At 34.4% G+C, this 144179-nt stretch overlaps 8 protein-coding genes and 1 non-coding gene across 16 annotated transcripts in view; 6 read left to right on the forward strand and 3 right to left on the reverse strand.

Annotated features, from left to right (window-relative positions):
• The first annotated feature begins 4327 nt into the window (after window positions 1–4327).
• Window positions 4328–7702, forward strand: LOC105775034 (uncharacterized). The gene is made up of 9 exons (XM_052622895.1): window positions 4328–4763; window positions 4853–5010; window positions 5094–5272; window positions 5367–5651; window positions 5732–5790; window positions 5916–5952; window positions 6374–6445; window positions 6555–6879; window positions 6966–7702. Exons 1-9 carry the CDS (start codon window positions 4334–4336, stop codon window positions 7329–7331), a joined length of 1911 nt encoding a protein of 636 aa, XP_052478855.1. The 5' UTR covers window positions 4328–4333; the 3' UTR covers window positions 7332–7702.
• Window positions 7703–25204: 17502 nt separating this feature from the next.
• Window positions 25205–48739, forward strand: LOC105776257 (mediator of RNA polymerase II transcription subunit 15a). Of its 4 annotated transcripts, none has more exons than XM_052622101.1 (12): window positions 25205–25421; window positions 26381–26499; window positions 27322–27433; window positions 39877–39979; window positions 40394–41731; window positions 43294–43364; window positions 43864–43938; window positions 44219–45598; window positions 45751–46095; window positions 47410–47610; window positions 47700–47788; window positions 48183–48739. In XM_052622101.1, exons 2-12 carry the CDS (start codon window positions 26387–26389, stop codon window positions 48388–48390), a joined length of 4035 nt encoding a protein of 1344 aa, XP_052478061.1. In that variant the 5' UTR covers window positions 25205–25421; window positions 26381–26386; the 3' UTR covers window positions 48391–48739. The 4 variants fall into 4 exon arrangements, with proteins under 4 accessions (XP_052478061.1, XP_052478062.1, XP_052478060.1 ...); XM_052622102.1 differs by lacking the exons at window positions 26381–26499; window positions 27322–27433 and adding exons at window positions 38528–38646; window positions 39451–39562; XM_052622100.1 differs by lacking the exon at window positions 39877–39979 and adding an exon at window positions 27743–27845 and having other exon boundaries at window positions 25206–25421.
• A 3758-nt stretch (window positions 48740–52497) lies between these two features.
• On the reverse strand, window positions 52498–52604 carry LOC128034365 (small nucleolar RNA R71). The gene has a single exon (XR_008190491.1). It is a non-coding gene; the product is annotated as a small nucleolar RNA R71 (small nucleolar RNA).
• Window positions 52605–53139: 535 nt separating this feature from the next.
• On the forward strand, window positions 53140–54500 carry LOC105775239 (uncharacterized). Its single transcript, XM_012597769.1, has 5 exons — window positions 53140–53331; window positions 53376–53710; window positions 53867–54128; window positions 54270–54363; window positions 54475–54500. Exons 1-5 carry the CDS (start codon window positions 53140–53142, stop codon window positions 54498–54500), a joined length of 909 nt encoding a protein of 302 aa, XP_012453223.1.
• A 32327-nt stretch (window positions 54501–86827) lies between these two features.
• On the forward strand, window positions 86828–91638 carry LOC105777535 (protein NUCLEAR FUSION DEFECTIVE 4). Its single transcript, XM_012600863.2, has 3 exons — window positions 86828–87407; window positions 89712–90613; window positions 90914–91638. Exons 1-3 carry the CDS (start codon window positions 87078–87080, stop codon window positions 91377–91379), a joined length of 1698 nt encoding a protein of 565 aa, XP_012456317.1. The 5' UTR covers window positions 86828–87077; the 3' UTR covers window positions 91380–91638.
• Window positions 91639–107522: 15884 nt separating this feature from the next.
• LOC105776649 (uncharacterized) lies at window positions 107523–117063 on the reverse strand. 3 transcript variants are annotated; one of them, XM_012599439.2, is made up of 16 exons: window positions 116897–117063; window positions 115666–115984; window positions 115457–115585; window positions 115140–115347; window positions 114290–114436; window positions 113800–113874; window positions 113211–113282; window positions 112612–112683; window positions 112182–112253; window positions 112023–112094; window positions 111704–111775; window positions 110804–110875; window positions 109199–109342; window positions 108793–108864; window positions 108232–108378; window positions 107523–108074 (listed from the first exon to the last, which is right to left on the reverse strand). In XM_012599439.2, the coding sequence occupies exons 2-16, from the start codon at window positions 115861–115863 to the stop codon at window positions 107890–107892; spliced, it is 1737 nt and encodes a 578-aa protein (XP_012454893.1). In that variant the 5' UTR covers window positions 115864–115984; window positions 116897–117063; the 3' UTR covers window positions 107523–107889. The 3 variants fall into 3 exon arrangements, with proteins under 3 accessions (XP_012454893.1, XP_012454894.1, XP_052477664.1); XM_012599440.2 differs by having other exon boundaries at window positions 116884–117059; XM_052621704.1 differs by lacking the exon at window positions 116897–117063 and adding an exon at window positions 116703–116834.
• Window positions 117064–131685: 14622 nt separating this feature from the next.
• LOC105775991 (mitochondrial import receptor subunit TOM20) lies at window positions 131686–137619 on the forward strand. Of its 3 annotated transcripts, XM_012598465.2 has the most exons (6): window positions 131686–132008; window positions 132099–132177; window positions 132304–132473; window positions 132579–132626; window positions 136496–136591; window positions 137184–137619. In XM_012598465.2, the coding sequence occupies exons 1-6, from the start codon at window positions 131913–131915 to the stop codon at window positions 137316–137318; spliced, it is 624 nt and encodes a 207-aa protein (XP_012453919.1). In that variant the 5' UTR covers window positions 131686–131912; the 3' UTR covers window positions 137319–137619. The 3 variants fall into 3 exon arrangements, with proteins under 3 accessions (XP_012453919.1, XP_012453917.1, XP_052478733.1); XM_012598463.2 differs by having other exon boundaries at window positions 131686–132177; XM_052622773.1 differs by lacking the exons at window positions 136496–136591; window positions 137184–137619 and adding an exon at window positions 132790–133578 and having other exon boundaries at window positions 131686–132177.
• Window positions 137620–141741: 4122 nt separating this feature from the next.
• Window positions 141742–142918, forward strand: LOC105777778 (ribonucleoside-diphosphate reductase small chain). The gene has a single exon (XM_012601235.2). It carries the CDS (start codon window positions 141815–141817, stop codon window positions 142802–142804), a length of 990 nt encoding a protein of 329 aa, XP_012456689.1. The 5' UTR covers window positions 141742–141814; the 3' UTR covers window positions 142805–142918.
• A 735-nt stretch (window positions 142919–143653) lies between these two features.
• Window positions 143654–144179, reverse strand: part of LOC105778333 (protein transport protein Sec61 subunit gamma) — a 1520-nt gene continuing 994 nt past the window's right edge. Inside the window, exon 3 of the mRNA XM_012602017.2 lies at window positions 143654–143872. The gene's annotated coding sequence lies outside the window, so the exon portion shown is untranslated. The remainder of the gene's footprint in view (window positions 143873–144179) is intronic.

Raw genomic sequence — 144179 nt, forward strand, 5'->3', positions numbered from 1 at the left:
ATAATAAGACTCCCCATGTCATTATGTTTGGCTTTCCACCCTTATATAATGACTTGCTTGTTTTTGGTTGTTTATGTTTTGCTCATAACCAATGATCAAAAGGTGACAAATTTGCAAGTCGAAGTTGAAAATGTGTATTTGTTGGGTATCTTTTTGGAAAAAAAAAGGTTAGATGTTATATGATTTTGAGAGACGTTTTTTTTCGCATTTAGGGATGTTCAATTTTATGAAGATATTTTCTCATGCTTAGATGTTGATGCTGCTAATGTCGAACCTATACATAACTTGGTGCGGATATTTCTATGTACAATTTTTATTTTGTGGATGAGGTTGGGTGCTAGAAGGAACGACAGAGGTTAGTGGTCTAACAACCCGTTTTCAGTGATGTTAGAAATAATAGTTTCGAGACCACACTTCTAACGAGTAAATTATTATTTTATTATTTACTTGATGTTTATGAGAATATAGTAAGGTCGTATTAAAATTTCATTAAGAAAATTTGAGGTTTACTTAGTTAATTAAGTGAAAAGGACTGAATCGTAAAAATCTTAAAAGTTAAGTTCTATTTGCTAAAGGGGTTTAATAGCTATGAAACCTTAAAATAAAGGGCTTGAATGGTAAATAGACCGATTGAAGTGATAGTGGATGTGCATGGCAAGGTTTAACTGGAATTTTCATAGTTTTAAAAGGGAAAAATGGTAAAATGATAAATAAAGTTAAAAACAAATAGACTAAAATCATCATCTTCCTTACATTTGCTTCTTTTTAATCGATTCTTTAATGGAGGAATAACTAGGGTTTGGCCAAGCATTGTTTCACTTGTATGGTATGTGTTCAAGCCCCGTTTTTAATGATTTTTATGTTTTTGAGATCGTTTTAGCTTAATCTAGCTAGACTGGGGGTTAATTTCTAAAATTTTTAAAGGTTGAGGGTTATGCCATGAATTTTTTGAATGATTTATTATGTTAATTGATAGATTATGAATCGTTGTTGAAAAATAAACAAGTTTTGTAAAGTGATTTTGATGAAAATGACATTTAGGGATTAATTTGTTAAAAGTATAAATTCTAGGGTTTTATTATGAAATAATGGTAAATTTGAGTTGTTCTGAAGTCCCTTGCATATATGGTTAACATGGAATTAGATTAAAATGGTGAAATTGCAAGATATGAACTTAAGGACTAAATTATAAAAAATTAAAATGTTAAGGGCAATTTGGTAATCTTGCATTAATATGAAATGTGGATTAAATTGAATACTATAAGTATTTAATTGACTTAAATTATCTATTTAGATCAAGATAAGCCACGCTCGGACTTAGATCAAGGAAAAACTAAAGCTTCAGATTAGTTCGATCTAACTTCTATGACCCTAGTCATCAAGGTAAATTTGAATGAACTGTATTTGGTTTAATGTAGTTTAATTTGAATGCGTATTGTGTTGTTTTAATGAAAATAAATCGATATATAAACGTATCAATGCTATGACGAATTGACGGATATTGAGTCTTGGTTGAACCTTAGGAATTCTTAGTATACAAATGACATGTCGTTAAGGTTTCATGTTTCGGGTGCTGTTCTTGAATGTCCTATCGATGGCTGAGGTCCTGCATTTGTTGCGGATACTCCACAACTTATGTGAGTAGCATGTGTAGCTTACATTCCGACCCACAACTTGTGTGAGCAGACCCATTTCACAACTTGTGTGAGCAATGAAGTAAAGTAAATGTTACAGTTATATGTAAAGGCACACTTCGTGTGAGATTTCCCGAGTATACAAGGTAATTCTAGATGGTTCAACGAGCAAGAAAAGGGAACGAAATGGTAAGCATATAAATGGATTGATTCATGACATATTGAATGGATTTATGAACTATATAATATTGTAAATATGGAAATTTGTCTATCTTATGGTTAGTTTCAAATATGTTATGGATGATATACTAACTTGTGAGTTGGTGATGTTGATTAGGCTTTGTTAAGCTTTTAGCATTGGTGTTGAACTATGTTAAATATGTATTGTATTATTGAAATGGTAAGTATAGTTTAAAGTTTATACGAGCTTACTAAGCACTCATTGCTTACGTAATTTCTTTTCTATGTTTTATAGGTAATTGGAAGCTAGATTTGGTTGGAAGCTCATCGAAGATCTATCACACTATCCAGCAAACAATTCGGTAGTTTTTGAATGTTTTGGCCAAGGTTTATAATAGCATGTATAGGGTAGTTTATAATGGTGTTTTGATGAACATGTAAATGGTAATTTGGTATGTTTGTGTCTTGATGTTTATGTATGGTTGATGGACTTATAATGCTTGTTTAGGTAAGTCCTTTTGGTCACTTTTTGATGATTAAAGTATATGGCCTTTTGGGTATAAGATGTTGGTTTGGAAATGGTCAATATGTGGTACATTTTGGTAAGAATTTGAACTAGGTTATGATGATTGAAATATGGTAAAGTTGGTTTGTTTTGGTATATATGTTATGTTTTGGTATATATTGTGGTGCCTTTGAATGGCATATTGGTTGGTTGAAATAGGATCTTGAAATGGCATTTAGATGTGTGTTTAGGTGATGTTTAGGTTCCTTTAATGTGTGCATGGATGATTTGAAAAGTTAAGCATGATATGGTATAGAAATGGTTTGATTCTAGGTGAATTTATGGTCCACACGGCCTAGCGACACGGTCGTGTGTCATCTAAGAGTTACTTTGTATACAAGTCAGTGAGTTATATGACCCGATACACATGCATGTGACACGGTCGTGTGACCCTACTCAGAGAGTTACACGGGTGAGGACATGGCCGTCTGTCCCTTATTCAAAAGTTACACGGCCTGAGAGGTTCCACACGGCCGCGTGTCCCTTGCTTCTAAATTTTACATGTTTTTCCTAAAATTCCTGTTTTGTTTCAAATTAGTCCCGAATTGCTCCCAAGCTATTTTTTGAGCCTCGATGGCTCGATTTAGGGATGAAATGTATGAGAATGAGTAGTTTATTATATATTTAAATTATTGAATGTTATGATGTTTTAAAGTTTCCAGTTGATCGGTAATACTCCGTAACTCTAATTCAACAATGGATAAGAGTTAGGGGTGTTACAAGTGGCGAGCCTTGTCCCTCTCCGCGTCACAAACACAATCACCTCATGTCTTAGCGAAGGATGTGTCAATAGAGGTGGCTGTCCAGGCGGGTAATGGTTCGCAAGATTCAACTTCTGGTTCGAATGCTTCTCTTGATTCCTCTATAGGTCGAGGTATAAGAACAAAAATCCATTCATCCAAATTAACGGGCTTTGTGACACATGTAGTGATTATGAAAAGTCTATCTCCCATATCATTCACTTTCTCTCCTTCCTCAGGTACACGTTTTCCTATAACACATTATGTTAATTGTGATAAATTTACTGCGAAACATGAAAATTTATTGTAGCAATAACTGCAGGGGTGGAACCACAGTCTTTTAAGGAGGATATGAAAGATGCTTGGTGGCATAGTGCTATGCAAAAGGGAGGTTTGAGCTTTGAAAGCAAATGACACATGAATTATGGAGTCTTCCTTTTGAAAAGAAAGCTCTAGGTAGCAAATGAGTGTACAAGATAAAATACAACTCCAATGGTACCATTTGAAGGGGTATTACAGGAAGATTAGTATGCAATATTATAAGATAAATTATTTAAAGGAGTAGTTTTCTATATTATAGAAAGTAGAGGGTGAATAGGAGTAATTCTCCTATTCTCAATGCGATATGGCATCTATATATATTCTCTTATGTTGATGAATGATATTTGTGACTTTACTCTACTATTCTCATTAATTAAACATACATTTAATAACAAAATTATAACTTCCTTTGATATTAAAGAAAGCTAATTCATTCCATATATATATATATATTAATTAATCATACATTTAATAAAAAAATTTAGAACTTCCTTTGATATTAAAGAAAGCTAATTCATTCCATATATATATTTTTTATTAAAATAAGCTAACAACGAAAAAGTGTATAAGTTATCCTATCATTTATGTGACAACCCCATCAGAAGTATAAATTTATTGACAAATAGAAGATAAGAAAAATTGGTTAAAGATTTAGGGCCAAGCTATTTTATTGCAATAAAAAGATGTTAAAAGAGGTATATTATAAATGATAATAACAATTTAAAGACAAATATAGACATGAAAAAGAACTGAAAAAGAATGTGTTTTTGGAAAATACCTACACCCTAAAAACAAACTTTGGATTTACAATCTCAGGTTAATGGAAAGCCATCTTCATCCTTGGCTTTCCACCAAGGGAAAAAAATCATCAAACCCAGAGTAGAAGAATAAAGATGAGGCTGCGTGTTGAATTGAAGCCATTTTTTCTTATACCACCTTTCTTCCTCATTTTATCAACCATCTTTTCATCTTCGCTTGGACAGAATGTAGATGGTAATTTGCCAGTGCCTTTAGACGCCGGTAATTTGCCGGTGCCAGTTAATGGTAATATACCAACGGCAGTCAAGGATGGTAACGTGCCAATTCCAGGCACGGATGGTAACATGCCAATGCCAGGCAAAGATGGTAACATGCCAATGCCAGGCAAGGATGGTAATATGCCAATGCCAGGCGTGGCTGGTAATTTGCCTATGCCAATGCCAGGCATGGCTGGTAATTTGCCAATGCCCATGCCAGGCATGGCTGGTAATTTGCCAATGCCAATGCCAGGCATGGATGGTAATTTGTCTGGCATCAAAGTGCCATTCGATGATAAATTTTCAGGTATGGTTTTTATATGTTGCTTTAACGTATTATCATGAACCAGCTAGGTTATGATGATGATGAATTGATGATGATTCTCTTAAGTACAGGAATGGTGGGTTCAGTGAGGGATAAAATGGAAAAGGCTAAATCAGGGAATGGAACTTACATAGTATTAGCCGAGAAACAAACACGCAGGAGAGACCCTCTAGACCATTTACATTATTATACAGGTGGATGGAACATTACTAACAAACATTACTATGCTGTAAGATTTCTTCAATCAAGCTCCTACAATTCATGTTATAGGTTTCAAAATGGCTCTGAAAGTTTCGAGTTTTTGCCATGCAGTCCGTTGCTTTTAGTTCTTTTCCTTTCTTAGCCACTGCTTTGGCCTGGTTCGTTCTGCTTGGTGTGCTTATACTATGTGCTTGCTGCTGCTGCAAACACAACAACATGTCCTATGCTTATCCTCCACTTGCTTATATACTTATTCTAATCTTTCTCGTACTTTTCACCACCACAGCAATGTAAGTGATCTAATTAATTATTTCTATGCTTTGGAATTTGATGTTTTGATCACAGTAGTTAACCGCTATCATGCTTTTTCATGTTTTTTTTCAGTGTTGGATGCGGTATAATGTATGATGGAGAAGCAAGGTTCCTGGAAACCGTATATGAAGCAGCAAAATACATAGTGAATCAAGCGAAGAAAGTCTCCGATGGTCTTACAAACGTCTACCTTTATCTTTATTCAGCCAAGAGTGTTTCTTTGGACCAACAATTTCTACCACCTGAAATCATAACCCAGATCGATACGGTCACCTCTCAATTGAATGCCTCAAAGGACTTGCCTTATAATACATCCGCAAGCATTTTGGATTCCTTGCCCAAAGTTCTCAACCCTGTGTATGTCAAAATGCTTTTTCTATGTTTTCTTTTCAGTGCAAGCTCAAACAAAGTGCATTTAACATGTTGGTTAATTACAGGAACCTGGCTTTGATCTTAATTACAGCTACCATGCTTCTAGTGGCATTTATTGGATTCTGTAAGCCTTTTTGGTTTCCCCTAATCTGGTTGACTATCAATGATTGTTCTCTTTTGATACACCGATTATTAATTTATCTCATCAAATTGGGATTTTTTTTTCTCTATTTTGTGAATGGATTGCAGTGCTTTCGCTTTTTGGCTTGCAAACTTTGGTGTACTTGTAAGTGATTATCATCTCCTTATATAGGAGTCAAATTGTATTTTTTTCCCTAAATATCAAAAATAGCAAATTAATTACTATACCTTAAATCAAAGAGTAAATTAAATTTTTTTGTTAAAAATTCCATCCATTTCTACAATTAAAAATTAGTTTTTGTGCATTAGCATGCAGTATACTTAGCATGCCACGTGTTGTTATCTAGTTGTTCCGTCAATCACGCCAGTTTTTAACTGTACAAATAGATAAAAATTTTAATATAAAGAACCAATTTATTGTTTGATCTAACATATAAATATTAATTGATCTATTTTTTGAGTAAAAAAGATAAAATACAAACTTACCGCTAATATAGGCACCTCTATTTACCTCTCCTCATCCATTATATATAATTGTCATCAAAATTAACAATCTACAATTACAGATTCGTGGTGATTGGATGGATCATTGCATCTCTGGCTTTTGTCTTGTGTGGTGCATTTCTAGCTTTCCACAAGTAAGTCTAAAAGTCTAAACAAATCATACAAGGCATATGCACATGTAGCAGGCATAAATGTTATCTCATGTTATATCTAAGTCTAACCAAATTTTTCACTAAAATTCAGCTTAATGGCAGATACATGCATTGCAGTGGACGAATGGGTTCAAAACCCCATGGCTGGTTCAGCCATTAAGTCACTTCTTCCTTGTGTGGATAGTGAATTTGGCAAAAATGTGACGGATGCAAGCAAATTAGTCACCAATGGTATTGATACTCTGCTGAACCATCATGTTTCTCTTATAGCCAATGCCAACAACCTCCCTCCAGAAGCAAAACCTCTTTACTACAATCAATCTGGTCCATTAGTACCAATCATTTGTGACCCATACATGGTGGAACAGACTAAACAATGTGGTGAGGGTGCAGTAGCCTTGGGTAATGCAATACAGGTACTTAAAAAAACCTTGTGGTTTTTCAAATTTTTAAAATGAAATGTGTGAATTTTGGAGTTTGATTCATTATATGTTCGATATAGGAATGGAACAAATATGTATGTCAAGTATCAGGAGCTGGCATTTGCAGCACAACAGGACGGTTGACCCCTGACTTGTACAAGCAGATGAGTGCAGCTGTTAATGTGAGCTATGCATTGTACAGTTATGGTCCCTTCCTTGCTAGCCTAGTAGATTGCTCCATGATCCGAGACACTCTTAAGGACATGCACCAGCATCATTGTCCAGGGCTAAGGAAACAAAGCCAACGGGTTTATATCGGCTTGCTGATTGCAACGGTTTCGGTGATATTCTGTTTGTTCTTCTGGGTGTTTTACGGTAGAGAAAGACGACATCGAAAGTATAACAAGACGACATCGAAAGTTGAAACTCCTCCATCTAAAGAATAGGGATTTCAGTTGCGGTAGCGGTGGAGTCGTGTTTGTGGAGTTAAACGATTGCTATCGTGGTCACTTGCGATCAATGCCGGAAACTTGTGTATAGTTACATATACACAAATGTGTAAATGTGTTTGATTAAGGAGGTCATCATAGCTGGAAACTTGTGTAAATGTAACTATATAAGAAAAGATGTGCATACTGTTTGCTATATGGAGAAATGGGCCTGAATACGTAGCTATAAATATATGCCATCATTTTTGCAACTCTTCCAAACCCAGTGTCGTTTAGGGTCATATATTTTAGTGCATGTAGAAAGCTGATTGTAAGGAGGACGCTGGTTCATATTTGTACCCAATTTTACAACCCCATTTATCCTGAAAATCGACACCCATTATTTTGGAATACTTTGAAATTCCTAGAACAAAAATTTAACACTGTTGAAGGAGGAACACAGTATTTGAAACTAAATGGTGGAAGGTTGACATAAAAATATGGTTGTTGGTGGAAGTCACGCTGTTTGTATTCATAAAATATCTGATTTGGCAAAACAAAATAAATTAATTATAAACTAAAATATTCTAGACTCAGAATCACACAATAGTTTAATGTCGATTTTATTTAGAGACCGCAATTGGGTGAATTCGGGGATCCTTTTCGGATCTGAATTATTTTAAGTTGAGATTTTCTTTATTCTGTTTGAATTTAGATAAATTCAAATAATTTTGATGTTATATAAATTATAAATATTTTATTTTAAATATAATAATTAATTATGCTTTTACGTAATGATGTCGTAATGCAAATTTGATTTGTAAAAAATTAATATGGATGTTTTATTATAATAGAAATATTTATATAAAATAACTAAAAATTCTTAATATATTTTATAATTTGTTTTGATACAACTATAATTTGAACTCAACTATTCCGGAAAAAAAATAACACTCCATCAATAGGTCATAAATTGGATTCACTTTAGACATAACTTTTTATCCTAATAAAAACTATTTATTATCTATTATATTACCATATTTATATTTGTATTATTTTTATTTTTAATATTAAGGATAAATACTTGACCGTTCAACCATGGACGGTGGAATTCAACCCACTTCAACCCTATCCGAGTGTTGTGTTGGCCTAGGCCAGGTTGCCTGGTCTTCCCGGACACCTATACAAGAGGAAGATCCTTGGGGAAACAGGGGGCTTGATTGGGAGAGTGGCAAAATTGGATCTGAATATCGTTAATAGATCTAGGGGAAGTTTTGTCAGAATGGCTATATATGTTAATATTAATAAGCCTCTGGTATCTCAGGTTAGGGTCAACGATGACATGAGGTAGAATGCAAATCCCCGCCGTCAATCTGCTTTACCTGTGGCCAATATGGGCATGCGAAGGATATGTGTCCTTTAAAGAGTGAAAGCCGAACTCAGGGGAAGGAGAAGAAGCCGACGGTGGACTCCTCGGATCTAAATACCGGCAAGTCGAACGAACCAGAGCCTTTTAGCCCATGGATGCAAGTTTAAAGGAAATCTAAGCGTAATCTGTCGCGAAATATATCTGAAGCAATAGAAAGAACAAAGAGAAGAAGAAGAGAAGAAATCGAGAGAGAGAAGCGAAAAAGAGAATACTGAAATTTCTGATTCCAATTTTCACAACCTCCTTTAGACTTAGTTACAGATATATAAGGAAACCCAATAACGGTCTAACACCAACAGTAACAATGTACTAAAACACATCGTTTTAGCAAAATGAACCGTTTAAACTAACGCTATAAAATGCATCGTATACTAGAATAAGACAGAAGTAAAATGCAGCGCTCAAAACAAAAGAAATAACAACAATAACAAAATTATGAAAATGAAAAAGACCGTTGAAACTATTCCATAACAAATGCCCTTCCTTGAACAGGATCCTTGTCCTCAAGGATCAAACGCAGGAAAGCGGCGTTGAAGATCATGCAAATTCTCCCAAGTGGAATCCTCAAGAAAGGTGTCCGCCTACTCAACGAGAACCTCCACAGCTGCATGGTTACCTTGCTTGACTAGGCGCCTGTCCAATACTCGAATCGGTGTCTTAAGAAGAGCTCCACCAGACCCCACTGGTGGTAAGGTAGAGGCACTAACCGCAGACCCAATATGCTTCTACAAGTGGGAGACATGAAAAGTAGAATGAATACGAGCAGAAGATGGTAATAACAGTTTGTAAGCAACTTGTCCCATACGAGCCTCCACTAAAAAGGGCAAAATACCGAGTGACAACTTCTGATTTTTAAACTTGAGCAAAGAATGTTGTCGATATGGTTGCAACTTCAAATACACCAAATCGCCCACCTAAAATTCCCGCTCTGACCTCCGTTTGTTCGCTATATGTTTCATCTGATCTTGAGCCCGAGTGAGATGAAATTTTAGAACCTTGCGCATAACCTCTCTATGTTGCAAGGTGCGATCTATTGTAGCCACTGGAAAAGCACCAGCTGCATAAGGTAAATAAAGAGGTGGATCTTGCTCATATAGAGCTTCATAGGGAGTGGTCTGAATAGCTGAATAGTAGGTGGTATTGTACCACCACTCCGCCAAGGGTAACCAAGACGCCCAAGTAGAAGGCTTTTCACCAGTCATGCATCTCAAATAACTTTCTAAACATTTGTTAAGAATTTCTGTCTGGCCATCAATTTGAGGGTGGTAGGCAGTAGACATCTTTAGTTTAGCGCCCAAATATCGAAACAGTTACTGCCAAAAGTTGCTTAAAAAAATTCTATCTCTATCAGACGCGACTGACTTAGGTATCCCGTGTAACTTATAAATGTGGTTAAGATACTCTTAAGCTACGGTGAAGGCAGTAAAAGGATGAGCCAAGGTAATGAAGTGACCATACTTGGTCAATCGGTCAATCGCTACAAGAATGGTTGATTTACCCTGTGACAAAGGTAGACATTTAATAAAATCCATGCTGATGACAGTCCAAGCACGATCGGGTATAGGTAAGGGTTGCAAAAGCCAAGTAAAGTAGAATTATCAGCTTTGCAGCGCTGGCAAATGACACACTCTCGCACCCAATGCTTAACATCTTTAAAGAGACCCTTCCAATAGAGCAAGACATATATCCTGTGACAAGTGGCATGGATGCCAGAATGACCTCCCAAAGCACTGTCATGAAAAAGGCCAAATATGTGTCTTCGAAGCTGGATATAATTTCCTACCACAAATTTACCCAATCTGCAAAGGAATGTATCATGCCACGAGTACTTTGGATGTAACTAGGGCTGCGTTTGAACATGGTGACATGGCTTATATAGCTTATTATCTATCGCATATGAAGCCATAATGCGTTCCCATACCGTAGACCCAAAAGAGTCAAAAATACTTTCACATTGGAGCAGTTGATGAGTGTGGTCATGAGGTTTTCTGGATAGAGTGTCAACCACTATATTCTGAGCTCCTTTACAATATGAGATCGAATAATCGTATCCCAGCATCTTAGCAACCCATTTTTACTGGTAAGGTGTAATTGCCTACTGTTCGGAGAGGAATTTTAAGCTCTAGTGATCTGTTTTAATGAAGAAATGTCTGTCAACAAGATAGGAATGCCATTTCTTAACTGCCAACAGTACTGCAAGTATCTCTTTGTCATAGATAGACAAAGCTTGATATTTGACTCTTAACACCTTGCTGAAGTATGCCACTGGTCTTCCCTTCTGCTGCAAAATAGCTCCGACCCCTTGACCACTAGCATCCGTCTCTTGAAAATTTGGTAAAGCAAGAACTAGAGCTTGACAAACAGCTGTTTTGAGCTAATCGAAGGCAGTCTACTCCAACACTATCCACTACTAGGAAATATCTTTTTTTAATAATGCAGTGAGGGGCTTAGCCAATAATTCATACCCCTTGATGAACCTTCTGTAATATCCGGACAATCTAATGAAGCCTCATAACTCCTTGACAGACTTTGGAGGAGACCAGTCCAGAACACCAGCCACTTTGGTTCGATCCATACTAACAGCTCATTGAGAGATAACATGTCTAAGATACTCTACCTGAGTAGATCCAAAAATGCACTTAGATCGCTTAGCATAAAGTTGATTAGATCTCAACACTTGGAGCACCTCTTGCAAGTAAATCAAATGGTCAGTCCATTTCTGAGAGTACACGAGTATATCATTAAAAAAAAGAATCGATGTCCATAAGAAAGATCAAAATACTGAATTTATCAGTGATTGGAAACTAGATGGGGCATTGATCAAGCCAAATGGCATGACCAAGAATTCATAATGGCCAGTATGAGTTTTGAACAATGTTTTGTACACACCCTACTCCTACATTTGAATCTGATGATAACCTAAGCGCAAATCCAATTTGGAGAAAAAATTTGCTTGCCCCAACTCATCCAACAGTTTTTCAATAATAGGGATAGGGAATCTGTCTTTAATGGTCAGTTGGTTAAGCTACCTGTAGTCTATACATAGCCTTTAACTGCCATATTTCCTCTTGACCATCACCACAGGAGATGCAAATGAGTTGTTGCTGTCCCTGATTATTTCAGCTTGCAACATTTCTTGTATCAATTTCTCTATTTTAGTTTTCTAGACTGCAGGATATCTGTAAGGCCTCACCTTAACAAGGAGACCTTGCAAATCAGGTGGTAACTGAACTGGTTGCATTGTAAGAGCAGCCTGATCACAAGAAGCCAATAGCATAGGGCATGGGCCATTACTACCAAACTTAGACATTTGGAAAGTTGACTACTTGGAACAATATGTAGTGAACCTGGTACTATGCCTTGCAAGATACAATTTTGTCCCATATGATTAAACTGCATAGTTAAATTAGAGAAATTTCATACAATCAGACCTAGAGATAACAGCCAGTGAATGCCAAGCACCAAGTCAAATCCCTTTACTGATAGAATTAAGAAATCAATGGTAAAATTATAACCTTGTGATTTATATGAAACTGCTCTGCGCAATCCTTGAGTAGACAATTGAACCCCATTTGCTACCATCACCTACAAGGTACTTCCGGATTCTACTGCCAAATTCAACCTTTTAGCCACATTAAAATCTATAAAATTGTGTATGCTGCCAGAGTCCACTAAGACCTCCACTTCAGTGTGACCAATAACAATTGAAAATCTCATAGTGTTATGTCCCTACAACCCTTGAAGAGTATGTAACGATAATACAGGAGTAGGACTTTTTGGAATTTGATCTGCTAAGTCTAAATTTTCAGAATAATCTTAAAAATCTTCAGACGATAGACTCTTCATGTCAGAACCTTGTACCCATAGTGGCTCAATAATAAGCTGGTACAGTTGAGACTTCAAACATTTGTGACCTGGTGAGTACTTCGAGCCGCACCAAAAATAAAGGCACTTATTCCTTCCATCCTCCAACTTTGCTTGAGACAAAGACTTAGAATGAATTTTTTGTCCTGAGTTACCACTCATTAACCCCCCGCTGAGGCAGAGCTTCTCATTCCCTATTGCACTTTAGAAATAGAAAATAAAGGTATCGATAAACTAACTTCACTACCAATAGTGAACCCCTTTTTTACCGGTCCTAGTACAATATTCTCAACCTATCTAGCTAAATGGTAACCCTCCACTAACGTTTAAGGCTTAAACAACCTGAGATACTGACCTATTTTAGGTTTCAAATTACTGATGAATATGTTTAATGCATAGGTTTCAGGCAGATTCAGCTGATTCAACAAACCTAGAAATCCATCATGGAACTGGTTAACAGATCCATGTTGCTTGAGAGTTACTAACTCAGTCATAGGATCAAAGAAGGAGTCAGATCCAAAACGTTCCCTAAGTCCCCTAGCATACATCTCCCAAGTCAGTTGGTGCAACCCTCCATGTTTGCGCACAAATAAGTGATGCCAGTCTAGTGTATTCCCTTCTAAATACAATATAACCACCCTAACTTTTGCATGTTCACCTATCCCTTCAGCCTCAAAATATTGTTCTAATTTAGACCACCACCCTCTAAAATTACCACCATCAAAGTGCAGACAATCTACTCAAAAAGAGAAATTCCCGACTTCCACTGTACCTCATCGCAAGGACATACTCGAATGACCTAGATCTGGTATAGGCAACACTACTAGGTGTTCCTTTGCTGGAAAATCAGGAGGAGAGCCTAAAATACCTTTCCCTTTACCAGTCATCACACCAGTAACTACAGCAAGAGAACTTTGTCCAAAATAATGTTCAAATAAAGAATGAAGCTCAGAACGAAGTTCAGATCGTACCTTCGACTTAATTCCCTCCTGAAAGTCCTTTAAGCGCGCATCAATCCTTGCATCTAACTGAGTGAATTCAACTTGCAATTGAGTAAGCTCCTCTTGCATCATTCCTAGTTCATTTTGCATCATCGTAGTCACCTCTTTCACAGCCATGAGAAAAATAAGAGAGGAAATCGAGAGAGAGAAGCGGAAAAGAGAATACTGAAAATACTGATTCCAATTTTCATAACCTCCCCTTAGACTTAGTTACAGGTATATAAGGAAACCCAATAACAGTCTAAAACCAATAGTAACAATGGACAGAAACATATCGTTTTAGCAAAATGAACCACTTCAACTAACGCTATAAAACGTACCATATACTAGAATAAGACAGAAGTAAAATGTAACATTCAAAATAAAAGAAATAACAACAATAATGAAAATATGAAAATGAAAAAAACCGTTGAAACTATTCCATAACATAATCTAAGGAATACCCATTTTTAGAAAATGAAGAATTAAGGGGAAGGGGCATCAGGGTCAAGATTCTCGGCACTGATCCAACTAAATTAGAAAGAAGGGGAAAGGATTGAGAATGCAACGACTGGCACAATAGGCAATAATAGGGGATCAGGGTTTTCCATGAGAGAAAATCAAGTAATTAAAATTGGGAGTAAATGTGAGGGTTTTGGTCCAATAGAAAAAACATCTAACAAGGCGGTGGAAAGTGGGCCAGGAGTTAATGGCCTAGTTGTAGTTCTATCTGCTATGGGAATGGGCCAAAATAATTGGGCATGGACAAAGCCTTGGGCAAAACTTATTCAGTCTTATGGATAAAGTGTTGGGCCGCCTGGCTCTGGGCCATTTACTATTACCAAAACTACAGGGAAAATATGCATGTCTAATACGAGTGATGTTTATCTTTTTCCTCAAAATTGCAACGAGAGTGTGGTAAATTTTTTACATTCAAAAATTAATTTGAACCTTGCTTTTAATTTTAGTAGTAATAATTTTAATTCTCGCATTAATGAGTTTCCTGCAGGTTCCGTATCATGTTTTGATCTAATTTTTGAGGGTCTGTCTGAAAAAAAAGCAATGATTCTATGTCTAGGTGTCCTGGACTCAAGAAAAAAACTCTGTTGTTATGTTTAGGGAAAAAATGTGACCATAACATTAACATGAATTCAAAAAGTGTTGTTATTGAGGGAGGTATTCAGCTTAAATAGAGGAACAAATGACGTGGCTCTGACGGAAAAATAAGAATACTCGAAACGGAAGAATGCTTAATAGAGTTATTAGAGAATGAGAAGATCGATTTAAGGTTACGGGTGTCTCAAGAGTTTCGCTGGCGGTTACGGTGAATTTCATGGTGGATTTAATTAACTCTCAACTTGGAAAAGACTCGTGCAAGGATTCTTCGAATTTAGAAGGACCACAAGTAAATGATTTGGGTTTGCCTGAAAAGTGAAAGGTTAGCCTTATATTATTTTCTTTATTTATCTATAAATTTGTCAATTGTCATTTAGAATTGTCAAGGTTGTGCTAGTGTCAAGTTCCCTCGTATCTTTTGGGAGTATAACTTGGAGTTCGAGCCTACTATTGTTGGGTTATTTGAACTCGAGTGAGAAATGACAAAATAGAAAAAATTTATCGCTAATTTGAGGTTTCAGTATTAACACCGGGTGGAGGCTATTTGTCACATCCAATATTTTTATTAATTATTTCATCAATTTATGAATAAGCAAGTATGTAGTTAAGTGCTAAAGAGCTTTATCAATTTTCTAGAGATCCCAAGTTCAGTTCTTTTACCCACATTTTTATAGAATTTTTGGCATTAAAAATGATAGTCAAACCCCCCTTAGCTATATCCCCATTTTCACTCTCTTAATCTGCATTTTTGCCTTTGTCCCTCTTGTTGTCATTTCCTAACCCCTTACCATGCCCTTGTCGTCCATGCACCTAGACACTCCTAGGCTCCCATTTGTTTTTCATTTTTCACTTTCTTTCAACTTTTCTCTTTTCTCCTCCTCATTCAACCACCATTGTTGTTACTTTTTACCACTATTGCACCACCGTTGGCTACCATTTCTTCACTAAATCACCACCACGACACCACTAAAGCCTTATCTTTCTTCCATACCTCCTTCTCACTTACCACCGTGCCACCGTCGCACCGTTCCATGTGCTGCACCACCGCCACCACCACAGTTTTTTCATTTTTCACCATTTCTCTTCCTCTTTTCATCCACTTGTTGGTAATGGAATTTTTATTCATATCAACATCTACAAATTGATTAGAAAGGAATTTTTTGAATATCCTTTTTACTAATCCATTCTTTTTAATTGTACTGTGTTGTTAGCCATCGTTCCTCCTCCATAAATCGAACAAATATGGAATCAAAGACTCTTCTAATTCTTGGAACTACTCGTTCTTTTTTGTACCAATTGGATTCGTATTCTCGCCTTAGGAAAAAGTACTCTCCCTTGGAATATAGATAAGTAAGTCTTCTCATTTGACTTTCGTTATGAGACTTTAATGGATTGATTTAGCTTTTTAACATGGTATTGATTTATTAATAAAAGGATTCAAGACCGGAGTTCTTTCCTTGGAGTTAGAATCAAAATTGGAATCGAGTTATCGGATCTACCAAGTGAGGTGTGGATTTAATTTATCAGAAAATTTTAATTATGGATTTATTGATAAAAATAATCATATTTATTAAGATTGAAACTTTGATTAAAATCTATGTGTTGTGAAATATTTGGGGTACATTGTGTATTCCAAAAGTATGTTAAATCCGAAAAAAATGGAAAACACAAGTATTTTGAACTGACCATTTTCGTGAATGTATGTTATAAGTGATGTGATTAAATAATTAATGTAAAATGATGTGTATATACCAATTCTCATGACATGTGATTTTATGGCAAAATTGATTATGCATGATATATATATTTTAATCATGCCACTGTTTTATTAACTGATATTTGATTTGTATGTTAAGCATGCCGACTACATTGATATTAGATTTGATTCGCATGTTAAGCATGCCTACTGAAAAATATTGTTCATATGTCATATCACATGCATGGGGTTGGGATGATTATGAAATGAGGAAGACTTGACAATTTTACTACCAAATTGAGTGGCTTGTCCACAACAGTAACAATTGGCTTGACCACAACAATATTGAGTGGCTTGGCCACAATGTAAATGAGTGGTTTGACCGCAACGTGCAGTTTGACTGCGATATTGAGTGGCTTGGCCATAACGTTGAGTGTTATTGGATGGACGAGTTTTAGGGAACTCTTTGTTGGTGTGTAACAGAGGTGGGTAGGACAATTTTGTTAAACTTGCACTATTTTTGAAAAAGTTGCATTGGTATTTTCATGCACTTTATCATATGTGAATTTTTTTGGAAGTATACATGTTCCTATAATTATGATATGTATGACTTGATTACTGCTTTTTTTTATGTTGAATTCACACTAGGCTTTAAAAGCTCACCCCTTCTATTTCCTGAGTTTTCAGATAACCCACGATGTTAGGACATGGGCTAGGCTTACGGAGGAGTACTTGGATATTTTACGAATAAACTTTTAAACTTTGTTATTAGGTATTTATGGGGACTATTTAATTATTATTTACGAACTGTGGTATGAACATTGATTTTGGATTTTTGGGATGTTTTGCATGATTTGGTATGAATATATTAATTAAAATGGTTTATCAAGTCAATACGAAAAATCGATTTTTCAACACAATTAGGATTTCGACTTAGAAACTTTATTATAAATTTGAGTATATGTTTTACGAAAATTAAACCTAATTGCTTAAATTTTTAATATTTTATTAAATGAATTAAGTAACGATTTTTAGTCAACAAAAAATATTTTTGTTAAATCTTCTGCTGCGACATTTTCAAAGTAAGACATTTACTTTAATTACTCAAACTTGGAATTTTCAAGTTTATTCAATTTCTAAAAATATTCTTTACTAGAAATTCAAAGAGTTACCTTATTTTCTCTAAGCAAATTAATACACGGATTTTTAATAAAAGAGATAGCTATTTTTGAAAAGGAATAGCTAAATATTTTTTTGCGTCATTATCATGGCCAATGTGATCTTCGAGATTCGGTCATAATGTCTAGATCGAGTTTAGGCGATTACATTTAGTGGTATCAGAGCCCGATTCAAAACTCAGATTGTGGTTGTTTTTAAAGTTTGCATGCATATCTAATAGAGGGGTATTTTGGGAAAAGTTCATATCACAGTTAAAAACTTATTTTTACAAAAGGTTGTGTTTTCTTCAAAAATGTGAGACTCCGAAGTTAACCCAAGATAAGTACTTATTACTTATTTCAACTATAGACTGTAAAACTACTTATATACTAAAATTTTAAATTGTGAAACTATGGACTATGAGACTATAGATAGTGAAACTGTGGCCAAACTACTAGACTGAAAACATACAATATTAATAACGAAAACTTGTTTCTAAAATTGTCAGATAACTTCATAAAACTTTGGTATTCAATAGCAAGATGAATACTTGTAGAGTAAGAACATGAGGTATGAAAGCTTGTGAAGAGTAAGGTCAAGGGACCCAAGTTGATTCATCTGCGTCGTAAGTGTTCACTACCGAGCCAATGGTTGATCACGTTGAACACGCACCTATGGTGGATGATAGCTAGCATGAGCTTGATGATGATGTTGCGTCACAGGCCATGCTTAGGGTGCTACATTATATTACTGGAGCTAATACAAGAACGGGTAGTCAAGGAACCATAGCTGAGAGACTTTATTTTAATGGAGCTGAGTTATTTAGAGGCATTGCTGGGATGACTCCTACCGTACTTGAATACTGGCTAGAGGCCACGGAGAGAATCTTGGATGACTTGGAGTGTACCCCCGAATAGAAATTAAGAGGTAGTCAGATGAAGAGGTTGACATGGGAGTACTTTCTAAATGCTTTCCAGAACAAGTACGTGGGTATCAGATATGTTAAGGCTCAGAGGTTAGAGTTCATTGAGTTAAAGCAAGGAGCTCGATTTGTGGCTGAATATGAGGTCGAATTCTTACGGCTAAGTCGTTACACTCAGGCAATGATTACAACTGAACAAGATAAGTGCGTTAGATTCGAGAACATGTTGAGGTATGAACTGATGGTGATAGTAGCCCCTTATCAAGAAAGGATTTTTGAAACTTTGGGAGAGAAAACCAAGATAGTTGAAGAGGTTAATCGTGTAAAACATGAAAGGAAATATAAAGCTAAAATCCCCGTTAAGAGAGATGCTAGTCCTGTTGCTGATGGTGGCAGGACTCCGAACTGTGCTACTTATGGTAAGAGGCATTTAGGAGAGTGTTGGAGGAGTTTGGGTACATGTCTAAGATGTGGATCTTTGGAATATAAGATCAATGATTATCTACTTCATAGTGAGCAGATGCAATCCCCAGAATAAAACTGAGCTCAGAACTAGAGAGCTAGGCAGCATCCTCAAAGAGGGCAAGGACATAATAGATGTGGTAATGCTGGGCTGAGACAGAGAGCATCAGGTTAGGTGCTAACTGAACTGATGCGAGACAACTTGTGTTTGTCTATGCAGCTAGACATAGGGAGGATCGTGATGCAATTGACATCATAGCAGGTACTTTTACTATTAATTTTGTTCAGTACTTCACTTTAATTGATATTGGTTCAACCCACTCGTATGTCTCTTATTTGATGGTTGATAAATTGGGAATTGGGATAGAAGAAACTGTTAACGATATAAATATACTCAGTCCCCTAGGAGAATCTGTTTTTGTAAACAAAATCTATAAGAGATGTCTGCTAGAAATTTAGGGAGAGGTATTTTTGGCAGACTTGATGAAATTACCTTTTGGCTAATTTTATCTTATACTAGGTACGGACTGGTTGGTGGAATACCAAGTCAGTTTGGATTGTGCTTTGAAGAGGGTTACTCAGAAGACTTCTGCTAGAAATGAGATAGTGATGGTTGGGGAGCGTAGAGATTACCTATCTAATGTGATCTCCACTCTAGTGGTCAAAAAGTTGGTACATAAGGGATGCAAAACCTATCTAGCTTACATTCTGGACACTAATGCTAATGAATAAATTGTGGAAAATATTGATACAGTGAGGGATTTTCTCGATATCTTTCCAGAAGTGTAACAACCCGGTTTGACTCTAATCGGAATAGTGGTTTCGGGACCACAAATCTGAATTAAAAAAATATTTTTATATTATTTTCTGTGCTTATTATGTGTAAATTTACTAGTGTGAAAATTTCGTGCTTTAATTTCGTCGTTTAAGTGTCCGATTTAAAAAAAAGGGCTTAATCGCGTAAAGTGAAAATTTAGGGGTTAATTATAAAAGCACCTAATTGTTGTTGTCTTTTTAAATGGGAGGATTTATGATGCAATAAGACCATAAAGTAGATAGTGGGTGATATATGACATAATTGACCTTAATATATATGTTATATATATTTATTATAATAAGGTTAATTTAGTCAATTGTTAAATTAAACATTATAATCAAAATAAATGATGAAAAGATGAATGTTTTCATCTTTTCTTAGCCGAATTCATGTAAAAGAAAAAAAATAAAAGAAGCCAAGCAATATTCGGCCATTTTAAAGCTTGATTAAGGTTAGTTCTTTGTTCGGTTTTTGATAATTTTTACGTTTTTGAGATCGTTGCTTCGAATACTATCCGACCCATGTTTGAATTTTTTATTTTGATGAATATTTTGAGTTGTTCCATTGATGAACATTTGTGTTATGTGATGTTTGATGATGAATAATGAAAGATATATTTTAGATTAATATGTTTTGTATTGGAATTTTTAGTGAAATTGAGTAAATAGGGCTAAATTGTAAAATTAAATTTTTGGGGGACTAAAGTGTGAAATAAATGCAATGTGTGGACTTGTATGAGAACCATGAATATTCGGCCCTTGTGTGGTATGGGCAAATTTTGTGTAAATTGTGTTTTATGCAATAGGGAGTAAATTGTAAAAAGTGTAAATATTAGGGGCAAAATAGTAATTTGCCAAATTATGTGTTTTTGGACTAAATTGAATGTGTTAATAAATAAATTATCTTATTTTGAATATATTTAGATCGAGAACCAAAGAAATCGGAGTTAGATCGGGGAAAAGCCAAATTAGTCGAATAATCGTCCGACTTCGATTTTCCATCGTCCGAGGTAAGTCTATTAGCAATTAAAAGTTATTAAGTTAATATTTATACATGTATACTAATTGTATTTTGTGTTGAGCTATAATTAAAAGTATATTGATTGAATAAATTTTGAAGTATGGATGATATTTATATATATAGCATGTTCAAATATACAAGTATAATCTTGTATAGATTTATGGGTTGAAATAAAGGTAAGAAATGTATATAAGTATAGTTGATATTCGAATAAGCATGTATATATATATATATGTAAATCTCTTGTATTGAATTTAGGTAAGAAAGTTATATATGCATATGTTAAATTGAATATATATATGTAAATACATGAACAAGTCTTGAATTTAGATAAAGGTATGAGTATGTATATATATATGTATATAATGCTCGAATATATATATACATATATATAAAAGTTATTGAATTTAATTAAAGTATGAATGTTGTATATGTATAAATTCTTAATTTTAATCAAAGGTATGTATAACATATATATATTAGGTTCGAATATATATATGGGTATATACATGTATAAACTCTTGGATTTTATTAAAGATATGTAACCCATGATTGTATGTGTAGTTTGAATAGATATGTATATGTGAGTTGTAATTTATATGTATATGCTATATTCGAATGAGCATGCTTACATATATGTATATGTTCTTGTAATGAATTTTAAGTATGAGTGTTATATATATGCATAAATGAAGTTCGAATATGTATATGTTCTTGTAATGAATTTTAAGTATGAGTGTTATATATATGCATATGTGTGAGGTTGAATATATAGTTATGTGTATATATATAAGTTTTGAAATGAATGTAAAGTATGGACTTTACATATGCATGTGTGTGGTTCGAATAGATATAAATACATTTACAAATACTTGAGTTGGATTGAAAGTATAAATTGTAAATGCTTGTATGATTCGAACATGGATTGCAAATTTTCTTGGAATAAAGTTGAGGTTGTGAATTATACATAAATGTTATGAACGTGTGTTGCTATTAAGAAATATACGAGAAATCATCTTTGTATTTGTGAAATTGAAATTTTCAGGCTAAGCGCCTAGCAGGCTTAATGCCGGTAAATTAATTCAGACTTTAAGTCTAGCAGGCAAAGTGCTGGTGATCTTAACCAGGTTGTAAACCTAGCAGGCTACATGCCGATGATCTGAATCAGGCTATAAGCCTAGCAGGCTAAGTGCCGGTGAATATGTTAAATTAAGTGATTATATGCATTTGATATATATATATATATATATTTATAAATGATTTTGGGTTATATATAATGAATAAATATATGAATATTTATTTATATGTATTCGATGAGCTTATAAATGTTTCGATCTATGTGATTAGTGAATAGGCACATATATTGGTTGATATGAAAATTGTTGAAAATACATGTATGCAATCGGCATATGTGGATTAGAAGTATAAATGTGCATTTGATTCATGTAGTTGATAAGTAAAAATATAAGCTTTTGACATATGTATTTGAAAGATCATAGACATGCATTCAATGAAATGCAAATGATAAGTATATTTGGAATTTGCTTATGCAATTAATGATTATGTATGTAACTTGATTTTAAGCATATAATGATTATACATATGTTCGTTTATATGTATTTTAGATATGCTATAAACTTACTAAGCTATAAAAGCTTAGTTTGATTGTTTTTGTCCATTTGTTTTATAGATTTTGGAGACGCGTTACGAGCTCGGGGATCATCAGCATAGTCTATCACACTATCGACTTCTTTTGGTATTTTGTTAAAAATTTGAACTCGATCTTATGGCATGTATAGGTTTGAGTATGTTTTTGGTTAGATTTGGATTGTAAAATATAAATAGCCATGCGAAAATGGTTTAATTTCCATGTTTGTGATCAGTTTGGTTTTAAAAATGGTTGTGTTTGTTTGGTAATGCCTTGTAACCCTAATTCGGCGACGAATTCGGGTTAGGGGTGTTACAAGAAGAGTTACATGGATTGCCTCCAAAGCGCGAGGTTGAATTTGGAATTGATTTATTGCTTAAGGCAGCTCTGGTGTCCATTACCCCCTACCACATGGCACTAAAAAAGCTTAAGAAACTCAAGGTGCAGTTATAGAAACTTCTAGATAGTGGATTCATTAGGCCAAGTGTGTTGCATTGGGGAGCTCCAGTCCTATTTGTAAAGAAGAATGATGGATTCATGACACTCTGCATCGATTACTGGTAACTAAATAAGTTGACCGTAAAGAACAAATATCCCTTCCTGAGGATAGATGATTTATTTGATCAGTTTAGAGGTGTTAAGGTGTTCTCTAAAATTGATCTAAAGTTCGGGTACTATCAGTTGAAAGTGAAGGAAACAAATCTTCCTAATACCGCACTTAGGACTCGGTATGGTTACTACGAGTTCCTAGTGATGCCCTTTGGTCTTACGAATACTTCGACTACTTTTTTGGACCTAATGAATCAGGTTTTTAGCCTTATCTTTATCGATGACATCTTGATCTACTCCAAGTCAGAAGCTAATCATGATGAACACTTGAGAGTTGTTCTACAGATCCTCCGCGAGAAAGAGCTTTATGCTAAACTGAGTAAGTGTGAGTTATGGCTCCACGAACTGATGTTTTTAGGTCACATGGTATCAAATAAGGGTATCCCTATCAATCCAAAGAAAATTGAAGCTATTTTTTATTGGAAGCAGCCTAAGAACGTCAATGGGATTCGGAGTTTTCTTGGTCTTGTTGGATATAATAGGAGGTTTGTGGAAGGGTTTTCCTTAATTGCAGCTCCTATGACTAAGTTTTTGAGGAAGAGTGTACCATTCAAGTGGAGTGAGGAGCAACAAGGAAGTTCTGATAAGCTTAAGTCCATGTTGACTCAAGCGCCTATCTTGATTCAGTCTGAGTCTGGGAAAAACTATATGGTGTATAATGATGCGTCTCATATCGGTCTTGGTTATGTTTTGATGAAAAACAGTAAGGTTTTGGCCTACGCCTCGAGACAACTTAAGCCACATGAACGTAATTTCATAACTCACAACCTCGAGCTAACAGATGTTGTTTTCACCTTCAAGATTTGGAGGCACTATCAATATGGTGAGAAGTGTGTCATTTACACAGATCATAATAGCCTTAAGTATCTCATCACCCAAAAGGAGTTGAACATGAGGCAAATGAGATGGATAGAATTGCTCAAGGATTACAATTGTACCATTGAGTACCATACAGGAAAGTTGAACATTGTGGCTGATGCACTAAGTAGAAAGTCGATTATTGATTTGAGAGCTATGTTTATCTAAGTTGAGCTTGACTACTAATGGAGGTTTGCTTGTGGAGTTGCAAGTGTGACCTACCTTAGTGGGTGAGATTCGGTCGAAGCAATCTTTTGATACGTCTCTTGCACCTTGGTTTAGTTAGATTGAGGAGGATAAAACTACATATCTTAAGCTTAACTCTGAAGAAGTTTTGTGTTTTTTATGGAGATACTGTGTGCTTGATGATCGAGATTTGAGACAGTCTATTCTTCGAGAAATGCATAGTAGTCCATACACTATTCATCTTGGAGGGAATAAGATGTACCGTGACTTAATGGAGCAGCATTGGTGACCTAGTTTTAAGCGTGAGGTAACCGAGTTTGTGAGTAAGTGTTTGACATGCCAGCAAGTTAAGGCTGAGCATCAATTTCCTTCTGGTTTATTACAGTCTATTCAAATCACTTAGTGGAAGTGAGAATGTGTGACTATGAACTTTGTTAGTGGGTTGCTTTTGACACCTACTAAGAAGAATTTAGTTCAGGTAATTGTGGATAGGCTGACTAAGTCAGCACATTTTCTTCCTATTTGTACTGATTATTCATTGCAGAAGTTGGCGAGGTTATATATTTCCAAGATTGTGAGACTTCATGGAGTACCGATATATATCATTTCTGATCGGGGTCCTCGATTTACATCTCGATTTTGGAAGAAGCTACACGAGGCTTTAAGTACTCGATTGAAATTAGCACTGCTTTTCACCCACAGTCTGATAAGCAGTTAGAACGAGTCATCCAGATTCTTAAGGACATGTTAAGGGGTTTTATAATCGACTTTAGTGGCAGTTGGGAGGAGCATTTGCCACTAGCAAAGTTTGTATATAACAAGAGTTTTTAGTCGAGCATTCAAATGGCTCCTTACAAAGTACTATATGGTCGCAGATGTCGTACACTTTTGTGTTGGACTTAGCTGGTAGAAAATAAAGTACTGGCTCCGTATGTCTATAACAAACAATTGCAACTCCATTACGTCTGCAACGGAAAAAGGTTAGGGTTAGTTAATTTATTATTTTTCAAAAATCTAGTGACTGCTTTATTATTGATTTAATATTGATTTCAAAATTGAGTAAATGATTGATGTAATTTATGATTTATGTTATAGCTTTCTTCATTATTTTCATTAAATGGTACTTATTTTCTTAAACGTTACGCTTTTGTATTATTCATATTCTCTGAAAAAAGAAAGCCTCTGAAGAAGCACAAAACAAAAAACTTAAAATTTTCTTTCTGTATAATCAAAGAGAACCGGACGCGTGTGTTTAGTTCTATCTGGGATTTGGTGCTTGAGAAAAATCCTTGAGGAGTTTTGGAGGCGGATCTCTCTTTTGCAATTGGGAGCTCTTCGTTGCGGTAAAATTTTCAATTTTTTTATAGGTTTTATCATTCCGTTGCCTTAATTCTTAGCTGACCGTGTTTTTTTTTTTTTTTGAGTTGTTTGAATGAAATTTTTGCGTTTTTAATCTCAACAGTCAATTAACGTTGTATATAAAATGTTTGCTGTGAAAAAAATCGAAAAATATTTGGATTCCCGAAAATGAAAGCAACCCCAAGAGCAAATTATCATCTCTATTAATTTTGTTGATCTTTGTAATTTTCTTCTTTTCGTTTAATAATACACGATAAAGTTCTAATTAAGGGCGTTGATTTCATTGGGAAAGATGTCAGTTGGTTTTCTTCAAGATTACTGAACTTTTTCATAACCCTGATCCTCGGTAGCATTCTCCGAAGCCAACTAACCATTAATTCTTTACTTAATAGCATTAGGTGAATATTAGATATGCTTGCCGGTGATGTGCTAATTTAGTTGTGGAAGTAGTAGTGTTTTAGGAAGTTAGTGTCTTCGTTCTGCAACCAATGACCTTGGACATAGACACACACACACAAAACTGAGGAACCTTAACAGTGAAAGATTTATGTTCAAGTGTAGGGTGTCTGTGATTGTCTGGTAAGGCGTCCTGTCATTTTGTTAGAGCTAAAAGTGATGCTGCAAAAGATTTATCATGTCCAAATTATGTTGTAACACTACCAAATACAAATCCTGCTCTTATGTTTAAATTTATGCTTTTTGGTATCTACGGGGAAATATAAATTGACATTTTATAACTGTGTGTTTTACCCTGAGTTTGTTATCAAGAGATGGAAACTGTAAATGGGGAAGTATTTATTCTTCATAACCTTGTCAGATGTTTTTGCATACTTGAGGAGTGATTTGTTTCCAAACTTACTACTTTTTCTTTTTCGTGATCTATAATTTATGACAAAACAATTAATCTGGAAGTTTTGTGACTGTTCTATTTTGGTGTTGTTAGAATTTGATGGATACCAATAACTGGAGGTCTACTCCTCCCAGTGGAGAGCCCACCACGGACACAGGCGATTGGAGAACCCAGTTGCAGCCAGATTCACGACAAAGAATCATCAATAAGATGTAAGTGAATTTTATGATACTATTTTTGGTGAAGTATACTTAACTTGCTGAGAGTATTTGGCATGTTGTCCGTAGTCTTAGTTAGTATTGTTATGAACCACACATTCCCATTAATAACGCCTTATTTCCTCTTCCAATGTGTTTTCTTTGTTTTGTAAATACATGGCTTGAGAACCAAAGCTTGTTCTTTTAGTCTTAACATGAGTTTGGGTACAAAAAATATATGGACCACATATCTGGAACCTGATGGGGGCATGTGGCGGAGCTATTGTGTCCAACTTTATGCATATCCAGATTCATCATTTAACGAATTTATGTGATTGAATAAGGATCCAATTTGCTTTTATATCTTTGGCTCCTTTTAAGCTTGGGACCTGTTATCTCATTCAAGCGGAGTATGAATTGGTGGTTCTCTTTTGTTCTTACTGACTGAATTATGACTATTCATTAAATAACTTATTGCTGTAATTGACACTAGCAGAGCTGCCTTTCTACATTGTTATCCGAACAATGGCAATTATGGTTGTGGTCTATCTGAATGTAACTGATATATGAAGGCCATGATAGTCATAGTTTATTTTGGGTGAACTTTGTTAAATCCAATGTTGTGGCTTCATGATATTTAAATGTGACTGCCCTAAGAAAGTTAGGAAGGAGAATTTTGTGGTTCTTATATTATATCCTGGTTATTTTTCATTTGATTTTGTGTTGCTTTACAAACCTGACAACTTGGTCCGTAGCATTCATTTATGTAGCATTTGAAGTTTCTCTCATGTATTATATTTGTGTGATCATAACTTATGCAATGCCCTATGTACCTAGAATGGAGACATTTATGAGGCACCTTCCATTTTCTGGTCAAGACGGTTTAAATGAACTCAGGAAAATAGCTGTAAGGTTTGAGGAAAAGATTTTTACTGCAGCAACCAGCCAGGTAATCATAAAAAAGTAGCATTCTTTAACATGCTTGGACTTGATGTTTACCTATATTTTTTGCGTATCTTTTTGTTTCTTTTTTTGTCCTATAAATTTGCATAGACATGTACACATTCCGACTCCTTACCTAGACAACTATGTTTGAAGTAGATATAGATAGAAATCTAGCGAAGAAGAGAGAGAAGAGAGGGGAAAAAAAAGATGCTAAATGCAAACTCAATATTAGGTGTGGTTAATATAACATATTTGAAAACCTTACCTTGTTTTTGAATAATAAATTAACCTCAATGTTGTTGTCTGCATTCAGTCTGATTACCTAAAGAGAATATCTTTGAAGATGCTTACAGTGGAGATCAAGTCTCAGAATACTGTACCCAACACAAGGGATAACAGCATACCGCCTGATCCAGGTAATAGCAAAAAACAGCATTTTGCTTTCATGCTTGTAGATTTTCCATGTAGTTATCTTTTCTGTTCTTTTACATGCAGAGCTGTGTAACTTACAACATCTGCATATTTGCTGTCAAAAGCTATTTGAATGAAACTTTCCTATATTTTATCATTGTTGTCCCCCTCTTGAAGGGTAGCAGTTGTTTTTCAGTGCTGCATGCACCTTTGTATGTGCTAGAATAAGTTTTTCATCATTCTTTTTCTTCCTCGTTGTATTATTCAATTTCCCTGCATGTTCTAATTCTAGTTTCTTTTTGAATGAAATAGTTATTGTTTTAGTATTTTTTTGTTCATCTTGTTCTAAATGTTTCTCAATTTTGTTCTGGTGGGTTCTTCTCTAACTTCTCTTTCTGAATATAAATTTCTTGGGTAGGTTCTCAGGGCATGCAGAACCAAGTTCACAGTCAAGGGCAATCAATTCCTATCTCTTTACAAAGTAATCAATCTCAAGCACAACTGTTACCCCAGAGTGTCCCGAATAACATGGCGTCTGCTGGAGTTCAAAGTTCTGCTGGTTTACAATCTGAAATGCCTGCCGTCTCTGGTCTAACCCTGAGTCCTGTATCTGATGTTGTAGAACAACATGAATAGGTAGTAATTAATAGCCTTAAGATTAAGTCTTTGTAGGACGATATTTACTACTTTGGCTTTATCGTGCTTATGCCTTGGAATAATTCTACATTACTTTAAGATTTTAGGTTTCTAATCGGATTTGGTAATTCAATTTTAATTAGGGTTTTAAATTGGGATTTGAGATTTAATGTTTTAAAATTGAATTTGAGAGTTTGAAATAAATTTTGGGAACAAGTTGGAATTTGGAGTTTCCATCAATATTTGGGGATTTAGGGTTTTCGAAAACAATTTTAAAATTTAGGATTTTGAACAATGATTAAGGTATTTAAGGGTTCCGAACAAGGATTTTACGAGTTTGGGTTTGAAACAAGATTTAGAATTTAAGGTTTTTTGGAACTTAGTTTTAAGAATGGGGTTTTCAATTTGCTTCAATCCATTTCAAAGGGTTTGAGGTGGGTTTCAAATGGGTTTTATCCGAATTATATTTGTCAATTTTAATCTAAACCCAAAAATTAATCTAGTTCACTTGAATTTTATTCTATTTTTATTTGATATGATCATAAAAGCTATCATAAACTCATCTAACTTAAACCCGAAAATGACTAGAACTAGGAAATGGTCATACCAATTTGAAATGCCTAGTGCTTGAAATGATCAAACAAATATCCAAAAATGACCTAAAACCAAGTGTGAATACAACGGTTCGGTTTTTTGTTGTGTCGAAAAAGATTGTTTTTGGGACTCTGTTTCAGCAAATCGAGTACGTAATTATTAAATAAAAATATTTATAGAGTTATTATATAGGTAAATTGAATTTTGATAAGTAATTTAGTTGGATTAAGGCTTAACTAAGGTTTAAGGACTAAATCGTAATGTCCAATCGTATAGATTTTAATTAGAAATTAGATTGAAGGTTTAAATGCAATTAATCAAAGGTCCAAAATAGCAATTAGACCCTACTTAATTTAGACTTAGTACACGGTAAGAAGCCATTAAGCTTAATGGGCAAAATTATGATTAATTAAAAGTAAAACATTTTAATTAATTATAAGGTTAATCCATGTATATAAAGCTAAAATCGGTGGAAAGAGAGAGGATTCTCATCTCTTTCAACTGAACCAAAGATATAAGCAAGAAGAAGATGCCATTGATAGGGGTTTCAAAGCTTTCAATCAGTAATTGGTTAGTGTAATTTAGTCTTTTTCTAGTAATTTTTATGTTTTTGAGATCATGGGAGCTTAATCTAGCTAAATCATGTATCAATTTGTAAAACTATTAAAGTTTTGAAAGATGCCATTGTTGAGAATTGAAAATTTTAGGTATTAAATTGATAGGTTTTAAGCTTAGATATGAAAAGGACTAAATTATAAAACTTAATTGATAGTTTCGTACATTATGGACTAAATCAAATAAATTGTAAAATTGGTTGTATAAATAAGAAATATGATGTACCTAATGAGTAATAGTGAAATCAGATTTTAATTCAGAGTTTTAAATTGAAAGTTATATTAATATTGGTTTTAGGGATTAAGTTGAATAAAATGTAAATTTTGCATAAATTGATAATTGATTGTGAATTAGCTGAATATTGATAGTTTTGTATGTTTATGATAATCCACAGCTAACATTGAACTGGATTCGTCGAGAGGGAAAAGAAAATCCAAAGTTGTCGGCAAATAGCTTGGAATTTCCTATTTGCATTTCTATGATTCAAGACCTATTTAATTATTGCGTTTTCATGTCATTTCACATCATATATTGTTGAGGTAAGTCATTGATGACTATTTGGGTTGATTTGGTATGTTTGAGATTGATTTTCAAGATAGGGACTAAATTGAATAAAGTACGAAACTTGAAATTTACTTTATATTTGTTAATTGACATGGAATTGTGTCGAAACATGCTATATAAGTTATGGAATTTGTGATATGTTGATCGATCTATGATTAGCAAATTGTAAATTGAACTATACATAATGAATTGGAAATGAAATACCTTATTAGCTGTTCAGATCGAGTCGGATATAGTTGACATGCCATAGGGTCAGAGTACTGAGTAAAAACATTGTTTTTGGGAAATTCGGAGTGGTAGATATTATGCTTTGAGTCATCGTTATCAGACAACCCGAAGTGACAGATTAATTGAGATGAGAAAACCATTGTTGTCGGGAAATTTGTGGTGGTATTATATATTGTTATAGTGTCATCATTGCCGGACAACCTGGGGTGACGGATACGTGTATCCGTTCTGAGTCCTTGTTGGTCAATAGGGTTATAAATGAATAAACTAATTCTGAAATGTGGAGAATAAAGTGTAATATGAATTGTGTTTGTAATATGAATGAATATGAGCCCTGAAGGGGTCGGTTGTGATTGAAAGAGTCATCAAGCTTGTAATTTGTTAAGAGCTATGCATGAGTATTGATAATAAAAAGATGTTGATGTTATGTACCCATTGTCTTATTGATAAATGAAAATTGGTAAAATTTGTGTGCTTATGTGATGAATAAAACATGAAATGAATTTAAACAAGTTAAGTAAATTGGTAATATAGAATGGATAGATTTTAATATTGGTATTAATATGAATACATGATATGAAAAGTAATTGGTATAAAATGATAGGAGATTGAATTAACTATTGAATATATGCATTGCATAATTTAGGCATAATTGCAAAAAATACCCTCAATGTTTGGGGGGTTTTGGTTTTGTGCCATTGACCTTTTTTTTTATAAACACTCTCAATGTTACGATTTAAAAAAAAAGTCCAATTTTAACAGTAAACGTGAGTTGACCGTCAGTCAAATGGCAGGTCAACGAAATAGCTTATGTGGCATGCCACATAAGCATAATGTTATATATGATGTCATCAAAACAAAAAAAAATCATTTTTTCCATCTCATTTCTTTTTCCCTCTTCCTCTCTAAAATATTTTTTTCTCAATGCTTTCCCATATTTTCTCTCTTTCCAAACACCCAAATCTGGATTATCTTATTTAAAAACATGATTCAAAATTGAGGAACATGTGACTAACCAAGAAAACACAATATTACAATCTTATAACAAAGAAAACATGATTTAGATTATATAACAAAGAAAACATGATTTAGATTATCTACCCTGTCAAACCAGCTAACCAAGAAAAGACAATATTACAACAAGAGCCTAATATTCTCTAATCTTTACAAGAAACTGACTTCTTTAATCTTTGGATAAGCTGCAGGCAAGACTTCACAATAACATGAGACCAACCTCTCTGACTGGCCAAGGAGCAGAGTTGACAAACTGTAATGGTTTCAGCAGAGGTGTAAGGGCGTTATCACCATTAGAGTCCCTGCAAATCATTGCAATATCAAATTATGCATCACAATTAAGCTTCGATCAAAGGCGAATGAGGTTTTTGCCAATTTAGTGAATCTTTGCCATCACTTCCAGCCCCAGAAAGAGGCAAAGAGATCCTTGTTCACACAACTCAAAAAAACTTCTAGGATTGTTCTAAAAACTGAACAGTTTTTGGCCTTCCATAGAGGCCAACTGCACAAACCAAACAAGCTCCTTCAAATCAATAAAGACAAACATAGCTAGAAGGTTCGCAACATCATCCCCAACATTTCTTAAAACTAGATAAGCCTTCTCGTCTTGTTTTATAATTGAACTTCAAATCGAGAAAAAAAATGTGTTCTGACAATTCTGACTCATGCTCACATTTTTTTTTCAATACTTTCCCAGATTTTCTCAATGCTAAATTTGGAGGTTAAAGTTGGTAGATCCAGCTAAATTAGTATAAAATGGGATGTGGGATTTGTTGGGTTTTTGTTAAAACACTAGAAAGTTAACTTCTTTTTGTTGTATGGATTTGTTTTATTCTGTTTAGTTAGTGAGAAAACTAAGAAAAATGGTAAGAAAACTGAAGAAAATGGATTTCATTAGTTTGTATGCCCTTTTAGATGTTTGGTATATGCCATTTCATTAACAAAGATGTGTTGATTAGAAAAAACTACTAACTCATAGAGGCATTGAGAAAATCTAGAAAGAGAGGAAAAAAACTAAAGATGCGTTTGGAAAGAGAGAAAATCTGGGGAAGCATTGAGAAAAAAAATGTTTTAAAGGGGAAGAGAGAAAGAGAGAAGAAGAAAGAAGATGGAAAAAATGAAAAAAAATTTGTTTTGATGACATCATCTATGACATCGTGCTTATGTGGCATGCCACATAAACTATTTCGTTGTCCTGCCATTTGACTGACAGTCAACTCACGTTTACCGTTAAAATTGGGTTGATTTCTAAAAAAATCGTAACATTGAGGGTGCCAATAAAAAAAAGGTCAAGGGCACAAAACCAAAAACCTCCAAACGTTGAGGGTATTTTTTTCAATTATGCCCATAGTTTACTATAAATGTTTTGAATCATAGATTTACTACTGAGCGATTTGCTCAGCGTATGGTTTGTTTTCTATGCACAAGTCAGGCTTTGTTCGTAATTCTTGAGCATTGACTTCAGCATCCAATCAACGATCCCGGAATCAATAGTGTTTGTTCATTTTTGGCTTTTGTTATTAATTAACATGTACCTAATAGGTTAAGTCATGTTGGTTTTGATATTTAAAAATGATATATGTTTGTTAAGTAATATATACATATATATATATATGCAATGTAGATTTGCCATAACTTAATTTGAGTATGATACATGTAATGGCTATATAATTTTGGTATGTCTTTGAATCCTTTGCTATATGTTCTATATGATATGGAATGGTTATTTGAATGACTAGTTTGGTATAATTTTAGGTATGTTTTGGATTAATTGAATATGGTATTTTGATGCATCTTGAATGGTTGAAATAGAACTTTGAAATAGGTATAAAAAAAATGTACATTTTTCCAAATGTAAGACTTAGTGGACTGTCCCGATATCGTGATACTGCACCCTGGATATCGCGATATTAGTTCCGTTCCATTTTGAAAACCTTGCAATTTGGTCCTCAGGTTGGGAAACTTGACTCTTGTCTTCGAAATCACGATATCGAACCTTGGATATCGCGATACCCACCTGATTAAATTTGAAGTTTGGCTACTGTATTTAGTATCACGATATGAAGCCTAGGATATCACGATACCCATTTGACATGTTTTGAAAATTTTCAATTCAGTCTTGATTCGACCTTAGGTTAACATTAAAGCTTTTGTAAGCTTATATAAGACCCGAGAATGTTTATTTATCATATTATTTTCTTATAATGTTCTTATTTGATTGTTAAATGGCTTGAATTGTATTTATTTGGTTCGTAGTTGCTCCGGCAACAAATGTGGCATATTGTACCTTGGACCCAGTGATGAGGTCGGGTATAGGGTGCTATAGTCAAACCCAAAGAATTCAAAATGATTGACCCAAAAACTCAGTTGGTAAACTTGAATGACCTGAACCTAAAATCAATGGTCATACCAATTAGAAATGCCTAGTACTTGAGATGACCAAACGAATATCCAAAAATGGCCTAAAACCAAGTGTCAAATTTAAAGAACTCAAAATGATTGACCGTCGCCAAACGTGCGAACGTTTGGACATAAAATACTACAAGAAGAGATAAAGAATTAAATAGCAGTGTTCTCAAGTATACGAGTTAAATTGTAATATAAAAGTGTTACAATGGAACACCGGTAAACCTTCCGAGGATCATACCTAATGGAGGATGGATTAAATTCAAAATTACTTCTACAATAATAGGTCTAAACAATAATCACCAAAAATCATATTACGATAAATAAGAACATTAAAATTAATATTATGAAATAAAAAAAACAATTAGATAGAAATAAATCAACGAAGAAAATCTCAATTAACAGACAGAAGATTAACTTGCAACAATGGTTGTAATTAACATCAAAACTCGGGTTTGTTTTAGTGAATTAATTATTAACTAACCAGTTTTATCTTTCGGCCTCTACTAATTAATTAATCGACCAATACTCACTTATCTTTCAACCTCACTTTCTTAACTGGGATAAATTACGATTTACTTGGTAAACTTATCTTTTGATATTGTTTAACCTAAATTACTTCCTAGGTCGTTAATCCTAGGGTTTAAGCACACATAAATTTATACCAACTAATTTGTATGAGAAACCTCATTCTTCCGTTAATCACTCTTACATCTACTCGTTAATCTCCCTAAAGGACTTAGTCACTTATCGATTCAATTACCATCTTCATCAGAATTAAATTAATCATGCAAAACAAACAAAATAAATTAAAACGAGAGAATGATAGAATTTGATCCTTTTGATAAACTAGATGTGCTTGGATCCGCGAAATCCTTTAACAATTGTTAAGATATCATCGTTTGCAAGAGAAACGTAAAAGAAAATTATGAAAATACTTAACAACGAAGACTTGGACTCAAATTAAATCCAAGTGGAAGAAAAAGAAAGTAAAACTAAATTAAAATCCTAAATCTACTAACTAAACCCTAAAACGGCTTGGCCAAAAGCTCCCAAGCTTAACCTATGTTTAACTCTACATAGGCAAAGTTAGCAGCTCAATTTAGGTCAAATACAAGTCTTAATCACATTAAACATGGGTTGTGTGGACGAAAACACCCTTAATGAATTTTTGCCCTCCGTTAGACCTGTGTCGCGACACACAACTTCGAATGTAAATTCTTGAATTGGCTCGGTTGTGTTGCGACCCCGAAGGCTTGTGTTGCGACTCGACTATCGTTCCTGATGCTTTTGGGCCTAAAAAAGGTGTTCTACAAACTCAATTAAAGCATTAAAACCACCTTATGGCCGGTATTGACCCAATGGGTCAACTAACTCGAAATATTGTGTAAAAATGCTTATTTTGCAATAATTTAACTCTAAACTAAGAAAATCGAATATGCAATAAAAGATACTAAAATATCTAGAAAATAAACTTGTTAAGTGTCGAAAATTACCTAAATTGCCATTACGATTTGTGGCAGGCCAATGATTGACCCAAAAGCTAAATTGATAAACTTGAATGACCTGAACCTAAAATGATTCGAACTCGAAATGTTTGAAAGTTTTTAAAACTCAAAATCAACCCAACTAGCTTAATTGCCCCTATACCAAGTTAATATATGCAAGTTTTTTTTTTTGGAAGTTATGAGTGTAGCCCAGTTGCAATTACAAAGAATATATTCGAATAATTAAAACTATAATTAATCATTATAAAACTCGATTAGATTGATAACCAGAATATCTAGGCCAAAATAAATCTATACAAGGTCTATATTGGGTGAGACATAAACCGAAATAAATATGAACTAAGAACTCACACATGATTTACCTAGAGAGAGTTTCGAATTTAAGATCTTGAATTTTCTAGAGCTTTAACCTTGTCATTAAACTAAGACTTCATTAGCTGTAATTGTATAAAACTATTATCAGCATGTTTTATTTTTTTATTTTTACATTTTAATATTTTATGTAAAACATGTTAAATATTTAAATTTAAATTTAATTATATATTAACATTGAGATAAATTATTTTTTCCTTTAATGTTTTTACTCTTATATTTTAGTCAATTTCTTTTAGATTACAACATTCTAAATTAAAGCATATAATTTAATAAATTCATCTCAAGATTAGTAAATAATTGATAAAAATTAAATATTAAATATTTATTATTTTGTAATTAAAGCAGAAAATGAATAAATTAAATAAAAGTACATCAATAAATAATAACAATAACAATAAGCTACTTATTTATTTAATTTGCTTAGTAATTAGATCTCAAGTCAGTCTATGTGACTTTTTCTCAAAATTGAGGGATAAGAGGATATCTATACCATATGTAAACTAATGTCCAAATCCTTCTATTCTGCAAATAAATCTATTGTCACTTGTCCGAATAAACAAGTAAAGTTTTCTTTGTACGAGATTTTAAAAGGAATAGTTTAATTTCAGTTTTGGTCCTTATAATATACTTGATTTTTAAATTTAATTTTATACTTAATTTTGACATAATTTAATACTTCAACTTTTATAATATCGATTTAAATACTCCATTCAAAATGTTGACATAAATGTCAAAATACACAACCATTTACTTCTTTATCAAGATTATATAATTATGGTAAAATTTTAGTTTTGGTTCCTATATTATGCTCAAACTTGAAATTTAATATCTATACTTTAATTTTGACATGATTTGGCACCCTACTTTTTAATATCATTAGTTAGTCTAAATATCTTATTCTGATTAAAATATTTAAGTAATTTTAAGAATTGCCAACACCGTTAAAATTCTCTGTTAAATTCAAATTTATTAGATTGCAATTTTTGTAACATGGGCAACAAGTGAGTAAACCTAATTTTTAAATTCAAAAGTAAAGAGAATAAATTTCCAAAAATATATTGAGATTAAATATAAAATGAATGGAGAGTATAGAGACTTAGAACATATTTTGATCTTTAAATTTTTACTCTATAATTTGGTCTAAAAAATTAATCGACCCAATGCAAAGTGTGATGAAAACCATACTAATTATTAAAACAATAACGACCACCTCGCCAACATATTCTTTCACTTAGAGACTAAAATCAACAAATTCAAAAACTCCACGATCAATTTTGACCAAATAATAGCAAAAGGATTAAATTCGAACAAAATAAATAATAAAAGGACTATTTATAGAATTTGATCAATAAGTTTGCATGATTTAAAAGAAATTTCCAATTCAACCCAACCTAAACTTTGGTTTATATATCTGACCTATCTTATTGTCTCCATTTTCTTTTCCATCTTGTCTTCTTTTGCTTTCTTTTCAACCAAACAAATAAGCGCTCATAAGATTTTCCTCATTCTTTTCATTGAAAAATACTTATTTTCTTAAGCGTTACGATTTTGTATTATTCCGATTCTCTGAAAAAAAAGAAGAAGCCTCTGATCGTCTTTTAGACGCACAAAACAAGAAGTTCAAAATTTTCTTTCTCTATAATCAAAGAGAACCGGATGCGTGTGTTTAGTTCAATCTGCGGATTTGGTGTTTGAGAAAAATCCTTGAGGAATTTTGGAGGCGGATCTCTCTTTTGCAATTGGGAGCTCTTCGTTGAGGTAAAAAAATTCAATTTTTATAGGTTTTATAATTCTGTTGCCTTAATTCTTAGCTGAACGTGTTTTTTTTTTTTTTGAGTTGTTTGAATGAAATTTTTGCGTTTTTAATCTCAATAGTCAATTAACGTTGTATGTATACATGTATATTTATTTATTTATTTATTTAAAATGTTTGCTGTGAAAAAAATCGAAAAATATTTGGATTCCCGAAAATGAAAGCAACCCCAAAAGCAAATTATCATTTCTATTAATTTTGTTGATCTTTGTAATTTTCTTCTTCTTTTCGTTTCATAATACACGATAAAGTTCTAATTAAGGGCGTTGATTTCATTGGGAAGATGTCAGTTGGTTTTCTTCAAGATTGCTGAACTTTGTCATAACCCTGAGCCTCGGTAGCATTCTCGGAAGCCAACTAACTATTAATTCTTTACTTAATAGCAATTAGTTGAATATTGGATATGCTTGCCGGTGATGTGCTAATTTAGTTGTGGAAGTAGTAGTGTTTTAGGGAGTTAGTGTCTTCGTTCTGCAACCAATGACCTTGGACATAGACACACACACACAAAACTGAGGAACCTTAACAGTGAAAGATTTATGTTCAAGTGTAGGGTGTCTGTGATTGTCTGGTAAGGCATCCTGTCATTTTGTTAGAGCTAAAAGTGATGCTGCAAAAGATTTATCATGTCCAAATTATGTTGTAACATTACCAAATACAAATCCTGCTCTTATATTTAAATTTATGCTTTTTGGTATCTACGGGGAAATATAAATTGACATTTTATAACTGTGTGTTTTACCCTGAGTTTGTTATCAAGAGATGGAAACTGTAAATGGGGAAGTATTTATTCTTCATAACCTTGTCAGATGTTTTGCATACTTGAGGAGTGATTTGTTTCCAAACTTACTACTTTTTCTTTTTCGTGATCTATAGTTTATGACAAAACAATTAATCTGGAAGTTTTGTGACTGTTCTATTTTGGTATTGTTAGAATTTGATGGATACCAATAACTGGAGGTCTACTCCTCCCAGTGGAGAGCCCACCATGGACACAGGAGATTGGAGAACCCAGTTGCAGCCAGATTCACGACAAAGAATCGTCAATAAGATGTAAGTGAATTTTATGATACTATTTTTGGTGAAGTATTCTTAACTTGCTGAGAGTATTTGGCATGTTGTCCGTAGTCTTAGTTAGTATTGTTATGAACCAAACATTCCCATTAATAACGCCTTATTTCCTCTTCCAACGTGTTTTCTTTGTTTTGTAAATACATGGCTTGAGAACCAAAGCTTGCTATTTTAGTCTTAACATGTGTTTGGGTACAAAAAATATATGGACCACATATCTGGAACCTGATGGGGGCATGTGGCTGAGCTATTGTGTCCAACTTTATGCATATTCAGATTCATCATTTAACAAATTTATGTGATTGAATAAGGATCCAATTTGCTTTTATATCTTTGGCTCCTTTTAAGCTTGGGACCTGTTATCTCATTCAAGCGGAGTATGAATTGGTGGTTCACTTTTGTTCTTACTGACTGAATTATGACTACTGCTGTAATTGGCACTAGCAGAGCTGCCTTTCTACATTGTTATCCGAACAATGGCAATTATGGTTGTGGTCTATCTGAATGTAACTGATATATGAAGGCCATGATAGTCATAGTTTATTTTGGGTGAACTTTGTTAAATCCAATGTTGTGGCTTCATGATATTTAAATGTGACTGCCCTAAGAAAGTTAGGAAGGAGAATTTTGTGGTTCTTATATTATATCCTGGTTATTTTTCATTTGATTTTGTGTTGCTTTACAAACCTGACAACTTGGTCCGTAGCATTCATTTATGTAGCATTTGAAGTTTCTCTCATGTATTATATTTGTGATCATAACTTATGCAACGCCCTATGTACCTAGAATGGATACATTGAAGAGGCACCTTCCATTTTCTGGTCAAGATGGTTTAAATGAACTCAGGAAAATAGCTGTAAGGTTTGAGGAAAAGATTTTTACTGCAGCAACCAGCCAGGTAATCATAAAAAAAGTAGCATTCTTTAACATGCTTGGACTTGTTGTTTGCCTATATTTTTTGCGTGTGTATCTTTTTGTTTCTTTTTTTGTCCTATAAATTTGCATAGACATGTACACATTCCGACTCCTTACCTAGTCAACTATGTTTGAAGTAGATATAGATAGAAATCTAGCGAGGAAGAGAGAGAAGAGAGGGGAAAAAAAAGATGCTAAATGCAAACTCAATATTAGGTGTGGCTAATATAACATATTTGAAAACCTTACCTTGTTTTTGAATAATAAATTAACCTCAATGTTGTTGTCTGCATTCAGTCTGATTACCTAAAGAGAATATCTTTGAAGATGCTTACAATGGAGAACAAGTCTCAGAATACCGTACCCAACACAGGGAATAACAGCAAACCGCCTGATCCAGGTAATAGCAAAAAACACCATTTTGCTTTCATGCTTGTAGACTTTCCATGTAGTTATCGTTTCTGTTCTTTTACATGCAGAGCTGTCTAACTTACGTTATCTGCATATTTGCTGTCAAAAGCTATTTGAATGAAAATTTCCTATATTTTATCATTGTTGTCCCCTATTGAAGGGTAGCAGTATTTTTTCAGTGCTGCATGTACCTTTGTATGTGCTAGGAATGAGTTTTTCATCGTTCTTTTTCTTCCTTGTTGTATTATTCAATTGCCCTGCATGTTTTAATTCTAGTTTCTTTTTGAATGAAATAGTTATATGTTGAGGTATTTTGTTGTTCATCTTGTTCTAAATGTTTCTCAATTTAGTTCGTGTGGGTTCTTCTCTAACTTCTCTTTCTGAATATAAATTTCTTGGGTAGGTTCTCAGGGCATGCAGAACCAAGTTCACAGTCAAGGGCAATCAATTCCTATCTCATTGCAATGTAATCAATCTCAAGCGCAACTGTTACCCCAGAGTGTCCCGAATAACATGGCATCTGCTGGAGTTCAAAGTTCTGCTGGTTTACAATCTGGAATGCCTGCCGTCTCTGGTCTAACCCAGAATCCTGTACCTAATGTTGTTGGCCAGAATACGAACATGCAGAACATGTCTGGAATTTCACAGAACTCATTGGGGCAAGGGATGTCTTCCAATATGTTTGCTAATCAGCAGCGGCAAATGCCAAGGCAACAGGTGCTTCCACAACAGCAACAGCAACAACAACAGCAGCAGTTATACCATCAGCAGTTACAAAATCAACTTATAAAACAAAAGTTGCAACAGGGAAATCTTCAGCCGTCACTTATGCAGTCTCACATGCAGCAACAGCAGAACCTGTTACCACCTACTCAGTTGCAATCTTCTCAGCAATCCGGTATGCAAACATCATCTGTTATACAGCAATCTTCCATGCAATCGACTCCCCTTCCTGGTCTTCAACACAATCAGCAATCTTCTTTACAACAGTCAAGTCAGTCCATGCTTCAGCAGCATCAACAGTTTAGACAGCAGCAACAGGCACAACAGGCTGCTAGTAGTGGTATTCATCAACAACAAACACCAATGACACAGCAGTCAATGATGCCTCAGCAGCAGCATCAGCATCAGCAGCCACACATTATGGGACAACAGACAAATGCTGCAAATTCACAGCAGAATCAATTAATAGGACAACAAAATAGCATTGCAGACATGCAGCAGCAGAGGTTGCTAGGCCAGGCCAATAATCTTCCAAATCTGCAGCAACAGCAGCAGCAGCAGCAGCAGTTAATGGCTCAAAAAAACAATATGTCAAATATCCATCAGCAACAGTTGGGTCCTCAGAGTAATAGTTCAGGATTGCAGCAGCAGCAGCAGCCACATTTGATTGGAGCCCAGTCTGGTAACTCGAGCATGCAAGCTAATCAGCAATCTTTACACATGCTACCCCAGCCTAAGGTTCAACTCCAAACGCAGCAGAGTTCACCTAACTTGTTACCACCAACTCAAGTGCAAACATCCCAGCAGCCACAGCAGCAGCAGCAGCAGCAACTGATGTCGCAGATGCAAACACAGTCTACTTTGCAGCAACAGTTGGGTTTGCCACAGCAACACAATATGCCGCAAAGGCTTCAAGCATCAGGTCAAGTATCAAGTTCCTTGCTTCAATCACAAAATTTGACAGAGCAGCAAAAGCAGTTGTATCAATCACAGAGAGCTGTTCCGGAGACATCATCAAGTATGTTTTTGAATCTATGCCATTACCTACTCTTGTTCTTTGCTTGGTTGCTTTGTTATTTAACTAACCTGTGCAATTTTTACTCTGAGGATGCTATTGTTTTGCATTGCATTTCTACCCAGAAAGAAATTTCCTTTCCAACTTTGGGAGATGAATAGAAAACCCTTTTGCACTTGTGATATGCTATCACACATATTGTTTAGATGATTAGTCCTTGGCTAACAAAAATACATGTTATCATAATTACTGGCAACCTTGCCTTCATCAGCTGATCATTGGCATTGCCTGGCTTTGGGTGGGTTTGGATGGGCGATTGGGTGCGGTGCGGTTCGTTTAGCTTACTTTTTGTCTCACGCTACAGTATCTAATCTTACCGCCACCGCTGTTTTTACACTAATCGCAAGTAAACGTACCGCTCATCCAAACTCACCTTTTGTATAATACAAAAAGCATTGTGGTCACCCATGCTACCGCTAAGGTTTTGAAGGCTGTGACTGCACAATTATATTACTCTTAATGCTTTGCTGCAGTTATTTTGCTACGGTTTCATCAAACCACAGGCAACTGCTGGATTTTAATCTCCTTGCTTTATCAACAAACAATTGGTTCTCTTTTATTCAATGAGTTTTTTGCATCAAACTAGAGGGTCAATGTACTTGCAAATGTAAGAGTTTTTTTTTAAAAGATGCAAAATGAATGACCAGAAAAGCAAGGTGGTTAACACATGCATGAAATGGCCAAAAGGATTTCGAGCCTCAAAATTGTTTTAGTGGTGCTATGATCGAGCCTCGTGGCTTTTGTTCAGGCATGAGATTTGTGCTTTAGATTTGATTAATTTTATGTGAACTTTGTACTCCTCGAGTCTAATTTGGGCGATAAATTTTTTAATGCTTTAGTTTGACTCACCGTTATTAGCTTTAGCATATTTATCTTTCAATTAATGACAGGCTGATAGCAGGAAATGGTTGACTTGCTTTAGGTCTTCTTTCACATGATTGCTTATCAATAATGTACATCTATTCCAACTGGTCTTCTTTGTTATATTAGTTTTTAGCTTGAGAAAGTTTAAAAGTAGCCTTGAAAAATAAGAATGATATTTGAACTATGAGTCATGTTTGTTACAATAGGGAGTCAGAATTACAAATTGGCTGCTTTTGTACTGTAGACAGATATCTCAGAGTATCCTAAAAGAAAAAGGGCATTGAAATTGGATTGTAGGAAGTATGCTTCTTAATGAAAAAGCTTGGATATACATGGTTAGTTGCAGGAACTGGTAATGAAATTCTTTTATTTTTCATGTCCAAAATATTTAATGGTTTCTTCAAATGCCTTTCAATTGTACCCCATGGCGGGTCTGATGGAATTTTATGGCATAGGAATTTGATTATTGGTTGCAACATTCCCTTCTATGCATGTATACCTTAATTTGCTATGGGACTTGGTGGTTTTTTTTTTTTTTTCTAATATACCTTTCGTCTACAAGTTATCTATTTCAATGTTCTTTTTCATCTTCCAAAGATTTTCATTTTACTTATGTATGCACGGTTTATGCATTTTTTTAGCATCTTTAGATTCCACAGCTCAAACAGGGCTTGCTAATGGAGGTGATTGGCTGGAAGAGGTATATCAGAAGGTGAAAACTTTCTTTACTCATTTTGCTATAGATAATATCATACTTACAGCTTGGTTTTAGGTTCAGGAAAGTGGTTCTAAAAGGGAATATTAGAGTATCTGAGGATGTGTCTCTCAACAGGAAATATAAAACCTAGGAACTAGCAACTTAGAATAAATTTGGTAAAAGAAATTAAGGCATTTTATTATTTTGTTACTATTAATAAGAACTGGAATCTTTTGGCTTTGTCTTAGAAGAATGAAAATAAGATTTAAATCTTTTAGTGCTCTACAGAAGATTTATTTAATTGTTGAGCAAGAAATAAGGCCAAGGATACCCTGCATGCTTGACTTCAAATTAATTATCTTTATTGACTCCTTTGTTTCTTACGTTACTAAAATCAGTGCCAGCTATTCAGAGAAAGGGAAAAACCTTTACGTTTCGTATAAACCATGAAACATGGATGCATTGAGTGGTTTAATTGTTAGTTAACCAGTCTGTGCCTGATTTTACATTGCAGATCCTGACCTTGAAGGAGACATACTTACCTGAATTAAATGAGATGTACCAGAAAATTGCTACCAAGTTGCAGCAGGTAGGTTTATTTGTTGCATAATCTGATATATTCATTCCTAGCATCCAAAGAGTGGTAGAACCCTTTTGCACCATCCTCAGATGCTGGATCTACAGATAAAGTTTAGAGAGGACTTCAGTGCTCTTCTTTAAAATTTTTTATCCCATCCTGCTTTTGTGTTTCTACCTAAATCCCTCTTCTAGGCAGTGTCCAGTGGTCTCACTTATGCTTAATATGGTGAAATAGTGCCTTGTAATTTTATTTGGGTCATTTAAAAACAATTCCGTGTTCCATTTTCCAGCATGATTCTAATCCAGCACAGCCAAAGTCTGAGCAGCTTGAAAAGTTGAAAATATTCAAGACCATGTTGGAGCGCATCATAAGTTTCTTAACAGTTTCCAGAGCCAATATAACACCCCCTTTCAAGGAGAAGTTGAGTTCATATGAGAAGCAGATAATAAATTTTATAAATTCCAATAGGCCAAGGAAGCCTGTCTCAGTGCAGCAGCAAGGACAGCTTCCTCCACCTCATATGCATTCCATGCAGCAGCAACAACAATCGCAAATTAGTCAGACACAGTCTCATGATAATCAAATGAACCCTCAGTTGCAGTCGATGAATTTACAAGGTTCTGTGCCAACAATGCAGCCTAACAACATGACAAGCATGCAGCACAATTCTTTGTCGCCTGGGGTTTCAACAGCACAGCAGACCATGTTAAATTCATTACAGCCAGGCTCCAGTTTGGATTCAGGACAAGGTAATGCCCTTGGCCCAGTACAGCAGGTTGCTCCAGGACCCTTGCAACAGAATCCTGTGAGTACCTCCCAGCAGACAAACTTTAACAGTAACAGTTTGTCATCACAAAGTGGATTAAGTGTCCTGCCGCAAAACATTAATCCTCTTCAGTCAAATTCCAACATGCTTCAGCATCAGCATATGAAACAACAGCAAGAACAGCAAATGCTGCAGTCACAAAAGTACAAGCAACAATTTCAACGTCAAATGCAGCACCAGCATATACAGCAGAAGCAGCAGCTACTGCAACAACAACAACAACAGCAACAACAGCGGCAGCAGCAGCAACAGCAGCAAGCAAAGCAACAGCTGTCCACTCATCAGATGTCCCAGCTGCATCAGATGAATGATGTAAATGATATGAGGCAGGGGATGGGTGTTAAGCCAGGGGTATTTCAACATCTCCCAGCAGGCCAGCGTCAATCTTATACCCATCAACAGTTGAAACCAGGTGCTCAATTTCCTGTTTCTTCACCTCAGCTACTTCAGGCTGCATCTCCTCAGATTCCTCAGTATTCTTCCCCACAGGTTGATCAGCAAAACCTGCCATCTATCTCAAAAACTGGCACTCCCTTGCAATCTGCAAACTCACCTTTTGTTGTTCCTTCTCCTTCGACTCCCTTGGCTCCATCACCAATGCCCGGGGAATCTGAAAAACCTGTTCTAGGCACTTCTCTCCCAAATGTTGCTAATTTGGGACATCAACAAGGGACTGGTGTTCAAACAGGCTCCCAATCCCTCGCAATTGGCACTCCAGGGATATCAGCCTCACCTTTGCTTGCTGAGTTCAGTGGTGCAGATGGAACTCATGCTAATGCTCTGACAGCTGTTTCTAGCAAGTCAAATGTTACAGAGCAACCTCTTGAACGTTTAATAAAAGCAGTTAGTGAAGCTCAATCTTGAAACTTCTTTCCCCTTCTTTTGTGTTTATTGTTTTTCCATTTTTTCTAGAAGGCTTTAGAAGTTCTTTGTCCTTTTCTTCTTTTAATAGGATATTGAATTAATTTGATTTTTTTATGCACTGTGAATTTTAGGTGAAATCCATCTCACCTACAGCATTGGGTGCATCTGTAAGTGACATTGGCTCAGTTGTCAGCATGACTGACAGGATAGCAGGTTCAGCCCCAGGTAATGGGTCTAGGGCTGCAGTTGGCGAGGATCTGGTTGCCATGACGAAGTGTCGTCTGCAAGCAAAAAATTTCATCAGTCAAGATGGAATGAGTGGCACAAAGAAAATTAGGCGCTACACTAGTGCCATGCCCCTAAATGTTGTCTCATCTGCAGGCAGTTTGAATGATAGTTTCAAACAGTTGACTGGTTCAGAGACATCTGAGTTGGAGTCAACTGCAACATCTAGTGTCAAGAGGCCAAGAATTGAGGTATTATTTGTTGCTCATGGTGCATGTTTCCACGAAAGTATTCTGCTGTGTTTTTAGGTGCTTGTTTTCAAAAATTTAATCTGAATTTCTATATACTGCCACTAATGCCAAATTGGATGTTCATCACTCCATTTTGGAATGTTTTAAAGTATATTTTCGTTTCATTATTAAACACCTAAACCTCTTACTTTGTATATATTTTCCTTTCATAATACTTTGGTACCTATCGCATTAGAAGCCATTAAACATTAACTTTATAAAAATCTTGAAACTGTAACTTAAATAACCTTAAAGTCAAAGAACTTTGTAAATCTGCTGCATATCTTGCTTTAATTCTATTCCGGAGGAATGAGTTTGTTCAAGTTGAATAAGGTTGAAGTTTATGGAGATTGCTCATTGAAGCTATAAAAAGGAAAGAATGTACATATTATTACCAAGGCTTTAAAGAAACTGAGAATAAGGCAAAGAGAAACCTACTTTCGTTGATTGAAATTGGAGTATTTATAGAGCAATACTCAGCTAACAAGAATTCAAAATAATAGTTCAAAATATCCTTATAAAAGAATTTTAAATTTTTTGATAAAGGTCATGCACTGTTAGGCTTTAACAAATGTTGTAGCAAAATTAATTTGTATGTATGAACTCAAATATTTGGCGTGAGTCATCATTGTCTTTACTTGGTTACATTTAAGCTTGTGATTAAGGTAAAAATAGATGGCAGCATAAATAATGGTGAAGAAAAATTTGTGGGACTTTTCAATACATGCATCATTGTTAATTCTTGTTCTGAATCATATGGTTCTTAGGTATCTTAGGTATTCTTCTCTCCTGTTTCTTGTAATGTCTATAATATTGGTAAGCATAAATTATCAAGCATAGATAAGATGCTTCTGAATTCAGTCAAGTAAACCTGTAATGAAAATATTAGTTATAGATTCTATCAAATCATGTCTAACCCTTGGAATTCAGCCACTAAATTTCATGGTCATCTTTACCTTCAAGCTTTATATAATGTCTGAAGTGAATGGAAATTCAACCTGAGGTTTTTAGCCAAAATCCTCCTAGTTTCTGCGGTTATATTGGTCAGCAATGCATGGAATGTAGGCAGTATATTTTTCTGACTGCCATTCTTCTTTCTGATGTTAAATCACCTTGTGTCAATGAGAACCCTGGCATTTTGGTTTCTAAGAATCCAACTTCTGCATAGCTATCTGGTGCAGACGAGAAATTTTATATATGACTTGGTATTGTCTGAGATAGCTGCAGTTTGCTTTATATGATCAGATATAAAAGATTACATGGGACCTATTGCAGGCAAATCATGCCCTTTTGGAAGAAATAAGGGAAATAAATCAACGACTTATAGACACAGTGGTTGATATCAGTGATGAAGATGTTGATCCAGGTGCAGCAGCTGCAACTGCTGAAGGGGGTGAAGGAACCATTGTCAAGTGCTCTTTCAGTGCTGTGGCTCTCAGTGCAAACTTGAAATCACAGTACATGTCGGCACAAATGGTTAGCTTTCAGATCATGGAAAGAACCTGATGTCTTAACCTGAAGTATTATGATTTCCTTTGAATTATCTCTTCTGTGTTGCTATGCAGTCACCAATTCAGCCCTTGCATTTGCTAGTCCCCACAAATTATCCAAATTGCTCTCCAATCCTATTAGACAAGTTCCCAGTTGAAGTGAGGTGAGGAAACATTTGCATTTGAATTCCAATCTTTCTCTTCTTTAAACTGTTTGATTTCTTATTGTTAAAATAATCACGCATCATGGTTTGTTTCTCTGTTTGCCCATCTTTATTTTATTTGAATACAATTTCCAAAAGTAAAAAGTGCAAAGCGATAATCTTTCTTATGTTTGAATGTGAGATTGCTGGCCTGTTATTTTGATTGAGGATGAATGAATCTGGTGCAAGGAATACTATTGTTAATTGTAAATATCATTAACTATATTTAAGGATTTTCAGTATCTGAAGGAAAACTCTGTAAGCAGGTTAAGATCAAGTTGGTTTGAGTCTAAATGTCTAGAATTGATTTTTCTGCTTGAAAATATTTTTTTTAATCTCATATTCTGTTTCACAGCAAGGAGAATGAAGACCTTTCAGTGAAAGCGAAGTCTAGGTTTAGTATATCACTGCGCACCCTTTCGCAGCCTATGTCACTTGGTGAGATAGCAAGGACTTGGGATGTTTGTGCCCGAGCAGTTATTTCTGATCACGCAAAACTGAGTGGGGGAGGCAGCTTTAGTTCAAAATACGGGACTTGGGAGAATTGCTTGAGTGCTGCATAGCCATCTATACAGACTCTAGTAAAACACCTAGATCAGCTTTGTTTTGTGCATAAGCAGTTTTCGGATGCATATATTTATAATAAAGTCGGTTCAAGGGAACAGCCTCAGGTGATGTTTGCCGGCTTGAGAGAACTCCCGAGGAGAGTTCATAACTTGTGTCATTAGGTAATATAATGTTATAGACTTGTAGGGTCTGGAACATGCTTAGCATTTTGATCAATTCTTCTGTTCAAAACAAGGCTACATACATTATCATATTTCTGGAGAAATGCGGACTCGAATTATGATAGTTATCAAAACAAGTTTGTTCTGTTTGTGGTTAATAAATAAAAAGTGCAGATTCACGACACTATCATTTATTTTGCACAGTATTACTGAAGCTAGGTTAGCCGGATCTTTTAATTTCTTGCTGAAGACATCTAAATTTTGTACATCATTACAGAGTGTTTTGCGTGTATGGTCTCAATTTCACCATGAATGGAGCAGAGACAATGTCATGTCATCTTTTTGGCATGAAACACGTGTCTGGGACCGCTTCTATTCAACCAAACCAAACTAGGTTAGGAGGAGATGGTAGAGAGCATGCATTGTTTGTTCCCGTACATAAAGAGCTTTTAAAGTGGTAGGCCAGCTATTAGTGATATGAGCTTTGAACAACAATTAGTTTTTATAGCTTTTTAAAATTTGAATTTAATTTGTATTTTAAAAATTTTATCTTTTGGTTTTGTTTTTTGAATACTTTTCTCGTCATTTTTTTACTTGTAATAGAGTCACTTATCAATGAAGCCTTTTTTTTTCATTCTTTCAAAACCTTTTATGGTATACAAAGTCACCTTGATGGCACCAAACTCGTTCCACCAAAACAGGTTGAAGAGAATAATGCCACCCAAACAAATCTTACTTATTGCATTCGGTTTCGTCTAGATTGACTCAATTGTCAAGATTGACTCGTGTAGCAAGCCATGATGGCTTCTATTGATACTTCACAAAAAGCATGGGCCCTTTTGCATGCTTTATATGCAAACAAAAGACACACGAATTTATAATCTTACAATCAAGATCTTCTTTAGTGGTCTTGGTCTAGAGTATCGAAAAGTTTCCACCTCTATTCAAACCTACCAACACCAATAAAGTACAAAGAATTTTTTCAAAAACTTGTTGATCATGAATTCCTTCTCCAATATGAGGAGAAACAAATGTCTTCTCCTATCACTGTTGCAGTTGTACAACGCAACACCAATCATTCTCAATTTTTGTCCAATACTAATCGCATCAATCAATCTAAATCTTATCGACCACAATTGGTTTGTCATTAACAACAAGGTTCCTAGCATGCACAAGTTATCAATAATACTAAATACCGTGTTTAGTGTCAATTATGTGATAAATATGGTCACATTGCACATCTTTGTCACTCCAAGTCTCATAATCATCAAGATGCCAAGGCTAATTTTGCATCTTGGAATGCACAACGTGCTCCATCTCAGATTTTTCGATATTAGCACTTCTTATCATCTCATTATTGATCCTCAATCTCTTACCAATGCTAATTAATATAAAGGCAACGAGGGAATTTCTATGGGAGATGGTAATATTATTCTGATTACTCACACTAGTACTGCTAATTGGTAAGCAATACATTATGTACCTTTCATTAAACAAAATCTCAATTCTATTTCTCAATTTTGTAAAGATAATCAAACATCTATTGAATTTTTTTCATTTTATTTTTTGGTGAAGGATCTGATTTCGAGAATGCAGTTGATGTTTGGCCAAAGTAATGATAGGCTTTATGTGCGGCCTAATTTTCCCCCTCCCCAATCATACTTTGTTGCAAACAAAAATTATTTTTCCATTTGGCATTGAGTATTGAATCACCCAAATTCTCGCACTTTGTTTTTTATTCTGAATAAAAATTCATTACCATTATCTACATTAGAAAACCTTTCTTTTTTTAATGCCTGCTCCTCAAATAAAAGTAATAGACTAACTTTTTATCAAAATACATAAATTTTATCTTTCTACGCCAATGGTGGAGAAGAGTTACAAGGTCTCGACTCTTATCCTCAGTCTTATGGCATAGAGTTTCAAAGCTGATAACACTCTAGAATAACGTATTTTGATGTATTAATTATGTATTTATTCTGAGTATGATCCTACTAATTTGAGCTATTTATGATCTTTTATCTCATAGGGACTAAATTAGAGGTAAAAGTAAAATTAAGGGCAAAAAGCGTGAATTTAGAGATAAAATGGGCCAATGTGCGACACAAGGAAAAGTTGGTGCCAAAAGTGTAAGTATGGAGGAAACAAGGGTTGAAATGCAAAAAGAACAGATTTTATTCTATCAGACTCTATTTTAATTATATTAGGATAATTAATATTAAGATAATTATTAAGGATTATTTAATTTTAGGATTTTATTTTATTTATCTTTATTTATCTTCAATTAAATGTATTTATCTTTTGGGAGTTTAAGTAGGATTAGACTATCTCCCCTAACACTATAAATAGGGGGTGAAGTGACTCAAAAGGCATCAATCTTTTTCTGTAAACACTCTCTTCCGAAAAGTCTAGGCTTTTGTTCTTTTCATATTTCCTTTCAATAAAATCTTCATTTTTGTTTTATTTATTTTCTTTTCCACCACAACCATGAGCCACTAAACCCATCTAGCCGAAGGTTGTCGATATTCCCCAAAAAGAGTTCTTGAGGCTTAGAGTCCGTACTTAGCCTCATGGCCGAGTATTCATCATTTCTCCGCACTACAAGGCTGACGCTTCTGTCCATGGCCCTTAAGAAGTAAGCTTTTCAACGTATGCAAAGGCGGCCGCTTTGTATGTTTTGGGAAGGTTGCACAGTCGGTCGGTTCATTAGCTTACTGCATCAGAGGTTGGCAAGCCCAAGAGACAAAATGACGTGGGATTCGCCATTGAGAAGCGTTGATCTAGCATAAAACGATCCCACAGAAGCGATTGTTGGCTAGAGTCAGGTTCCACTAAATCGTAAGTCTAAATCCTTGGAGCTGGTGGTCGTAGACGTCCTCTTCCACTATAACTAGCTTATTCGGTTTGGGAAGGATCATCTAAAAGCCGATGATTGAACCCAAGGCGGAACGAGACAATTGGAGGCTGGAACCTCCCATAAGAATTTCCTTTCTCTCAACTCTATTTTTAATTTTTCGAATTTTCGATTTAATACTCTTAATTCTGTTTTTATTTTATTTTTCGTTTCCAGATCCAAACCTTTAACTATGTTATTTTCTTATTTTTTTCCAGGAACGCAGGTTTTCTTGGGCAAGATTCTGCCTGGGATTTCACGGAACAAGACATTGTGCAAATCCAGTCCCTAAGGATTTGACCTTACTTCCCTTTTACTATTCTTTTTCATTATTTATTAGGGATAGAATATTTTTGGTGCTTTCAACGATCGCATCAAATTTTGGCGCCATTGCCAGTGACTGGCAATGTACTAATATTGTTTTTTTGTTTCTTATGACCAGATCTGCTCTAGGTACTCTTGCGTTCGATTCAAAAATTGAGAAGACTGCTAGAGCCAATCGCAATGAGACAAAGTTACAGAAAAAGCAGTTGGTAGTGATTGGAACTCAAAGTAACCCACCGCCAGAAATCGAAGTCGACAACGAAGCTGAGTCTAGGGTTAACGAAAACCCTACTCGAACACTTAAAAGTAAAAAAGTAGAAGTCAACTCACTAGAAGAAGTGCTTAACGCTAGGGTTAACGAAAACCCGAATCTAGCACACCAACCAATGGCTCAAAGGATTCGGCAACTAGACAAAGCTCCGACAGAACAACCGCCATTGTGCATCGCGTATCCTACTGTGGATACCGATTTTGAGTTAAAGTCAGGTCTAATCCAATTACTGCTAACTTTTTGTGGGTTGCAAAATAAAAATCCCCACAAGCATCTGAAAGAGTTTCATATGGTTTGTATTAGCATGAGACCTCAGGGGGTAACTGAGGATCAGATTAAATTGTGTGCTTTCCCTTTTTTCCTAGCAGATTCTGCTAATGAATGATTATTTTATTTACCTCTTGGATCAATTACAACTTGGTCTGATCTATTTTTTCTAGCGTCTCGAGCAGCTGAGCTAAGAAGAGAGATCGTTGGAATAAGGCAAAAAGAAGTTGAGTCCTTTTACGATTATTGAGAGCGGTTTAAGAAGTTGTGTGCAAGCTGCCCACAACATGGTATAACGGAGCAATCTCTCCTCCAATACTTTTACGAAGGTTTGAAGCCCATGGAGATGACTATGGTAGACGCCGCTAGTGGAGGAGCATTGATCAACATGACTCTCCAATAAGCGAGAGACTTGATCTCCACGATGGCTGCAAATTCTCAGCTATTTCGAGCCAATACTGAAACTCCTAGAAAGGTTCACCAGCTAAGTAATTCAACCTTAGAGGATAAAGTTGATAGATTTACTAATATGATGAACTCTCTTATTGCAGAAAAAGCGAAGACAGCCCGGTTATGCGGAATATGTGCTACTTTTGATCATGCAACTGATGCATGTCCCAGTTTGTATGATGATACCATTACCCATCTGGATGCTGTGGGAAATTTCCCTGGGCCGCCACAAAGGCGATACGACCCCTACACTAATACCTACAACCCAGAGTGGAGGGACCATACTAACTTAAGTTATGGGGCCAATCCATGAAATAACTAGCCATACCAAAATCAGTTTCCGCAATAGCCGCAAGGTTCAGGTAATTCTTTAGAAACCATGGTCAATAAGTTAGCAACTAATGTTCTTAATTTTCAACAGCAAACTCTTAATTTCCAAAAAGAGACGAAGGATTTCCAACAGAAAATCGAGACGTCCATCGGAGAGTTGACCACATCGATTGAGAAATTGACCTCTCAAGGGAAGCTGTCGTCACAAACAGAACCAAACCCTAGACAAAATGCGAATGCAGTGATGTTGTGAAGCGGAAAGGTACTGAAACCGATTCCTGACAGGAATCTTGGCCAAGAAATTACCCAGGAAAAATCGAGAAAGACGAACAGGTCCGACCGAAGCCTCCATTGCCTAAAATTCAACCTCCATTTCCAGAACTATTCAACCAGTGTCGAAGAGGTAAAGAGGACAAGGAAATCCTTGAAACATTTAGGAAAGTCGATATCAACATTCTGCTGTTGGACGACATCAAGAAAATACCGCGGTATGCTAAATTTCTTAAAGAGCTTTGCACCAACAAGCGAAAATTAACAGGTAATGAAAGAGTGAATATTGGTGAGAATGTATCTGCAGTGTTACAGCAGAAAATGCAGGCAAAATGCAAGGATAGGGGCATGTTTGCAATACCATGCAAAATAAGCCATCTGGGAATTAAGAAGGTTATGTGTGATCTAGGGGCTTCTATAAATGTAATGCCATATTCTATTTATGAATCACTTAATGCGGGTTTTTTTGACAAAAAAACATGTGTTATCATTCAATTGGCGGACAGGTCTGTTGTGCATTTAGAAGGAGTCCTTGAGGATGTTTTGGTAAAAATCAACGAGCTTATTTTCGCTGCAGATTTTTATGTGATCAAAATGGAGGAGGATAGCACTCCTGGATCTTCAGATCTCCTACTGGGTCGACCGTTCCTTAGTACAACTAGTACTAAAATCTACGTTCGAAGTGGAACTCTTACGATGGAGTTTGATGGGGAGATCGTAAAGTTTAATGTCTACAATGCCATTAGCCATCCAAGCGAAACCTCGAGCGTAAATCGTATTGACATAATTGACTCTTTAGTGGAAGAGAATTTTGAGTCAATTTATGGAGATAATTATAAACTTGATAAATTTGAATTTATTAATGAGTTATTATCTCCAAATACTAAACTGTTACCTTCTGTTATACAGGCACCAGAGTTGGAGTTAGAACCCGCAGGAAAGGCAAGGAAATTAGACAGCCAAGAGTTAGAAAAAATTCGCAATGATGCCTACGAGAGTGCTCGTATTTATAAAGAAAGGAAAAAGTTGTTTCACGATAAGAGAATAGCTCAGAAGCATTTTTCGATAGGACAAAAAGTTTTACTATATAACTCTGTGTTAAAGTTATTCTCAGGTAAGCTTCGATCACGATGGAAATGACATTTTATTGTTACTGAAGTGTTCACACATGGAGCGATTGAAATAGAGTGAAGAATTTGAAAAGCGGTTTGTAGTCAATGGCCAGTGGTTGAAGCCATTTTATGAGAATTTTCAAGCCCACACGGTTGAGAAAATCCATTTGGAACCACCATAGAACCAATAACGGCGTCGAGCTAATGATGTTAAACAAGCACTTATTCGGAGGCAACCCAATTTTTATTTTTATTTATTATTTTATTATTCTATTATATTTACCTTATTTATTACTTTATTTTATTATTTATTACTTATTTGTATATTAATAAATTTCTCTTCTTTTGCTAAGATAAAATAGAGCGAAAATGCGAAGAAAAAGGAAAAAGCTAGAAAAATATAACCAAACAGTCTTATCCATGGTACCAAACTGCCTCTATTCCGGATACTATTCCAGCCCAGAATGCCTGCAGCCAAACTACCCTATTCCTGCAGCCAACCACCCTTATCCCTGCACCTAAACACCACCCCTCAGCATAAATTAACCCCCAACCCTAAAATTTTAAAACATTTTTTTCCTTTTCCCACAAAACCACCATATCCACCGCTCTTCCCTCCACCATTCTCCCTCACCATCGATTACCACCACCATGGTTCGGACCCGTAGCCGCGCCATCGCCGAGCCCTCTTTCACCATGAACCCACGACGGTACCGTTTCTCTGCACCCCAACCATCATATGCGATCGAAAGTAAGAACACAGAGAGTTTTTCTAAACTTTTCTACCTATTTATTTCTTTTCATCCATATTGAGGACAATGTGCTTTTAGTAGGGGGAGGTAATCTTCGTTATTACTGTAATTTTCTGTTGTGATTTTGGTTGTTACTGTTGCTGTGATTATTTTTGGCTAGTGTTGCTGCTTGAGGCTCCATTTTGTCCATATATTTTTTTTAGAATCTCCTGCCTCTTTTCATACCCAAGATTTTTACCAAGAATTGTCTACTGTTTGACCTACAAGCATGATTCTTGTTTTTTGATAAAATTACGGATTTTCCATAATTGATGCCATCTCCACTATTTTATTCTTATTAGGCTAAAAATAATTGTGATTCATAGAGTTAATTTTATCTTGCTTTTCGTAAAATTAATCAAGTTTAATACAAAGTGGACACTTAATATGTTTGCATGCTAAAATATGTTCATGACTATTAAGGTAATTACTGAGACTTATTTTTGACACTTGATTGTTTTTTTCTCTAAAGTCCTTATAAAAAAAGTTATTATTAAAATGTCGTTTAATGTTTCCGTGGTTATAAGTGCAGCTTAAAAACGTGACTGACTGAGTAACTGGGGTAGGGTGCTTGGGTTGTCATCCTATTTCGCTTCAAAAGGTTGTGTGACGTGTTAGGTAAAACTCCGCTAACCGGAATTAATTTTTAAGAACATGTGGGGCTGAGTAACCGGGGTGAGGTGCTTGGCTGCCATCTCTCTTCGCTTCAAAAGGTTCGATGTGTTCTTAAGAAAAAAATATAATAAATTAGGAGTCTGCTGGGCTGAGTAATCGGGGTGGGGTGCTTGGCTGTCATCTCTCTTCGCGTCAAAAGGTTCAATATATTCCTAAAGCATAAAAAATATAAATAATAAATAAATCAAAATCAAAATAAATAAAAAATAAAAAAATATATTTTGGGGACTAAAGGAGGAAACAAATAGGGTGTCTTGGTAGGTTTGGTAATTTGCCTAATTTTCATTAAATAATTCAAGTCGATTCTAATTTTTGTGTGTATTAATTGGAATTTTTTTTTTACTTAAAGCAAGCTTAGGGTTCTCTTTATTTTTCATATGCATTTTTGACTGATTTTTATAAAACTTTGGAGTGGTATTTCTTTTATGGTAGAATCTAACTTTCACAGTAGATAAGAACCATACTTGAGGGCAAGCATGGGCTAAGTAGGGGGAATTTGATAACACTCTAGAATAACGTATTTTTATGTATTAATTATGCATTTATTATGAGTATGATCCTGCTAATTTGAGCTATTTATGATCTTTTATCTCATAGGGACTAAATTTGAGGCAAAAGCAAAATTAAGGGTCAAAAGCGTGAATTTAGAGATAAAATGAGCCAATGTGTGACACAAGGAAAAGTTGGTGCCAAAAGTGCAAGCATGGAGGAAATAAGGGTTGAAATGCAAAAAGAAGAGATTTTATTCTATCAGACTCTATTTTAATTATATTAGGATAATTAATATTAAGATAATTATTAAGGATTATTTAATTTTAGGATTTTATTTTATTTATCTTTATTTATCTTCAATTAAATGTATTTATCTTTTGGGAGTTTAAGTAGGATTAGACTATCTCCCCTAGCACTATAAATAGGGGATGAAGTGACTCAAAAGGCATCCATATTTTTCTGTAAATACTCTCTCCCGAAAAGTCTAGGTTTTTGTTCTTTTCATATTTCCTTTTAATAAAATCTCCATTTTTATTTTATTTATTTTCTTTTCCACCACAACCATCTAGCCGAAGGTTGTGATATTCCCCAAAAAGAGTTCTTGAGGCTTAGAGTCCGTACTTAGCCTCATGGCCGAGTATTCATCATTTCTCCGCACTACGGGGTTGATGCTTCTGTCCATGGCCCTTAAGAAGTAAGCTTTTCAACGTATGCAAAGGCGGCCGCTTTGTATATTTTGGGAAGGTTGCACAGTCGGTTTGTTAGCTTACTGGGTCAAAGGTTGGCGAGCCCAAGAGACAAAATGGCGTGTGATTCACCATTGAGAAGCGTTGATCTAGCATAAGACGATCCCACAGAAGCGATTGTTGGCTAGAGTCAGGTTCCACTAAATCGTAAGTCTAAATCCTTGGAGCTGGTGGTCGTAGGCAACCTCTTCCACTATAACTAGCTTATTCGGTTTGGGAAGGATCATCTAAAAGTCGAGGATTGAACCAAAGGCGGAACGAGACAACTGGAGGCTGGAACATCCCATAAGAATTTCCTTTCTCTCAACTCTATTTTTAATTTCTCGAATTTTCGATTCAATATTCTTAATTCTATTTTTATTTTATTTTTCTCTTCCAAATCCAAACCTTTAATTCTGTTATTTTCTTATTTTTTTTTCCAGGAATGCAGGTTTTCTTGGGCAAGATTTTGCCTGGGATTTCACGGAACAAGACATTGTGCGAATCCAATCCCTAAGGATTTGACCCTACTTCCCTTTTATTATTCTTTTTCATTATTTATTAGGGATAAGATATTTTTGGTGCTTTCAACGACCGCATCAAAAGCCTAAACAACCAATGCCACTAGCGCGACTTGAATCTAGGCCACACTTGGAATGATGAACACCCTTGACCATCAGGCCATCACATTGATTGGTGCACACCTTTTGATACCGAAAGCACCCTAAATCTTTCTCATGTCTTACTAGAATCTCTACATATCCTAACACCAATTGTCATTGACGATTGCAACCATCCACTTCTCCAAAAGCCGTTGCATAAGGTTATTTATTTCTTATTGAACAACAACTGCGTCAACCAACTTCAGGTATGTCTTTTCCCTCTAGGTCCAACCAGTCATATCCACCTAACCTAACTCAACCTCTTCTCACTTATAGTTAGTGATATAGACTTGCCAATTCATCACCATCCAATTCCCATACTCTACCTTCTTCTACTATACCTCCAATCTACCTGAAAAACCAAATAATCTCGGAAGCATCTATGCCTCCACAAACCCAAAACACTCCCACCACCCTAGGCTCCTAAAATCAACTTGTTCACTCTCATCCACCACCCAACTGTCTGATGATACGACCACGCCCCGAGCACACTCTTGGACCAGCTTCCTAAGCGTTGCTTGCAAACTTTTGCAAGCTGACTTAGTTCGATTCCAGCTCAATGGAGCTCAATTCAGCTTGATTCTAGCTCATTGAGCTCAATTTTATCCTTTTTAATTAATTTCATTTTAGTTCATTTTAGCTTGCGTCTGTCTTATTTTTTCCTAAAACTATTTCATGCTGGAATAATTTCATGCGTCTAGCTAAGTAGTTAATTAATTTCAGCTCATAAATAAATTATAATCTGAATTTAATAATTGTAGTGTTTAATGTGTCTTAGTTTAATGTATGTTATTAATATGTCTTAGCTTAATACCGATTTTTAATGTGTCTTGGCTGCTACTGAAATTAATTTGTGTCTTAGTTATTGTTTGATTTTAATGTGTCTTAGCTTAGAAAAATTAATTACATGTTCCAAATTAATTAGTTTAGTTGCTGCTGAATTTAATTGTGTCTGAAACTAATTTAATTTGTTGGATTAAAATGGTGTAGCCACATGCATGGACGACAATTAAAGAAGGTGTGCTGTTGATAGCCCTTCTCCACACACCTATTCAGTCATTGCAAAAGCAAAAGCCAGCTGCTGATTCTTTTCCCCAAGCTGGCTATCAAGCTCTCCAAAGCAGCCTTAAAAGCTTTCACACAAGCTGGAAAATTCCATTCACACTTCAAGGCCATTCGGTTTTGAGTTTTCACACTCAAGGGTTGTTCAATTTCGTTGGTTCACATTCAAAGGCTATTGAGTACCCTAAGCTACTCATTAAAGTTCAAGACTATCCAAATATTCAAGCCAGCTCAATTAAAACAAGTTTACCCCATTGACTGAATTTTATCAAGCCAATTTAGCTCCCAATCACTCCAAATTAATTCCCGCTGAATGAAGGCCTCTAGAAGCTGTCCATTGGCGTCTCTCATGCTGGGAACCTTCAAGGAAGCTTCAAAGGATGTTCTAGGAAGTTTCCAAGAAGTTTCAACTTATTAAAGCTGAATATTTGCTGCCCATTCAGCTCCCTAAGTGTATTCGACTAACAAGATGTTTAGCTATAAATAGTTTGTTTTGTAATAATTTTGGGGTTAGACAATTGAGACAATTTAAACAATATACTTTTTATCCTTTTATGGATGTTTATAACATTGTGAGTTTGATTCAACTCTCTTTGTTCTTTTAAGACTTAGATTGACTTATCTAGCTTAGCTAGTGGCGTCACCCTATTTCTTTTGAACTTATCACTCTTAAACCGAGTGTGGCGTTCACCCTTATGCCTTTGGTTCCTATCTTCTTATAGATAGTGGGTCAAGGTTCTATCATTTGCCATCTCAAGTGTTTTTATAAGTCTCGGGTCAATACTGTATATAGTATTGGTTCATTCTTCAACCTTTAGCCTTTCTATTCCATCCACATTCATCGACTTAACTATAACCTTATTTCTTGTTAGCCGAAACCATATACTTATCATATCTAAAATACTTCAAACCCCTTTTGTTTAAAGCCTATACTCAGCCAAATTCCATCAAACTTTAAATTGAACGGGACTTCTCCATTTTAAGATTGGGCAATCTAAACGACTCGAATCATCACCGAGGCGCATGGTTACACAATCATAAAACAATATTTATAAACCAAGAAAATTTAGTGATTATACAACCATTCTTTTTCAACAAGTTGTCCCTTCAGCCTTTAAATAGGCTCTTAAATGCACTCATTGGCAAGTCGTTATGAAGGAAAAATATGATGCTTTCCACAGAAATAACATTTGGGAACTTATTCCTTCTAACCCCAATATCAGTGTTGTTGATTGCAAATGAATTTTTCTAATCAAGTAAAAATTAGATGGTACTCTTGATCGTGACAAAGCATGTCTTGTTGCAAAAGGGTTTACTTAAACAACTAGTGTGGATTATCATTCGACCAACAATACGTTTGGTTCTTTTTATATTAGTTTAAAAAAGTTGGCTTTTACATCAGCTTGACATTAATAATGCATTCCTGCAAGGTCATTTAGATGAACAAGTTTTTATAAGGCAACCTCTAGGCTTAAGTAGGCACCCCAACAATGGTACAAGGAATTGACCAAATTTTTGCAATCTGTCTGATTTAAAAGATCCAAGTGTGACTCCTCATTATTTATTCTACAAGATGCAATAGCTACACTTTATATTCTGGTATATGTTGATGATATCATAATTGCCAAAAACAATCCTATAATAGTTCAACGAGTTATCTCTTCCCTCTCTAAAAATTTTCCTCTTAAAGATCTTGGGATGCAAAAGCATTTTGGGGGAATTGAAGTTCTTCATATCACTGATGGTTTGTTCTTAACCCAATTCAAGTATGTTCTTGATTTGTTAATTGAAACAAATATGCAAGATAGTAAAGGTGTGCTTTCTCCAATTACCTCTTTGCAGCGGTTTACTCTTCATGATGGGACCAATCTTACTGATGCTACATAGTATAGACGAGTTTTAGGAAAACTCTAGTATTTGTTCTTCACTTAAAGGGATATTACAAATAAAATTTATTAGTTTATGCACTCTCCTAGAGAAACTCACTAGAAAGTAGTCAAACGAATCCGTTGATACTTGAAACAAATTGTAGATTATGGCTTATGAATCAATCATCACTCTGAAAACAAATTGTGCATCCACTAATGTGTTGGGAATTGTGTCCATATTGTAGTAAACATGTAACTGTTTTCTATGTATTTGAACGGTGGATAAATATATAAAGTTAATTTCATATTTTACTATTAGATCTTTTGTGTTTCTGTCTTTCATATTTTACATACATAGTGAAATTGTGACAAGCAAATATTAGCTCATTGATTTCTAAATTCAAGCTAATGATAAGTGGCACTGTAAGAACATTTACATGGTGAGAAAGATAATTTACTTAAGTAGATAATCTAAACGAGCCCGTAATCTCGTAAAAGAATCAAAATAAACATTTGATTCAAATACATAGAAGGATTATTATGTCGCCTACAATTTCAATTAAGGAGATGATTAGTCTTGATTATGAGAGTAGTTAACTCCACGGATAGAGACATAAACGTACTCATTGGAAGAATGATACATTGGACTGGACCTAAGTTGAATTAATTCTAAATCCATTTGTGAATTAATGTGACATTCATGGTGTGATTTTCCTAAATCCTAAGTTAGTCACTGACCACGCGTATATGACTCATGTGCTTTGATATAAGTGTAGAGTTATGCTCTAAAGATGATTGAGCCGATAGTCGGTATGTTGGGTACATGACTAGTGTATGGAATGACTTTACTAGTGTAATATCCCGCGCGGCATAGTCATGGATTGGTGAATTGTTTGGGCAGATAGTTGGTTAAGATTAAGCTAAGAAAAGACTGAGTTGTGTTCTATCCGCCAGTGTTGTATTTTGTATTGTTTGATACGCCATGAGTGGTGGACTGTTAAATTAATCTAGTAGGTATGTCTTGATTTTTGTTGAAGGGTTAGCCTTTTGGTGAAGTGTTAGGTTTCTGGTTTTGTGTCTGGGTGTAGTTGTTGGGAGGAACCGACCAATCAGTATCTTCTTCTGGTAAGATGTGTGATAGATCCCTCTGTTAGTATATTTCAGTAGTGGGTTGTGGGATTGTGGACTCAATTACTTTCCGTTTGAAAATATGTGTTTACCGTTCAAATTTAGTTAAGTTTTTATTATGACTCAATTAGAAATTACCTAAAGTTTATGATTATTTTATTATGTGAGATGCTAAGAATAGTTATGTTGGCCACAATAGAGTATGAGTTAGCTTTGCATGTTAGCCACGTGTAAGTTGTACTAGAGTTGTCTAAGTTATATATATCAATAAAACTTTTGTAATTGAGATTCTTCTTCTCTCTTCTTTTTCTCTGATATACCCTGGTATCCTACTTAAGAAAGAGTTCTTTGTTGAAGAAAATTTAGCAAGTAATCAATTAGTAAGAAAGGTTTGTGCGTGTAGCAATAGAGATAGTGTAACAAACCTTATTGGAATTATCTGTGAGTATCCAGTTTGTTTTTCTTTTTTTTTTCTGAGTTTCCTTCTATCTTGCGTATATCACTAATTATAGTTGTCATAACTTAAAGTTTGAGTGGATCCATCGTCATGGAACTTTGTGAATCTATTGCATGTAATCTTTTATGTGTGTGTGTGTTTGTGGCATGAAACGGATACGAATTCCTCGGGTATAAAATCGGTATTCAGATATGAAGAGCCATTGGTAGGGCATGTTAGTTGGAAATTAGAATGGCAGATATGCTAGACCACTCGTAGGGCATGTTAGTTGCTAACCAAATGGGAAAATATGATGTGCCACTGGTAAGGTATGTTAGTTACTAACCATGGAAAAGAGCCTTGAACTCACAGGAACACCCAAGTGTTCGAAATGATAAGAAATGTGATATCTATTCTGATATGTAATTGAGGGATCCAAGGTTTAACCCAGTGAAAGATTTGAAAAAAAATAAGTTAATATGACTCTGTATGTGACATATGTTACGTATTGAAAAGAGTAAATTAATATGACTCTGTATATGTTAAATGTTATGTATAATTGCTAACAAAAAGGAAAAGTTAAATGTTCAGTGGTAAGTTTTGTTCCCTGTTTTTCTGTGTTGGAAACATAGTGTATTTGTTAAGTATTGGTATTTGGTGTACAGAATCTACCATAATGAAGGTATGTATGATTTAGTCTGATGAGATGTCTGAAATAGAGAGATATGTGTTAGAAAAGATTGTATTTGGTTGAGAAGTATCAGCTCTATTAGGGTTAAATTTCTCTTTGGTGTAAGGATGAAAGTACCCTCCCGATGTTAAGGAAGAAAGTATACACCAAATATTAGAGTTTTCTCGATGTTAAAGTGCGCCTGGAAATGTTATCCACTATGGTTAAGTGTTCGCCAATGATATGGGAGTGTTCGCCTGAATGTCTCGGCGTGTAGAGTTGGTGTATTAGTTTATGTGCATGAGTTTACAGTTGCAATATCATTTTTGCTTATGTTTTTCATCTAAAGGGTTGAGTCATTTCTTTTCTGGAGTTCACTAAGTTCTTTTGAACTTACCTAAGTGGTACATCATTGTAAGCTTGTAGAGGAACTCAGCTAGAAAGAGCGACCTCTGTAGTGAGCTTTGCCTATGTTTGTTTTGTAACATACATATGTTCTTTAGGGGTGACGTGTAACTTTGATTTGAATTTGAATTTGAATCTGTAATAAAGTACATTTATTTAACTACAGATTTATTTAAATGATAACCATGAAGGATTTAATAAGTTTTATGAATTATGTTTTGTGAAGTGTATTCTGCTTGTATACGCCAAACTGTTTTATAGGTTATGACCACTGCCAGTAATACTGTATTTTCCAAGGAAAGATCTCAACTGAAAGTTTTAAACTCATTTACGTATACATTATGGTGTATACCAGTTAGTCATTTGTGCTTTGAGACTTTTTCTGAGTTAATGCCTAGTTCATTTGTTATACCTTGGAACCATGTATAAGTCTGCTTTCCGTGTAACACCTCAACCGACCGTTGGGGATTGGGGTGTTACAATTAGCAACAATAGAATTCAAAGCTCTATTAAAGAGTTAACGATATCCTCTAATTGACATTGTCCGGGTTGATAAATATGGAACGTGACCACGGGTTGCTTGTTCTTGAATGCGTTATTTATCACAGTCATTAGTTGAGAATGGTTATGTTAATCATTAAGAAGACACAATGGTGACAATGAGATAAAATAAGATTGTATTGAGTGAACGAATTTAACTCAAAGGAATTAAGGATATCATATGAGGGTAACACACACATGACGAAGTCATTGGACAAAGCAGTTTGATGGATTAAATCCATGATTAAGTAAATTGTGAATTACCGGAACGATACTTTTAGACATAATTACAATTGTTTGAGCCTAATTGTATATGTCTGATTGGATCCTCTGCTAGCTTAAAAAAGCTCGATCAAATTGCATTTGAATTAGAAGAAAATTCTACGACTTTGGAAATAATTTAATTAATTGATGTGGAATTAAATTAGGTGGTTGTCTGAATTATTCAATTAGAGAATTTGATTAAAGAATTTTCTTGAAAAATTAATTTTGATCAATTAAAATTAAATTAATCAAATTAATTAAAATAAATATGGTATTTTTGGAAATTAACTTTCAAGTCAGAAAATTGGACCGATGGGTAATTGAACTTGAAAATTGGACCCGAGATAAAAAATTGAACTTAAGAGCCAAAACTCGAGACCAAAACCCAAAAACTGGTTGAATCGGGCTCTGTGTATGAAACTGAGTTGACGGTCCAACTAGTGGTTGGACTAGACCGGTCAGGCTGTCACTAGCCCATATCGAACTGGCAGTAGTCAAACCAGCCAAGCCCATTTGGGCAAAATGACAACGATTCAAGGTGCTAGGGAGTCGCATTGGTGATGGCATTGTCGGGCACAACAGCTGTGATGGCGACGATTTGGCAGCCGACGGACGGCCGGCAACCACTATTTTTCGATGGTAAAGTAGTGGAAAAATTAGACTCCTAGTGGGATTCTACCGGGTAACTTGATTTCAAATTAAAATTTCCAAAGATATTATTATTTTAAGGAATTTAATATTAAATTAAATTAAATATTTATCTAGATAGTATTTTATTAATTTAACATTAATATGTGATATTAAATTTAATTTAATATTTATCTACATAATATTTTATTAATTTAATATTAATGTGATTAATTCTAATCCTAGTTTAGCTCTCTCTAAATTCTCCCTATGTAAAGCGAGCATGGGTCATTATTCTCATACACTTGAATTCAAGAAAAGTTGTAGAGAGAAAATCCTCTTAAGAAATTACTTCAGAAAATTTCTAGAGATATTCTTGTTGTTTACAACTTGACCCTAGAAGTTTAAAGAAATTATGAAATTGCCCCATTCGTGATTTTGTGAAATCTCATTCGAAGTGAAATCTCATTCGAAGTGAAATCTCATTCGAAGTGAACCCACACTCTGCAGACGTGAGCTTGAGGATAGCACTCGATCAAAGCATTCAACCTAGATGAATCATAAATGTATGATTTTGATTAAGTGTTTATTACTTTAGATAACACAACCAAGTTCTTATTTTTTGATAAATTTTAAAACTCTAGTTTTCCCCTAAAGTTATTTTCTGTTGTATTTTCCAAACTCAATTTTCCAACACACTGGCTATATTCTCTTCTTTGGGCGTACTCTTATTAGTTGGTTGTCCAAAAAACAACCAACTATAGCTAGGTCATTCGCTGAGGCTAAATATAGGGCTATTATTGTCGTTGCTACTAAAACACTTCGGGTGTTGCATCTTTTGCAAGAACATCAGGTACCTTTCTCATGCTTTTCAAATTTTTTGTGATAATATTGGGGCCACATATCAGTGTCAACATCCTATTATGCGTAGCAAGATGAAGCACGTCAAAATTGATTTTCACATTGTCCAAGATGGTGGAAAACTTTCCCAGTCAATCACATTCATGCTACCGATCAGCTTGCTGATACATTTACAAAAGCCTTACCCAAACTTGCCTTCGTTCGTCAACTTTCCAAGTTAGGTGTTGTCCCACAACCCCAAACTTGAGGGGAGTGTATTAGTGATATGAGCTTTAACCAAATCTTAGTTAGTTTTTATCTCTTTAAATTTTGAATTTAATTTTGAATTTAAATATTTTATCATTTGTTGTTTTTGAATAACTAACCTTATATTATTGAGTTTTCTACTTGTATAAGTAGGGTCACTTATCAATGAAATTTTTGTTTTTCTTCTCATACTTTCAAAACCTTATATTAGATGCACCAATAGACTAGATTACACTCAAGGTCACTAAATTATTAGTAAGTTTTATATTTTGGTTATTCAACTTCAAAAAGTTACAAAATGGTCATTGAATTATTCAAAAATTTTCATTCAAGTCATTGAACTATTCAAAAAAATTTTATTTAACTCACTAGGTTTTTGAGATTTTTTTTTTAAAAAAAAGTCCAATTAGCAAGCTTCAAGTTATGATTCAATGACTGGTACGATGGATTAGTACCCATCAACTAGTAGAAGAACATATCTTAGAACCAAGTCGATCTGATGGTTAGTTTCGGAGATAGAAGAAGAAAGTTGTTTGAATTTTGGTTCACATATTCATGATGTTCAAATCCATTTCATAAAAAAAATAGAGAAGGGGAAGGAGAGATTTTGATTGGTGTAGCCGGTACGAACAAAGAAAGCCATACATTAGAGATTTTAATAGTTCGATGACTTAAATTAAATTTTTTGAATAATTCAATAATCATTTTGTAACATTTTGAAGTTAAGTGACCAAAATGTAAACCTATTAATAATTTAGTGGCTTTGAATGTAATTTACCCTAAAAATTATAACATGAACACATCATGCTTAAAAGAATTAAATGAATCCAATCTCAGCTATATAAATATCATGTTATACTCTAACATTTTGGGTAATAAGATAAAAACCCAATCACAGAGGTGAATCAAATTTCAAAATGTTTTCTTCTCAGTAATTTTTTTAGAAAACCCTTACTGCATCTCACAACACTATCTTAAACAATTAGGTTGCTTTAATGACAACTTTTTTTTTGTTATGATTAGAATCAAAAAAATAGGAAGGAAACATAACTTGGAGAAGAAGAAAAAGAAGAAGAGAGAAGAAATTGAGAGAGAAATTAGTGTAAATAACTGTTTTCATTCCATAATTGACACTGCTATTACACCGGTTTTATAGGGATGAAAAGAAATAAAGGAATTAAAGCTTTCAAAAGTAGTTAAAATAATAGACTGAAATTATGATCAATTGATGCGTTTCATTAAACCCTGCTCTATGTACCATTTTGCTTAACTCTCCTATGCCTACAACTCAGCCCAATCAACTATAATCCAATACTCAGGCCCAACATGAGTTTTACTCCATAACAATATTCTCCCTTCGAAGAGGACCCTTGTCATTAAGGATCTATATGAGCAAAAGAATCTTTGATCTGTTGGAAAGGTTCCCAAGTGGTATCTTCTGGAAAGGAATTTGCCCATTCAACCAATACTTCAGTGACTGCTGCATTCCCAAGCTTTACCATTCTCCTGTCTAAGATTCTAACAGGCTCCTTGGTCTAAGATCCATTATCATCAATCACTTATAAATTAGCTTACACAATAACAGCTCTCACATGTTTCTTAATTTGAGATGGACTCAAGAGCCTTGAGGCAGCTGCAGTTTGTAAGCTACTTTCCTTATCTTTTTTTCTACCTTGAAAGATCCAAAAAAACCTAGGAGCTAACTTTTGATTCATCAATCTATTTACAGAGTATTTCTTGTAAGGTTGGAGCTTCAAATAGACTAGGTCCCCTACCACAAATTGTTTGTCTGTCCTGTGTCTGTTTGCCTGCTGTCTCATTCTATCTTGTGCTCTGTTTAGATAAAACTTGACCAACTTCCTTATAGCCTCTCAATGTTGCAAACTTCTATCAACAGTGGCCACCAAAGATGCCCCATCCAAATATGGCATGTAAGGAGGAGGTGTTTGTCCATACAATGCCTCATAGCGTGTTTTATGAATAGCAATGTGGAATTTAGAATTATACCACCATTCAACAAGTGAAAGCCACTTCACTCAATCTTGTGGCCTGTCACCAGACATACATCTTAGGTAACTCTCAAGACACTTGTTCAAAACCTTAGTTTGTCCATCTGTCTCTAGATTTTAGGTAGTACAAAGATGAAGCCTAGTATCAATCTTTTGAAATAGATCTTGCCAGAAGGTGCTTATAAATACCTTGTCCATATCAGAGACAATCGAGTCTGACACACCATGTAGCTTGTACACATTTTCCATGAACAATTGAGCTATAGTTACAATAGTAAATGGATAGGATAAGGCAATAAAGTGACCGTACTTAGTCAGTCGGTCCACCACCACCAAAATGACACTTATACCAATGAACTTAGAAGGCCCTCTATGAAGTCTATAGAAATTGATGACTAAGCCTTCTCTTGTATTGGAAGAGGCTACAACAGTCCTGGAGAAGCCATATTTTTTTACTTCTATTTTTGGAAAATAGAGCACTCCCTTATTCATTTCTTAATATCGTTGGATAGTCCATTCCAATACAATAAGTCGCCTATTCTTCTTTTGGTATCCTAGACCCCTGAGTGCCCACCTAAGGCACTTGCATGGAAAAGCTGAAACAATTCATATTTGAGATTACTCACATCACCTACCACAATCTTGCCCTTCCTTTTAAGGAACCTGCCATCCCAATTGTACTTTGGATGCTTGGTGCCTTGTTGCTGAACCTTTAAGCACAATTTCTAAGTTTTTGGAATCTTCCTGATAAGAAGTTTGGTCCCTTGAAAGGAGGTGAGAATTGATGGTACTGTCAGTGAGTTGTAAGAATTGCCCATTTTTCAAGGACCGTTTCTTGCAGCGTTACTAGAGCCCTTCCTATAAACCACTTCATAATCATACCCTATCATATTTGCAACCCACTTTTGTTGGAAGAGAGTAATGAACACTTGATTAGTCAGAAATATAAGACTTTGATGGTCGATTTTGATATTTAAATGCCTCATACAAGATAAGAATGCCACTTTTTTACAGCTAACAATGCAACCACCATTTTCTGTTAATAAATGGATAAGACTTGATGCCTAATGCCTAACCCTCAACTGAAATAAGCCACTGGTCTCCCTTGTTGTTGAAGGACTACCCCCACTTCAAATCTAGAAGCATTAGTACCCACACAAAACTCCAACTGGAAGTTGGGAAGGACCAAGATTTGTGCTAAGCATAGAGCTTCCTTCAGTCGCTCAAAAGTAGCAGTAGCATATTCAATCCACTACCAAGCATCCTTCTTGAGGAGATCGGTAAAAGGCCTAGCCAGGATACCATAATTCTTAATGAATCTTCTGTAGTGTATCTTGAGAGGTCTAGAAACCATCTCAATTCTTTAAGGATATAGGTAGTGGCCAATTCATCACACAATCCACTATAGATTGATCCATGGAAACAGTCCATTGGGAAATAATATACCCTAAATATTCCACTCTATCAGTGCCAAAATAACATTTAATCTACTTAACAAACAATTGATGTTGCCTTAAAATTAAGAAACCCTCTCTGAGATGTATCAAGTGGTCCAACTAAGTAGTGGAGTAAACCAAGATATCATCAAAAAATACCAAGATTGTCTTCTCAACAGTGGTTTAAAAATTGAGTTTATTAGGCCTTGGAAGGTAGAAGGGGTATTGGTGAGGCCAAAGGGAATTACCAAAAACTCATAGTGGCCCTCATGTGTTTTGACAACTGTTTTTGGAATGTCAAGATCAAACATCCTAATTTGCTGATATCCAAACCTTAAGTCCAATTTAGAGAATGCTCTAGCCTGTCCAAGTTCATCTAACAGTTCTTCAATTACTGGAATAAGGAATCTATCTTTCACTGTCACCTAATTGAGTTGCTTATAATCCATATAACACCCCAAAATAGGGTTTAAGAGTTTTAAGGGTATTTTAGGAATTTTAGCTTAGACGAGCTCAAAATTTTGTAAGATTAGTACTCAATAATGTTTTCGACTTTGACATCTTAATTGTTAAACCAAATTTTGAAAAAGTGTTCTAGAAACCCTTAATTCTAGAGAAAGGAATGATTTGTAACAGAGTCAAAACAATGAATATTTATGTGGCAATTAAACCAATTTTTAAAATTGAACCTAAAAGCCACCCCCTACCTACAATTTTCACGTTAAACATTCATCTCCTCTTCTTTGTGCCACCACTTATTCTTTTCCTCATTATTCTATTAATTTTTTATTCCCAAATCACAATACCTTGATTACCTATCACTCTTAAGTTATTTACTATCATAAATCTTCAAGAAAAACATCAAAAACTCTATAGATTTCATCATCTTCTCTAAACGTGGGTTTTTTGAAGTTGTGTCAAAACTCGTCAAATCTTCTGTCAAAGGTAACATTTTGAATTCCTATGAGTTTCTTATGATATCTAGTCTTTAAAACTGAATTATTAGCCTTCAAATCGCATGTTTTAAGCAAAAGCCGAAAATTAAGTCATTAATGGTGGATTTTGAGATTTTGAGTCAAAACTTGGTTTCAAAGTGTTTTTCAACTTGTTTTAGATGATTAAAAGTGTTTTAAACTAATCTTGAAATTTCGTTATGGATTTCTCATGTTTTAATTAATTTTATAAAAATTGCCCAAAAGATGTCGAAAAATGTCGATACCATGAATTGAGTAGATTTGTCTCGTTTGAAGGTTGTGAATTAGGTGTAAATGATTAATTAGATGAACAGAACTAATTTTAGGCAAAAATATTGAATATAGACTGAGATATTAGAATTTGAAGTTTGTTGTGTTAATAGTTTAAGTTACATGGGAACTTAGCTTAAAGCTTGTGTGTTAGTTGGTTTGAGTGAATTTTTGGTTGTTATCTGACTATGGTTATTGTATGATTTCTGTGTAAAACTTCAGATTCGTTAGAGCTTGCTATGAGCTAGGGAAGCATTAGTTGAGACCTTGGGACATGTTTGGAGGGATAAGGGAATGAGAGTTAAGCTCCATTCAATGGGACATGTGAGGTGAAATGAGGAGAGCGTTACATATATGCTTCAGTTTTGGGACATGTTTGACTCTATGAGTTTATGTGGTGTAATGGAGATCCGTGTATCTGATGTGTGATAGTAGAGCTCACCATATGTTTCATAATCCAAGTGTCATCTTATCATATTTATGTAATTGTGTGGAACATGTTCTATGCTTGAATGAGTATGTATGCGTTGTGAGAATGACCTATTAGATGATGCATAAGTTGATACTATATAATGTTAGACTTAAGAATGAGGTACTTGTGAGTAAATGATAGGTTGGGTTGCGCGACGACATGTTTGCGTTGTGAAAATTCTTGCATTCACTGAGCTTGTTGAAGCTCACCCACTCATTTCAACCTATGTAGGTGGTGTGGTTTCCGAGGGAGTGATCCAAGAAAGGCTGGTTGTTTATCGTAGGTGCTCTATTATTTATATAATGTGGTAGACTTGTTTAGTGTAATGATATATTTAGATTATTTACCAACTTCGTTATTTCGTTTTTGGAAATTTGTGAGTTTATATGTTCGCTTATGTTCATAAACTTTAATGATGGTTTGATGTATCTTGTCGGGACCCGTTTAGACGATTTGAACTGATAAAGTTAGCCGTAGGATTATTATTTATCGAAGTAAGTGACGCATAATACTTAGAATCTGATTTGGGATAAGTTCATTACATATGCATGTTGTGTTTTTATGTCTAGGGGCAGATTATGGATATTCAGGATTTAAAATCGATACCTCTGTGTTTTAAAATGTACAAGAAAACAGGATAGAGATTTGATATCGATACCTAATCTCGAGTATCGATACTCGGGACTAAAGTATCGATAATTTTTAGCTAGTACCGATACTTTTCGATGAATGAGATTTTTGTTGAGAAACAATATGCTCTTTTGGTTTTGTTTTCCCAAGTGGTATCGATACCACTTAAAGAAAATATTTATACCTTAATGTCAATATCAATACTTACGTTCATTTTTATGAAATTTTGCTAATTAGCCCTTATACATGATTCTGGTTGTATGTATGACCGATTAATGAATGATTTGCATATAACAATGTTAATTAACTATTTGGACGACATAAAACTTACACGGGTTATCAAAAGATGACTGGTTTGCTTAAATCTAGCTTCCTATTCAATGTACATGAGACGAGACGGTAATGTGGCATCCCGTATCTGGGCTTAGAGACCAGGTCAGATATAGGGTGTTACAATCCACACAAAGCCTCCACGTGCCATCTTTTTTCTTGACCATCACTATTGGAGAATCAAAAGGATTGCAATTATCCTGGAACATTTCCTTAATCAATCTATGTAGCTCAGCCTTCTGCATCACTGGATATCTGTAGGGCCTGACTTTAACCACTATTCCTTCATCCTTCAAAGGAATTTTATGGTCTTGGAGTCTCTTATGTGGAAAACTAGTAAGAACCATAAAAATGTCCATAAACTCATCTATTAGTAACTAAAACTCCTCTGGTAGGTTCCTAAGAAAAGAGATAAATAGGACTACTTGGTCAACACTAGTCATTAGCAGAACATAATGATCTATTTTAGCAGTGATAATTGAAAAGCACTTTGTAACCTATCTCTCACTTATTAACTTTATGTTTAATAGTAAAATGCCTTGAATTGTGCAAGGAATACCTTTACTAGAGAAATGCATCACCATGGAACAAAAATTCCAAGTTATGGATCCTAGAGAAAGGAGCCTGTGAAAAATGGAATGTCGATAATGGCAATGTATCTCAACGAAAAGAAAAGAAAAATAGAACACACAGAATTTTTACGTGGAAACCCTTTCGGGGAAAAAATCATAGGAAAAATAAGAAGAAAATTCACTATGTCGAATTTGAATGATACAAGAGGAGAGACGATTACGTCTATTTATAGGTTTAAAAGCTTATTCTAATCAAAGTCAAATAGAAGTAATGCAGTAAGGTTAAAACACCTGTTTCTAATCAACATCAAATAGAGGAAGTAAACTTCTATACGGATTCCACTTGTTCAGTATGTATCGTACCGCGGGGGCCACCCCCAGTTATGACCTCGATCCAATATTTTGCTTATTGGGGATCTACGATGGGGTACAACCTTCACCCTCATAGATCCCATATCTTGTCACTTGTATTTATTTTAACAAGAATTTGGGTCTCACAACTTCTAAACAGAGCCATTAGATGCCAAGTACTGCACCACATCGCTTCAAAAGTAATTGCCTACCATCAGCCATAATGACCTTTAATTGATGTTGCTGTCCTACTGGTAGCACCAACTTGGTAACTAGCCTGGTATCCAAGAAATTGTGTGTGCTCTTAGAGTCCACAAAAAAAATAGCTTTGACTAATCCCAATTTTGCCTCAAATCTCATTGTATGAGGGCCTTGAGATTCTTTGATTGCATGGAGAGACAAAACAAGCTTTTTTTTTATCCCCTTCACTAGCAGGGTTCTTCAATTGCTTTGAACTCTCCTGAAACTCCTCCTCACCTAGTGACTCTAACAACATATAATACAACTAACTCTTGTGACTAGTGTGATCCTTGGCACCACACTAAAAATAAAGTCCCTTTTGTTTCCTTTCAGCTAGGGTGAGCATTCGATCGAATCGAGTTCAATCTAGTGAAAACATTTTGAGTTAATCAAGTTCATGAGCCCTATTTTATCATCCTAACTCAATTTGAAATTTTTTCGAATCAAGTCGAATGAAATAAAATTTGAGTCAAGTCGAATCAAGTGAAATTGTTCGAGTTAAATTAAAAAAGTAAACATGTCAAATAAAGATATTGTTACATTATGACTAATTCCATGTTAGAGCACATAAATTTGAAACCATATATATTTGAAATTTTTTCAAAGCAAAATAATAATAATAATAATAATAATAATAATAATAATAAGATACTTGAGTATGATAAACTTAAATCATTAATTAGGTCCCCAAAATTATTATTTTAGAAAATTTTTAAAATTTAAATTTTTATATATATATTTTTAGTATTTTAAAAATTTTATAATTTTTAAAATATAAAATTTGAAATTTTATACATAATTTTAATTTTAAAATTATCTTAATTTTTTTTGTAATTTTTGTTGAGAGAGACCAAGATGCTTATTTTCAAAGTTGACAGGGACCAAAATGGTAGTTACACAAATCTGTTATTCAAATTATTCAAAATTTGAAATTCAACTCGACTTGAACTCGAAACTCGATTTTTTTTTCAATTTTTCGAATTGAATAGAGTTTTGCTCACCCCTACTTTCGGCCATCAAGGCTGGACTTAAGCTTTTTGGTGGATCCCTTTGAAGCCATTAACCCTGTAGATGATGACTAAGTTGATTGATCAAATGAGCTCTAGTGAGAATAAGTAGGGTGTCTGGTAGCAACATAAGAGGGTGGTGGTGAGTTAAATATAGACAGTGAACTAGTGTCAACTAGAAATCCCTTCTTAGGAGTAGTTCTTAAAATTCTTTCCACCTATATAGCAATACAGAAAGCTTCTACCAAAGATCTTGTGTTAGAAAATGTGTTCATATTGTAGTAAACATGCAATTATTTTCTCTGTATTTGAACAATGAATAAATAAATAAAGTTAATTTCACATTTCACTATTATGTCTTTTGTGTTTCTATCTTTCATGTTTTGCATGCATAGAGAAATTGTGATAAGAAAATTTTAGCTCATTGATTGTCTAAGTTCAAACTAATGATAACTGGCATTGTAAGAACGTTTACATTGCAAGAAAGACAACTTACTTCAGTAGATAATCTAAACGAGTCTATAATTCCATAAAAGAATCAAAATGAGTATTTGATTCAAATACTTAGAAGGATTATTATGTCGTTTACAATTCCAATTGGAGAGATGACTAGTCTTGGCTATCGAAGCAGTTGACTCCACGGGTAAAGACATAGATGTATTCATCGGGAAGAATGATTCTTAGATTGTACCCAAGATGAATTAATTTTGAATCCGTTCGTGAATTAATCCACTTGTGGCGTTCATTGTGTGATTTACCTAAATCCACGGGTAAAGACCATGTGTATGTAACTCATGTGCTTTGATATAAGTGGAGGCTTATGCTCTAAAGATGATCAAGCCGATAGTCGATATGTTGGGTACATGACTTGTGTATGGCATGACTTAACTAGAAACAATGGAACTGTAACACCCATTACCAGTATCCAACACCGGAATAGGGTACGAGGCATTACCAAAACACATACACTTGTAAACGTATTAAACCGAGTTATAAAATTTCATCTAAATTAAAACTTTCAAAATAATTAACATGCTTCTATAACTTTTCACAATATATCCTCAAAATATTATAATCATAATAATTAGGGCCTACGAGACCCGATACATACTCATGCAATTCAATGCTTCATTTCCATTTCATTCAATTCCCAATTTCTCATGCTCACAATTTAAATCATATCACTAGCAATTTCCATTTAATTCATGTACAATTCAATGACATTAAGTTCAACACTAATACGTATTTACCATTTATCTCAATGTTTATCAATTATACCATTCAATAACACATTTATGAAATTCTCAATTTTGCAATGAAAATATCACTTTAGCTTAAATAACAACATCATCCTGTTATAAATACACAACCACTTATCCATTTGCTTTAATTCTTTTGGGCCCATTTGTCACTTACCATCCTTAATCAAATTAGGGAACGGTTACGGAAAATTGAGTACTTCACTTCCTCTTGGCATAGTATAACTATGGTCTTACGTATGATCGCTTATCACTTGTCCCTGATCAGATAAGTGTAGCTAGGCTACCACTTATCACTTTGTCACTTGATCAGATAAGTGTAGCTAAAGCTACCACTTATCACTTTGTCACTTGATCAGATAAGTGTAGCTAGACTACCACTTATCACTTTTTCACTTGATCAGATAAGTGTAGCTAAAGCTACCACTTATCACTTTGTCACTTGATCAGATAAGTGTAGCTAAGCTACCACTTATCACTTTGTCACTTGATCAGATAAGTGTAGCTAAAGCTACCACTTATCACTTTGTCACTTGATCAGATAAGTGTAGCTAAAGCTACCACTTATCACTTTGTCACTTGATCAGAAGTACTCAAATCCGACGTTCTGCTCAATTTGATCATTTATTCAGTTTTCGCATTTTTATTTTATTCTCATTTCAAAAATAAATATATATTTCATCATACATTATATAATTCATGAAATTAACATTTAATCATTAAATTTCAGCCATATGAACTTACTATTTCATTATCTTTCCACACTTGTTCCTATGCACATCACACAAGATATAAACATATCATTCAACCATAGTTGGAAGCTAGTGTATTTAAACATAACTCTTTTTGGAACTAACCACATGATAAACCATTCATGACATTATTTCATGCAAAATCATATACCGAATATACCATACACACATACTATGGAACTTCATTTTCACACATGAGCTTAAACCATGACCAATAATACACAAATATAAGCATCATTAATATTTCATCGTTTATCAGTTATAATCAAACATATGACCAATTATACACAAATCATTCATATATTTCCCAATTTTCCTCCACCTCCTCTCCATTCCTCATCCTTAATGTGTATAACACATTTAAACAACATTATTCGTACTTTCACTATTTTCTTCTATGTAAAATTCAAGCTATCTGTCTGAGTTAGAGTCATCAAATTAATTTTCCCTAGAGCTACAGAACTCCAAATTAAGATTCGTAAATTTTTCCCGAAACTAGATTCACATATATTCTTACCATAAAAATTTCAGAATTTTTTGTTTAGCCAAATAGTACATTTTATTCTTTAAATTTTCCCTTGTTTTGCTGTCTGACAGTTCTGACCTCTCTTCACTAAAAATTAATTATCTAATTGTACAGAATGCGAATGATGTTTCTGTTTATTTATTTTGAAAATAAACTCATTAAGGATTCTAATCATATAAACTATAACTCATAATTATTTTTTTACAATTTTTAACAATTTTCCAAAGTCAGAACAGGGGATTCCGAACTCATTCTACCTTGGTCTAACTAAACTTCAAATATCTCAAAATTTACAATTCCATTACTTACATAATTTCTTCTATGAAAAACTAGACTCAATAAGCTTTAATTTCATGTTTTATTAATCCTCTAATTCAATTCTCACAATTTTTGGTGATTTTTCAAAGTTAGACTACTGCTGCTGTCCAAAACTGCTTTAATGCAAAATGTTGGTTTCCATTTTGCCCCAAATTTCACAGTTTATACAATTCGGTCCTTTCTCAATTAACCCCTCAATTAATCTAATTTTCTCAATTAATACTTTACCTAGACATTATAAGTTGTTACACAACTATTGAAATTCAGAATTTTCACATATAACTCTATCTTCAAACTCTTTTACTATTAGGTCCCAAACATTCACTTTCTATTCAATTCTTTCAATAAAATCAGCATATGAACAATTTAAAGCTCTAATTCCATGCTAAATCATCATAAACTTCCAGTACATATTCATAGCAACTTTTAAATTCTTTTATAAAATCAAAAACTAATGAATTCAACAAGTGGGCCAAGTTGTAAAAGTCACACAAACATAAAATTTTCAAGAAATAATCAAGAATTGAACTTACCTGCAGTACAAATAGGAAGAACCAACTTAAGGAAACCCTTCCATGGTGTTTTTGCTGATGAGAATGCAGAAAAATAAAGAGAAATCTAGATAATTCCACATTGGTCCTAACTTTATTAAGTAAATTTTGCAATATTCCAATTTTGCCCTTAATTCTCCTTACTTTGTTGCTGATTTCATGCCTTTGCCGTCCAGCCCAAATAGACATTGGGTCTATTTTCCTTTTAAGCCCTCTTCCTTTTATCATTTAAGCTATTTAATCATTTCCCATAATTTTGTATTTGTTACAATTTAGTCCTTTTTGTTCAATTAATTATCGGAAGTTTAAAATTTCTTAATGAAACTTTAATACTAACTTTTTAACACTACATAAATATTTATTAAAATGTTTATGGCTCGGTTTAAAATCCCCGAGGTCTCGATACCTCATTCTCGATTCTAATTATTTTAATATTTATTTCTAGTGTACTATTCACTATTTCAAAAATTTTCCTAACTTCACATTTAACTTATACTCACTAAATTAATAATATTTTCTACCCATTTGTCGAATTTTGTGATCTCGAATCACCGTTCTGACACCTCTGAAAATTCAGGCCATTACATTTTTTCCTCGTCGGATTTATGGTCCCAAAACCACTGTTCTGACTAGACCCAAAATCGGGCTGTTACGGAACTTATAGCTCGATTAAAGAGTTAACGATATCCTCTCATTGACATTGTATGGATTAATAAATATGGAACGTGGTCATGGGTTGCTTGTTCTCGAACGAGCGATTTATCAGAGTCATTTGTGGACAGTGATCATATTTATCATTAAAAAGACACAATGGTGACAATAAGATAAAATAGGATTATATTGAGTGAACGAATTTAACTCAAAGGAATTAAGAATACCATATGAGGGTAACACACACATTACGAGGTCATTGGATAAAGCAGTTGGATGAATTGCTTTCGTAAAGAGTATACAATAAGGAATTTTCAGTCATGGTACTTCTTGTGGACTGACTCCATGATTAAGTAAATTTTGAATTATCGAAACGATACTTCTAAACATAATTGTAATTACTCAAGCCTAATTATATATATCTGATTGGTCCCTCCACTAGCTTAACAAAAGCTCGATCGGATTGCATTTGAATAAAATAAAATCCTACGACTTTAAAAATAATTTAATTGATTCGATTTATTTGATGTGGAATTAAATTAGGTGGTCGTGAGAATTATTTAACTAGAAAATTTGATTAAAAAATTTTGTTGAAAAATTAATTTGGAAAATCTAAATGATTTTTGGGAAAATTAATTTTGATAAGTAAAAATAAATTATTCAAATTAATTAAAATTAATATGATATTTTTAGAAATTAATTTTCAAGTCAGACATTGACTAAATGGGTAATTGAACTTGAAAATTGGACCTGAGATCGAAAATTGGGCTCGAGAACCCAAAATCGAGACCAAGACCTAAAAATTGGTGGAACCGATGGTCCAACCGGTGGCAAGACTAGACCATTTGGGTCGTCACTGGGCCCAAACCGAACCGCCAACAGCCAAACCTACTCAAGGTGCCGTGAGGGTGTCGCACGAATCTGGTGGGAAACCAGGTACTGAGAAGCTCCAGTTCACACCAATTCCGATGGCGTATAAGGAGCTGTATCAAAGCCTATTCGATGCGCACGTTGTTGTACCTTTCTACTCAAAACTCCTACAACCTCCGTACCCTAAATGGTATGATACAAACACGCAATGTGATTATCATGCGGGAATTACATGGCACTCAGTAGAGAATTGCATTGCCTTCAAAAAGCTAGTTGAAAGACTCATTAATATAGGCATTGTCAAAATTGATGGTTCATCCAGTGCAGAAAATCTGCAACCCAATCACATCGATGATGGGGTGAATACAATATATGAAGAAGGGTTAGGAAGCGTTCACATCAATGTCGGTCTTTGTTGGATATTCGCCCTTATCAACTTGGAGGTGTTCTAAGTAATTGAATTGCGGAAGAAATCTCTGTAGTCTTTAGTGCTTGTTTAGAGTAATGTTCAGAACATTCTTGTTGTTTTTAGCCTAAAAATGATAGGAATTCCTTTGTGAAATAGGCTCATGTCTGAACATCATTATTCTAATAAAATAACATCTTTGCATTTATTTTTGAGCCAATATTGTTTCATTCTTTGCGAGTAATTATTCTTTCATTCTTTTGGATTTTCTTCCTCATCATTCTTTCATTCAAAATTATATTGTACAAATAATTATTCATAAATTCATACATTCTTTTGTATATTCGTTTGTACTTGCTATAGGCCCCCAGATATCAATGACGTGAGTGACGCTGCGACAGACTCAGAATTTTCTTTTTGAGTGAGGCATGTGTTTAGGAGATCTCATGACTTTGAAAATGACATAGATTGTAGCCTATCTCTGGACTTGTTGAGGATGGTAGAGCATGAAGGAAATTTTACTTCCTGAGGAAACAGTAGAGATTGTGACCTTAAAGGAATGTGCATAACTGGAGAAACAAAACAAGACCTTGTTGAGTTACCTCAAGAGTTCAAAAATGTCCTCACATAGTCATACCAGGATATGCCCAGGTTAAGCATTGTCATTGTAATCTGAACAGCAGTACGGCATCAAAAATTTGCAGTATGTTCAAGATAAAAAACACGAACAATGCAGTTAGAATTCTTTGTTGGGGCAATGCTTTCTTTTTTGGCTCATCATAGTTTTGCCCGTTAAAGTCAAGTTGTCATTTTTTCGTATTGAAAAGGAAGATCTAAAGTTTTTTTCATCATAGTTAAATTTCGTCCCAAAAGGCTCTACGAGAGAAACTTGATACTGAAGAAGATCTTTCGTATACAAAATGGAAGTGGAAGATTTTTATGTGAAAAACCTTATCTGGAATGACATTGATTCTGATCGAAAGGGATGACAAGGGCTTGTCTCTGTCGGGGCTTTGCCTTTCTCTTGGGCCTATCGCGGTTTTTGCGTATTAAAGACAAGATTCTTTCTCTCTAAGTTTTTGGATCAAATTCTGATTGAAGAGGAATATTCAAAGTTATCCATCATGGTCAAATGCGCCAGAAGAAAATAATGCGAGCTAACAAAAGGTTCAGCCCAGAGAATTCCACGAGGGTGACCTAATGTTGAAGATCCTCCCTCTACAAAAAATATATATTTTGGGGGGAAACGGATTGGGAAGAGCCTTATGTTATAGAGAAGGTTTGTTTTTCAAATGAGCTTTGATTTTGAGCGAGATGGATGATAAACCTGCAAAGTCCTGTAAACTCAGATTCAGTCAGGAAATACTCCGCTTAAGGAATGAGATGACCAAGGTAAGAAACCCGCAAAGGGCACTTTGAGTCGGAAAAAAAATGACGAAATGAAAAAATAAAAAATGAAAAAGTAAAATAAAGAGGCTAAGGTGAAAACCCGCAAAGGGCGCCTTAGACAAAAGGGGATTTGAGTTGAAAACCCGAAAAGGGCGGCTCAAATATTGATCAGAATGGGCATGAGGTAATTAGAGCAGCTCAAATGTTGATTAGAATGGGGCATGATGTGATCTTCCTATGCCTTAGTCAGCAGGAAAGGGTACGCGACATCTTGGGGCATCGACAGAGTAATGTAGATCTCCTAAATACATGTCAAACTCAGAATGGTCTTCAGGAAGTTTGTACAGAGAAGTTCAAGCTGCGATATCTGGGGCACCTCGTCTCCATACTATTTATTTTGAATTTGTTGTTCTTGGAATACTTCATTCTTTTCCAAGATACGCATTCCCAATCAATTTCTTTATCATTCTTTACTATTTTTGATAATTTATTCCTTTCGAGCTATGCTCAGAACTAACTTTATTCTTATCCATTGTTATGATTTTTTTGCAAGCATGTTGCATTAGAATAATGATTAATGGACTAATAAAACTTTCACAAGGGAAGTTTTGCATATTACTCTATAAGTTTCTAAATAATACAGGAGCTTGACACATGACTATTATTTAGAACGCACCAGGTTTAAAGGTTGGAAATATGAAAAAGAAGAGTCTAAACTAGGACTTTCTCTTTGGATTTTGTTGTCAAAAACATTGGTTCAACCAAATGATAAAATGTCGTGTTGATGACAAAACTTAAATCAACAAGCAAGTAATGATCACCATGCAATAGAAAGAGGCTACCTCGGGGAAGAGAGCTTTCATTTGCGCATGAGCCTTTGGTACGACACCCTGGGAATGGTGTAAGAGACCAGAAAGATTTAGATCCTGTATCCTTGAATTGTGATAGGAGTGAATTGAGAAAAAGCTATATATATCCACCCTCGGGTTACAGTGGGAGAATGATGGTACAAATTATGCGTCCTAGTAGATTGAACTTTGAGGTTTACAGTTGGGGCAATCTGACTAAATAAATACGTCAGCTGAGCGAAAGCGTTATAGCGCGTCAGTGATAAAACCTTAATAAATGTCGAGCAATGATAACTTAAGCGATAAAGAAAGATTGTTATATAAAAAAATGAAAAAATGACATTCTGCATTCATGCAAACATCATTCATACATACTTAGTTAGGAGCATTTGACTCATTCTGATCATGACATCCTAATCACTAGGCATAATTAGGTTCATAAAATGAATTATACAGGTCATGTTCCCTAGAGAACAAACCGGTGAAACACTAAGCCTTGTCTCCCTGAGCAGCAGCGGAGTAGGTTGAAGATTGTAGATCTTATCTCCCTAAGCAGTAGTGGAGCAGATTGAAGACGGCAAATCTTATCTTTCCAAGATAGTGGGAAGCAGATTTAAGCCATCAAGCCTTGTCTCCCTGAGCAGCAGCGGAGTAGGTTGAAGATTGTAGATCTTATCTCCCTAAGCAATAGTGGAGTAGATCAAAGACAGCAAATCTTATCTTTCCAAGATAGTGGAAAGCAGATTTAAGCCACCAAGCCTTGTCTCCCTGAGCAGCATCGGAGAAGGTTGAAGATTGTAAATCTTATCTCCCTAAGCAGTAGTGGAGCAGATCGAAAACGGCAAATCTTATCTTTCCAAGATAGTGGGAAGTAGATTTAAGCCACCAATCCTTGTCTCCCTGAGCAGCAGCGGAGTAGGTTGAAGATTGTAGATCTTATCTCCCTAAGCAGTAGTGGAGCAGATCGAAGATAGCAAATCATATCTTTCCAAGATAGTGGGAAGCAGATTTAAGCCACCAAGCCTTGTCTCCCTGAGCAACAGCAGAGAAGGTTGAAGATTGTAGATCTTATCTCCCTAAGAAGTAGTGGAGCAGATCGAATACGGTAAATCTTATCTTTCCAAGATGGTGGGAAGCAGATTTAAGCCACTAAGTCTTGTCTCCTTGAGCAGCAACAGAGTAGGTTGAAGATTGTAGATCTTATCTCCCTAAGAAGTAGTGGAGCAGATCGAAGACGACAAATCATATCTTTCCAAGATAGTGGGAAGCAAATTTAAGCCACCAAACCTTATCTCCCTGAAGTTGCAGTGGAGCAGATTAAAACCTTGGATCTTATCCTTCTGAAGTTGCAGAGAGCAGATTGCATCTAGTCTTATCTCCCTGAAGTTGTAGTGGAGCAGACTAAGCAAGCAAGTCTTATCTTCCTGAAGTTGCATTGAAGCAGACTGAAGATGGCAAATCTCCCTGAAGTTGCAGTGGAGCAGATTAAAGCCGATAATCCTATCTCCCTGAAGTTACAGTGGAGCGGATTAAAATCACAGATCTTATCTCTCTAAAGTTGCAGAGAGCAGATCGCATCTGGTCTTATCTCCCTGAAGTTGCAGTGGAGCAGACTGAGTAAGAAAGTCTTATCCCCCTGAAATTGCAGTGGGGCAGACTGAATGAACAAATCCTATCTCCCTAAAGTTGTAGTGGAGTGGATTAGAATGATGGGTCTTATTTCTTTGAAGTTGCAGCAGAGCAGATCACATCAAATTCATCTTTAAGTGACAACAGATCAAGTTGAAGCTATAAAGTTGCAGTAAAGTAGATTGAAGCATTAGTTCCTATACCTCTGAAGATGCAGTAGGAAGGAATGAGGCTACTTGAAGAAGAAGAGCACCAAGATCCAGCGTGACCGGGCAAAAATTGGCCATTTCTAAAGTCTTAGCTTCGTTCCTGTTACACGACAACGAGCAAAGAGGGGCAGCTGTAATACCCAATTTTAGCCCGAACTCACATATGGAAACATAATCTTCGAGGATATGCAATCTTAGATATGATATGCAATCTTAGATATGATATGTAATCTTAGAAGATATGATTTTGTAATCTTAGAGATCTAATTTGTAGATACCCTTTAATCTTCGCCGTTGATGTAATTGATCTGTATCGTTGGATTTTGGGAGGCTCAGCTATAAATAAAGGCCTCTCACTTCATTGTAAGAAAGAAAAGAATCAATAAAAAAAGGAGAACGATTGGCAATTTTTAAAGGTGGCTTACTGTTTTCTTGTTTTCTTTTTCAATTAGTTTTTACTTATTTACGATTTTAAAAAAGGAGAAGGTGATACCACTGTGAATTTTATTTATTTATTTTATTTAGCCCTAATAAAGTGAAGCGTTTCAAAGGATGGAAATATTTTCTCATTCGAGCCCTATGAGTTATTCGCGCCTTTTAATTGGGCCCTTCATTTTTTTTAATTCTGTTGATTTTCAATTTAATCCTTAATCTTTCATTTTAGGTTTTTAGTCTATTTTATTAATTTTATTATTATTATTATTATTATTATATTATTATTATTATTATTATTATATATTATTATTATACCTACATATATGTACGCATATGCATGTTAATATATATACATATATATTTTAAACGTTTTAATATATATACATATTATATACATACTTTATTATTATTTTATTTTCATAGTTTTTATACATATATATATACACATTTATATTTCATAATATTTATACGTTTGCCCATATTCTATGATTTTTATATGTTTATACATTTTTGTAATATATACACATATATTTATACTTCATTCAAAACTTATTATAAATATTTTCCACGCTTTTATATTATACTTATATATTTCATTTTTTTGTAAATGCATGAATATATTTTATATGTATATATTTATATTTTCCTTGTTTTCATAAATGCATTATGTATTTTATATATATATATATATATATATATATATATATATATAAGTTTTATAACCCAAAATTTTATGAGTAAATTATCTTTATGTCTTTTATTCTTCATAATTTCAAATGTATATATATTTTGTACCTTTTCTCTTTATATTTTTTTGTTTATTTCCTTCATTTGCTTATTGATTTATATTTTCATTTATATTCATTTGATATTTTACATGTCGTTGTTTATGTACATTAATTTCGTTTATTTCTATGCCATTGTTGTATTTATTATTACATTGTATATTTAATGTAGCATCACATCATTTTTTCGATTTCAAACTTTTCAAAATTGAGATAATGCTTGTATTTAGGATTTTCAAGGAAATTGAGCCCTAACGTATTAGGTTCCGATTTTCTTCGTTAAATCTAACAATCGAGCATTTCTCTTTAATCAAAAAAAATAAGAACTCATTATTGAGAATTCAACACGTTGTGTCCTAACGTATTGGATGTGACGCATTGGTTTCTCGAAATGAAGATTTTTTCTAAAAAATAATAAAGGAAATATTCCGAGTTTGGATTTTGGAGGAATTGTGCCCTAACGTATTGGGCCGCGATTTATTAAATCTTGAATAAATGGATATTCTTTTAAATTTTTATTGCACTAGTATTTTGGCCTAATTCATTTTTGGGGAAAATTAGAATGTCGTGCCCTAACGCATTGTGTGTGATATTTTCTTTCTCTGAAATGATAAGGGTCTTAATACGTAACATTTTTAAGTTTTTGCTAAGGATTACGTTTTTTCAAATTTTCGACATTAAGACATTAATTAATTAACTAGGTACCAATTTTTGGGCGTAATGAGGGTGCTAATCCTTCCTCATACGTAACCGACTCCCGGACCCGTTTTTTTAAAATTCGTAGACCAAAGCCGTTTTTAGGTGACCCAATCACACCTTAATAAAAGATTGGTGGCGACTCTCAATTTTCATTTTTTAAAAGTCGACAACCTAAAACTTTTATTTTTCAAAAAATGGTTTCGACAATTGTAATCGAAAAATAGGAAGGAAACAGAACTTGGAGAAGAGAGAAATTGAGAGAGAAATTAGTGTGAATAACAGTTTTGATTCCATAACTGACACTGCTATTACACTGATTTTATAGGGACGAAAAGAAATAAAATTGCAACTTTCAAAAGTAGTAAAAAGAACAGACTAAAATTATAACCAAACGATGCGTTTCATTAAACCTTGCTCTACGCACCGTTTTACTCAACTCTCCCATACCTACGATTCAGCCCAATCAAATATAACCCAATACTTAAACCCAACACGAGTTTTAGTCCATAACTTTTCCTTTTTTTTTTTTTGGTGTGTAGTGTAAAATTTCAAAGATCCCAACCATATTTTTAATTTAGAAATATTTTCAACATATTTTTCAATCAAATAATTACGTTGTTCGCATGCAACTTTCAATTTCATTACATAGTACTATATATTTAATTTTTATATAATTTAAATTATGTACAAATAAATTAAAATAAAATATTAAATTAAATAATTAAAAACACGTCTAAAACTCGAGTTCAGTCTTAACAAAAATTTAATTTGGTCAGTATAATTTTTGGGTTAAAATATGTTTCAAGTTCTTATACTCTTTTTACATTTGAAATTTAGTTCTTTTATTTTTATTTTTAAGAATTTAGCCCTTAACTTTTTAAATGTTAAAATTTATGTCAAATTATTAGCATAGTTAAAATTCTTCTATGACATTATAAAATTTAAAAAAAACTCACTTGATAATCATATAACAAAAAATTAATGTTTTAATGAACTTCAATTTAATAACAAAATTAATAATATTAATAATTGGATTAACATTTTAAAATCCAAAAAAATAAAATTCTCTAAAAATAAAATAAAAATAGAGATATTAAATTTCAAATATAAATTAAACCCTTGTAAATTTCACAGAGAAATTTGGATTTAGAGGAATAATAACCCACCTTGCCTAATCACAAATGCCTTTAATTATCTTATTGTCTCCTGTATCTCAAGCTACAACAACGTCTGAACGTGTCGGTAGATAAGAAAAGAAAGTAAGAACAAGACAAAGGGAATGATTGAGTTATTTTAATCGAAGGACTTTTCAATCCATGTGTAAATTTATATTGAAAATCTCTGAAAATCTTTAAAAAAAATACTACTAGTCTAGTAATTATTTTTGTTTTAAAAGGAAAAAGTTGGTGGTAGTAATAAATTCTGAAAACAGCTCTGTTTCTTTAATCTTTTATATATGCGATCGTCGCCACTTACTACATCAGCAAACAAGTTCAAACAAGAAAAAGTAGCTCTTCAACAATAGCGATTAGCAAATGGCAAAATTGAAGCTGAAAGCGGGGAGCAGACCACCATGGGTTGGGTTGGCAGCTGCTTTATGGGTTCAGATATCAGCTGGGAACGCCACCAACTTCACACTCTATTCTTCTGCTCTGAAATCGGTGTCGGGGTTCAGTCAGCAACAGCTCACGTTCTTGGGAGTAGCAAATGATATTGGAGAAAGTGTTGGACTCCTCCCTGGTATTGCCTGTAATCGTTTCCCTCCTTGGACTGTGCTGCTTGTTGGGGTCTTTGCCTGTTTCTTGGGATATGGTGTTATCTGGCTTGATGTTAGCCAAACTATTCATCCTCTGCCTTACTGGGTGGTAAGTCTTCACCTCACATGTTTCATGGTTTCAATTCTATGGGTTTAAGTTTTAAATTTAGTTTTATATGACATTAGCCGTTGGTTTTTATTTTATTATTTATTATTAGTTATACTGAAATTTGTTCTATTATCAGTTGTCTATCTATTTGCAATTATTGTCTAATTATGTGAATTCTTCTTAATTGGATTGGTTTTACAAATTGCTTTTTGGTTGTTTCTCCGTACGGTTTTCATGAGGACTGTTTAATCATGATGATTCCATTATTTTATTATTATTACTATTATTGGAAATCTTAGTTTAGTTTGTATATGGTGTGATAGAACCAGCTAAAGTGATATGGGATTGCTATGATATAGGAAAATCATCTGCTTTATATGTTTCCTTTGGAGCTTGTTCAAACACTGTGATGCCCCATGAATGACAACAAATAGATCTAATCTTAATAGCTCACGGAAGACCATGAATCTGTCCACTGTCCTCCACCAGAAGAATTGCTTCATAAAGTTGGGAGAAAAAGTGTTTTATGACCTGCACTTGAATACTTGAGTAGTAATATGATTTGGTGCTATTGTTCCTGATACCAAGCTCATCAACTTATTTAATAATGACTTCAAGCAAAATTATATCCAGTCTGTCTTGCAATATGCAGATCAATTATATCTTTGTGTCTTGATGCTTTAAGCCTGAAGCTTATCTATAAGTAGGCCCTCCTTATACCTGCCTGAAAAAGCAGCCTAGAGATTCTTACCAGTTTGCAGTATTGGATTTATGGTTTCTGATTCTGTATTATGCATTTTTAAGTGTCAATGTTGTTTTTTTCCTCATGGTTTACAATATTGGTTGTTGGTGAGGAATGAATACTTTATTAATGGTAGATAAATTCTCTTCTGAAAGCCTCCTGAAATATCACCAAGTTCTTAATTGTTTTCTTTTAAACATTTAGATTGGTTGGTATTCTGCTTATCTCATGGCCTCAAAAAGTGTTTTTTTTTTTTTTTTGTTCATCCACTAACAAAGGAGAAATCATTCAAAAACATTTTGTATGTGTTGGGTGGGAGTGGAGGGACAAAGGTACTTACAGGCTTGAGTAAATCTTGGAGAGCAGAATTATGATTACGAGCTTATAGTTTTATGAGTCTCTTGAGAAGATTATTAGCAATCAGAATCAAGCAACTTGTGTAGTTCTAATCTTAGGCTTTGTTTGGTATAATGAAAAGAAAATTGGAAAGATGGAAAATTGAAAGACTAGAAATAGAAAGAACAAAACATTTTGTCGTAATTTTTTTCATCTATACCTGATAGAGTTGAAAAATGAGAAGGAAAAAAAAAAAAAAGAAACGTTTGAAAATGTATATCTCTATCTCATTTTCTCTCATCATTTCAAATTGAAATGATTTGTTTTTACACACTAAGATCATTTCTCTTATTTTGTTTTCTCTTCTTTTCTTTCTTTTTTTCCTATCAAGCACGCTCAAATTTTATTTTCTACCAAGCACACCTAAGTGTTAATGAGTGCTAATGATATGATGATCATATTGTTTTAAGTCACATAAATTGGTATTACAATCCTCTGATTTTGGTTTCTATTTTTCATTTCTGAAGCTATGCATTTCTTGTACAAAAGTGTTTTCTCTCCCCCACCTCCATTTTCCGTGTTTCCTGCTTTCTTCAGTGGAAAATCTTTCCAGATTTTCTACTTCAAACTGTTCTCCTTGGAGATTACCGAGAGCATTTTGGATCACTCGTACCATCCAAACAATAAGAAGTACGGGTTGATTTAGAAGAAGATAAGTGATGGAGGAAATTAACCTTGTTTAAGTTTTGATCTTAAACTCATGCCAATCTGGCACTTCTCTCGTCTGGTTATGTTGGTATTAACCGTTGGTTGATCTGTTTCATTTTGTGTTTTCTACAAGCAATTTACTGATATTCCTAGGTCTTCACTGGAGCATTTCCAAACCTGTAATTAGTAAATTATTTCACTACCTATTTATTCTTGCTCTTCATACTTTGATGTAGCAGAAAGTTAAAATAGTAGCTCTGTTGCTGCTAGTAAGCATCTCATAGGTCATTTTCTCAAATGGGATTTTATGTTCCTTATTTATTCCCAGTCTCGTTTGAAATGTGAAGAGATGTGTGGCTGTTGATGGATACCCCTAAGAAAATATCAAAGTAACATTAAAGTTTTGTTTTTGTTAGCGTCTCCCACCAGATGGTTTTTTACAGTTATTGGTTTCTCTCATTCTCATTCTCTTTTTATGTTTTATATACTTACGTGACCCATGTTCTATGCCATGGCAGTTATGGATCGCACTTGTGGTTGCCTCTAATAGTAATGCATGGTTTAGCACAGCAGTGCTAGTAACTAACATGAGAAATTTCCCCCTCAGTAGGGGTACTGTTGCTGGCATCCTCAAAGGTTATTCTGGGATCAGTGCTGCTGTATATACTGTATTATACAGCTTGCTGCTTGAACAATCTGCTTCGAAACTGCTGCTGTTCCTTACTCTTGGAATTCCAGTTATATGTTTGGCCATGATGTACTTTGTTCGCCCTTGCACTCCTCCTTCTGGAGAAGACTCTTCAGTTCATGTCCACTTTGTTTTTACCCAAGCCGCTAGTGTCTTGCTTGCTATCTATCTTCTCACAGTAACAATTATATATGACAAGGTTTCTCTAAGTGATGCTGTTTCATATGTACTACTTGCTATTGTACTTCTCTTCTTGCTTTCTCCTCTTGGAATTCCGATCAAGATGACACTTTTTCGAGCCAATGCAGAGACAATTACACCCTTGGCAGGTTCAACAGAGCATTTGGCTGAGGGAGAAGGTGCTCCTAGTCAGTCTGTTCCTTTGTTGTCTCCATCTTCATCAACCTCAAATCTTGGAAGTTTCTTTGAAAGTGAATACGCCTCGGATGTGGAAACTCTTCTTGCTGAGGGAGAGGGGGCAGTGAAGAAGAAAAGAAGACCCAGGAGGGGGGAGGACTTCAAGTTTCGTGAAGCTTTTATCAAGGCTGATTTTTGGCTTCTTTGGATTGTATATTTTCTTGGAGTTGGTTCTGGTGTTACTGTTCTCAATAACTTGGCTCAAATCGGACTTGCATTTGGAGTAGAGAATACAACAATATTGCTCTCTCTTTTTAGCTTCTGCAATTTCGTTGGTCGTCTTGGCTCGGGTGCTCTTTCAGAACACTTTGTCAGGTCATTTCTCATTATAAAATTTTGATTCACTAAATATCTTGTTTCCCTTTTCTGTAATCATTCAACACCAGAGCGAGAACTACTAAATTCTCTTATTTTTTGTTGTCATGATTCCTTGTCCATGCACATTTTGCTTGAAAGGAACAGTTTCTTAGGTTGGTGGTTGAGTTGAAGATTTGGAAATGTTCCTAGTACTTCTGTCCAAACTTTGTTCCAGTCACGGACTTTAGACTTAGTAGTTTATATTAAAAGTTTCCCTTGTTTACGAGGCATTATTCTAAGTGATTTGTGTTCTTGCAGGACGAGAACCATTCCTCGAACATTGTGGATGGCCTGCACGCTAATAGTTATGGTCATAGCATTTGTTCTGTATGCATTAGCTTTCAGTGGTACCCTCTATGTTTCAACTGCTTTGCTTGGTATCTGCTACGGATTTCAATATAATCTCATGGTTCCTACAGCATCTGAACTTTTCGGCTTGGAACATTTTGGTATCATTTACAGCTTTATGCTGCTAGGAAATCCTGTAGGTGCACTTCTTTTCTCAGGTCTGCTTGCTGGTTATGTTTATGATGCTGAAGCTGCTAAGCAAGGAAGTTCCACCTGCTTGGGACCTGAATGCTTCAGGCTCACTTTCTTTGTTTTAGCCGGCATCTGTGGTCTAGGCAGCTTCTTGAGCTTGATTTTAACAATTAGAATACGGCCAGTTTATCAGATGCTATATGCTTCTGGTTCATTTCGTCTTCCTCGGGCTTCGGATCACTGAAAATCCGAAGTACTCACTTGCCAGAATGAAAGTGGTGATATGCCTGTTTTATATCGGTTTGCTCCACGAATTTTGCTCTCTAAGCAGTCCCTCACATTAGCTGCAAATTTTGCTGCACTTTTGAGCCTATATCAAGTAAAGTAGTTCATTGAGCTTAGTGCTCATATATTTGGCGGTTTTATTCAGAGGGATGTAATGTACCATCTTAACTATGATTAAAATTTTTCATATATTAAATAAAGAGATATACTTGCATTTATTACAGTTGACCTTATTATTATTGCATTCCAACTCATAGTTTAGTTATAAAATTTGTTTCTGTGCTTCTATGAAGATGGTTGTGAAGGTAATTTACATGGTTGATTGCTGTGCCTTTTTCTTTTCTAGCAAAGATAAAGACAGAATTTGTGACCCAATTTTTTTACTTTTTGAGATTATAAAGGGTATCCTAGAGAAATTGTTGTAAATGCTAATATTCGATTTCTTTTAATGAAATATTATGTAAATAAACTGAATAGTTATATTTCGAGTAAGAAGGACAAGAGCCCACTTTTTTGGACTATGAGATAATGCAAATCCCAAAGCAAAGCAAATGATTAATCCAAATCATTCATAAACAAAGAGTTGTAGTTTAATACTAAAACTACAATTACAATACTAATTTGAGCAACAAGTTTCTTATACCAATTCATAATAAATGCAAGAATTACATCATCTGTGAGGCTTATAGACATTGGCAAGAAAACTAACGGGATGCTAGCCATCAACACACACCTATGGAATGGACATTCGCCTTCAAGGTATAAAAGTGAGGTATTCCTCTATTCTCTTCTTCTCCATTTTTCAGCTCTTACTATTCCTAAATCTCCAATTTTATTTTCTCTTAAATTCATCATTATTTAAGCATTGAAGAACAATGTGAAGCACAAGCTTCAACGCTATTACAGCTCACTTTCCTCTTGCAAAGCCATTAAAGGCTTAGGTCTAATTCTAAGTCTATCCAATATATGTTCAATCTTTATCCGTCTAAAAAATATGTTAGTATTTTAGAGTGACAAGAATAGGGTTATTTCTTTCAATTTTTTTCATAAACCTCAAGAGTATATATTCTATTTATACTGCAATAGTCACGTAAGAATAGAAAAGATATATAATATATTCCTAAATATATTCCTAAATATATTCTTAAATATATGGAAAGATATATAATATATTCTTAAATATATGCCTAAAAGATATACAATATATTTAGATATCCCTAAAAGATAATATCCACCTTTGTAAAAATGTCAAGCAACTAAACAACGCTCGAAACATAAGAAGGTGCAATCAACCCATCCTAAATTGCATCCTTAACCAAGTAACAATCCACTTCAATTGCAATATGCAATGCAGATTGGCGATTAAAAAAGAAATAGCTTTAGGATGATGAACTCCTAAGCCCAATAGCAAGGTCTTCAGCCACTTGAGCTCACAAGTGACAGAAGCCATATACCTATACTCGGCCTCAGCCAAAAACCAAGAAAACGTATTTATCACCTCAGCCCCTTTACTTAAATGGGGCAAGAAAACAACAAAAACAGATGACCAAATCAAAGGGTAATCTGAAGCACACACTGGTTCCTCATTGCATCCTTTACCCTTCCTGGAACTACCACTTCTTCAGTAGTCCTTGGATAATTCATACTAACCAATTCATCATCTAGTGCATTCAAAAGACACAAAGATAGTGCAACACAAATAGCATAAGCTCAATCATCGAAATTGTCGAGCTTTAATCGAATAGGAGTAATAAGAAAAATGGAGAGTTAGGTTCAATTTTAGGTGGTGGTGGTAATGATGATGGTGAAGTAGAATCGCCACCTATCATTGAGAACGATGAAAAAAATTGTATTAAAAGACGGGCTATAGCCAGCCCGGAGGTTGACACCATCGCGCCACCGAGCAAAACAAAAAACAAGAAGCAAACGACTTGGAGAAAAAATAAATAAAAGGGGAACTTAGGCTCTTGATACCATGACAAGAATAGAGTAATCCATTTCAATCTTCATTGACCTCAAGAGTATACTGCAATAGTCACGTAGGAATAGGAAGTATATAATATATGAAAATATATATAATATCCCATAATAATATCCTAACAAAGAGACATTTACTATTAAAATTAAAATTAAATAATATTTTAAAAATAAACTTTTTAAGAACCCAATAATAAACACCTCGAGATAATAAATTAATTAAAGGGTCATGAATAGCCAAATACTTCCCTTAAACAAATATAAAACATAATTGTACATGTTTGACGTTTTCTTTAATAAGAATATTCATTCATAAGCAATTAGCTTTAAAAACATGATTACAACTTCATTCTAGTGTCATTTTAGTCTCTTAATTAAATGCGGTTTTAGACAATTTTTTATTTTAAGTTTATCTAAATTAATCTAACTCAAAACAAATGAGCAACAAAAGAACATAAAATAACATGAGGAAAAGCATGCCAAGTGTTTGAGTAAATGCTCTTAAATTATTTTATTACTCCAGAAAGAATACAAAGAAGGGAAAGTCTCTATTTATAGTTGAACTCCCAAAATCAATAGTATAGATTAATTTACATTTACAGACGGTATTAAAACTTATCTACAACGGAGATTCTAAAAGGATTGACTTAAAGGTCAATCTTTTAAGATTGCAAAATCATATCTTATTAGGTCACAAATCTTTTAATATTATTTTTCATGTTTACCAAGGTAGTTCTATTTTTTCACAAGTGCTTCACTAAACTATCAAGGCTTCAAGTAGACAGACTTCTCCACATATTCTACAAATCAGGTCAGTTTATATAATTCGAATGAACCTCATTTAATGAATTGAACTTCATGAGACACTTTTTGTGCAATCATCACCACGACCTTTAATCAGTTGTCTGTAACACTAGTCAGAAGTATTTTTTTTAACACTAAGAAAAATTATAAATGAAGAAAAAAAATCTGATTTTATCATACAAAAACTACCTATATACAATATATGAATATTTATAATTCCAAAGAAAAACCTTTAGATTTTATTTTTAAGTTTGAACTGTACAATTCAAAACATAACTACAAAAAACATAGGTACAAATTGAACAACAATATGGGATATGCTAGCATAATGGCAGGCACATTAAGAATCAACCATAACCATTCGACTGTGTACTAACAACAAATAAACATGATCTAGAGTTGGACTTAAACCTTGGGTAAACCTTAAGAAGGGGAGAATCAATCACATTTTCTCACTAATAGTATAAATATTCCCAATTGTTATAGCCAATATTAACATCAACCACGACAAAGATCTCTGCACCCTGCTCGACCTCAAACCCTTGTCTTGTTTCTCTGTCATCAATGCAATCAAACTGGGAATGTAAAACCTAATGAAACAGCTGTCGTTGCCCCTGTAAACTTGAAAGGTGTCCATATATTTGGGATCATTGTAGACCCAAGTAGATAAGAGCCAGCAACACCAATGTTAATGCCAATGACCTTTTCCCACTCAGTATCAAAGGAGCTAATCCATGAAAAACCAAGGTGTCCACAGTTTTTTGCAGGGAAAAATGTATAACAGGGAAAACATGGACTAAATGAAAACTGCAGCCAACTAGAACGATAAAATTCAAGCCCGTGCTGAATTTAATTGATTAAATGCTAAAATTACATATTTTATGTAATTAAATTGGTTAATTTATGAGAATGCACCACTAATTTTGCCATTTTTATTGGATTTTGTGCAGGAACGCAATTTGGGGCTAAATAGAAGAAAAAGGAAACAATTGGGCTAGATTGAAGAAAGAAGCAAAGAAGGAGGGTCAGAGCAGAATTTTTCCAAGAATAATTAGCTGAAATTGTTGACTAAGTGGGAGATTATTTTGGGATATTTTTTGTCATGGAATATTTTTTTTCCTTAAATGCTTATGACTAGTTGGCTCCTAATTTAGTAAATCCACTAATATAAATAGAGCCTGTATTGTTCATTTATTCATCAATAAAAAAATATTAAGCTTTTATCTGTCAATTCTCTCATTTCTCATGTAGCCTTTGTTGTTTCTTTAGTTTGTTTTCCTTCAATTTATTAGTTCCAGTAGCCTACCATCCATTTCACCTTTATTTTCAACTTTTCACAAATTTATTTATTGTCTTTAGTTTCTTTAACTTTCAATTCCTAAAACTTCCAGCTTGTTACTACTTACCATTTACAACTCCTTTTTTAAATTCTCTTTTTCAACCACCCCACTTTAATATATTTTTTTCCACCCCCCATACTCAATCACATTACCCATTTTTTCACCCTTTCTACCTTATTTAATTTATCAAATACCAACATGCCCCAAACCTTAGCCAATTAAACCTATTTTCAGCTTTAGGCCGGAATTAGCTTCGTTAAAAACCGTGAGTTACAAACCCGAGCGATTTAACTCCTAAATTCCAATACTTATTATTTCTCCGGATTAAGAGTATGATTTTGTCAACTCATAAAGTCAGATCAACACTAAGTCAAAAAAATACGTCGTTTGATTTAGTGTGGTTAGACGTACAGTTGGAATTCCGAAAGGAACGTTTCTAATCGGTTTTCTGTGAACACATTGGCGTGCCAAGTGGAGATTGTTGTTTGGTTCCGTCAAGGGAAGTAGTAACCGGATTTAAATGTCCCACGCGGTTGAGGGCATTGGTTCGAGCTAGGCTCTTCTAGAAGCAAAGCTGCCGGAGTTCTAAATCACGAACGTTTCGTGGTTGTTCGATCGGTAAGAATTAGTTATTGGACATTCCATAACTAATTTACAGAAGGAAGAGTTGGTGTCCGAGGCGTCCTTGGTAGCTATAACTAGCTTATTGGAAAAGAGGAGTTCATCCAATTTCGAGGATCGGTTCAAAGACGAGGAAAATTCGTGCCTAAAGTAGAGCTCATTCTAATTAATTTTTCTTAATATTTATTTTACAGTTTTTATTATTCTGTTTTCAACATTTACTTTTGACGTTATTTTTCTGTTAATTTCAGGTTTTCAAATTTTTATCCCCCCGAACATCTTGGGCACGACAGTTGCCCCGATATAAATCTGGTCAAGCGAGCAACAATTTACAGTAAACCAGTCTCTGAGGGATCGACCCTACTCTCTATACTGCATAATTTGCAAACTAAGGCGTAGGTTTATATTGGTGGATTCGACACCCATCAGTTTTGGCGCCGTTGCCGGGGACTGGCAACACTTATAATTGTTTAAATCATCTTCATGACCAGATCTTCATCTGGAGATCTCGAATACGACCCAGAGATCGAAAAATTAGCACGAGCACAACGAAAATAGACAGAAGCTCTTAAACGTGCAAGTAAAGCAGAAGTTGAGCTAGGACAAGGGCTCTTAGAAACCGACATTGAAAAATTGAGACAAGCTATTCGTGCAGAGGTAATTCGACGTGGGAAACAAGTCGAAGTGGTTGATCCTGAGACTGAACCACTTCCCGAAACAAAATAAGTAGAAGACAACCTCGGCAAACCAGAAAGGATGGCGAACCGAACCATTCGTCAACTAGCCGCTGCTCCCAACGAGCAAACACCGTTATGCATCAACTATCCAATCGGAGAAACCCCATTCGAGTTGAATTCAGGCCTGATCCACCTTTTTCCCACTTTTCGAGGCTTGAAGAACGAAAATTCACACACTCACTTGAGAGAATTCCACATGGTTTGCTCAAGCATGAAACCTTAAGGAGTAACCGAAGATGAAATTAAACTTCGGGCATTTCTTTTTTCTTTAGTTGATACAGTAAAAGAATGGTTATTTTACTTACCCCCAGGTTCTATTACAAAGTGGGATGACTTATCTCGTGTTTTTCTTGACAGATTTTTCCCAGCATCGCGAACAGCTGAACTTAAGAGAGACATAGTGGGAATTCACCAAATGGAAAATTAATCGCTCTATGACTATTGGGAGCGGTACAAAAAACTGTGTGCAAGTTTTCTTCAACACGGTTTGACCGAGCAATCACTTCTTCAGTATTTCTACGAGGGTTTGCTCCCTATGGAAATGAAAATGATTGACGCGGCTAGTGGGGGGCGCTTGTCAATATGACTCCTCAAAGGGCAAGAGAACTGATATCCACCATGGCGGTAAATTCTCAACAGTATCGGCCGAATTCAGAACCCACAAGACGGGTTAATGGGGTAAACGTTTTATCCTTAGAAGATAAATTGATAAGCTTACTAATATTGTTCAATCTATGCTTACAGAAAAGAAGAATCGGACCCAACTGTGTGGAATTTGTACCACGTCTGAACATCCGACGGATTTGTGTCCAATCCTTAACGAAAATTCAACGGCACATGTCGAAGCTGTCGGAGGTTTTTCGGGACCTCCACAAAGACGCTATGATCCTTTCTCCAACACTTACAATCTTGGGTGGAAGGATCATCCTAACTTGAATTACGGAGCTAACCCCCGATATAATCCATCATACCAATCAAGACCTCCGCAACCGCCACCCAAGCCGAGCACATCTCTAGAAGCTGTTATGGAAAGACTTGTCGTCGATGTTGCGAAGTACTAACAGAGGACAGACGCATCAATACAGGAGTTAACTAATCAAGTTAGTAAACTCTCGATGGCGGTTAATCGTTTGGAATCTCAAGGTAAATTACCTTCCCAGACGAAGCCGAATCCTTGGCAGAATGCAAGTGCAATAACCCTTTGTAGCGGAAAAATTCTGGAACCAGTTCCCGACAAAAGTCATGGGCAAGACAAGGAATGAGAAAAGCAGATCTCTGATCCAAAAGCCAAACAAGAATCAGAAATTCAGAAACCAATTATGATGCCACCTCCTTTTCCAGGGAGACTCGCAAAGGATAAGAAAGAGAATGAGGAAAAAGAAATCCTCGAAACATTCAGGAAGGTGGAGGTAAATATCCCTTTGCTCGACGCTATCAAGAAAATCCCTCGTTATGCAAAATTTCTCAAGGAATTGTGCACTAGTAAAAAGAGGTTAATAGGTAACGAAAGAGTAAATATAGGAGAAAATGTCTCCGCAGTACTGCAAAAGAAAGTTCTGCCGAAATACAAGGACCAATGTATGTTTGCTATTTCCTGTAAGATAGGTAATGTAGGCATTAAGAAAGCCATGTGTGATTTAAGGGCTTCCATTAATTTCATGCCTTATCCTATTTATAAGTTGATTAACGCGGGTCCTTTGAAAAAGACAGGAGTAATAATCCAGTTGGCAGATAGGTCAGTCATCTATCCCAAAGGGTTGCTTGAAGACGTCCTTGTTAAAGTTAACGAATTAGTTTTCCTTGCAGATTTCTACCTTATTAATAAGAATGACGATAACTCCACTAATTCATCTGACATTTTGCTTAGAAGACCGTTCCTAAGTACCGTGAGCGCAAAAATTGATGTTCAGAGTGGAACATTGACAATGGAGTTTGATGGCGAAATCGTGAAATTCAATGTCTACGAAGCCATGAGTCATCCTAACTCATTGTCAAATATTTCCAGTATCGATAGTATAGATTGTTTAACTCAAAATTATTCTGAATATCATGACTTTGATAAGTTAGAAACTGTCCTTTACAGAAGCATTGACATGGATGTATTGAGTCGTCTCGAGGAGTTAGCAGTTATAGAAGATCCGTTGCGAGAAATTGTCAAACACTTGGAGACGCAACCATCATTGACGAATCGAGGTAACCAATTTGAACTATTACCTTCCCAAATTAAAATGTTGCCTTCAATTTTGCAGCCACCAACCTTGGAGCTTAAAGCGTTACCGGACCACCTCAAGTATGCCTTTTTGGGAGAGAAAGACACCTTACCGGTAATAGTGTCAAACAGACTAACCAAAGACGAGGAGGAAAGTCTAGTTCGAGTTCTGAAGGATTATAAGGAAGCTATTGGTTGGACAATAGCCGACATAAAAGGGCTAAGTCCATCCACATGTATGCACAGAATTTCTATCGAAGATAACACGAAACCAAAGAGAGATACTCAGAGGCGCCTTAATCCACCCATGACGGAGGTAGTAAAGAAGGAAATTCAGAAAATGTTGGATGCTGGAATGATATACCTGATCTCTGACAGTGATTGGGTTAGCCTGGTTCAGGTCGTGCCCAAGAAAACTGGCGTGACAGTGGTGCAAAATTCATCAGGAGAGTTAGTTCCTACCCGAGTCCAGAATGGATGAAGGGTTTGCATCGATTACAGGAAGTTGAACGCAGCTACCCGAAAAGACAATTTTCCACTTCCTTTCATCGATCAAATACTCGAGCGATTAGCTGGTAAGACTCATTATTGTTGTCTCGATGGATATTCAGAATTTTTCCAAATTCTGATGGCGCTTGAGGATCAAGACAAAACGACTTTCACGTGCCCCTTTGGAACGTTTACATATAGACGAATGCCGTTTGGACTCTGTAATGCTCCGGCCACTTTCCAGAGATGCATGGTAAGCATATTCTCCGATTACGTCGAGAAAATCATTGAAGTCTTCATGGATGACTTCACGGTGTATGGTAACTCTTTTAACGAATGTCTCGATAATCTTGCTAAGATATTACAAAGATGCCTAGAATTTAATCTTGTTTTAAATTATGAAAAATGCCACTTCATGGTTGACAAAAGATTAATTTTAGGTCATATAGTTTCCTCAGAAGGTATTGAGGTCGATAAAGTAAAAACAGATATTATTAACTCATTACCTTACCCCACATCTGTGAGGGAAATTCGTTCATTTCTTGGGCATGCAGGATTTTACAGACGATTCATAAAAGACTTCTCGAAGATCGTGCAACCGCTTTGCAGTCTATTACAGAAGGATAAAGAATTTAAATTTGACCAGACTTGTAAAGACGTATTTGACGTGCTGAAGCAGAAATTGGTCTCCGCCCCTATAGTCCAACCACCAAATTGGAACTTCCCGTTCAAAATCATGTGTGATGCAAGTGATCGAAGTGTGGGAGTTGTTCTTGGCCAAAGAATAGGGAAAGAGCCTCATGTGATCTACTACGCTTCGAAAACCTTGGATGCTGCCCAAAGCAATTACACCACCACTGAGAAAGAATTATTAGCCGTTGTGTTTGCTTTAGATAAATTTAGATCTTACCTATTGGGAACTAAAGTAATTATCTTTTCTGATCATGCAGCTTTGAAATATCTGATAGGGAAGAATGAGACAAAACCTCGACTGATTAGATGGATTCTACTCCTACAAGAGTTCGATTTTGAAATTCGAGATAAGAAGGGATGCAAAAACTTAGTAGCTGATCATCTGAGTCGATTACCGATTCCAGTAGACGACACACCATTGAAAGATAACTTCCCAGATGAAAACCTATTTTCAGCAAATGCGGTTCATCCTTGGTACGCAGACATAGTAAATTATCTCGTTACAGGTACTGTTCCTTCGGAATTACCAAGGTCTAAAAAAGATAAAATCAAAAAAGATGCACGGTACTTCATTTGGGACGACCCTTACCTTTGGAAGCATTGCTCCGACCAGGTAATTCGACGGTGTGTAGCAGAAACAGAGGTACAGTCTATCTTAACTTTTTGTTATTCTTATGCATGTGGGGGACACTTTGGACCTAAACGCACCGCACATAAAATTCTCGAGTGTGGACTATTTTGGCCAAGTATATTCCGTGACGCATTCTTATTCTGTAAAACCTGTCAAAGATGCCAAAAAGTCGGTAATCTTAGCCGTCGAAATGATATGCCCCTTACTCCCATCCATATTTGTGAAATTTTTGATGTGTGGGGCGTCGATTTTATGGGTCCTTTTATTTTTTCTTTCGGTAATTTCTATATACTCTTAGCTGTTGATTACGTTTCTAAGTGGATAGAAGCAAAGGCTACTCACAATGATAATGCTAAGACTGTGGTTGACTTTCTTAAAAGTTCTATCTTTTCCAAGTATGGCACCCCATGAGCATTAATCAGCGACAGAGGAACTCATTTCTGCAATAAACTCGTAAGTGCACTTATGGAAAAATATAGAGTGACTCAACGAATTGCCACTGCCTACCATCCACAAACAAACGGACAAGCTGAAGTGTCAAATCGAGAAATCAAGTCCATATTGGAGAAGACTGTTAAACCTAACAGAAAGGATTGGAGCTTGAGACTAAATGACGCACTTTGGGCTTATAGGACAGCTTACAAGGGACCAATAGGCATGTCACCTTATCGACTTGTTTTTGGTAAACCGTGCCATCTCCCGGTCGAATTAGAGCACAAAGCATTTTGGGCAGTCAAGCAGTGTAATATGGAGATGGAGACCGCAGGAAGAGCTCGAAAGTTGGACATTCAGGAACTCGAGGAAATTAGAAACGATGCATATGAAAATGCTCAAGTTTATAAAGAAAAGACGAAGGCGTTCTATGATAAGATGATCACTAGGAAACAGTTTTCAATAGGACAAAAAGTTCTCCTATACGACTTCACCTTAAAAATTTTCGCTGGTAAGCTTCGATCCAAATGGATAGGTCCATTTACTATCACTAATTTATTCCCGAATGGTGCAGTGGAAATACAAAGCGAAGAAACCCGGAAGTGCTTTAAGGTGAATGGTCAATGATTGAAACCCTTCTACGAGAATTTTCAAATACACACAGTTGAGGAGATTGTTCTCGAAGAGCCCAAAATTTGAATAACAGGTCGTCAAGCTAAACGACGTTAAACAAAGCGCTGTTGGGAGGCAACCCAAATTTTCTTTTCCTTTATGCAAATAAAATTTTTGGTAAAATGAAAAATGAAAATGCATGTCGAGGATTAGTTCTGTCTAAGGAAAGACTTGGTACTTAAGTATGTCCATTGTGACTCACCTCTCTTTCCTGGGAACTTACTTGGCGCATTTATCCCGACTATTCTACCAAATCTCGTAATCTTATTTTTTAATAATTTATTTCTTGAGTTTATAGCTTAGCTAATAAATTTGAAAAGAAAAAAATTAATTTTCCTATTATTATTATTATTATTATTATTATTATTTATTTTTACTATTTTATTTTATTTTTGTAGGAACACATTCCAAGACAAATTTAAATTCCACATGTCAACCCCCAAATTCTTTTTATTTTTCAGCCAAGGCCCACTTTACATATCCACCATTTTAAAATCCTTTTACCCTAAGCTAGCCCATTAACACAAACCCAACCCATCATACCTACCCAAAATCAAAAAGAAAAAAAAAACAAAATTTAAACCCAAAATTTCCCACCCCAATCGTCCATCCCTTTTCTAATTTAAAAAAAAACCTTACACCCATCAAATCAAACTTTTTCACCTAGAAAAAACCCACTACCCCATATTAACTCTCCACTTTTACCCCACCTAACCGTCTACTCCTCTCAAATAAATAAAAACTTCACCACCAATCAAATCCTACACCTTTCACCCATTACATCCTAGCCTTCACTTTACCCTAAAAAACAAATAAAACAACACACAATCCCATTTACCCCCATTTGACCGGCCAAAGAAAGAAAAAAAAATCTTTTTCAAACTCTACCTTCTTTCTTTTGTTCCCCCTTTCTTTCTTCTTCACCTTCAACACTGTCACTTCTTTTTCTTTCCTTTACCATCTTCAAAACAGACCTCCAAGAAAGCCATTGCACCACCCCACCATGGTACGCACCCGCGACCGCGCAAAGCAAGAACCACCCTCAGTGGTAAACCGTCGTCAACACCGTTTCTTCGCTCCAACCTTTTTCGCCATCGACTCCGACGAGTCCCCTCCATCTCTGCCGCTACAATCGTACTGCCCTAGAAGAAACCGTAGCCCAACTCTGATCGTCATAATCCACCCACCCCATGAGCCGCCCGTTTCGACCGATCACCCTTCGAACAGCCCTGTCGAACCACCTCACTCATCCGACAGCCAAGACCGCTCATCTCTCTGACCAAATGTCTATGCACGTCAATCATCACAACCGAGACCATCGAGAAGAATGTCGCGATCCCCAAACGATGGTGCTGAACCACATTCAACGCAAAGACAAACCCGAGGCCGTCAACAGCCACCTTTGGTCGGTTCATCAACTCCAGCGGCAGACGATGCCAAAAATTACGAAAATGAAACAGAAAATCAGGACACTGAGTATCATCCACGTGAGTGAGGTCAATTTCGACAAGGAAGAGGGTTCATGCCCCCGGAGAACAGATTTCACGGGAATCTAACATTTACGTGTCTGACACATCAAGCGCAATTCGAACAAATTCAACATCGCCCTCTTCCAGTATGTAAGCACGTCGACTCATTCTCATTATATTCTTTAGATATTGAAGAATCTGTTAATCAATATTTTGATGCTATTGGGTGGACTGATTTTGCTGCTATTGATGAACCTGCATATTATGAGTTGGTTTTTGAATTTTATTCTACATTTTACTTCAACCGTTCTGCCAACACCATAGATACGCCTCATGCTGTCAATTTTTGCTTGCTAGGTGTACATTATAATCTGTCTATTTCTGAGTTTAATGTTGCTTTGAGATTTGTTAATGATGACTATTTAGCAACTGATGACTATTATGACTCTTTTCTCGACATACCACCTAACTTTGATGCTAATGAAGCTTTGGCATTGTTAACTGAAATGAGACAGATTTCGTACGATCCGAAACGTTGCAAAGACATAGGAATTCATAGTCCTGCACTTCGATATATACACCGATTCCTTGTTTTTAATTTTTCGGGACGTAATGATGCGTCTGCTTCTTTAACTAGGACTAAATTATTTTTTCTATAGTGCATGCATTCGGGAAAAAAGGTAAATTTAGGATATTGGTTTGCTATACAGTTTCAGCATGTTTTGCGATCGAATCGGCCACTTATTTTGGGTACTTACATCACACGTTTAGCCTCTAATTTGAACCCATCAGCTGTCAATTTTAGTTCTTTGAATTTGGCATACAAAATGGACTCTTTAGATACATACTATTTGGATTCTATGGGGTTACTTGCCGGTACCCCTTCTTATTTTTATTTTGTTCCTCCAGGTACAAGAACAGATCGGTCGCATAGAGTGTTCAGACGAAGACACCAGCACGGACCAGAGCCTCTAAATTCTATCGAATCTCGGTTAACCCGAATTGAAGAAGGACTCGACTCTTTATGTACCTTAGTGACAGACGTTCTCACACATCTACGAGACCATCCTCCACGACGTTGAAATACATGGGTAGTTTATTTTTTCTTTTGTCTACTTACTTTTACTTTATATCCTTCAATATTACATTGGGACAATGTAAAATAAGTAGGGTGAGGGAAACATAAATTGGTTCTAATTTGCTTATCTGTCATCACTATTTTTGCATGTTTTTGGTAAAAGGTAAAATTTTCTTTTAATTGGGATGATACACTTATGGTTTGAACGATTTAGCTATTTAATTCTTTACACATGAAACTTTTCAATAACCTAGACTTAGTGGGTAAGAAATTTTTAGGAATTATGAGTTTGCTTGATTACCTACCTTTTATCATATGTTTTATTTGTCAAAAAAATATAAAATAAAATAAAATAAAATATACTCCTCTGATACGGATGTTAAGAGTGAAAATTTTGGGTTGTGCATCAGGCTGAGTAACCGGAACGGAGTGCTTGGGTTGTCATCACATCTCACGTAAAAAGGTTCGTGTCACTGCCCAATTTCTTTGCACTCACTCCGCTAACAAGTTATCATGAGTAGGGCGAAATAACCTGCTTAGAGACGTCCGAATTGAGTAACCGGAACATGGTGCTTGGGTTGTCATCATGTCTCGCGTCAAAAAATTCGATAATGTCCTAAGTACAAAAATAAATAATAAATAATAAATAAATTAGGGGTAGGTCTATCAAGCTCTAATAAATTCCAAAATATATTTACTTACTTCTTAGGCTAGGCTATTTGAGATGTTAATGTGCTAGGATTAAATTGTTGAATTGTTCAAACCAAGGGGGTCAAGTCCTATTTTGGAGAAAACTTTTCTTTTTGCAGATACATACAAAATGCTCGAGGACTAGCATAAGCTAAGTAGGGGGATTTGATTAAATGCTAAAATTACATATTTTATGTAATTAAATTGGTTAATTTATGAGAACGCACCACTAATTTTGCCATATTTATCGGATTTTGTGCAGGAATGCAATTTGGGGCTAAATAGAAGAAAAAGAAAACAATTGGGCTAGATTGAAGAAAGAAGCAAAGAAGGAGGGTCAGAGCAAAATTTTTCCAAGAATAATTAGTTGAAATTGTTGACTAAGTGGGAGATTATTTTGGGATATTTTTTGTCATGGAATATTTTTTTCCTTAAATGCCTATGACTAGTTGGCTCCTAATTTAGTAAATCTACTAATATAAATAGAGTCTGTATTGTTTATTTATTCATCAATCAAAAAATATTAAGCTTTTATCCATCAATTCTCTCCTTTCTCACATAGCATTTGTTGTTTCTTTAGTTTGTTTTCTTTCAATTTATTAGTTCCAGTAGCCTATCATCCATTTCACATTTATTTTCAACTTTTCACAAATTTATTTATTGTCTTTAGTTTATTTAACTTTCAATTCCTAAAACTTCCAGCTTGTTACTACTTACCATTTACAACTCCTTTTTTAAATTCTCTTTTTCAACCACCCCACTTTGATATATTTTTTTCCATCCCCCATACTCAATCACATCACCATCTTTTCACCATTTCTACCTTATTTAATTTATCAAATACCAACATGCCCCAAACCTTAGCCAATTAAATCTATTTTCAGCTTTAGGCCGGAATTAGTTTCGTTAAAAACCGTGAGTTACGAACCCGAGCGATTTAACTCCTAAATTCCAGTACTTATTATTTCTCCGGATTAAGAGTATGATTTTGTCAACTCATAAAGTCAGATCAACACTAAGTCAAAAAAATACGTCGTTTGATTTAGTGTGATTAGACGTACAGTTGGAATTCCGAAAGGAACGTTTCTAATCGGTTTTCTGTGAACACATTGGCGTGCCAAGTGGAGATTGTTGTTTGGTTCCGTCAAGGGAAGTAGTAACCGGATTTAAATGTCCCACGCGGCTGAGGGCATTGGTTCGAGCTAGGCTATTCTAGAACGCAAAACTGCCGGAGTTCTAAATCACGAACGTTTCGTGGTTGTTCGATCGGTAAGAATTAGTTATTGGACGTTCCATAACTAATTTACAGAATGAAGAGTTGGTGTCCGAGGCGTCCTTGGTAGCTATAACTAGCTTATTGGAAAAGAAGAGTTCATCCAATTTCGAGGATCAGTTCAAAGACGAGGAAAATTCGTGCCTAAAGCTGAGCTCATTCTAATTAATTTTTCTTAATATTTATTTCACGATTTTTATTATTCTGTTTTCAACCTTTACTTTTGACGTCATTTTTCTGTTAATTTCAAGTTTTCAAATTTTTATCCCCCCGAACATCTTGGGCACGACAGCTGCCCCGACATAAATCTGGTCAAGCGAGCAACAATTTGCAGTAAACCAGTCTCTGAGGGATCGACCCTACTCTCTAAACTGCATAATTTGCAAACTAAGGCGTAGGTTTATATTGGTGGATTCGACACCCATCATTAATCCTTAGATGCTTATCGAAATTCGTCAAAACATCGGTTTCAGTGTGCTTCCACAAAAGTTACGATCCTTCCTACCTTGTTGAGGAGATCGTCCTTCAAGCTCATTGTATATAGGTTGAACATGAATGGCAAACATATGCATTTGTCCTAACAGGGACCACCGCCATTAAATTCAAGATTGCTTTTTTGGACCCAAAATCAGGGCATAATATTTTATCTTGCCATAATAACCTATACTAACATCTTCCTATGATCCCAATCAATGGATATATTTGATTCAATGCAACACAAAGCAGCCTTAATTGCAATTAGTGACAAAATATGGTACTGATGGTAAAAAAGAATTCAATTTCCATTTAAAAATAATCTTTCCACTTGTATTTTGAAAAACTTAATCACCACCATCGACATTTCTTTATTAAATCAGTTAAGTGTAATATTTTAAATTAAAAAATAACATGATGTTACGATGAAACTAAATTTAACCAAAACAAACGTACCATTAAAAATCTTAAAAAGTAAGATTAATTCTTGAAAATAAAAATAAAGATAAGGAGTATGAAAAGTTCAAGCATAATTCAAACTAAATAAAATTCATGATAATGGGCCGGTACGTACAACTGTACACAAGTTCACCCAGTACAGCACACACCGCTGATAAATCATTCAAAGCATATTTACAGAAATTTGATTATTCTTCTTTCAGCTAAAAACCGCGGCCCTTAAAGAAAGTGACCATTTCAGCCCCTCCCTTTAAATTTACTAAAGTAAATTAAGCTGCTTCCTTAACTACCTTTCAATCACCCCATATGTACAAATATGTCCCAACATCTGCTCAACTTTTTCACATATACAGATAGCAGTGTTCCCCTCCCCAATAAAAGCTATCTACAGAACATATCAACGCCACCATAAACATAATTACTACTCGGGGCGGAAGTTTACCAGATTAGGGAGACCAGCTGACTGAAGCCTCCTTATGTCATTTGCTGTGACCTTGCAAGCCTCCAAGGTCAGAGATCTTAAGTTCTTCAGGGGCTTTAGATGTCTCAGTCCTGCACTTGTCACACGGGAATTTGAAACGTTCAAAGAGATCAATCCTGTCAACCCTGCAATGCATTAATGGTAGTGCACTACATGTGTCAGATCCAACGCTTTGGTTACTATTACTCTACCGTCTACAATAATACACGAGCTACATTTTATCATTCTCAACCACCTCCCTTCGACATAGGAAAATAACAAAGTATAGAGTCACATCAATACCGGAGATCATCTCCAAAGTTTTATCTGTCAGGTTACAGTTCTGTGACAGATTTAGCAGCGACAGGGATGAAAGATCTTTAATATTCTTCACACCAGCATCGGTCAAACCTCCACCACAGATTTCCAAGGAGCGCAAGTTCTTCAAATCTGTAAGCAGATGATCCATTCTCAAAAAGTAAAATATCCAGTGTACTTTTAGATCAAAAGACTTGTGGTACATTGGTAATATAAGAGGTTGTTAATACAACACCCTTCCCCCGAAGGGCAAAGTAAATATTAACATCAAAGGCAGAGATGCATCTGTTATAGGCAAATAGAGGAGTTCCTAAACTATGTTATATGGACTCTTAACCTTGCACTGGCACATATGGATATTACAAGAGCTGCAGAAATAATTTAGACAACTTACTGTATACAATACTTAAGTAGATATCTAACACCCTATCCTGAGTCCACATAACATAGTTCCAAAACTATGAATATGGTTGGCCATCCAAAAAGACGAGTAAGTATAATAATTTTCTTAACGAAATGGAATTCAAAATTAAGTGCTAATCATACTTCGTAAGTGACTTGTCCCAGAATCTGTGATACGGGCTCCAAAAAGATCAAGATGAGTCAGCCCAGTCAAACCTGCCTCAAGAAGAGAAGAGAATAAGAGCAATACAATAAACCTAGAAAACTGAGTGTACTGACTATATGCACATGATCCAAAAGTAAAGCATCCTAAGTTGCTAGCCAAAGCCAAAGAACAGTTGATGTATATCCTTAGTTGCCTTTTAGAGCTTTAACATGAAACACGTGTTTCTTGTTGACTGGTTTTCTGACAATTAGCTTGTTGGCAGAAACGTGAACATATCTCATAATCAAATCATAGTTTACAGATACAAGTGCCTACTCAAAAAATTGAAAGAAGCATGAAAAGCTTTAGAGAATTGTCCTTGACAACTGCTTTGTATAGTCTTACTTGTAAGAGCTGCAAGTCCAGCATCTGTGATTTGACGAGCATCCAAATTAAGTGATTTAAGAGACGTTAGTCCAGACAGTTCTCTTAATCCACCATCAGAAACAACAGTGAATGACAGGTTTATACTCTCCAGCTTACACAAACCTACAAGTAAAACAATAAAAATTGAATGATCAAGTATAAGAACTACTAGATTGTTCAAGTACGTACCATTCTCAATAAGCATATTGAATGATTTAGTTCTCTAGACTAGACAAACAAGGTGACCGCTCTCTCGCAACTTAAAATTGTCTTCATTAATCTGCTTCCCCTAGGTTTTACCTCAAGCATGAAGACATATACTAGCTGTTTGTTTTTAGCATTATGTCATACAAGCACAACTTGATTAGGCAATGCTCTCCAGCAACAGCTCTTTTGGTAACACTGACAGTACTCCCTGATAACACATCGCCTGCAGTAATGCAGACTACACTACTGAAAGTGCTCACCGATAATAGCACTCCCTTGAACTCTCCATACTTCCAGTACTTCAGTACTCTACTCCAATTCTCCTGCATTCCAACACTACACTACTGCAATGCTCCATTACTGCATTCCAATGCTCTAGCACTCCACTACTGTAGTCTGTCGCTATATTCTTCCAACACTTAAATGCTCTATTCCAAAAGCTCCAGTGCTTTGTCAGTTAAACAAATTATATAATTGTGAGTTAAATTTATTATAAATTTAATAATAATTAAAAAATTTAGAATTGAATATAATAAAATTTATTTCAAATTTAAATTAATTAATCCATAATATAGTGAACCACTGAAAAATATTTTAACTGACTAAATAGTTATTACTTTTCAATATATTTTTAAATTAATCCTATACTAAAAATCATCATAATAATATAATCATAGACCGTACAGATATATAATAATTTGATTGCTAAATGTAAAACATTACACATTTATTTATACATTTAAATAAGAGAACAAATATGAAAGCATGATCAATTTGTATATATCAAATTATTTTGCATACCCATCAGAATCCAAAATGACAATCACAATTAACAAGTTATATATTAGAAGTTAGAAACAAATTAATAAGTTACATCATATGTATTATTTTAATAAAATTATTTTTTAATCATACTTTGGACCATTTTAGGGTAGGCTCATTCTAGATTCAGGTCATTTTGGATTGCGCTCATTCTGAATTTGAATTATTATGGGTTTGGATCATTTGGCTTCAGGTTAAGCAGGTTTGAGTTTGGGTTGAGTTTTTAAAGGTTAAAACGAGTTGGTTTGGACACTGATTTGAGTTGATCGGATTTGGGTGTATTTGACACATCTAACTATTACTCCCTCATTTACTCTTCAGTTAAGTCGGGGATCCTAACAGCAAAAGCTCCCTACAGCAGATAAACCTATATCAGAAAGGAAAATCTCCCGAGCTTCAAGAAAGCTACAAAATCAGGATATTAAATGGGAGCACAGAGCAAATTGCAAAAAGGAATCAACTAAACAGATGGCAAGACCAGAGAATTTAAAAGCATTTTACCAACAAAACTGAACCATAAATGATGTCAAACAAAGAGAAAGGTGGATAGCTAACCAGAAAGATAGCGAAGACCATTGCTTCCAACTTCAGTATCAGACAACTCCAAACATTTCAAATTTTGAAGACCTAAACAGAAAAAAGTAATTACATGCAAACATCAGCACTTCTTTGGGGTGTTCAAACAACAGCTTTTTTAAGAGGCAGACTATTAAACTATGTTAATGAAATGAGTGTAGTAAACAAATGAACTAACAGATGAAAACAAGCAAAGGCAGGGAACATTTAGTTAAATTATGTATAATTGAAAAGTGAAGCAATTTCGAATCTCAAAACATTTATTTCCTTCATAAACATAGACCAAGGTTAATTAGGCTTCCGATGGCAATACTCAACTATAATTGGCAATACACTCACCGAATATATCAAAGGCAACGGTAACATTACTTACAAGGCAGTCTCTTGCAAAGAAATCCAAAAAGCAAATATTATGATTCCGATAAACTCATTATACCATTTTATTCCTTAGAAAACTTATAAGCTTATTCTACTAGCTAGAGAGAATAATTTCCAATATCTTGCAAGAGAAACTCCAAACAACCTTATGCTCAATCTCCCGAGTTCATTCTTATTCCACTAGCCAGAGAAAAGGCTTTCTAATATATTGCAAGGGCAACCCCAACCAACTTTTTGCTAGAGAAAATAATTTCCACTGGCAAGAGAAAATAAACTAATAAACTTATTCCACTAGCTACAGAATAATTTTCAATTTCTTGTGAGGGCAACAACAACTTTTTGCTCTATCTCTTGAATTCTTCCCATTTTTTTCTCTTTTTTGGAAGAGTTGTTTCCTTCCCTTTAAATATGCACATATCTGAATGTTTATATGATCCATATTGCCCAAAATCAAACAATAAGGAAATATTAATGAATGTTACTGTAGTTGCAACAAATAACCTGTCAAGTGAACCAGCCCATTATCGCCAATTCTACATGAATCCAAGTTCAAGCTCTCCAAATTTGTCAAACCTGAATAAGTATTAAAAAAGAAATGGACTGTAGGTCCCATGAAAGTAATTTAAGAAATTTCACAAAAAAATACATATATCACAAGACACTTTATAACATGTTCCACAAAGAATAATCTCATTTGTAGATAAATAATTTCAGTTCTACCAATATCCTCTTCATTATCAGATCTTCAAAATAGTAGAGTCGACATATATCAAAGAAAAATACATAGTTTATTATGCTATCTAACAACGCGAGACAGCACCTTTTAGGTGTATCAAACATGCATCACTGATGTCATTGAAACCCAAGTTCAATACTTTCAGATTACCAAGCTCTGTCAAAAGAAAATACCCATAAGTCAAAGGCCATCTCAGAACTTTTTTAACTCTACAAACAAGGAATGGGTAAATATGAAACTTACTTGAAAGCTTCTCACATCCATCATCGGATAAATTGCATCTGCTAAGATTCAAATATAACAGAGATACAAGCACTACGGAAAGAAAAAGAAAAATGTCAAGAATATCATGTTTATATCAAATTACCCTAAGCAATAAGTAATTAAATTTTATACAATAGATCGATCAATTTGAAATTTTCTCACAATAACATGAAAAAATGTTGAAATTAAAAGAGAAATCAGTAACAAACACAATCAGGAGTTCCCATACAGATTTATAAAACCCAAAAGCAGTTACTGTCACGAGCACCAAAATACCGAAATGGAAAAGGGAAGGGAATGGATGATTTAAATGAAACATCACGTTTTAACAAGAAATAGAGCTGCAATTTGCGGTTCCAGATTCCATCTGGCTCAAAATGCTTAGCAGTATGGAAGAAAAGATATATACCTGAAAGAGTATCAAAGCACGAAGCTGTAACTGGGCAGCCCTCCAAGTTCAAAACAGAAAGATTTTGCAGACCTGGAACAGATTAGAAATAAAAAAAATTTCAGGGAAATAAGAATTCAGAAATCAGTAGCAGCCAACTACAGAATTCCTATAACCTTCTATAAGTAGAAAATGCTCGAGCATTAACTCTCGAGTTAAATGAACTAAAACAAAAATCCAGTTTCCACAAGGCCAAATTGTATACCACAACTAGCACAAAAATCTAAGATATTAATAGCAAGTAAATCAAGAATTAGAGTAAAGGAGACATAAGCAGGAAATTTAAAAAACTAATTGATTCATTCCGGTCCAAAGGTTTAAAATGACTTTCTTTTGATGAAATTAGGAATGCATATAGCAAACAAACCTTCTAATATCAACCACCTTAGTTTAGATTAAAGCCTTTATGTGTGTGTGTTTGGGGGGAAGGGGGGTTGTAGACTCATATAAATCCACCCAAATCTGGGCAGCCCAACAGAAGAAACTATCTGTCAATTTATCATATTCATCTTAATACCATAAGGTCAAGTATCGCAGCAAATGAAATTGTCATGAAGTACCTTTTAAATAAGTGATGCCAAAATCTGTAACCTTACTACAGGAAATCTGTAAGCTTTTCAAGTTTGTAAGCCCTAAAACATGATAAAAGAAGTTAGTGCAGATACATAAATGAATTGAGTAATTCATATTAGTATTACTCAGCAAATTAAAGCAATAGCAGAAGTAAAAGAGGGAAAATATGAGTCCATTTAAAAGTGTCCTTAACCTTCATGCGATCAAGTGGCCAGACAAAGAAAAGACAAGGATCAAGAACAATTGGAAAGAGACAAATATGATTCCAACAAGTAATGATGGCCTATTGGAATGCTAGAAAAAGAGAAATTTCAACTGTTAAATCCTATGACAAAGGTAGCACAGTTGAGTCATTGGGAAATATATATATATATAGCCAACTGGAGGTCAAGAGAGCGGAAATTTTCTAAATATAAGCCAAGTTCAAGTCAAGGCAAGACAAGTTTCTTCAGAAGGAAGGTAAAAACACAACTATATTTATGTGGGAGATAGAAAATGAGAAGAGAGTTAACTGGAGAATATAATGTTCAGGAAAAATCTACCAAATGGCAGTAGCAAACACAATGTAAGAATCACCTGAAAGAGGCTTCATATCAGCATCTGTTATGCAATTACACCATTTAATACTAAGAGACTCTAACTTTGTCAAACCTGTAGATTGATAAACAGAGCTCATCAGCCAAATAAAAAATAATGCCAACACAACATCCATAACTAATATGCAGACATAACACCCCAAAGAAGTGCATTTCAGTATATGCTAACTAGTCAAGGGAAAGGCCAAATCCATCATGAAATCATCTCCTTATATATTCTGTCATTCAAACATTTCCACTAGTGTAGAGTAAACGTTAAGAACTAACAACTCAAATCAGCTGACGTTGAACTAACTATCATGCACCCTAAAAGCAGAGAAAGTGGGAAGGGCGAAAGAGGTTCAGACGGCCCATAATGCTACTCTTCCAAAATATGTTCCTCAGGAGTGCTAGCAGCCTCAGGAACAGCAAAAATCCTTGTTAAGAAACCAAAAAGTAGAGACAAGACAATCATACAAGTAGAAAACTACCTTTGATGTGAATAAGCCCCCCATGAATCCCAGGACATTTTTCCAGGTCCAGCTTCATCAGGTTTACTAGGCCAGATAAGGCGGCCATTCCTTGTGCAGTGATTGCACTGTTTCTCCGAAAAGTGAGACTCCTCAAGTTTGACAGACCTAAAAGATTTTGTCACATGCAGACATAGAAAATTACCAAGATATGCAAAATTGTTGAATCTATACTAAAAGTTTAACTCTTAACTGAGATAGGATCACAAGTTAATTCAACACCAACTCAATTAAGAAAATATCAAAAGAACCAGTATTTTCAAAAATATTATAATAAGGGTGACTATGTCATTTAATATTTTTAATACAATATCTTTGAAAAAAAATAACCATTTATTTTTAAAAATTACTATATACAAAAACAACTATGAACTACCCACCTCCTGTAAGAACAGTACTTTCGCCAAAAAAAAAAGCACCAACAATTAAAAAAAGTTCTATGTATATTTATCTTTTTTTAAGCGTTGCAAGTGCGAAAAATAAGTGTTTTCGTCACCAAAATATGCGTCATAAGCTAGTCTAGTATCAAGTTAATGAAGTAGCTGAAAGGAAGAAAAGAAAGAAACCAGACCAAGAAGGAAATAGGAGAAGAGTAATCACTGATTTTGGGGGGGGGGTGGAGGCAAAATATAAACAGAGAAGCAACTTTGAAGGATAGAATTCAATTTGTCAAAACCTTAGGCCAGAATTTAGATTTGCCTGGTTATGTTGCACCACAGGTCGCATTCAAAATATTTGTTATTAAATTTTTTTTCCTATTATGGAATTTTGGCATTTGATAGATCAGAATCGTAGAGCATTAAAAGGTTACCACTGATGTGTTTTAGCCCACGGTCAGAAATCTGGTCACAGTAATTTAAATTTAAATCTTGAAGGTTCACGCAATCTTTGAGATATATCAATCCAGGATCCGAAACATCAGAACCAGAGAGGTCTAGTGAAAGCAAGGATGAGCCTTGTGAAGAGATGACATCCATCCAATTCTCATTAACCCCGGGGTAGTCTCCCAGGTAAAGGTCCTATTGCAAAGAAGATAAGACATCATGGTTCAACTAGACTGATCAACAATTGAATAAATATTTGACAATGATTTTGAAATCCAGCATGCCCGATGTTTTAACTTGTTACCTGAAGAGCACAGTCTCGAAAAGCTTCAAGAGAAACATCAGTCAGACGTTGTGACTTCACTAGTTCATTGAAGATCTGCTGACTTAGATCTCTTGGAAGAGTAGAAAATGAAACATAATTATCTATATCCTGCTCAAGAACCAATCTTAGAATATCAGTCCAGGTACAGGAAGTAAGGATTCAAAACAAGCTATAAACAAAATGAATACCTCCCGAATTTTATGGGTGCATAATTCCAAAAGTGATGGACATTTCTTTTTCTCCCTTTGAATTTCTAGAATAGGTCTAGAAAGAGTTGTTGCTAACCACTTCGAACTCCCACTTTTGCAATATCTTCCCGAAACCCCTCTGTCGAAACCATCTACATTGTCCAGTTGGTCTCTTTTCCTAGAACAAGCAGCCCCCATTGAGGAAATACCTAGTGATCAATATATCTCATAAAAACTGCAGCATGACACTATCCATTCAATTGCCAAATACAGAAGCATTCACTTCACTTCACTTCACTTCACTTCACTTCACTTCACCCTACAAATATGAAAGAAAGCAGAAGAATAAGTATTCAGCTGACATGATCATCAATAGGAAAAGAAATGTCCAGGCATATAACAATTCATAACCACCATTGGAACACAAGCATGTATGAGACCAAAAAAATTCTATTGGTTGGACAACAGGAAAACCAATTTAAACACGAGAAAATGAAGTTTGAAAATCATATAGAAGATGTTAGCAGCCAAATGAATGATTTTTATAACTTTTAGATGGTACTACAATGAGTTTGATTAAATTACAAAAACCGTCTTTTTCTAAACCATTTTTTTCAAAAAAATTAAAAGTTGGACTATTTCTTTTTCATATTTCTAAGTAAAGCTTGTATTGAAAAATTAAAATATTTTCTATTTTTCACAATTTTCTATCTAAAATCCCTACACTCCAAGCTTTAGCTTCAGGTAAAAGAAGTAATCAAAACACAAAAATATCATATAATACTAAAAAAGGAGCAGAAAATATAATTAGAAACAAAAAATGAATGAATAAATAAAGAGATAGGTACTTTAAATAAATAAATAAGATTATATAGAGCAAAGAACTATGAAGGTCAAACTACATACTCCAATATAAACAAAATTTCAGCAAAATCTTTATGCGGGAAAAAATCAATGTTATATTTTAGTCTCGAAAATGAAGTAAACCGAAGGTTCTTAAAACTATAATCTAACAAAATGATCCAAAAGGATAATACTATATGAAGCTCCCAGAAATAGAATCACAGGCAGGCATCGCCTTTAACGACATGATCAAGCCTGAAACTTTGTAAATTTTCTTCCGATAATGTTCCTTTTCAGGGAGAAAGGGAAAGTCGACAACAAGCAGAAATTAATTACAAAAATAAATAAAATTAAAAAGAGAAAAGGAAAAATAACCTCCTTTTGTTACCAGATCATGATCAAAGGCTCGAATTGATTTTCTACAAAAAAAGAAAAAATGGGTGAATAGAGAGAGAGAGAGAGAGAGAGAAAAAGAGGGAGCAAGCGATGGAAGGGACGGTTGGTTTTGGAGTGGGGGTTGGGTTGGGTCGGTGTTTGGTGCACTGAAAGTGAAAAGGATGATGTATTATGTATATGATAAGAAACAAAGGAGGAGAGAGATTAGCTTCGGTTGGTCCCCTCCGTATTTTTTTAAAGACTTTTTTGTTTCCTTGGGCTCATGCTTATCCAAATTCTGGAACATTATTTTTTAAAATAATGGTTATCAATTCCGTTAATATTTAACTTATTTGATTTTTTTATTTTAAAAATCTTTGAATTGAGTATTCTATATCTATATTATCCTTACTAGCTCATTGAATTCCGTTACATCAATTTAGTTTTAAAATTATTAAAATATTTTTATTTTAAATTTAATATATAAAATAATAATTAATTGAATAGGTATCACAAATCAATTCGATATTAATTTAATTACGAAATTATTGAAATACCCTTACTTTAAAAGATAATTAATATTATTATAAGGTTATTTTACTATTTTCGTACTTTTATATAATTTTCAAACCAAATAACTAAAAAATATTATTTGAGAATCGAATACAATAGATCGTCCCTTTTAACTTGTAAACAGGTTGATTTTGGAATAAATAGATTGTCATGTCATGACGATGAACTTTTGACTTCGTGATGAGAAACAGAGCAAGATTTTTGTGGCAACATCGTTGTTGCAATGTCGCGATAAGCACAAAAAAGTAAGTTGCATTGCGACGAGGAATCTCCGGTGTCACGACGTCAACTCAAAATTTTAGAATCCTTACAATTAGGTCCTTTTACGACCTCGGGTTAGCAAAAAGGGCTTTTGTAAGCCCATATAAAACCTGGAAATGATGATGTATCATATTATACGCATGTTTTTTGTTGCCTTTGGATGTTTATCGATTTGAAAATGTATGTAATTCAACTATAGTTACTTCGGCAACAAATGTGACACCTTGTAACTTGGATCTAACAATCGAGTTGAGAGTATCATGGTGTTATATAATTATAATATATATTTTTAAAAATTTTATTTATTAGAACTATTTATAGTTTTTTACAAATATAACAATGTTCATATTGAATATTTTTTTATATTATTTATTTTTAATATAATTATTCTTCTTTTTTAATTTGTAAAATTTCATTAATTTATTTTTTTCTAAATTAATTATATATCCAAACAAAGCAATTATAAATCTTAACATTTTGAAATTATAAATTTCAAAATGCTTGCATTTTAAAAATATAAAAATTTTAAAATTCTTCATCTAAACACAATGAAAAGAATTTCCCTAACAAATTCTACACCAAAATACACCCTAAGAAAATAGTTCTTAAGTGAGATTTTTTGGGAGAGAGTTTTTTCTTAAAAAGTGGTTTAAGTTATTTCATTTAAATATATTATATAAAAACTTGTATAATCACCTTTAAAATATTTATCAACTTTAAAAAAATCCAATATTTTTCAAATTAAGTTGGTGATGAATCAATAATTTTATAGTAATAGAAATAAAATAAAACCCTTCACTTAGAAATTTAATTTTAATTAAACAATTACTATTATTTAACTATATTTATATAAATTTTGTTGTGAAGCTAAACTTAATCATAAAATAAATGTTTATTATGATATAATATAGATAGAGTATTAAATGAGGATTAGATTAGGATAATGGTCATTGGTATATATGATTAAAATAGTTAAATGATGGTTGATTTATAGTGTGAGAAACTTTTTGGTGTTGGTTGGTTTTGGTTGGTGATACAACTTGTTTTGGATGACGATGATGATGGCGAAATTACAAAGAAATGAAATGCTGATAAGTACTTTACGCTTTACTTGTTATGGTAGATGAAAAATGAATGAGATTGAAAATTTTGTTAATTTAATTACTAAGTTATAAAATAGGAAAGTTATTATAAATTTAATTATTTAATTAATATTTTTTCATTTTCATCTTTCATGCATAATGTTTCAATATTATAATGATGAAGTTACCATGCCTGATCTGATATATATATATATATATATACACATTATGTATGGGAAGGGATCTATGACAAAGCATTATTTGATATATATACAATTAAGGTCTTTTTGCAGTTATTTTAAGGTGTTTTGAGTAAAACCGAGTTTTTTTAGTGTCTAATCATGTTTTAGGTGTTTAGGAGGTAGATTTGTGTTTTTAAGTCATTTTTAGCATCTTTCGTGTTATTTTATAGTTTTAGTAGTTATTGATGCTTAATAAAGGCGATATGGTTATGTAGTGATAGAGAATTGAAGCGGAGGAAGCGGAAGAATGATCGAATTCAAGTTATTCGACTCGAAAAAGAAAAATTTGGATATGACCTGAAAGAAGAAATAAACAAATTTAAAAATTAGAGAAAAAAAAGCACAAAAGAAGAAATTTAAGAACTAATAATAAATATTTAAAATAATAAATAAATAAATGAAATTTAAAAGTGGATGATGGAACGAGTAAACCGAGGTATATGATGGATAGAAGGATAAACGTTCAATTAAACCTGTTGAGATATAAATCCCAACAAACTCAATTAATGGCTCTAATCAACCCTTCTAAGAAATAGTCATTGGCAAATTGAAGGGTGAGCAATGAATTCTCACAAACAAAATCGAGAAGAAAACTACTTTTAAAAATCATAAGAAAGAAATCTTGCACAGAGAAACAAACTCCCATAGTTGAAAACTTTATTAATGAAAACAATTGTCTCTTTAATAAATAATGAAAAAGCCTTTATATAGGCTATATTCGTAAATCGTTACTTTCAATTCCATCCTTGATGTTCTCTTTCGGTAAGTTTTTGGGGTAGGGGAAGTTTTATTTTTTATTTTTTATTTTGGTGGGTAGGTTGGGGTTTCTTTATTCTTTATAAGTGAAGAGTTTATTTACTGTGTTCTTGTTCATTGTTAATGATCGATTAGGGGAGATTTGTGAGGCAGATAGTGTCCCTCCAGCGATTTAGTTGCAGTGGATTGTTATGCTTAAAGGTAAGTGGCTAAATTTGTTGTTGTTATAGTCGTATTTTCGATATTGAATTTTAAGTGTCGATGTTGGATTATGTTTTAGCGTTTGGATTCAGTGGAAATTAGATAATTCGTTTGGACGGTCATTATAGGTATCGAAGTGTTCGTCTTTATATTCGCATCGAAAATTACCCAAGTGTGTAACGAAAAATGTGAAAAACAACAATCAGCGAAAGCAAAAAAAGTATATTGTCGATGCCACACGGCTATGTGTGACACACAGTCTAGGCTATTTGGGCCGTGTGGGCCACACGGGCTTGTGTGAGGTCGTGCGCCAAGCCTTGTGGGCTACACTAGCTGGCCATTTGGGTCGTGTGGGTGTAACGATTTTTGTATGATCAAGTGTACACAGTCGCTCAAGTAATAACTAAGTAAGAATGAGTTATCGTCACCATAGGGACTATATAAGCTTAACCTATTAATTGCAAAATTATAAATTCACAATTTGATATAAAAAACACAATAATTTTGGATAATGATGATTAAATTACCTAGATGCAAAGAGTGATCTCTAATACAATTTTAATCTAGATGCAATTTACCTAAAGTGATGAATGAATGGCTTTAGCAACAAAAACAATCAACATTAATTGGGCTAAGATAATTATATTAATAAATTCAATTTACTTCATCATGCTTAACAATGTTCGAATATACTTCCATGGCAACTCAATCTTTCATGAGTTTGGAAACCAAATTAAGTCCTCTCGGAATCTTTTACTTAGTGAAATATGCATTTTACTGATCATATTAGACTAAGGGTTTCTTAGCATTTATGCAAGGTCATAGAGACATTTACGTTTGCAACATTTTAATTACATAAACATAAAAACTATGCAAGATAATAGAGCTAACTAAAGATATTATGAACCTCAACTTTGTCGGGTTTAATGATCTAAATTGAGCATTGCATTTTTCAATTATGCGTCTACTAGTCGTCGTCTGGTTAGGATTGCTCAACTAATCTGAATGCACCTAATCATGTATGAATGAAATACATCATGATATTTGTAACAGCTCGATTTTCAGTGGTGTCAGAAACAGTGGTTTCGAGACCATAATTTTGACATAATAATTCGTAAATATTATTTAGTTAAAATATTTACGAGGTCTTTAGAGTCATATTAAATTTGTTGAGAAATTTTATCGTTTAGATAGTTTAATAAGTAAAAGGACTAAATAGTCAAACGCAAAGGTTAAGTATTTAAATTAAAGGGTTAAATGGATAGTTTAACCTATAGGGAATTAGTTAGTGTAATTAGATGATATTATGCATAAATGATTAAGTTTAATTAAGGTTAATGGTGATTTATTAAGTGTTAATTAAGCAAGTCTAAATAATTACAAAAACCAAAGTATATATATTATTAAACCAAATAAAACAAAGGTAAAAATTCTATTACAATTTGGCCATCTTCTTCATGGCAATATAAAAGAAAAATTAGGGTTTTCATGCTTTTACTTTGAAGCTTCAATTGGTAAGTGTTTTGATGCTCGTTTTCAGTAATTTTTATGTTTTTGGGTTTGTAATAGCTTGATCTAGCTAAATCGATAACCAATTTGTGAAACTGTTAAATATTATAAATGTTGTCATTGATGAATGGAGTTATCTCTTAAAGTTTTTGATGAAATATGAAATTTTATTGATAGATTAGGTTATTTTGAAAAGTGATTTTTGAGGGTTTTAACGTTTAGGGACTAAATTGATTAAATGATAAATTGGTTGTACTTGAGGTGAAATTATTGCAAATAGGGGATGGTATGAAGTTCTATAACTTTTGGCTAACATGGTGTTAAGGAAAAATAGGTAATTTGCGTGATTAGTGCCTAGAGACTAAGTTGAATAATGATGAAAACTTGAGGGGTAATTATGTAAATTTGCCAAAAAAGATCTAATTGTATGAAATTATCAAATTTTGTTTTATTTCTAATTAATTGGATGAAGCTATTATTTTAGATCAAGAACATGTCGATAATCGCGGAAAGGAAAAAATTACAAAGTAGTCCCTGTACTTCGAAATTTCTACAAATTAATTCGGTAAGTTCATACATTTATTATGTTTCAAACTATCTTTAAATTCCTTGTTGATACAATGTTGTTAAATGTGGTGTTGTATGCTGAATGAAGCTCAAACGAGCAAAATCTACTAATATACTAAAAAGCTTAAGTGAGCCAAATCTACGGATATAGTGAATAAAGCTCAACTGAGCAAAATCTATGGATATATTGAATAAATCTCAATTGAGCGAAATCTACGGATATACTAAATAAAGCTAAACTGAGCGTTATCTACTGATATACTAAATAAAGCCCAATCGAGCATTATCTATTGATTATATTAAACTACTGTACTAGTTGTTAATTGCTAATATAGGTTGCATATTATAGAAATCTCAACATTTAATATTAATTGATTTCTATGTTTAATTGGAAAGATTTATCAAATTATAAAACGAACTTACTAAGCTTTATTCTAGTTTACCTGTGTTGGTTCATTTTGTAGATTACGTGTTGAAGGCTTAGAAGATTGGGTCAACATAAAAAATCACACCATCGAGGAACTTTGGTAGATTTTGTTTCTCGGTTTGGGTATATATGGCATGTATTAGGACCCCCTATGTATAAGTTATGTCAATTACTTAGTCTTGAGTAATATGCTATGTTTATGATGCGTGCTTGAATGACTTGTGAGAATTTACATATTACCAAAATGTGATTTAATGGTTAAAAGTATGAGATGCTATGCTATGTGATAACTCAAAGCTTGTAATGAAATAGTTATTATGGTATGTCTATATAATGTAATTGTATTTGCAAAGGTGGAAATGAAATGTGATGAAATGTATTGAGGTGTCAATGATGACATATTGGTTTGATATATAGGTTGAGTATAGTGACATGTTTGAGTGTGTTTGAAGTTGGTTTTGGCTTATGTAATTGTGTAATTGAACGTGTTTAGGTACCTAAGCAAATGAGTGAAAATTGAGCTTGAAATTGGATATTTTTTGGCTCACACGGCCTGAGACACGAGCTATCACACGACTGTGTGAAGCACACAGGCAACCCACACGGGCGTGTGCCCAGGGTGTGTTTTAAAATAGTATAGGTAAAGTTTCCCCACGGGCAGGCACACGACCTGCGACACGACCGTGTGAGGGTATTTTGAATGTTACATGGGCTGGCACACGACCTACCACACAGTCATGTGATAAAAATAAGAAAGTTACACGGTCCATGCACACGAGTGTGTGTGGTCTCACACGAGCGTGTAGGATAGCCACAGGACCATGTTGGAGACACACGGGTTGGGCTTTGTCACACAGCCTAGTCACATGGCCGTGTGACCCCTGACTTGAAAATTTTTAATCATTTCTTAAATGTTTTGATTTGTTTTGAATTGGTCCCTTAATGTTCATAACTTACTTTTAGAGTTTCAAAAGCTCGATTTTAAGGCTCAAAATTGGATAATCTATTTCATATTAAATATTGCTTGTAATCATGGAATTGAATTGATTATTGACTGTAATTTGTTTTAAAATATTCCAACTTGACTGGTAACATCTAGTATTTTATTCCGGCAACAATAATAGGATATGGGTGTTACATTTAGTGGTATCAGAACTACGTTTTAGTCGATTCTCAAACTGAGTGTAATGTGTTTAAAACTTAGAAAGTACATGCCATATAACCTATGATAATGTGATATGAATTGATCCGGTCTAACCCATTTTTTCTTATAGAATTTAAAAGATGACATCAGATACTGAATGTGAAGAAACTAATAATATGGATAGTAATGTCCCAACTACTAATACTGGTACAAGTCACAATATATCGATGTTGTCGATGTCTGAAAATGGAGTTAAAAATATGTTCTTCAGACTGATGGAATAGTGGATCTCTGAATTTATGCAGAATAACCCAGTGACTCCACGACCACCGCCTTCTCCTGCACCACTTATTGTACCACTTGTTTCTCCTTCTACGGCACCTCATGCAGTACCTCCTACTATACCCCCTGTGATGCCACCTGCTCTTCCGATAGTTGTATTGAATCGATGAGTCCCGGTTGATAAAGTCAGAAAGTTTGGGGCTGAAGAACTTTAGAGTAGATCCGAAGATAATCCGGCAAAAATTGAGTACTTGCTTAAAACTATTCAACGAGTTTTTAATGAAATGGCCTGTTCTCCTAATGATTATCTTAGGTGTGTTGTATCACTGTTAATAGAGGAAGCTTACAGCTGGTGGTTGACAATAACTGCAGTAGTCCCGAAAATTATATTCACTAGGATTTCTTTAAATCTGAATTTAAAAAGTACATCAGTAAAATATATCTGGATAAGAAAAAGAAAGAATTTCTGTAACTGAAATAGGGAAATAAATCAAAGGTTGAGTACGAAAGGGAGTTTGCATACCTCAGCAAGTATGCTTAGGAGATTGTGTCGATGAAAGAAGAAATGAGTACTTGTTTTAAATATGGGTTAAATGATTAAATTAAAATGATGATAGGTGGCACAAAATACGATAATTTGTGGTAGTCTGACTGGGCCCAGAAAATAGAGGAAATTCTTAATCAGAAGAGACAGAGAGAAAAATAGGCGTGAGACTTCAATAAAAGAAACTTACCTAGAACGTTTTCTCCGCCACCACCAAAGAAAACAAGAGAAGAAGATAATCATGTTACAGTATCATCAGAATTTTTGAGTAGAAGCAGACTAAAATAACCTGATTCAAAATTTCAAAACTGACATGCTGATAATATGTCTAGTGTTCGAAATGCCCCGAGACCGTTGTGTGACTTTTATGGTAAACCCCATACAAGCGAATGCAAATATAAAGTGGGCACATGTATCAGATGTGGATCAATTGATAATTTCGTATGAAATTATTTGAAATTACCGAGATAAAAAGATGATCGCAGTGTAAAACCCTCAACTACACCACAAAAAGACAGACACCCTAGTCAGAGCAATAATACATGGATGAATCATACTAATACCAGAGATACCACCGCTAGACTCGAGGTTAGAGCACCTACTTGGACTTATGCTATACGGGCCAGAGAGGAGGCTACCGCGCCTAACATTGTTACGAGTAGATTTTATCTTTTTGGTGTTACTGTATATGCTTTGATTAATCCTGGATCAACTCATTCATATATTTGCACTGCATTAGCCACTGATAAAAATTTACCTGTCGAGTCAACTGGATTTGATATTCAAGTCACAAATTCACTGGGTCACAGTGTAACAGTTAATTTAATTTGCCATAAATGTCCACTAAAAGTCCAGGGCTGTGAGTTTCCCACTAATCTAATGTTATTGCCTTTCTATGAATTTGATGTAATACTTGGTACAGACTGGTTATCGTTACATGATACAGTGATTAACTGTAGACAGAAATGGATCAATTTGAGATGCCTGATAGGTGAACTAATTTTAGTTAAGTCTGGTAAGTTAAACAGTGTTACCAGAGTTGTTTCAGTAATATCTGCACAGAAAATGATTTCTAGGGGTTGTGAAGTATTTCTAGCTTATATACTAGATACTCGGGATTTTGGATCGAAGTTGGATAAGGTATATGTTGTTAATGAATTTATAGACATATTTCCTGAAGAATTGTCAGGTTTGCCACTAGAACGTGAAGTTGAATTAGCTATTGATTTGATACCTATGACTGTTCTGATATCGATCCCACCGTATATAATGGCATTGACTGAGTTGAAAGAACTTAAAGCACAGTTGCAAGAATTATTAGACAGATGTTTCATCTGCCCGAGTGTGTCTTCTTGAGGCGCACCAATACTATTTTTTAAAAAGAAAGATAGTACATTGAGATTGTGTATAGACTATTGACAACTGAACAAAGTGACAATAAAGAACAAATATTCATTGCCTCGTATTGATGACCTGTTTGATCAATTAAAATGTGCAATCGTGTTTTCTACAATAGATCTCAGATCGGGGTATTATCAAATGCGGGTGAAATATTGTAATGTGATGAAGACTAAATTTAGAACTCGATACGGTCATTATGAATTTTTAGTAATGCTATTTGGAATTCACAGCCGATGGTTCCAATCAATACGTGAGACGAGTTTGCCAACCAATTCCTAGCCAAGAAATTTTCCTCGAGAAAAACGATGAAGTTACGGATGGACATCACCAACTTTTGACAACTAGAAGGGGAGTCACTATATGAAGCGTAGGAGCACTTCAAACTCATGCTATGTAAATGCCCTTACCATGGCTTACAAGATTGGCTTCAATTACAAACTTTTTATAGTAGGTTTAATGGGAACTTATGATCTAGCCTAGACGGAACGTCTGTGGGGGCGTTCATGTCTAAGACATATGCTGATGGTTGTCAACTCATTAAAGATATGACAATGAACTCCTACATGTGGCCGACTGAGCGGTTCACATGTCGCGCTAAACCGCCAATCAAGAAGGCGGTTGGTGGTGAGGATAAATTTAAGCAAATCCTCATAAGGCTTAATCACCTCGAACTTAGCTTCTTTGGATCGCAAGCCCTCATCCAGCTTCATCTAACGGGTATCAATGTAAGTCATCAGAATAAAGGTACAAGCTGGGGAAACCACCACGATGAGGCCTATATCGAGGTAAACTACATAGGGAATAGGGGAAACAATCCCTATTCCAACACCTACAACCCGGAGTGGTGCCATCACCCTAACCTTATATGGAGAAGGAACCAAGAGGGACCCTCTAATCAAGTGGTACACAATTACAATTACAATCAACCTCCGTAAACTTATAGGCCATCTGAAGTCGAACAGAAGGCCAACTTTAATAGTGACCTTGTACACCTGTTAGAGTTAGCAAACTCAAAGATGGGAAGCATTCTGTGAAAGTAAAGATGTGCTAAATGCAAGGTCAACTCGAGCAAATCCTCCAAGTGTAACAACCCAAAATCAGTCTAGACATTACGATTGAATTCTGAAGATTACATTGGCCTTCGAAATGGCTTAATAGAACTATCGAAGTTTATAAAATAGTTGTTTAAAAACATTTGTTTATTTTTTAAGAAAAACTAAGCATCTTATCTCATTTTCACTAAAAGATAAAATTTTCCAAAAATGATGGGTTTTAAAACTAAGAATTTACAGTTTTGAATGTACATGCTTATTAATGACAATGCAATTTCGATTTATTAGAAAAGATCCTACCCAACTCTGTTGCACACCACAATAAGAATTCCCAAAAACTCATCCATTTGTTACACACCGTGTTGTGGGTAAACCACCATTGATTTGTAGATAAACTGTTAGTGAAAAAAATTACGGGTAAATCACAAGTATTTTTAGATAAAAAAATACAGATAAACTGCCACTAGGTTGTGAACAAACCACCACTGTTTGTAGATTATTTAAATGCCACTCTTCCTTCGTTCATATCGTCCCACCCCATGCAATGCAATATGACATGCTTTGTAACAAAACAGTGCAGAAATAGTAGACATGCTTAACATGTACTCAGTAGGGCGATAATAATATTATCACTAACAATTTATCAATATCACATTGACGAAAAGCATGTGACATTCACATATTATACAATATAACAGTAGCAATTTAGTCATTAAATCACAGATTCCAAAATAAACACAATATCAGGGACTAAGTTAAGCAAGTTAAAACTTTAAAAACACTTTAGGGGATATATAAGGACTAAACTGAACATATCATAAATTTCTAGGCAAAACTTTTAAACAGTGGTCACACGACCGTGTGGCCAGACCGTATAATAGCCTGATGCTGTGTGGTTCATGAAGTCCCTAAATTTTATTGGTGTACATGGTCGTATGGTAGCCACGTGGTCCACACGCCCATGAGGGGCACAATATGGCCCTAAATCTACACACGATCACCACTAGTTCATTTGGAAATGACGTACACCTTTCACCACAAGTTCGTTTGATGCTTCCCACGATCAAAATTGATTCGATTCACCTAAATCAGTTCTTTCAATGACAAATATGCACTGATTAAAATTTAGTATCAAGAATTTCACATGATTATTAAATATTTGGCAATATCCGTAAAAGATTAATTATTCAAATAAAAGATTAGCGTCAAGTAGTAGTATTATGAAAATACAGGATCTAATCATCGAAATAAGGTGTACTTACTATTTCTTGGAAAAGATATCGATGCTATTGATGGTAATTGCAATATCGATAGAAAATGATTGAACGGGGGATGATTTGATACGGGAAAGTAAAATAATCAACAACAATAAGATAAAAATATGGTATAGAAGAGGAAAAGAAAAGAAATAGAAGATGAAGAGAAATTTTACTAGAATTTAGAAAAAGGCAATCCTAATCCAAATAGGAAAATAATGATAAAATAGCTAGGGTTTGAAACCTTAGGGGCAAAATTTAAAGGAAAAGGAAGGGGAATGAGGTGTTCGAACCTAAGAACTCTAAGTAGAATGCACTACACCTCTAAGTAGAATGCACTACACTTAACCATCAAGCCTAAGACTCATTTCTTGATTAATCATTTCATCTAACCTTATTTATTTTGAGGCTTGACGCCAAGTGTTGCAAACCAATGCCACTTTAAGTATCCCTAGCAACATCAGCCTAGCCCAAAAAAAATAGGTGATTACATTCGTACGTGCGCATAAAAACAAAAAACTTATAAAACAATTTTATAACAATTTTATAACTGCAACTTTATTGCAAACGTACAGGTCAGTTGTAATATTTGTATTGTTACAATAAAACATCATAATATTCCAAGGATCGAACCCAAATGAGATGACGGTTGAATGATAGATAGCGTAAACTTTAGAGTTTAAGCAGCTACTGATATGATTTTATAGTACAACAAATCATACCAATAAAATTTTGCAAGAAAACTAAATATGCTAATATAGGGACTAAACTGCAAAGAGTACAAAACTAATAAATTAAAAAATAAATTACTAATGGTGGTTGGTTGATTTCGATGTGGTTCATCAGTCCTTGAACAAGGGACTTAAATCGCTTTCCTACATATTCCCTTAAGGGAGTCATTTCCTAAGGTTTTAAGTCTATTCGATTTAGTCTAATTTATTATGATTTAGACTTTTGTCCAAAAATCAGCTTACCCATATCTCCATCAACCAACCCCTTTTAGGTTTAGCATTTGATGCTGAAAATAAAAAGAATGACCATGGAAATGAAAAGAAAAGAAGTCATTAAAGTAAAACTTAAGAAAAATATAAAAGTTTGGATGTTTATGCAACAAAACTTAAAGAACATGAAACTAAAAGCATTCAACAAGAAAATCTAAAGTAATAAACATAAAAGTAACAAACTTTAGTGGATTGAAAGAAAAAGAAATTGAAATACATTAATCTAAATCTCAAAATGTCTTACAACCAAGGTATAATGATTGAAAGTGTAAATAAACCTAAGCTACAGTGGTAACTGACTTAACTAACACTAAGAACATTAAGAACAAGAAGTAAATGTAGAAAAAGAAACTCTAAAACTAAGAAAGAATAAGAGAAATATATAAACCCTAGAAAAGTAAAAAAAACACTAAGAGAAAACCTAGAGAAAACTAAGGTTAAAATTAAGCTAATGTGTGTCGCTCTCTTTCTCAGCCAAATTTGGCTGTTTTAAGTTACATTTTGATGGATTTTCATTGCCAAAATTGCCCCTACACAGGGCTTGGGTGATTGGTAGATCGGGTGGACAAAGATTACCCTTTTTGTCCAATTTTATCCCGTTTACGATGTTGGTGTCATGATACCCAGAAGAGCATATCGCGAAAACTCGAGTAGTTTCGAGCCTTGGGGAGGGAAGGGATAAATTTTTTCCTTTCAAAAAAAAATTAAAACATTAATGTTGATGTGGAAGCCCTTAATTAGGGCAATTATTTTCCTAACATAATTAATTTTTGGGGTTAAGCGGTAAGAATAATTAAATTTAAGTACATTTGATAAAAAATAGGTTAATTATCACTTTGGAAAAATAAGAACATTTTTTTAATTAAGCTAAAGCAATATTAAACAAAACCTTAATTTATATAATTTAAAACAGTGGTAAATGAAGATTAATAACTAGAAAGTCAAGTCCATCTATATTTATTATAATATTTCTTATTATGTTAATGTGATGAGTTAATTAGATATCAATTCAGTTGAGAAAAATAAAATATCTTCATTTTAGGAAGTAAATTATATCATTTTGAGGATATTTTTATGATTTTATATAAAAATAGAAATTTACAAACACATAATAGCATTTATTTTCTAGATTGCTTATCTATACTTATTACAATACAATCTACTATGTGTGAGGTTATTTTATCATTTTATATGAAATTAGAAAATTTCACACATAATAGTATTTAAACTAATATCTCTTGTTCACATTTATACTTTATCATCCAACTAAAAGCTCATTCATTATTTATATAAACTTTTACAAATATATATTACATAATTTTGTTTTTCACACAAGTCGTGAATATCATAATCAATTTTAATATTGAATTTTCATTTGATAATTTTTGATGTGTTATAAAAAAATTAATACCATGATAAACGATTGGGTGCATTTATTATTTTTAATAGGGAGAATATAACATTTGGTCTCTGAACTTGATAGCTAGGTTCACTTTGGTACCTATAATGGTTTTTGTCCAATTTGACATTTGAACTTAACAACTAGGTCCATTTTAGTCTTTGAACTTGAAAGATATAAAATTTTGATGATGTGGCACTTTGAGGTTGCCACATCATCACTTGAAATAAAAAAATAATATAATTTTTTCAGGTGATGATGTAGTCAAATCTCAAAATCTCACATCTAGTGTTTGAATAATAGAACCAGTGGTTGAAGAAGTTAGGCCACCGGTTCCAGATTTAACCATTTCGATTGGTTCGACTTCTGGACCAACAATAATTAAAAATTAATTAAAAATTCATAAAAATATTTAAATAAATAAATTATTGAACCGGTTCAACCTATTCAATTGTTGGTTTTTGTCTTGGTTTTTTTATTTTTACCAATTTTAAGTAGTTTTCGAGTCAATTGATTCAACCCTTTTTTTGAATCGCTATGCTGATCAATTTTCGATCTGTCCAATTTGGTCTTGTTCCTGTACCAATTCAAAAACTAAAATGGATCTAGTTGCCAAACTCAAATATCAAAGTTGACAAAAAAAATACAAATACCAAAGTGAACCTAGATGGCAAGTTCAATAGTCAAAAATTATATTATCCCTTTTTAAATATTATGCATTTAACTATTTAAATTTTTTATTTTAATTTTTTGTATGTGTTACTATTAATTTCAAATTATATGTTTTATTATTTATATGTATTATTAGTTTTAATGCATATAAATATATATTTTTTAATAATCCCATTATAACTTCTGATCATATTTGTTTTTTTTTTGTTAGATAATACCTAGAACCACCTAAAGTCCCTTCCCAACTCATAAGTACGAAGATAATAAACTTCAGCGTACTTGAATCCACGTACTCCAATGCATATAAATATTCTAAATATGTAATATAGATAGGATTCCACAGTAGTTGACCATGACCATAACCATATTGGGGCAAAAAATGTGATATATTTGAGCTTAGATTGCATTTTTAAAAATAAAAGAAAATTGGAACACCCAGTTCTAGTTTTTCTTTTTTAGAAAAACTAAAAATTGCAATTCCTAACTTCATGGCTGCTAACGAGGTCGCTACTAGAAAGAGAGAGTCGATCTTTCGCTCTTCTACTTCTTTTTCTGAAATGCATGGATTCCAATTTGCTGTTCCTAAATTTGTTTCTCCGTAACGGATACCTATAGAAAAAAAGATTGATCCAACAAAAGAAGAAGTTCAAAAGAGCAGCCATGGAAGTGTCCAACAAACTTGATAAACTGCTCTTTTTTGAGCAAGCTCGTAAAATTTCCGAAGCCAATTACACTTCCGATCCTAACGATGCCGATGTTTGCTTTCTCCTTTCTTGGATCTATTTTTATTTTTTTTCAATTAAAATGTGTTTTTGGCTAGTTTTTCTTTCATCTTTTTGTTGGCAGAACTTGACCAAATGGGCCGAATCTTTACTGGAATTGTCTCAGTGTCAATGCCCTCAAGATTCCCTGAAAATGATTCAAGGTTCTCATATATATATATTCATACTTTTTTAAATTAATTGAAGCATCAATTGAAATGCCTGTACTTTTTTCCTATTGAGAATTGAATTTACGTTTTTTATATACTAATTATTATTTTTTAAATTAGATGCTATCATGAAGTTAGAGCAGGCATTGTCTATTAACCCAAGAAAGCATGAAACTTTATGGTGCTTGGGAAACGCTCAGACTTCTTTAGCATTTCTGACTAAAACGGAGGATGAAGCGAGGCCTTATTTCAAACAAGCTGCTAAATACTTCCTGCAAGCAGTTGATGAGGTAATTTAAAATTTGCGACAGGTTTGGATGTGTCTATCTATACACGCTTGTTATTGCTTGATGCCCATTGTTTTACAAGGAAAATTTGTTAATGTGTATTTGTAGGATCCGACCAATGAAGTTTACCTCAAATCACTCGAAATATCTTCTAAGGTACTTTGGTCTCCTTACTTTATATTGGTTTATTCTTAGGTAATGCTTATCTTTCATGTGATCTATGTTACACATGTTTATCCCCATCACACATGTTTGTTTTCATCGCATCCACATAACCGTATACTAATAATAATGTATCATTACATGGGTTCCATCAAAGGCCTCCTTTCAATACACTCCCAAAGATAAAGGGAAAAATGGGCTCTCTCTGTCTGTCTCTCTTCAACCAAGCTCCCTTGAGACCCCTTTCCATCTCTCTTCTTTTTCTTAGAATTTTTCATCAGAATTAAAACCTATAGTTGTGGCTCTCTAGCTTACTCAAAGGTGAACTACTATCCAAACCACCACTTCCTTCTCTCTTCCCTTGTTAATCTTACCGGTTCACAATTTGTAACTTTGAATAGCTTATTACAACATGTTGTTTTTAGTTGTGAAAGTATAAACTGGACGTTGTTTGATTTTGATGAGAGTTTTTTATTCATCTTATCAGCATTTGATGTATTTGCAATGGGGTGTTTCTAAGAATTCAAGTATGGGTTGTTTTTTATTTCCTTGCATGTTGAGGTTAGTAGAGGATATGTTGTGTAACACCCCTCACCCAACCTGATCGTTGGGTCCGAGTTATGGAGTGCCACATTCGTTGCCAGAGCAACTATAGTTAAATACACAGTAAATAATCATTCACACATGCAATTAAGTGTCAACCACATTCAATTCATGTTAAACAATCAATTCTTAAGTCTTAATCGAGATTACGAAAGCACTTTTGTCAACCCGAGCACAAATTAAGACCAAATTGTAAAGATTTTAAAAAAGTGTGAATTGAAGCCACAACTTCAATAGGTTCTCGCCACGATGTGGCCATTATAGTATGTCACGCCAAGATGACAAGTTTAAGCTCGTCATGACATCACTCACTGTAATGGCGACGTTGCAACGTCAAAAGTTTGAGGTCATGATGTGACCCATGTTTTTGGTTAAAATGCACAATTTAGTACCTATTTCATAGTTTCCAACTACAACCATTCAACATGTTCAACAAATCACAACTTTTACTTGATTCAAAGCTTATCAAACCATGTTAAACAAGCTTAAGCATTCAATTCAACCTCTTAACAAGCATTCAACACTTATTCATCAACTAAACTCAAAAAACTTAAATGACATTATGATATAACAATTAACCATTCAAATACTAACTCTTACTTATACCATATTACAATGAATCATGCTATTTCACTTCAATTGTATACATTTAGACACATTATGTACATCTATGGCTTATCTTAAGAGCTAGTCACATTTCTCAACCATGACAATCAAATATACCATTTTCAACTTGGCACTAAATTAGTTCTTTTACTTATCTTATCACATAAACATGCATTAACCAAAATCACATGTTATGATTAACAATCAAAATCATAATATACCAAATTCATTATCATTTTCAACTCATCAAGACTTTTACACATTAAGAATTTACACAAAAAATTATCTACTTGCCACAACCCTATATTCAAAATGATCTCATAGCTACCAATTCAAAGATAGTGTGAATTTCGAGACGATCTGACTTAATGAGCTCCGCAATGTGACGGTCTATAAGGAAAAGGGAAAACAAACAAGGTAAACATATTAGATACTTAGTAAGTTCATATGTACAATTCAACACTTATCTTTTTATCTAGATACTATAAGTTACCATTATTTGACATTACTTGCTAGACATGACAAATCAAAACATAAACAGGGTAAACATTATCTTATAATCAAACCATATGATACCACAATTAATTATAATGTCAATTCATGCCATTTTGTATAACTAATTTCAAATTCATTCCATCAAGGGATAATATAATCAAATACATGTCGAAGACATTATTCCAATGCATTGTTCATGCTGAATTCAACAATTTTCTTTTGAACAACAAATTCATTTCATCCCATTTCAATTTCTCATTTTCAACTTAATTGTTTCGTCTGATGAACTCTAGTAAATGAGCCTAGATAGATAATTATCTACACCACACCAGTTGCTCATCCGAGCTAAACCCGTCCAGGCTAAACCTTTATAACAACACATTAGGTTACTTGTTCGAGCTAAACCTGTGTCGCATATATTTTAAAATTCGAAATAAATGTTGGACCTTGATAACATATGTAATCAATCTCGTACAAGTGCACACAAGACTCTATTGGCATGTCAATCATATCCTAACCTTTACTAAGTTCATACGAGCACCTATTACACATATAAACACCACTTTTTGAGTTAGTTCAATTATCACCTTTTATACCAATCCACAACCGATTTATTCACAACCAAACACACACATATATATTTATATAAATCAAATACATAACAACCTAAGTAAGTAAATACTATATGAGCTTACCTTGTCAAAACACCAAACAAGTTAATTCCAACTAATCAACAATTTTAACTTTTATTCAATTTCCTTCGGTTTGATCCAATTCTTGATCTATACAATTATTCCATACAATCCATCAATATCAAATATTTACACATTATGCCATGAAATGTATGAACCTATATAATTTCATTTTTCGATATCTCTAAATTTTTACATTTTATTCAATTTAGTCCCTAAATTCGAAATGACCAAAACTTTCAATTTGAGCCTCGGTTTAAAAATGGACTTCAATTACATTTATTAGGGACCCTCTATTCTCTATTTATACCAAAATTTCACAATAACTTTATATTTTATTCATTTTAGTCATCATGTACAAAACTAACAATTAAATGTTACAATCTAGTTCTTTTCAACAACGAAAACTTTAATAAACTTTAACATTTTTACAATTTGGAGCATGGGCTAACTAAATCAAGCTTTCATTACATCAAAATATAAAAATTATAAGAAAATGACTCGAAATCAATTACAAATTAAGGACCAAATGCTTATAACCCTTGGAAGCTTTCTTGTTTTTCTTTCAATTTCTCTTTCCTTCCATCGAAATTTCTTTTTTTACCATGATTAAAATTTGATTAATTTTAACTAACCTTAATCAACTTACTAATCATGTTTTAATACATAAGTCATCACTATTCACTAACACTTTGTTAAAAGAGAGTTGAATTATCATTTGTGAACCTTTGGCTAATTGCAATTTAAGTTCTTAAGTCTTTGGAAAATTAAATACTTATAATGATTGGATTTTTACAATTTAGTCCCTGTACCCAAATTAACTATTGATTCAACAAAACTACCGGACCAAACTTTAATATACTTTTATACCTACTTTGTAAATATTCATATTTAATATTTATAAACTTGGTTTACGGAAGTGGGATTCTGAAACTATCTTTTCCAATACTATTGAAAATCGGGCTATTACATGTTGCTTCCTTGAAGTACATGTGACCAACATGTTTTTAGACATGGGTAAGAGGATATTACCTTCCAAAGACTTTCTGAATACTTGAAAAATATAAACATATAGTCATATCTGACAACTCACATATGAATCTGAGTAAGATAGTATAGCGATTTCATGTAGTAATTGCTGCTAGTGGTTGGTTTTACTCCCCAATGCTGTGAAATTGATGTGTACGAATGTAGCTAGGTATTCTCATTTTATCATAGAATAATGACGATTTAGATTTTGTTTTTCATCTCTTACAAACTGCTTAAAGTCAGAATTAATAAAGTTAAAGAATTGTCGTAATAGAAGCATTCCAAAGGCATACATCCATAATAAAGAAAAAGAAATAAAAAAGGGATATAATTTCTACTTTGGCTGGTAAAGTCAATACGTTAAAGATTTCACTCTTAAAGCCAAGAGTCTAGGGGGAGGTGTTAAGTTCAAACTGACCTACATTGTTTGTTCCTCAGGCTCCTGAATTACACCGTGAAATCCTTAAGCATGGTTTAGATCAACAAATAGTTGGTGTTGGACCTTCTGCTGCTACTTCTTCTAGTTCAGCAAAGGTAATCCTCATAATCATGTTTCTCTTTATCCTATATGCACGTTCACTTCCTATCTTAACCTATAACTGTGGCATATGTTGTCATGCGCTGTCTAATTAATTCCTATTTTTTGCGCTATCTACATTGGCATTTGGAATTGTAAAGTACAGAATGTTGGTTTTCATTTTCTCGTTGTTTTCTATTGATCTACATTTAAACTTGTTCACGGCTTCAGTGAAACAACATAAAATGTTTGATGTATTGTAGATTTACTGTGGTTATTTAAAGGACATGCACTGACACATCCATACATAACATGCATCATGTGTAAGCCCCTAAGAGAGGATCCAACTTATGGTTTCTCTGTTGTATTATTTGTATCATGGATTTGTTGGTCAAAGCAGCGAATTTTATATAGCTTAGTTTGATGGTGTCAAAAACCACAAGCTTGTATATTGTTTTTCTTTTTTTCTTTTTAGAGATTTGAGCACAAGGAAAGAGCTATAGTAAGAGGAAGTTTACCACTTAAGCAAAGTGTTAATCAACTAATCATATGATTAGAGTAGGTTAGAAGAAAAGTGCTTTGGGATTTATTGTCTTTACCTTCTTTCAGGATGCTAAAAAGGGTAAGAAAAGCTATGATCTCAAATATGACATAGTTGGATGGATAGTCCTTGCTATTGGCATTGTTGTTTGGGTCGGGTTTACTAAATCTCAAATGCCACCACCCCCACCACCATCGGGATAAGTTGAGGGATACTTTGCAATGTCCCTATATGTCAACTCCACATGCGTGTGAGGGGAGATTCAAACAGGATTCAAAACTGTTGAGTTGGGATAATGGGAGAATAATTGAAATTATATGGTTATCTTAGTTATTACTTTCTTTTGCCTTGTTGATAAAATAAGTAAAAGAAAAACATAGTTATTTTTTGTATGAAACTGTTACTTTTTCTCCAAAGGCACAGTTGAGTTTACAACTTCAGTGTTAGTTTTCTTATTACAAATTCTCATGGTAGCTTAGATTAGTCTCCTGCATTTGTTGCAAGTTAAAGGTTATAGTAAGGTTTAAATATCTATTTGGTACTTGATATCGGTTAATGTTTGGTACTTTGTATTTTAGTCTGGATGATATTGGTATTCAATTAAGGTTAAATAATAAAATACATCAAACAAAATTTATTAAGGGTTATTATTACGTATTAAAAATTGTTTTATATGCGTATGCGTGTTAAATCACATATTTAGAACAAGTATGTGTTTAGAAATAACATACAAAAATAATGAAACGTGTGATTTGAATAATAACATATGAAATATGTATAATATTAAAATGAAAAATATATATATTAAATTACAAGTAAAATGAGATTTAAACACGTAAATACATCACATTAAGAATACTAAATGTACTACAATTATTTATTGTGGTGTTGTCATCAATCCTAAGCTGGTGTCGAGTTAGTTTGTGACACCAATTTAATCAATAATATTATTAATGTTGATACAAGTATTCAACAAGTAGGAGAAGGTGGTGGGTGACTTGAAGGTTTACCTTTAACAAGTGGAGGGTTAAAGGTTGAAGGAGGAAAGGAAGAAGGATATTGTTGGTAGGACACTTAGGTTTTTCTTGGGGAGGAAATCATCCATTGTATTTCATACTCTGGTGTATATATAGGACGATACCTTTTTTCTAGTAATGCCATGTAATTGACAACATGAAAGGTAGGCTTACCCATATGGTGGGCTAGGTGTCAGGGTTGTTACAGGTTAGTTGTTACCACATGCAGTACTATGTGGTCTTGCTCTGATATTCTTCTCGTTGAGATTGTACGAGGTTATTATGCCTTAATGGTCGCCATAGAGGGTTCGTAGCGGATGGTCTCCATGATAGTCTTAAAATGGTTTAAGTGGATTCATTGAGGTTGGTTGCAGATGGTTTTGGATGGAAGGACACCACAAAGGGTGTCTAATGAAAGGTTGCTCAAGAGTCGCGTCCAACAAAAGGTCGTTACCAAGTGGTCCCATATTCTGCCACGTGTCATTGCTAGAGTAGGTGTATAATAATTAATACCATAAATCCTATAACGCGTATGAGTGAAAATTACATACTTAGAACATAGAGGTGAGTTTAAAAATAATATATGATAAATGATGAAAGTATGACTTGAAACTAATTAATAATAACACATAAAATATGTACGATATTAAAATAAAAAATACATGAAATTGTGAGTAAAATGAAATTTAACACATAAATACATCACCAGATCAATAATCACATAAAACTTTCTCATTTAACATCTATTTCAATATATCATAATTTCATATCATAATGTACTCAACAATTCATTGTCATTCAATACCGTTTTCAATACTTATTCATTTTGGCTCCTATTAACCAACGATAAACATTAGGTTGAATACTTGAACCTATATAACGAATAAGTCCATGACCCTTTGAGAATTGAGATTGTTTTATTCTGCCACACCCGGTTGCCCGACAACAATTGCTTTTAGAATTTGTTTGTTCTACCATCCCGGGTTACCCAATGACGCTGACTAGTAAATCACTATATCGGTGACCCTATGACATGGCAACTCTACTTGAATTATGTCTAACACCGTTTAACGGGACTTTATCACAAATAATCATCATCACAATACATGTCGTCACAAGTAAGTATCAAGATCCGATATCTATCATCAAACATATATATATATCTTTCTAAGTCAAACATATATAACATAATTTGATTAAGTGCAATATCAAATTCATAATCTCAAGCATTAAGGTGAGATAAGGTTGCGCTGATATATATTACGAGGTTCACAATACCAACTAGCTAGGTAATACAATTAGAAATTAAAATGAATAATAGAAGCGAAGTCAAAACGACTATTTATCAATAACTTTGGATTTCCTTTTGTCTTGAGATGATTTTATGTCATCTTTAACTATGAAATTAAACTCAAATACAAAACTCATTAATTACACTATTCAAACATGATTTATGATAATTTAAATATGAATGCATTTATTATAATTTAATCCTTGAACTCCTAATGTTTGAAATAACTTTCAAATTTTAATCGAGTCAAGAACCGATTTCATATTTCTTTACCGAGGACTTCTAGCTTTCATTTCATGACAATATTTTCTAACAATTTTCACTTTATTCAATTGGGTTCCTAACAATCCATAATTAAATCTAGTCATTTAATCCAATTAAAAGCTTAATTCTAAGTTTCCTACCATATTCTTAACATATTCTTCTATAATTTCAATTATTATTTTAAAACATGCATGGATTAAATACTTAATATTTATGTTGTCTAAAATTTCCAACAATAGAACTCAATTGAAATTTCATAAAATTTAAAATATCTAAAGTATGGGTTACCATTATCTAACCTTTTTTCTTATAAAAGAATCTAACAAAATTAAAAGAAAAGCTTACCAAATTTTCATGTATAGCTCACGGCAAAGGTTGGAAGTCTGAAGCAATATTTCTTTCTTTGTTTAGCCGAATGAAGAAGATGTAAAATGGTTTCATCTTTTATCTTTCCTTTATCAATTATAAAATGTTTTCAGTTAATAATTTAGGTTAATTAAATTTCAAGAACTTGGATATTCACCCAATAAGGACTTGCTAAATTTCCTAATTCAATTCTCACTCCACTATACCATTTAGTCTGTATACTTTTATTATAATTTAATTACTGGCTAATGTGATTTCTCAATCTCATATTCACCCCATTCAACCTTTTAGCTATCTTAACTTTTCATATCCGGTCCCGAAACTGATTTTTTCAACACCGAAAAAATCAGGTCGTCATAAAAAAAAGCTCAAACAAAAATGCTTTGGAGCAAGCAAATTGAACAAAGGTCCATAAAATAGAGAACTCGACGATTGCAAATGGTGATACAGACTTAGAACACAGAAAAACTTCAAAAGTTGTAACAGAAAAAGTGACATATATAGAGTCTTCTTGCAACCTGCTGCTCATCATTGCTCCTTCTCCCAGGCGCAGTCAGTTTAGTCCGGCATTTATTGTGAATATTCTAGAAGCCTTCAAGCAACCTTTCACGCCCATCAACATGCTGAACCACTCGTGATGCACATCCCGGTCGTTCTACCTCTCGAGCAACTCACGGGCAAGAATGTAACCTAGGGAGACAATTTTTAAGCCACCGCCTGGGCTAAATACGTGTCACTTCAGAAAGTATTAGGTGCATGCCTGAAAGATAGTTTTCCACCTCTCGTCGATCGGGATGTCCTCAAATGCTCAACCTCTCATAACTAACTACCTACTGAAAACTATTCGTTTTGAAACACAAACATCTCCTAAATTTAGATTAGAGGTGTTAATGGATCGGGTTGACACAAAAAATACACTTAATATTTCACCCAAACTCAACCTATATAAAAATACTAAAACCTGATTTTGGCCCAACTAGCCCGTATTATTTTTTGATATTATTTTTTATACAAATTTTTAAAAAATATAATATATGAATAAAATTTTTTTAATGTACTTATCATTCTCTACATTTTTTTATAAAGAAATTTCTATTAAGTATTTTTTATTATAAATTATCAAACGTATTTAAAAATTAAAACAATTAAAATATTAATTTTGGAAAAATTTAAAAATCTTAAAATTGTTTGATTTTACATCAATTCAAAATTTTTTTATCAGATTAAAATTCATATGTAATCGGCATAACTACATTTAACGAAAAATTAAAATTATAATAAAGAAAAAAAAAGGGAAAAAGGAAAGAGACACGCTTGACACGTGCTAAACCATGTAAAACGTGCGAGATGACATGACTTTAACCAACGCCCCCATCCCACTTGTTTGTAAATTTGGAATTTTCACCTAACTTTTTGCCAACTCATTGGTTTCAAACTCCAAAAAGAAAGAAATAAAAAACCAAATCAAATTCTTGAACGGCGCCAATACTATTTCCCTCCAAGCTTCAAAATAGAAATATTTTCATAACAAAAAGCTTCCCTTGTACGCTCGACCGTTATCCGCTCCATCAAAATTTCAAATTTCTTATTGTCAACTCCCAATCAAAAATATTTACTCGAAATACCTTAATTATCCCTTCCAAAAATATTTTCAAAATCCCGCGCTACTTTTCGCCTATTAATACCCTTTCTCTCTTTCCCCAAATTATTCATCAGAAAATCATTTTTCAAGAACCCTAGTTTCCTAAATCACCTTTCCAAAATGCCTTCAATTCCAGAAGAGCCACTGCTGGCCGCGAACCCAGACCGATTCTGTATGTTTCCGATCCAATACCCAGAAGTATGGGAAATGTACAAGAAAGCCGAAGCGTCGTTTTGGACCGCAGAGGAAGTCGATCTGTCTTCCGATCTTCGTCACTGGGAAACTCTCACCGCCGATGAGCACCACTTCATTAGTCACGTTCTCGCCTTTTTCGCCGCCTCCGATGGCATAGTCCTTGAGAACCTTGCTGTTCGGTTCATGAAAGAGGTCCAGATCTCCGAGGCGCGTGCTTTTTATGGTTTCCAAATCGCTATCGAAAATATCCACTCCGAGATGTACAGTCTCCTTCTCGAGACTTACATAAAAGATTCCGATGAAAAGAACCGTCTTTTCCGCGCCATCGAGACGGTGCCGTGTGTGGCTAAAAAAGCCGAGTGGGCTATGAAATGGATCGACGGCGGAGAAACTTTCGCCGAACGGTTAATCGCTTTTGCTTGCGTAGAAGGGATCTTTTTCTCCGGAAGTTTCTGTGCCATATTTTGGTTAAAAAAGAGGGGGTTAATGCCCGGATTAACTTTCTCAAACGAGTTAATCTCACGAGATGAAGGTCTCCACTGCGATTTCGCTTGCTTGCTGTACTCTCTCCTCCGGTCAAAGCTGAGTGAAGAGCGCGTGAGGGGGATAGTGAGGGACGCGGTGGACATAGAGAGGGAGTTCGTATGCGATGCTCTGCCCTGCGCGTTGGTTGGGATGAACGGCGAGTTAATGAGTCGGTACATCGAGTTCGTGGCGGATCGGCTGCTGGGAGCGTTAGGGTACGGAAAGATGTACAATGTGGTCAACCCATTTGATTGGATGGAACTGATATCGTTGCAAGGGAAAACCAATTTCTTCGAGAAAAGGGTTGGAGAGTATCAAAAGGCGGCGGTCATGTCGAGTTTGAATGGTAATGGTGGCACCCATGAGTTCAAGATGGATGAAGACTTTTAGGGTTTAGTCTAGTTTAGTTTATTTGTTCGGTTTTGGCTTTTGTATTGTATCTTTTTACTTTCTAATGTCTCCCTCTCCATAAATTTATAAAATAGGTTATATAAACTTTTACTACCGTCTAATTGTTTAACTTTTCTTTTTAATGAATATCCACAGGGCATTTTGCAATATTTCCACACTGCTTTTTTTCCTTAATTGAGGAAATGAGTAGAGATTTAGATGATACTGATTTAACTACAATTAGTTTCGTACTGTAAAACTTGGTTGGAATTTCCTGCTTCCAGGGAAGTACATCGATCCTCTTTTAACCTGGACTCATGTTTTCAAGTGTGGTTCAGTTATTCAAAGTAATTATATGTATTTGGAGGTTTGTTGGAAGATTACATGTGATGGCCATGTATCCAAATTTAAGAATTGAACATAACTTTAGGTTGCCTACTGTCTACGTTGTGGCAGAAAGGAAATTGGAAACTATAAAACAAACATAAAAATTATAAAAGTAATTTTTTTCCATCGATTGCTTAATCGAGTTGAAAAAAAAATCAACAAAATTTTGAAGTAACTTTCGTCCCTTATCTTATATTTTCAATTTGAAATGATTGCAGAAAATGATCAAATTCTCTTGTTCTTTTTCCTTTCCTAACAAGAACAAGCCAAATTTATTTTCTTTTCAACTTTCAACTCTACACTCTCCTTCCCTCCTCTTTCTACCTTTCTGTTCAACCAATCACACCTTCAGTTGCCTACATTCTGAAGAGGATAATATACGCATTTTACAAGTGTCTTAACAATGAAATAAAATAGGAAGATCTTTTTGCTTTCTGACAATCCATCAATATATCCAAGAAATGAGGTCAGAATGATTGTGTTTATTTCAACAAGATTCTATTACAATGCTAAAACAAAAATAATCTCAAACATATTGAATATAAAGAAAACTAGAAATTTCCATGTCTAAGTTTGAATTAGTTCATGAAATCAGATGATGTACCTCTCAGTCAATTGCATCCACTTCTAACTTCGATCTTTTGCCTACAGTCCGAAACTTGGTACTGTTTCTCATGCTTCCTGCGAGCCAGTCAGCCCCATGGACAATTAAACATGAGAAAAGATGAAATAAGGCGAAATATAAACCAACGTACAATAGTTCATAGATGAGGGTGCTTATGAATTATGTTAGTTGTATTCAAAGTAGAGAAAATTAATGTCTACATCATTTTTTTAAGCTGCCATTTTTAGGATGTCATTCAGCTATATATATGATTCAAAATCAACCTCATCCAACATACTCCGAACCTAACCTCACATAATCCATTAATTTGAAATGCAACTTGATCATTTAATCTTTACAATGGGAACACAAAAATCTATGAAG

This window comes from Gossypium raimondii, chromosome 10, assembly GCF_025698545.1.
Source record: "Gossypium raimondii isolate GPD5lz chromosome 10, ASM2569854v1, whole genome shotgun sequence".
NCBI lineage: Eukaryota > Viridiplantae > Streptophyta > Magnoliopsida > Malvales > Malvaceae > Gossypium > Gossypium raimondii.

Bases quoted from the DNA above. Each gene is read 5' to 3' on its own strand.
- LOC105776649 (XM_012599439.2), bottom strand. From the start codon at position 115,863: ATGGGGGCTGCTTGTTCTAGGAAAAGAGACCAACTGGACAATGTAGAT. The intron at 113,875-114,289 runs GTAGTTTTCTAC...ATCAATCTACAG, and splicing joins GGGGCTTATTCACATCAAAG to GTTTGACAAAGTTAGAGTCT. The intron at 112,254-112,611 runs GTATATATCTTT...TTCTTTCCGTAG, and splicing joins GTGCTTTGATACTCTTTCAG to TGCTTGTATCTCTGTTATAT.
- LOC105777535 (XM_012600863.2), top strand. From the start codon at position 87,078: ATGGCAAAATTGAAGCTGAAAGCGGGGAGCAGACCACCATGGGTTGGG. The intron at 87,408-89,711 runs GTAAGTCTTCAC...ATGCCATGGCAG, and splicing joins ATCCTCTGCCTTACTGGGTG to TTATGGATCGCACTTGTGGT. The intron at 90,614-90,913 runs GTCATTTCTCAT...GTGTTCTTGCAG, and splicing joins CTTTCAGAACACTTTGTCAG to GACGAGAACCATTCCTCGAA.
- LOC105776257 (XM_052622101.1), top strand. From the start codon at position 26,387: ATGGATACCAATAACTGGAGGTCTACTCCTCCCAGTGGAGAGCCCACC. The intron at 39,980-40,393 runs GTAATAGCAAAA...TTTCTTGGGTAG, and splicing joins CAGCAAACCGCCTGATCCAG to GTTCTCAGGGCATGCAGAAC. The intron at 45,599-45,750 runs GTTAGTGAAGCT...TGTGAATTTTAG, and splicing joins TTGAACGTTTAATAAAAGCA to GTGAAATCCATCTCACCTAC.
- LOC105775034 (XM_052622895.1), top strand. From the start codon at position 4,334: ATGAGGCTGCGTGTTGAATTGAAGCCATTTTTTCTTATACCACCTTTC. The intron at 5,791-5,915 runs GTAAGCCTTTTT...AATGGATTGCAG, and splicing joins AGTGGCATTTATTGGATTCT to TGCTTTCGCTTTTTGGCTTG. The intron at 5,953-6,373 runs GTAAGTGATTAT...CTACAATTACAG, and splicing joins TTGCAAACTTTGGTGTACTT to ATTCGTGGTGATTGGATGGA.
- LOC105775239 (XM_012597769.1), top strand. From the start codon at position 53,140: ATGGTCAATAAGTTAGCAACTAATGTTCTTAATTTTCAACAGCAAACT. The intron at 53,332-53,375 runs GTGATGTTGTGA...GATTCCTGACAG, and splicing joins CTAGACAAAATGCGAATGCA to GAATCTTGGCCAAGAAATTA. The intron at 54,364-54,474 runs GTATTTATAAAG...AGTTATTCTCAG, and splicing joins TGATGCCTACGAGAGTGCTC to GTAAGCTTCGATCACGATGG.
- LOC105777778 (XM_012601235.2), top strand. From the start codon at position 141,815: ATGCCTTCAATTCCAGAAGAGCCACTGCTGGCCGCGAACCCAGACCGA.
- LOC105775991 (XM_012598463.2), top strand. From the start codon at position 131,913: ATGGAAGTGTCCAACAAACTTGATAAACTGCTCTTTTTTGAGCAAGCT. The intron at 132,178-132,303 runs GTTCTCATATAT...TTTTTAAATTAG, and splicing joins TTCCCTGAAAATGATTCAAG to ATGCTATCATGAAGTTAGAG. The intron at 132,474-132,578 runs GTAATTTAAAAT...GTGTATTTGTAG, and splicing joins TCCTGCAAGCAGTTGATGAG to GATCCGACCAATGAAGTTTA.